This window comes from Alosa sapidissima, chromosome 11 (genome assembly GCF_018492685.1).
Source record: "Alosa sapidissima isolate fAloSap1 chromosome 11, fAloSap1.pri, whole genome shotgun sequence".
NCBI lineage: Eukaryota > Metazoa > Chordata > Actinopteri > Clupeiformes > Clupeidae > Alosa > Alosa sapidissima.
The window spans coordinates 31,739,818-31,849,817 of record NC_055967.1 but is presented as its reverse complement, the minus strand read 5'-3'; the positions used below and the strand labels follow the sequence as shown (position 1 = coordinate 31,849,817).

The window sequence follows — 110,000 nt, the reverse complement described above, 5'->3', positions numbered from 1 at the left end:
GGGAAAATAAGTCCCGACAGGGCGAACCGGACCCCGACGCGCCAGCGGAGGGGTCTTGTTTCGCCCTGAAGGGACTTATTTTCCCATAATGACCGGCGTTCTATACATTATCCCGCTTATTATATGGCTACCTGCCAAAACGAAAAAAATAAACTCCACGATATGTCTCTTTACACTTATTTGTTACCGTTTCGTCGTGGCTTTTTCTGAAAAACAAATAGTTCGCAACACACACTGAACTTGAATCAAACATTATTTAGAACACAGCTGATCAACCGTCTGCTTTCACTTTTGAATGAAGTTCCAATGCAAGAAGTGACCGGAATACTTGCGGAGTGATATGATCAGCAGCACAAAACCCGTTGCCATTGACAGCGGTAATTATATGTTTGCAGCGGTAATTACATGAATTTATTTTACCGTAGAACGTTGGGAAATCCCATTCAAGTTAATAGAGCGTTCTACTAGCATTGTGAAGAGCCGTATAATAAGTTATCTTAATGCAGAGGAAGTAGATTGGGAACCAAATAGAATGTTCAAGCATTGTTTTTGTTTTTATTGTTGAAAGGGTCCATAGTCAATTAGCCAGGCTAGGTTTGACACAAGAAGGGTTGAACTCTGGTCAAATAACCCTGATCTGACCCTGGTCAGTGTTCTAAAAGAGGTGTATGTATCTCTACCTGAGGTGGTATGACGCTCTTCCTCTCCTCCCTCGCCAGGCAGCTCTGTCTGTCTCTTAGGTCCCCTTCATCATCAGGACTCTCTTTATGGGACACTGGGGGGGGGTTTCCAGACCTCACAATGTCATAAGCATCTGAGCAAACAGGACTAAACTTGAACATTCCTCATATCTGTTAAATGCTCCTTTATAATGTTAGTAAGACATTGCACACACACACACACACACACACACACACACACACACACACACACACACACACACACCTTCTGAACAAACACTGTTCAATATACGCACTATATGATACAAACACTGTACATTGTGGTGCTGTTGACGTGTATTAATATACCATTTCCTGTCAATGATTAGACTAAGCTAAAATTAGTAAAGGATCTAATTACCGGTACTAAATTAAAAAGTTAATCATTCTGTCTGTATCGCATAACCACCTTCAGGGCATACTGTATGACTCAGAGTTTAATGATGAGTAAAACAGAAACGTGACAACTTTAACAAGAGTCAGGGTGTGAGTGAAATCTGTTTACATCTGCCACACTATTATCCTGAGAGGATCTACTGTGGTCTCCCAGACTATTTAGATGTCAGATGCGCTTTGTCCAAAGCACACTCGACGCCCAGGCGCGTAGCCCAGAGAGAGGGTGCAACTGGAAACCTCTACCCGCTCACCAAAAACATCAGTGCCTGAGCAGGCCCGAGACAACGGAGGGGGAGGCTGTTGATGTAAGTGTGACTGAGACCGGCGAGGTCAGACTTTTCCCAAGAGTCCTCATTCTCCACAGGCCCACACGGTGCACCGAGAGCCCGAGGAGAGACTGCAGCGGGTGGATTTATGAGGTCACAGGGGTCACTCATAGTCATTTCTCTGCATCGCAATGCAAACAGACCACCGCCCAGAACACATTCCTTTCATACTATAGCACCAGTGATTTAGACGCTATAAGCAATAAAACTAGAAAAGGAAACCTTGCATATTTATCAACATTACTCAAAGCCACGAAAGGTATGTGTCACTACAGACAGGGCAGGCAGGATTGGGGACAGTGGGACAGGACGGGAGACAGTGACATATTATATACATATTATACACCCTGGATGTTAATTAAGCCTGGCTCACACTTTCTTAGGTTGTCAATTGATCTAAAGGCAGAGTTTTTACTAGCTTTTGCTGATGAAAAAAACTCCCTGCTGGATGGGACAAAAGTGCTTTTTATTGTGTTTTAAGTGGGGAGGTCTTTGTAGACCATTTTAGACCAACTAATCCTTACAATCAAAAGACTTGGCATTTAGATTACAATTTTGTGACTAAATTTAATAAATCATGTTCAGAATCAGTGTCAGTTTGTGCTGCTCACCGCTGATGTCTTCATACGGGTTCTCTTCACAAGAGCTCTTAGAACCAGAGCGATGGCACATTTGCATGGAGACAGTTCCATTTGTCTGAACTGTGATTGGCTGAAAGGTAGGACGATGGGCAGCATCGCCTAAACAGTACCAGTCCCTGCAACACACAAGACACACATCCTGTTGTCCTGACAAAAACATTCACACAAGCATTTCCCAACATACTTGACAAAGCTAAATTATAGACACTCACAGACACACACACAGATCTGAACTAACTCATTTGTACAAAAGTATTACCTTAAATACTTCCAATGAAGGAAAATGTATCCATACACAAAAAAATACAAAATCTATATTATCTATATTATGCTCAGGTACAATTTAGAAAATAAGGAAATACAATTATTGCTAAGACACCAATTTGTGACTCACATCCCACTCAGTTTTATGCACAGAGACCAAGGGCTCCTCACCTGCTGAGAACGGTTCTGCAGAAGCCACTGCCTGTTCGGATGTGCTGACGGGTGTGCCTGGGGAGGTGGGGGGTTGGGGAAGGCGACAGCATGCGTGGGTGACTCTGAGGGGGGCAGCCATTGCCAGGCGAGGTGGGCCTCTCGTGAGGGTGGTTGAGCTCATACTCAAAGGTGCGCTTGGGCTTGGGTAAAGGGTTGACGGGCATCCCTTTGGGGGGGTTCTGCTGGGCGGCACCCGGGCTTTTTAGAGGTGTGGGGCTTTGCACCCTCATGTGGCCCGGCCTGAACTCTGGCACAGGGCTAGTACACCTGCTCAACTGTTTCCGCTCAAGTCCCCCCAAAGGCCTGCTGGACATGGAGGGGTTGGGGATAGATCCCCCAGGTCCGAAACAGCTGCTCGGGTACTGGGGGGCCTGCTCGGGGCAGTCTTTCAGCGCCTGCTCTATCTCCTGCACACGGCTGAGCACGGAAGAGCGCCCCCTGTGGGTGGACAGGGACCGCAGCAGCATCGCCTGGGCCTCTCGCCGACTGGGCCTCTTCTCCAGGCGTCCCATCGCTCCTCCTCGGCGGACCTCGGAGCCTCCGCCTCCGCCTCCGCCCTCCTCGTCCTCCGTGCCCGGGTATGAGCACTCGGAGAAGGCGCGACTCAGCTTGCGCAGGTCCTGGAAGTCGAAGGCCTTGTCGCTGCAGGGGGAGGACAGCAGACTGGGGCAGCCTTCACTACCCCCGGTCTGCTCCCCCAGGGATCGCCGCTCCACATAGAGACTCATCCGGGGGAGTTCAACCCGGCAGTACTCCCTCCGGGGCAGACGGCGCGGAACCGGCTGGGCTGAGGCCTCCGGACCGGGTTGGTTGGGAGAGGACGGCTGGGTGGGAGTGGAGCTTCTGCTGATGGACAGTTTCTGCGGGGGGTTGGAGTTTGGCGACGTGTCGGCGGCCTTGTGCGTTGACCCTTGCGAGGGCGCGTTGCTTTGAGGGTGCCCGCTTGAAACCCCCTCCAGTCGATTCTCCTTCTGGCCTCTGCCTCGACCGGGAGTGGCCGGCTTGAAGACGGAGAGTTGGGGGTCCAACCGGCCAATCCCGCGGCTCCTCAGCAGCTTGAGGGAGGGGCATTCTGCGGAGAGGGAGGAGCTATTCCTGTTGTGGGGTCTGAGGAGGGCGTGGTCTGCAGGGCGAGTGGGGCGCGGCCGTGGGATGGACTCCTCACTGTCGCTGAAGGGGTGCGGAGAGCGCCTCATGACAGGCAGAGTGGGCGGAGGGGACACTGACTGGCACCTGAAACACACAAGACACACTCCTGCAAAACAGACCAATCTCTGTCCAGTAGAAAAGAACCGACACCACCGCCCTGAACCACATCACAAACACACACATCACATATGGGATGTGCACAGAACAGAATGCACCCCACTTCATGTCAAACGTGGTGGATGCACCAACCAAACAACATTGACTGTTGTTGGGGGTACAGATGCATTGTGGAGAAGTATCACTGTAATACATACACAACAGAGAATCAGGAGAACTTTAGAACTCATATAACCATCAGGAACGCTGCAACAGTCCAGAAACCTCAATAAAAGTAGTCAAAACAAAAGAAAACAGAACATAATTGCACATTAGTTTCAAATGAATAAAACCCAACAAACTGACAAATTCTTTTAGTCTGACACCATCTCTTTGACTCTGCCTGTGGACCACATGCCCCTCCTAGAGATACTGTCTTCGGGACACAAAGTAGGTTAGCAGAGTCTTTGTTCCGCACTCCAGTCTGACGGTTGTGCAATATTACGCTTGGCAGAGGGACTGGATTAGAGTGGGCGCTCGTTTCGTTTTCTGCTCAAAAAAGGCCAGAGGAACTCATCCAGAGCTCATTTCAGCGAGATCGCTGAGCGGGCCGGCCGCTGTGGAAATCCAGATGGGCCATTTCCACAGTTTACTGGAAATTTAATCTAAACCACATGGACATCCACCGTGCATGCTGGATGGATACATCACATACATCTTCCAGTTGTTTCATTTCAATTTTTTTAAGAGGGCAGGTTTTTCCTCTTGAGTATCACCATAACCTTGTCCACTGACACACGTCAAATCATCGTCTGACAAAGAGCTTGATCTCAAAATCTGGTTTTCAACAGTAAGCTCATATCTTTTGGTAGCCGTTTTTTTCTGTTTTTCTTTCTCCACCTGAGCACCTCTTCTGTCCCAAACCCGGATCAGCATCACTCACCTCTCTGGAATGTCCCCTGGTCCTCTGCCTCTTCGCTGAGACGCCGTTTTATAGTTCTTATTTGCGGTCATGGTGATCTTCCCTCAGACATTCCAGATACCTACAAAACAAAAGAAAACGACTTGGTTTCTCTTTCTCTGGAAGGTTCTAACTTGTTGAAATCAGGATTTAGCAACTCAGCCTGTCTGTCCCTGAGGAGTGGAGCATAGTTGGAAAGGACTACCAGCACCTGAAGGCATAGCTTCTCGATTCTCTGCTCTGACGAGTGTGCTATTTGTCAGCCTTGTCGGAGAACCAAGCCTTTGGCCTGCCATTGGAAACAAACTCTGTCTGTCTGAAGCACAGCTGAGCTGTCTGGGCTGTTCTCTTCTGGGACTCTCTGGCTCACTGATCCATAGATCTCCCAGTGAGAGCGAGCGAAAGCCAGGCGCTAGGCGTGCTACGCTAAAGTTGTCTCACCGCAAGCCCCAGCCAGAAGGAGGATCACTGTGCTTTACAGCCGGACATCTCCCAGAACCCATCAGATGAGGACAGCATCCTCAGTGAACTCGAAGTCAGAGTGAAATATGTCTCTGGCACCTGTGAGGCCTCTAGGGGCCTCGCATATGATGATCACCAGGGAAGTCCTGTGAACACTCTGAAACCATTTAGTGACTTTGAGTGGACTGGCACATTATCAGACAAATCAGTACCATATTCAGAAGAAAATGAAGCCGAGCAGGGCTGGGCAGCACAAAGAGCTGGAATATTTTTCAGGAGGATTAAAAAAACATCTTGCATAATGTTAAGCAGCCAACACTGTGAATAAGCCAAATGCCTTTTTCCAGTCAAAGACACAAACATTCTCATGACTAACACACATTAATCCCAATTTAAAAGGTCACTCTGCCTGTGCAATAAGAGATGCCAAAAATGTCAAACCAGTTGACCTGAGTATTGTTCCCCTTTCTGCTCTGTGTGAGGTATAAAATTGAGGATGAGAGAAGGCCTTTAGGGGCTGCTATCTGAAGGAGAGCGGTGGTCCTTGCTTTCTCTCCAGAAACAGACACTTGAGAAGGGAGAACACATTCTTTCTGTCACTCACTTCCTGCTTGGGAGGAATGGGAGATCTATGATCTCCATTTCAAATCCATCGCGAGGCAAACTCCCCCAGTGAAGCCTTTCTGGGTCATCCAATCAGATGTGAAAGTTCCCTGGGCAGCTGGACAATGCTGAAGTCATGCAGGGAGGAGAGAGCCGGTCAGAGTCTTGCCAGAGCACTCTGTGGCTTTACTCCAATACTGTTTCAGGGGGTAACATATGGATTAAGAGGTCCAGTGTTCTTTAACATATGAATGCATATTTGCCATAAATGCATACTTTATAGTTCTATGGGAAGGGTCAAATGGTTAAAGTAGAATTCAACCGCCACCTTGGAATCATTTTCCCCCAGTTTGCAGAAAACTGTCAGAGGAATGTTTCTCTCAGCCACTGTGACACTGCATAGTGCCATGTGACGGAGCTGACAGGTAGGGTCCTGCACCGTGAAAACAATGTAGGAACACCTGAATGGGTCACAGCATTTTAACACAACAGCTATGACAAAAGAGGGCATTTTAGGCAGACTGGTTGTGGCTATTCTTCTATACTACTAACTGGTGTAAGAAATCAACTTTCCAGAGTAACATACTAGCCCCCTTCTAATGACCACTTTTGGTTTCACAGTAAATACTAAAGGGAGAATAAAATATTGTATCCAACATGTGTTGTACTCTTTGCTGACATACTTTTCATTTGAAATGAAAAGCACAAATACAGCTACAGAGACATAAACCAAGGACTGACTGAATGAATGAATGAATGAATGAACGAATTACTGAATTTGTGTCTGAACTTAATCATGATTGAAGATGTCAGTCCCACATACCCCAAAAGGACTTTTATATTGTGCCTACTTTTTATTACATAAATGATGGAACTGGAATTGATGTAGTGTCAAAAGAATGTCAGTATCCTAAATCAACTACTGTGAAAATTGGCTTAGATTGAGAGAAATAGCCTACAGTCCGTTCTTTTGTGAAAAAGACAGAGGTCCCATTCAATCAGTCAAGACCAGATCCTCTTGTTAGTTTTTTCCAATTCGTTTTCAAAAGTTGCATTGTTTTCAAAAATCCAATCAAAAGAGGATTGGGTTGGCTTTTTTACACAATACGTGCATATACTGTACTTCTGCACTTAATGATTCAAGTCAAGTGTTAAGGTCAAGTTTTACATATCTACATTACATGACTATGAAAGAAATGTCATGTATGAACAATGTAAACAATTCGTTTCATGGGAACAGACAACAGCGCGGTGTTTATCTACAGGGGACTGTATCCCTGAAACCTAACAGCAGAACCGCAAACTGATGCGCTTTCTTTATCTTTTAAAGTCCCGTTTTAACATATATTTTAACAAGAACTGAACGAAATGCAAATAGATGTAACCATAATGATTTGCCTTCAAAGCACATAAACCCACTTACCTTCTTTTCAGCGTTTAATCAGAGTTCATTTCACCCCATTCCTAACAGTGCATTCCTCCTCCGACGGTCTAGCGACGAGTAGGAGGACTTTTGCGTCATGACAAAGGAGGCAGGAAAACTAGTTAACGGGGAGAGGTTTTACAGAAGAAACATTGAAAACGTGTCTTGTCATCTCTTCGTGATATGAGCCATTACATTAATTGCATCTCTGCCCAATTTCTTTCTGGGCAAAGTCCATCATGCCCTCGGGTGCCGTTTGGTAGATTGTCATTGCGCGTCGTGACGCACCGGTGGACACTGGTAAAAGCCCCTGCTTGTTCCATTAGTTGTGGTTTGTTTACCAATAAAACTGGGTTCCGTTGTGGTTGGGCTCATACTAAACATTTAGTTTGTTAATTAAGATGAATCTGAAGTCACCTATCACTAAGACTGCTTTCACAGACAGATGCACCGAATAAAGGCAACATCACAAATTAGTTAATAGGCCTATCAATTACAATCAGGCCTGCACTGATCATTTTCTGGAACAAAGGAGGCAAAACACATCACCATAATCATTTTGTTGAGGTAGCCCACCATGAAGGCTAAAAAGACAGGAAATCATATATTTCAGATGATAGGCTAAGTCTATAATAACCTCTGCCCTAAACATCGGGAGAGGACGAAACGGTATCGTGGTCTTAAACACCAAAGTTCTGGGAAGTGGGAACACATTCTGGTATGAGACATGGCAAGTTCCACGTTCCCCAAAATCAAAGGTTGTCAAAGCTGTAGCCTAAACAGCTGTACACAACTAGCGAACACGGCGCATTCAGCGACACAGTGTGGCCATATTTGGAACAAAATATCAACCTCAGAAAAAGAAACTTTTCCAGCCAGCAGTTCCTCTATCTATTGCTGGGTGATCCTTCAATTAGGCTGTTTTTTCCATCTTGAAGTTTGATAAATAAAATGAAGAAGAATTTTGTTTAAACTATGTCAAGACAGTGTTTACATGCTTTGATGTAAAGATATAATGATGGCCACAGCTGAGCCTAAATAGAATTGAAATATTATATTTATTTGCCAACTGGCATAGTTCGAAGTTATATATAGTTATAGTTCTGTCCCCAAAGAGACAGAAATATAAGTTTTGGGGGGTTCAGATATTTTTTCTGATATTGTGAAAAAAGTCAACACCTATTTTCACTGTAGGAACATTTTAATGTAAAGCGATTTCAGACACCCCTATTGTGGACCGTACCATTGTGCTAGAAGCAATGGAGATAGAGAACGACTTCAACTTCTCAAGCAAGTGTGACCGTTGAATGACAAAACGCTAGGTAAATTCCTCCAGTAGGCTAAATTAGTTTGCTGCTGACGTGCATGGGTAAATGTAAGTTGCTAGCAGACGTGTAGCTTTTTGAAAATGTGTTATTTTACAACCTTCATTTATTAACGTGTTTTGTTCTTTCATAGCTCGTAGTCCAGTAGGCTAGCCTGGGTGTTCCCATGCTGCCTTGCGCGCTATTTGATTCACGCTGCTAAGGCAGCCTGGAGACCATGGAGCAAATTTTCGCCTGAGATAGGGAACCAATCACAGAACAGGGGGAAGAGCAAGACGATGATGAGCTATGCACAGACGCATTTGATAGACATCCGTGGCACCCAATAAACGGATCTGGGCATTTTTTTCAAATACGAGAAAATGAACGTTTGGTTCCCAGACCCCGTCTCATTGAGAAGTGGTGGCGCTAGCCAGGCTACCAGTAGGCTACGCTGTGTTTGGAAAATAGGCTCCCGCTAGATTTTCATGTAAAAATAGATTTTTTTGCATATTTTGCTAATATAGAGTCTAAGGAACAAGATTTTTTTGTCTTCAAATTTTCACGATCCATCTTTAGTGTTTTTATCTGTATGTTTTAAAATAAGCGATTATATCTAGGCCAAAAAGTGATTTTCACATTTTCTTCAAATTTTTTGACAATTAATTCCACTTTTTGCACACAAAACCCGTAGATAATGTAGAAAGGTTGTTGGTTCTAAAACAATATCCATAGTTTTCAAACTTTGAGTGTCTAAAAAGTGTAAAAACACCTCGTCCCTTGTTGCCTATGTCAAAAACGATTTGTTGCTCTTTGCTTTTCTTGATGCTTTCCTTGACCTGCCATGTCATTCTATTGTCTACCTTAAGAGAAATTTGTCTTGGAAATAATCTATAATAGTACACACAGTGCACCACTAGGTGTCATAGGCATGGGTAGTTAAGTAGCAGTAGGCAAAATTAACAAACAGACAAACCACGGATATAAGTTACAAACTAACAGACAGACAAACCACGGATGGCCCTCTCACAGCCTGAACGAATACAAAAAACAAATAACTCAAGGGGAAACATTGGTCAGACACTAAGGCCCTGTTTAGATGACAACAAAAACGATGCAACTGGTGATGTTTTTCTGTGTTGGACCCTGTCATTTAGACGCAAACGGAGGTTTTATCCCCCCCGCAAACTGAGTTTTTAAAAACCTCCGGGCTGATCGTTTTTTTGGAAAAAACTCTGTTTGTTTGTTTGCGTCTAAAGAGGTACAAACGGAGACTTATGTGAAGAGGCAGAGATTTTTAGTCAGTTCAGAAGAGAAAGAGGAAGTGATTCATTGCTGTTGTTGGTATTTTCGGGATTCTGATTGGCGTGGGATTGAGCTTCTCCTTACACTGCCACCGACAGGTTTGGCATGCATATGAAGGCATATACCTGGGTTAGTGTAAAGGAAAACTTTTCTGAAAACTGACAGGTGTGCACGATGTTATTTTTGAAAACGGAAAGGGTGAAATGTCCGTTTATGAAAATTGCCGGCCACGTTGTGCATTTGCTCTCTTTAATCTGGTACGCCCTCCAAATGAGCCTGGGACAGTTGGTCAAGGCTAAAGTTAACACCATCTTGGTCACTGTGATACTAAGCACTAGTCCAGGTGTGGACTATGGCTACCCTTAACGGGTCTCCAACTGCAGAGTTACTGAGGCCTGGCTCCCTCCCGATACCCCCATGAGGCTGTGGAGCAGCCAGTGCTGGTGGGCTGGATGAATCTTGACTGGTGGGAACAGGTTTAAGCTCGGAGCGATGCAGGGTCTTAAGGGGGCCCTCCTCCCCATACGGCCTGATCTTATAGTGTGTGCCAATTCCATCCAGACACTCCACAATTTCATACTTGGTGAATACCGATGTATCCTGGATTTTGTGGGGCCATGAAAATGGTTCTTGCAAAAGAGTTTACATGTACATTACATTTAGCAGACACTTCTTGACCAAAGTCACTTATGTATGTCATGACATTACACGTATGTCAGCTATATTACAAGGGATCACATTGTCCCCGGAGCAACTTGGGGTTAAGTGCCTTGCTGAAGGGCATAACAGTGGAAGCCGGAAATTGGACCGACAACTTTCAAGCTACTGCACGCTAGCCCAGCTCCTTAAGCACTACACTACCACCGCCCACTAGAAAAAGACTAGAGTGCCAGGTGGTAATATGGGTACGGTGTCAGGACCACCATGCCTACAATATGCCGCAGCCTCTTCTAAGTGTCTCCTATCACTAGCATAGACAGGTGGTCGACTGGTAACTGTGGCTTCTAACCGAACATCAGCTCGTATGGGGAGTGCTGTGTGAACTGGTACATGGTGGTATTATAGGCGAACAGGAGCTGAGGGAGCAACTGGGGCCGTTTACGCTTCTTTTCAGTGGGTGAGGTCCTGAGCAAGTCATGAAGTGTCCTGTTGAAATGTTCACATTGACCATTCCCCTCTGGATGATAAGTGGTGGTTCTACTCTTTGTTATGCTGTAGATGTCACACAGGTGCTTCATCAGCTCCCCATCAAAGCTGCGCCCTTGATCAGAGTGGATTCTCCTTGGCACGCCATACACATAGAACCATCTCTCAGTTAGAATCTTAGCTACGGTGGAAGCTCTCTGATCAGGGGTGGGAAAGGCTTTGAGAAAACATTTGTGACTACCAGAACATTCTCTTGTCTTGTGCTAGCCCCCAGATGGCCATGGTTGTTGTGTAGGCTAGTGAGCACTTCGACTCGCAACACCTTTGGCAGTAAAAGCTGCAGCACTGGATCCCTGCAAGGAGGAGCCTGGATCGCTCGGTACAAGGTCCCATCCACTTCCTGTATCTGGGACCACTGCTTTATCAGCTGCTGGACTTCCCTTAGTTCACTCCAGTTGTCTTAACGGGTAGGTGGCCATCCCTGTCGCCAAAACCACAGGTATCTGGAAATACAGGGATCAGTCCCTTGTAGGACTTTCAGGTCTCTTTTGGTTCGACCAGGGATAGTGTCCACCATACAAGATTCTGTCGTCCAAGACTCTTGGATAGGTGCACTCGAGGCTTACATGTTAGCTATGGCAAACGGCAGGGGGACATCCAGGCCGTGTGACACAGATCGCAAAGTGTTAGTGGGGCTTGTGGGAAGCCTAGAAAGGGCATCGGCATTGCGATTAGCTGTCCCAGGATGATATTTGATGTTGTAATCAAAGAGGGCAAGCTGAGAAACCCAGCACTGTTCCAGAGCGCCCAGTTTCGCTTACTACAGGTATTGGAGGGAATTGTTGACAGTGTACACGGTGAACTTCATTAGTTTCACTAATTCACGGATTGGGTTAAATGCAGAGACCAAATTTCCCTCACGGGATCAAAAGAGTATATATATACTTGTTGTTTGAGTTTCATGGCACTATAATTTGACATGTTCCTCTCACTTGGCCGCAAGCCCCGGCTAGCAAAGGCTATTTTTTCGACATAACCCATCCTTCTCCTGTCACAGAACTGTCCCCAATCCTGCATGGCTTGCATCCGTCTCTAAGATAAAGGGACGTAAGAGGGCATAACCGAGGACTGGTGCTTGAACAAGCCGTTCTTTTAAGGCTCTGAATCCAGAAAAAATTCTGAAGGCAAACCTGAACCTGACTACATTCAATGTTAACTATCCAAAATTCAGATGTCTCTTTTTTTTGTAATTGAAATGTATGCAAATTAGTGCATAATTAATGAGATATTGTTATATATATCTAAATTCAATTGTTCAATTGTTATATATATAAAATCAATAAACATACATTTTCAGAAAACTTGTAATGCAAAAAAATATTGTCTTTACATAAATAATCAACTAGTAAAGTTTCATAAGAATATCAAGGAGTTATTTTTTTTACCCTATTCACCCGTTCTATGTTGGATATGGAGGGCAGTTTTAGGCCGCAAATGCTAATTAGCAGGTTTAAAACTAAAAGATCAGCTAAGTAAATATGATATTCAGAATCAGCACCCTAAAATTAGGCAAAATACCCTCTTTACAAGTGTTTTCTCATATTTGATCCCCAAGTGATAGTAGTCCCAGTCCTAATTATGCATTATATAAATGATGATGTCATCTAAGTGTGAAAATGGATCGTGAACATTTGAAGACAAAAAAAATCTTGTTCCTTAGACTCTATACTAGCAAAATATGCAAAAAATCTATTTTTACAAGAAAATCCAGCGGGATTACACAAGACACCGCACTATCATGTCACGTCTTCATACTGTACATTGAATTACTGGCTACTTACCTGCTACTTACCCAGCTGAGGCTAGTAAAGTGGACCTTGGTTAGTTACCAAGGTTAGTTAGCAAGATAATTCTCTATTTAAATCAAGCTTTACATTGTTGTGAGGTAAAATCGATTGTCATTTCCACGGAGATTAACTCTATAGCCTAGGTGTCCATTCTCATTTTATCTTGAATAAATTATTGTGCCCTTTTGAAATTAGTTTTGCACAGATCCTGTGTTGTTTTTATATTATGCACAAGAGGGTGATGTAGCTAAGCCAACAGTGTTTGTTGGAATACATAGCTGTTTACTGTTTCAGTTTTCAGTAATGCACTTCAAGCATAATACATAGCCTACAATACATATACACCTTTTACACATACTCATACATAACATTTATGTCAGATACAGGTCTAGAAATACAGTGTAAATTTGTCTGGAAGTGTATAGTGTTTGTGCATGTGTGTATGTGACTCATTTGTAGGATACTGTAGTGTTGATGATACCCAGCTTGTTCAGGTTATCGGATTCTTGTAGGTTACCGCTCTGTAGTTCTTCTGGTTTCTGTTGTATATAAGTATAAGTATATATACTTTTTTGATCCCGTGAGGGAAATTTAGTCTCTGCATTTAACCCAATCGGTGAATTAGTGAAACACAAACAGCACACAGTGAACACACAGTGAGGTGAAGCACACACTAATCCCGGCGCAGTGAGCTGCCTGCTTCAACGGCGGCACTCGGGGAGCAGTGAGGGGTTAGGTGCCTTGCTCAAGGGCACTTCAGCCGCGGCCCACTGGTCGGGGCTCGAACCGGCAACCCTCTGGTTACAAGTCCAGAGTGCTAACCAGTGGGCCACGGCTGCCCTGAGAGGGTATTGAGAGGGTTTGGTCTAATAATAAACCAAATCAATATTTCATGAAATAGGCAATAGGCTTCTTGTAAAGGTATTACTTTTACTAGTAATTAGAATGGTATTTCAGTGCACTTAACTTCTAACTTTTGGGAGTTCAAAGGGAGATCAAAACAGAGATCTGGGAGATCAAAACAGTTCTCTTTTGGATATATAATAACAATGAGATATTCTGTAGCCTACTGATTATCAGTTTGTCGCATGTTTAGACCTTGTATGTGTGTTGCACAACACATGTTAAACTTGGCGATCACGTTGGGGATTGATATGGTAGTGGACCATGGTGGTCATAAGATGTGAAGGAGCAGTACCCCCCAATTATGGTGGGGTAATTCGCACTCTGCCAACTGGCATTACACAATGCCATTACCATCATAGCATCAAAATCAATCTTCAAAGTAAAAAAGATCTAAAGTTGAATCTAATATAACAGGGAGATAATTTAAACTCTTGAATGTGGAAAACATGGAACCCATCAACAATAAGTATAAAAACAATGTTTATATTCAACAAATTACATTTAGGCTATGTTCTTCTCACCATCAAAATGTGTTTTCCCTTTGTTCAATAAAACACACTTTTGCATTACATTATGTTTTTCATATAGCAGCTTAACATTGAAGATAACATTGAAGAAAAGGGGGTTTATTATGACTGCCGCTAGCGAAGCGGTCATATAGGGATTGTCAAAGTGTTTTTTTTTTTTCCGTCATCTACTTCCTGAATTTTTGATCAACGATACCCGGGACACTGAAACACCGGGGCACATGAAATTTGGTGGGTATGTAGCACCACTAGAAAAATTTAGTTTGGTCCCCGGGGGCCACTCCCCCACCGCGCTGGGCCCCCTGAAACCCAAAAAATGCAGTTTTTCCTAAATAACTACCTGAACCGTGGCACTGAGGATGAAGAATTTTTTATGGTATGTTGGTCTCAAGGGCCCACATCAACCTGGCTCATAATCACTCATTTGTGATTTGCACCCCCCGGTAAAAAATTTAAATGCAATATCATTCAGCTTCAATCGCCCCTATCTTCAGTTAAGATGTTCAGAACTGCACCAAATTTTATGTGTATGATTGACCTGGCATTCTCTGGGGGTATGCCAAGTTTCGTAGAATTTCATCCATGAGGGGGTCTTAAAAAATGTAGGTTATGTGTACATTTAGTGACTGTACACTCATTGGCCTGTATATGGTGGTGCACACATATACACATGCACACACACAGGCACGCACATCCTATCGTTATCGGCAATTAGAATGGCCGATACATAATTACAAATTTAGTAGGATGAAAGGAAAGCCAAATATTCATCATCATCATCATGGCTGCATTTCCAGTATTGGCGATACCTAGACGTTTGTCCACTAGATGGCGCATCGTTGCAGTGAGACGTAATTTTGTTGGAAGTTAAAAGTGGGTTGGAAAAACAGTGGACGCTTCCTACAAGGACTGTAGTTTACCGCAGAGAACGTCTAATAAGGATAGGACGATTTCCACATGAAATGTAATTCCCATTTCTTCTTGAAGCCGAAATAAATCTGAGAATGTTTATCGGACATGCTTGGTTTTTACTGCAGGTAGGCTACGTTAATCTTATACAAGTTATATCCTAGGACGTAGGTAAAATAATGTTAGGCTACCGTTAGCATTGGTTGAGTGATGGAGGCCAATTTGATTATTGATGTATTTGTAGAAATCCATAAATGCGGTTATAGGCTACCAAGCAAATTGATAACAGCACTAATTGTATCTTTCGACTTTCACCTCGTTTGCTTATGACCATAACCTAGGCTACTAACAGGAGCTAAGTGAGTTAGCCACAACACGTTCGCTACGTGATGGTTTTCTAATGGAAAAAATATATGGGCTTCCTGAAAGATAACCTATGATGCATCCTAAACACAAAGCTGGGACATTTCTGCTCAAAGTCTCAAAAAGCATCTGAGTCAACGTTCACTCCCAAACACCCATATAGGCTACTTCAACCCTTTATTTTCAAAGGTGATTCAAGTAAGGAAGAGCATGTCTCAAAGTAAAGTAACTCGGACTGAAACTACATAAATTCGTCAAAGTGAATCATTTGTGTCAACTCGCCGCAATGTAGATTTATTAACGCACCTGTGATGATCTACATCTCCATTTAAACCAAATGTTTTTAGAGCGCACGTTGAGAGATGTATCCAGGGCAGGGCTGTACCTACACATATTTGTTGCACGTGCTACAAAAATCATTCTTTGCGGTGGATGATTTAGTACAAACGTTACACCGGTCCAATACAGTTTTGCCTATGGCTATACCATGTGACTGAGACGTTTTTTGTTTGTTCGAAGTGAGTGTTTAGGGTGTGAGAGGGGAGTCGATGTGCTTTGATTCCAGCTTGGTAGTAGTAGTCTATGTGATTAAAAAACATGTGTGTGTGAAGTATCCAAACAATGCTAACGCTTTCATTATGGCTGCTTTAGCCACAGACCTTGAGCTACTGTACAGTGGGTTGGGTTCCATTTAGAAGTGTCGCTTTCCGTGATTCACACAGCTGCGTGAAATGTATTACTACTGATATGCAAAACTATAAATTTTTCGCCAAGAGGTGGCAGCTTAAGTCGCTTGATACTGTAAGCCATTGGTTCCCAAAGGAGATTTTATTTGGGTCGCCAGCATAGCCTAGTGACAATTTATGTTGTGTAATAGGCCTAGCATAGGGCCTACCTTATATAGCTTATAGTTTGTTAACAGTCAAGGTTTTGTCATAACTCCCTCTATGCATCTTTGCATTTAGAATAGCTCTGAAACCGGGGGCGAACACGTCGCAGGGGGGGGCGCCAGTGCGTGGATATCTCAATCGCAAAATTAAACAATATTTCTATCGGGCGCCTACCATGGACTAGGCTGGATGAACTCAGCCTGATCTGCCGGCGATTCCTTTTCGATTTCTTAAAAGATTGAGCTTGGTCTGGCGAAAGCCAGACTAACCATGGACCTCATAGTTGCAAAATGCAAGGGAACATGAATCAGCATATTATTTGCACAAACAATAACGGACAGTGTTTAATAATAAATAAATAAATACATTATGCTGCTACCTTCTGCTTTTCCCAAATACAATGTAGCCTACAGGTGTACCTTTCATCAGTCCAGTTGCAATGGATGGACTGTGATGAACTGCCCTACTTGTGATTGTTTAGATATTTTAAAAAGGCTACGTTGTTTGTTGCTGCTACCCGTTATCTCCAGTGGTGACTGTTTAACTTACACAGATGCGCACGCACACACAAGAATGAGCGCCGAGGAGGACGCGAATGAGCGTCGAGGAGGCCCGAACCCTGCAGATCATAGACAGAGAATGCATAGGCCTACTGTATGCTTTGGGTAAAGAACACTTTGCATGTCCAGTGTACACGGAGAATGACAGTGTCTTGGAGCGGCCGCACCCCCGCAACTCCACTTCCAATGTCACTGATTCCAGACATCCCAAGTCTCCCGGAAGTTCCGGGAGTCTCCCGCATTTTGATAGCGGCTCCCTGACGCCCGCAAATTAGATAAAATCTCCCGGAATCTAGAGTGAGCGATCAAGAGCGCGCATGCGAGACCGCGTGTGCATCTGAGTGTAGCGCGCACACGAGGGGAGAGAGAGAGAGAGAGGTGGTGCGTGTGTGTCTGAGCGCATCAAAGACAGAGAGCATCCTGATTGGCCTGTTTCGCTAAATCAACCAATCAGTTTTCAGTGGGCTTCAGTGGGCTTTCAGTGGGTTTTTCGGCGGGCTTTTATGTCTTTTCTCACGAACTTAATTAATCAGTTCAGTAGAAACAGGAGCGTCATGGTAGTAGGCCTGTCAAACTCGATTCCTTTTAAGGATCCGGGTTATTCTGAGTCACTCACTAAACTGATCCGGGTTGAACGAGTCACTTGAGTCACTTGAGTCAGTATTGCTAAATCGCAAAGAAATTCAGTCCTACGTTCAAGCAGTGCAGTGGGGTGCTTCATTTCGTTAAGTGCCTTCTCATGTTGGATGTGGATCCTCCATGATTTGAAACCAGGTTTTTGCAGTACTTGCATTTAGCCTAAGAGTTTTGGTCTCCTGGTCAAAGTGCATCCACACATTGTTCATCTTTTTGGTGCTCATGTTCAGAAACTTTGATCTTATTGACAGGGAGGGTAGCCTATATTATAATAATTAATTATTTGTTGTTGTTTTGTTAACAATAGAAAATTTGCCTAGGTCTAATGCTACTCTGCTACAATGTTTATTACCACTACTATATACTAATAGTAGGCTACTAGGAATCTATTCTAATAAGTATTATAGGCAGCTAATAGGCCTACTAGGCAACTAATATTATTAGCCTATTAATCATAGCTATACATATATATATATATATATATCATGTTAGGTAGCCTAATATAATATCATATATAATATAATATGATATAATATAATATAATATAAAATAGCCTAATATAATAGCATCAAAATCTCCACCCACTCACGGGAAAGAAAGCAGTTTGAGCCTGCTTATTTATTGTCTTAACCTAGCCTAAGCAATTGACTTTCAATGTAGACATAGAAACAGGAACGTAGAAATGCCCTGCAGTGACTAAATTATTATTATTGTTATTATTATTATTATTATTATTATTATTATTACTACTACTACTACTATTCTCATTAGGCCTATTATTATTATCACCTTGACACGAGTAGAAACTAGGCTACTTGCTCGTCTACAGATCCACTCATGACAATGTAGCCGGCTGATTCGACTGACTCGCACTCATAACAACATAATGTAACCGGTCCGCCCGCGGCTGATCCAAATGACCCAGGTAGGCTAGCCTACTCAAGCAACTCCATACAGAGCTTGCAATGTTTCGGACATTGCAACTGTCTTCGCGACCTAATTGCATTTTAAAGTAGGCTATGCGTGCAGAATATATGTTATTTCAGAAGTGAACGCATGGCTTTTGTTGTGGATTTTCTTTTAACCTTGACGAGGAGTTACTCGCTCCTCTAAAGATCCACTCATGACAACGTAGCCGGCTGATTCGGCTGACTCGCACTCATAACAACGTAACCGGCCCGCCCTGCTGATCCAACTGACCCGGCTAGCCTGAGCAGCTCCATTACAGAGCTTGCAATGTTTCGGACTGTCTTCGCGACCTAATTGCATTTTAAAGTAGGCTATGCCTACGTGTAGAACATTGTATGCTATTTCAGAAGTGAAAGAATGGCTTTTGTTGTGGATTTGCTTTTCACCTTGACGAGGAGTTACTCGCTCGTCTACAGATCCACTCATGACAACGTAGCCGGCTGATTCGGCTAACTAGCAATCATAACAACGTAACCGGCCCGCCCTGCTGATCCAACTGACCCGGCTAGCCTGAGCAGCTCCATACAGAGCTTGCAATGTTTCGGACTGTCTTCGCGACCTAATTGCATTTAAAAGTAGGCCTAGGCTATGCCTACGTGTAGAACATTGTATGTTATTTCAGAAGTGAAAGAATGGCTTTTGTTGTGGATTTTCTTTTAACCTTGACGAGGACTTACTCGCTCCTCTAAAGATCCACTCATGACAACGTAGCCGGCTGATTCGGCTGACTCGCACTCATAACAACGTAACCGGCCCGCCCTGCTGATCCAACTGACCCGGCTAGCCTGAGCAGCTCCATACAGAGCTTGCAATGTTTCGGACTGTCTTCGCGACCTAATTGCATTTTAAAGTAGGCTATGCCTACGTGTAGAACATTGTATGTTATTTCAGAAGTGAAAGAATGGCTTTTGTTGTGGATTTTCTTTTAACCTTGACGAGGAGTTACTCGCTCCTCTAAAGATCCACTCATGACAACGTAGCCGGCTGATTCGGCTGACTCGCACTTATAACAACGTAACCGGCCCGCCCTGCTGATCCAACTGACCCGGCTAGCCTGAGCAGCTCCATACAGAGCTTGCAATGTTTCGGACTGTCTTCGCGACCTAATTGCATTTTAAAGTAGGCTATGCCTACGTGTAGAACATTGTATGCTATTTCAGAAGTGAAAGAATGGCTTTTGTTGTGGATTTGCTTTTCACCTTGACGAGGAGTTACTCGCTCGTCTACTGATCCACTCATGACAACGTAGCCGGCTGATTCGGCTGACTCGCACTCATAACGTAACCGCCCGGCCCAGCGATCCGACTAACCCGGGTATACAAAGCAGCTCCATTAAGAGCGTGCAATGTTTCGGACTGTCTGCGCGACCTAATTGCATTTTAATATGCTACATCTATACACCAAATCTAAAGTATGCCTAGGCTACATGCAGAACATTGAATGTTATTTAAGAGGTGAAGAATGGCTTTTGTTGTGGAATTGCTTTTCACTTTGAGGAGGAGCTACTCGCTCGTCTACAGCCACTCATGACAACGTAGCCGTAGCCGACTCATACTCAATGTAGCCTAACCGGCCGGCTGATCCGACTAACCCGGCTCTGCGGGAAGTTAACCAGTTATCTCAGACTGCCTGCTCACTCAGTCGCTTGAGTTGATTTGTGGATTTGTGGAGTTGTGGTTATCCTACTTACGAAATTGTTACATTTTTGGCAGCTATGATGGCTAGTAGGCTAGCTAAATGTTGCAAGAGGTTTGTGTGTGGCGCTGTTTATCGTTTTAGATTGAATTGTAGTAGGACTCAACTGATCCGAGTTAATGATACTAGAGACTCGCGACTCATGGGTTAATTTAAAGATACGGGTGAAAGATCCGAGTGAATCACGACTCAAACAGGCGTACATGGTAGAGTCAGTGCCTCAAAAAAAGGAAAATGTAAGACCCATTTCAAAGTGTAGGCTACCCTTGTCTCATAAGAGTAAAACATAATGATGGACCTAGTCTTGCACGCTGCACTGTTTGTAAACAGTGACTTTAGCATTGCCCACAGCGGGTTAAATGATTGCAAAAGACATGTTGAGGTGAGTTTAACAAGTGTCAATTCATGTGCATATTCAGGCCTATAGCCTACTAGATGGCTAGTTGCCAAGGCTACATGAAAAGACCAAACTACCAAAATCTACATATTTTATTTTCACAATTTCTATCTATAGGCCTTCCTTATCTGTTGTACTGACATTATTGTATAGGCTAAAGTTTTTTTTTGGGGGGGGGGGGGGGGCTTCGTGATGCCTCCCTGAAATGACTTTTTGCAAGTTGGGATGTCTGTGATTCCGACAGATACGCCCGACACTTCTGCTTTTTATCTGGTGGTGGTGGAGTTGACCGGACATCTGAGGCTTCAGACTTTACCAATTTATCATCATCCATCCTGGCCTCTGAAAAAACTTTTAAGGCTCTGCCTGGGCCTGGCCATGTTTGAACCGCCTCACTCATTTGTTCGTTGTTTAACATGGATGTTTTAAGCGTGCGCTTCCTATTTGAAATGCAGCAGGCTATGCGTGTTGTTTAATTGCTTACTTTTCAAACGGTAGAGCCTGTTCATTTAAAAACATAGCCAGAGGACGTATAATGTAGGTTTACATATTAAGGCTTATTCTCAAATTCAGATTGCGTTAGGGGACGGGATTATTAGCCAATTTCAATCGGACAATTTGACCGGAGAGATTTAATTTTGTCGGACATTTCATTTTTTTTCCGGCCTATGTACAACGGAAACCCTGGCACGTACAGACACGGGAGAGGTATGACTCAACTCGTGAAAGTTAAGGTAAGAACATATATACTGACATTGGGTGGCGTGTTCCTTTAAGTTTCATTAAAGGTGCCCTGCCATACAAAACCGTTTTTACTTGTATTTTTTTAAACATAGCACAAACACATATGGACCTATGTCGTGAATGTGAAAATGAACAGCTAACTCCTCTGTCAGCTCTAGCCACTGAAAAGAAATAAGCGGAGAAATTAGGCCAATTGCAAAAGCTCTTCAGATTGACGTGGAATTGATGGGCTCATTACTATTCATGAGCTCGCCCAGTTGAGACCTTGGCCACAAAATTTGTTTAGCTCTATGTCAGTTTTCGTAGGCCTATGCAAGAATGGCTGAATGTCAACGGACTTGTGCGCTATGCACAAATAGAACTTCAACAATGCATTTTGCCCAAGAACCCAGACTTGAGGATCAAATGGCTTCAGTTTATTTTTTGGAACAATGCCACTGGCTTTGCAAAAAGGTTGCTGTTGAAGCCTGGAGCAGGCTACCATCGCAGTCTACGACCAGTGCCTGGAAGTAAAACGTAATTGTGAACTCAAGGAAGTGCTATGTTACACAGGTTTAATGAACTCGCTAGCCTAGCAGGTTTTATTTATGCACATTTGGACAATGCTAGCACTCGCTAGCCAAGTTAAGTTCATGCCATGAAGCTAAAATTAGTTGATAATGGCTGTCATGTTAAGGACGAAACCTACTAGCTCTTAGCCAATCAGAGTCAAGCAGCTTAGCTCCTTGAATATTAATGAGAACTGGCGCAAATCGAGTGGAGTCTTCATGCAGGGTTTCAATACCACACTAGAATGGCTTGAAACAAGGTAACCAAAGCATGTTATCCACAAAAAAAAAAAAAAAAAGTTACAGAGTCCATGGTAGAACTTCAGACATTACCACAAAGTGGTAAATGTCTGAAATACGTGTGGCAGGGCATCTTTAAACCAACATGGACGCTCGTGCCCAACACTAAACTCGTGCATGAGTTGTCATCTACCAATCGGCATGTAAAAACTGGTGCCAGAAATTGCAACCATGTAATGCCATGTTTTCAAAAATGTCGGCGGCCAAATGCCATGCTAAGTGGCTGAAGCTAACCCTTCAAATCCTGACCCCCTGATCATTACTCATTGCCAGAGTGTCTCGCAGAGACAATTCAGTTGTGCTTTTGTGAGAACTCTGGAATTTCCAGGGCATGTCCTACTTGTATTTCTGGTCTCAATCTACTCCATCTAGGTCCCCTCCTACTTCTGTAGAGAACGTAAGTGAGCAGTTGCAGGCTCAAGGTTCTGAAGTGCAAGATGGTCATCAGGCTATTCTGGATGACCTGGCAGAAGTTAGAGGCCAAATGCCATGCTAATTGGCTGAAGCCAGAGAATAAACGGGCTCTGCTGAAGCTAACCCTCCAAATCCGGACACCCTGATATCAACAGCAATGAATTGGCTTTACCCTCAGTCTTGTAACAAACAAGCAAAAATAATTTATTGAAATTACAGCACATCCAACACACACACACACACAATAATGCACCCCCCCCCCCAAAAAACAAAACAAAAAAAACAAAAAACACACATGCAGAAACTTTGAGGGGAAAATGTGTGTGTGTGTGTGTGGGAGGGAACCGTAAATATAGACAGATACAAAACCCTAGTTAAAAGCATGATTAAAAATACATAAAGGTATGCCTTCATTATGTCTTTCAGGCAGGGGGTGTAATTTAACAGCATCAGAATCAGTTGTGAGACATGTGGCCGGCCTCATGAACACGGCAGAAGTCCTGGCCCAGCACGGCTCTCTTCTTACAGGGGTGTCCCAACTTTGTGGTCCCACCACACAGAGGACGTCCTGAAATGGAGCTAGAGAAGGAGAGAATGCTAAATGTTATGGCAAGATCAAAGATTTAAATCATTATTATTATTTTTTTTTAAAAACACAAACACACACAGCACCGATTCGGTCCTATTTTCAAACCTGCCCAATTATATTTAGATAGATTTATAGCCATTTAAGTGCATAGATACAATGACAGCACAGCAAAATTCAATGTTTAAAGCAAGTGACACACAGTAGACATGAATTAATTATCTTATGAATTGGCATTTCACTGACACATTGAAGAGTCCCTTAAGATGATGGGAAATGAGCGATCTTTTACCCATTGCTGGCACTGGAGTGATTCATGCTGGAATTACAAGACTGGTCAACCGTGTACAGGACCCCTGCAAGATTCCGTTGGGCGATATTCTCAAAGACAACCTGTCAAATGAAACAGAAGCTGAGAACCGTTTATAATGGACACGAGTATGTATATCTGACTGGAGTACTCCCTTCAGCTTGTGAAGCCCCTCTGCCCAGTACATCCTCCATTTATAAATGAAAAGCCTGGGTTGCTGCACACAGAGAAAAGAAGGGAATGTATCCTCCCGTATATAACGCTACAGTGAACATCGACGAGGGATTCATATTAGGCTACTGTAAGCTGCAGTCTGCTTAGGCCTATGTAAAAAGAGCTACTGGACACAGACTAATGTCAGTTACATATCAATTTAGTTTCCTAGAAAGTAGGCAACAGTTTATCCTTCACCGGCTAATTAGCTCATCTAAGAAAACAGAAGAGTCCCACCGTATCCCCTGGCAACCACAGGAGTCGTAGCCTCTCTCCCCTGCCATCCATCCCTACTCACGCAAGACAGGGTAGCTTGTTTACGTTCACTTATACTGACGTTAACGTTACTGGCTCCGAGCGCTACAGTGGACTTGAACGGAACACACACCCAAACAGGTTGGATAACGATACAAACTTTTACACACTCCGGAAGAGAGTGTATTAGCCTAATGGGACGATTCTGCTGTAATGTTTAAAGTGTTTCGTTGTAAATGTTAAGTCTGTTTTAAGTTGTAGCCTAGTAGGATGTGTGAATGAAAGAGTGATTGGGCATTAGGCCACTGTTTTGGTGTTTTATTATTTAAAGGTGCCATGTGTAACGTCTGCCGGAAAATTATTTCATACTCCACATTTCATAAAAAATGGGGGCAGTTTACCTCCAGAAAGTAAGATGGTCTACCCTAGAGTAACAACCGGGAAACGTGTCTTGCAGTTTGGCTGGCGGTTATGTTGCCCGCATACTGCCTCCCATAGCCGAAACTGGTATTATGACATCTGTCGGGCTGTGGCTAGTAATTTAGCATGCTAATTCAGGTGGATATATCTGCAGCACTATACCTTGTCATTTTTTTAATGACATCATCGCCCTTATTTCTTCTCATTCTTTTGATGCGTGTAGCTCATTTTTTGGATATTTTTACCTCAATTCTTACACATGGCACCTTTAAGGGTATTCTATTGGCCTATTAGATTAAATATAGACATTTTAATATATTAAATACTCATTTATCTATATTTTAAATTGCCTGTTATTATTTATTATAGCTACTATTGTTATATAATATATACTTGTTAAGGTAAGTGCCTCACCTGGGCAGTAGACTGAACATATCACACACACACACACACACACACACTTTAGTAGCGGAGTAACTCCTCGCTCCCGCTACACTTATACTTAACTAGCTCCGCTGGTGGGAAAACGCATGGGACTGAGTTGTAGCGCTATCCTGTTGTGTGCAGAGGGAATTTGAAAGACAATGGATTATCCCGCCCCTCGGACTGAGCACTGCGAATGGGGAGTCCCCAGACCCTACATCTTGATGTGGGTCTGGCTCGTCAGGCTAGTGTTGGGGGACCCAAAAGCCAGATTAATAACTGGTTTGTACCCGACTGCACTTACTCCAGATAGACCAGGCTTGTTTTTAACCACAGGTGTTGAATGGTTTGTTGTGCACAGGCTTGGTCCGCCAAATCGAGACCGCCATTGTGGTTGTGGGGGAGAAACAGCCACCAGACTGGGGTCACCTAGGAATGAAGTAAACGAGTTAGAAGGTAGAAGTGGCAGCAGCAATAAGGGTTAATATTCATGAGTTGAGCATTACACACCTGCCATGAAGCTGATTTGACCATCAATTTCCAATCCTGTACCACTGTCCAGGTATTCCCTACACAAAAAATAAGAGTGTGTGTGGTGTAAGAGGCGCATGTAGTCTGAACAGTTATATCGGAATTCATGTCGTATTGCAAAACATCAGACCTGTATCGAATTTAGACCACATATGGAAATGGCCCAAATCAGAATTGAAAACTCTGATTTCATGTGACTTCAACTGTTCAGTGTTTTGACATCAAATGGAAAATAAATATATAAATAAATATTGGATTTTGGTAGTGTAAACCAAGCCAAAGCATCTGAGCACTTGCTCACTCACACACACACAGTTGTTGACTCACTTCTTGGGAGTGGACGATGGACGAGACTCGTACTCAGGAACATCCTCTTCAATCACTTTGCCTGGAGGACCACACAGAGCCACAGGAGGAGTGTCCCCCTTAATCCTGGACACTACCCACAGCACCTGTAGTACAAACCAGCGTCCTACCAGAGGAGAGCAGCTCATTATTGTAAGGCTTAACCCTTAAAGGTGTAGGTTTTTGAACATTCTAAGTTCCGCAACAATTGAAGGTTCTAAAATTCCATGTTGAATTCAATGAACCCAGGTATTCTTTAGAACGTTCATTTCCCAACATTCCCGTCACACCGGTGTGACAGTACTCCTTTAAGGCCATTATCTAATTCAGGGGTTTTCAACTGATTGTGAACCAGGGACCACCACTGAATAAAAATACTGATTCCCACATTGCAACTACATTACTGAATCCATGGTCAGGGACCTCACGGAACACAAGTGGGCCACTAGGGGGTATCACGATTTCGATTTTATATCGAAATTACATCTCAATCTCGAACTTCGAACTCAAAAGTATAATCGACGATGCATCCACACCCCCAAGGTCACGTCCAGCATGTAACTTAAGCCAAAAAGCACAAACGCACGCGCTGAACTGCGGCGTCAGCTCCTCTAATTTTAGGCTGCAGCCAGTTAAAATACACACATCAACCGACCGAAATCGAAGCCCCTCTTGCTACTTTGAAATCATCTGTGTGGAAGTATTTTGTCGTACATTCACATCAATTAACACTAACTTAGCAAGTGAAAAGATGATCTAGTTACAGTCCAAAATTATTTTAAGGCTTAAAATGCACATTGATTGGTACATATTCCATGAACACTAACCTTGGGTCTCTTCAGAGTGTGCCGAAACAATCAAATTATCATTCTGTGTTGTTTCATTTCACTATGTTCACGTCTCTGTTTAACCCAATGTTTGTTCTGTTTACATTACAACGTCGCGGTTGGAATGGTTTCAAAAATAAAAGCCCCCCGAAACAGAAAAGGCCAAAAAAAAGTAAATAGCATAAGGAATGCATTAACAGTAATATTGAAAAAGATCGAAAATCGAATCGTGACTTTAAAATCGAATCGAGGATTTGGAGAATCGTGACACCCCTAATCACACACCTGAATTTTGGCACAGTGCCGAATAACCTTAAGCCCTGCAGTTAACCACACCCACAGACACACACACACACCTAAGGAGAGAGTGAACAACAGGAATGTAAGTGTGAACAGGTCGAAGGCAGATTGCTGGTTGACTTCTGCAATAGCGTTGAGGGGCACTGTGACCATAAGAGAGAGACGAGAGAACGTGGGGCACTGAAGGAAGGACAGCAGCACAGCACTCAACAGGAAGTACCCAGCATGCATCACACAGGTCCAGACAGCACGAATATTCATACCTGTACAGTAGGTGACAAAACCAGTCATTACATTCAACATTTCACCACAAACAGAATTGTATATACAACATCCAAACTCAAAAATTGGAGGCTTTCTATAGCATCAGACATGGGCTAAAGAGAAAATACAAAGAGGGTTAATCTCACACCAAGATGCCATTGTTTTTTGGGGTTTGTAACATGTGCAATACCTGCCCATCCCAGGTATCTCTGGATAATGTGTAGTCGGTCCTCCAGTCGTCCCTGCATGTTGTCCAGATAAAGCAGCAGGTACCCCAGAGTGCTGTTCATGCGTTCCAGCTTCCCCATGAGCTCAGAGTAGAACCGTGCTGTGTCATTTTGCTGTTGCAAGAACCCAACCATGTTGCCCTCTGCAAATGCGAAGGATGATGGGTAAGCACACCAACTAAAGATGGTCATTAATATCAGAAGGTACAAAATTTCTAGATTACAAAGTACAGCAAGTGAGCAAAATAAATAGGTAGATAAACTAAATAATGGGGAAAACTATTTAAAACATTTGACTTGCTGCTGTAAAAAGCACTCACCTATTTTACTGTAGATGTCCTGGGCACGGCCTCTAACTTCTGCCAGGTCATCCAGAATAGCCTGATGACCATCTTGCACTTCAGAACCTTGAGCCTGCAACTGCTCACTTACGTTCTCTACAGAAGTAGGAGGGGACATAGATGGAGTAGATTGAGACCAGAAATACAAGTAGGACATACCCTGGAAATTCCAGAGTTCTCACAAAAGCACAACTGAATTGTCTCTGCGAGACACTCTGGCAATGAGTAATGATCAGGGGGTCAGGATTTGAAGGGTTAGCTTCAGCCACTTAGCATGGCATTTGGCCGCCGACATTTTTGAAAACATGGCGTTACATGGTTGCAACTTCCGGCACCAGTTTTTACATGCTGATTGGTAGATGACAGCTCATGCACGAGTTTAGTGTTGGGCACGAGCGTCCTCGCGCGTCCATGTTGGTTTGCATTTCTGGAAGACGACAAATAAAACAACTAACTACTTGGATTAAGCTACTGATACTTGACTTAATGCCTACATGGTTTAGGCTGTATTACCGGACTTTGTGGTAAATAAAAGAAAAATGTTAATGTTGTCATATTGGGCTATTATTTGCCGTATATGCGGGGTGCCAAGTAATTACCTTAAAGTAACTGACTATGACCATACACTTTGGCAGATGCATAGCAATGACCTATATCCAATTATTAGCCTACTCATTGCATTGTGTATGAAGACTATTTTAAAACGCACAGCCTGTAGTTCTGTAGAATGCAACGTCAGGATCATATAACCTATGTCTCCCCAAGTGATTTAAAACTAAACAAATGTCAATGACTTATTTCGTTTGCTTTCTTGCAACATTGACATGATTAGGCTATGCATTTGATTTAAATGTTCAGGCTGCCAGTCGAGGCAAAAGCCAAATGTCCAACAACAGTTGCAGACTCTATGCCTGCTCGAACCACAATACCCGAGGGATGTGCGCTTCTATCGGAAGTTTAACTTGCGTTGGCTTCATTTCGTCTGCCTGCAAATGTAGCCTAGGCTTAACAAGCTGCAAATTCACACTGGGTGCAGCAAAAATCCCAGCTATCCACAAGTTTTTCATCGCATGTCTACTTAATTAATAGTCATTTTCGTTGGATAGCCTATTGCGTAATACAACCTGTCCAAATATAGCATTTAGGGGTCATTATTTGTGTAGCCTAACGTGACTCAATATTGATTCGTATGTTTATTATCACAATATGAACATCACATTAAATAACCCAGGACTTCAGAGACAGGGCAAACTTCTACCCCCATTCCCAAAATGTTATCCCAAACAATTAAATACATTTGCGCTTATAACTTCTTTTCCTATGAGGGAATGTCCAATCTTAATCAACGACATACCGTTGTACCTTACGTTGTCCCTGTCTGTAACGTGGAATCTAATAGGCTAATTCTAGCTGGTGCCGGAAACGAACACCCATGAAACGCCATTTTTGTAAAGATGGCTGCGGTCAATTTCAAACTTTTTTGGCTGAAGTAGCTAGCCTAGCATGGGCCATTGACATGAATGGGGGCGGGACTTAGTCACTCTCTCCAGATATATATAATACCTCCATGGTAATGATGCACATTACTTTTACCCCTTGCATCGCGAGGAACCAATCACATCAGTGTATCTGATAGAAGCGGGCCATGAGGCGAGCTAAACAGATGACGACAGCGCTTCAACGAATCAGTCAGTAAACATTGGGTGTAGTGTTATCCAATTGCGTGCAGTGAGATTTTCAAACGCATGCTTGGTGCTGCCCCTTGAGTTGGGGCATTTTCATTATTCGTGGCCAGACCCTTAATCTCTCTAGATTACTAGGGTCTGGATTTTCCAGGCAAGGTAGGACAGATAATCTCTTTTGTTTTGTTTAATTACAATCCACAATATAAAAATAATACACCTAAAAGCTTCAAGGTGGTTTTCGGTCACTTTTGTTGTGGATTATGTCTTTGTTTTCTTAGTACTCTGCCTGTATGTCGAGTATGTATGTAGCATGTACAGTTGAAACCAGAAGTTTGCATACCCGGTACATACACATGCTAAAGTTGACTAAAAAGAGAATAATAAAAAAAAAATATATATTTTGGATTTACATACCCCTATGTTAAATTCCAATTTAAAGGCCAGTTATTTCATGGATCCAGGATACTATGCATCCTGATAAAAGTTCCCTTGACCTTTGGAATTAAAATAGCCCCACATCACATACCCTTCACCATACCAAGAGATTGGCATGGTTTTATTTCAGTTAGCGTAATAGCTGGTTTGATTTGCATTGAGAGATGATCTTATGGAAAGTACTCATGCCAATCATGAGATCTGGTGAAGGGTATGTGATTCTCATTTTTTGAATTAAGGCATTAAGATCAATTCCCAAAAGATGGTATTTTATTCCTCTTTTTAGTCAACTTGAGCATGTGTATGTACAGGGTATGTAAACTTATGAGCACAACTGTACATGTATGTAGCATGTATGTGTATATTGAGTATGTCTCTTACCCATTCTTTGAGAGATGCCCTGGATGAGCTGTGCTACCAACTCCTGCCCGGTGCTGATGAGGGCCTTCTCCTGTGCCAGTGTCTGCAGGTTGGCACTGATGGAGGCATCAAGCTGTTCCTGACCATCTCTGAGCACCCCCTGCTGGAGCTGTAGGACATTGTGCCCATCTAGCAACTTATCAAGAGACGCTGCGGTCAGGTCCCGCAGTTCTTTCTGGCCTTCCTACAGACACAAATGAAAATGTAACAGCTTTTACTGAAACCCAACCTTGAGGAGCATGTATCACACACAGTCACCTGCCTTGACTCGCACATATAAACTTAAGTGACAGCAAGGTCCATAAAGGCATAGATGGCAGAGTTTGGTGTGGATGAACTTGACTGGCCTGCGAAGAGTCCTGACCTCAACCCTATAGAACACCTTTGGGATGAATTAGAGCTGAGACTGAGAGCCAGGCCTTCTCGTCCAACATCAGTGTGTGATCTCACAAATCCGCTTCTGGAAGAATGGTCAAAAATTCCCATAAACACTCCTAAACCTTGTGAAAAGCCTTCCCAGAAGAGTTGAACCTGCTACAGCTGCAAAGGGTGGACCGACGTCATATTAAACCCTATGGATTAAGAATGGGATGTCACTTAAGTTCATATGCGAGTAGGTATGTAATGATGACCGGTGCAATATGATATGATATATTACCGTGCACTGTATAATTTAGCCACTCGGCGTCTTTTTGTTCGCGTCCACATGAAATCCATTCCACTCACGTTATCAGGAGAACGCCGTAGCCTAAAGTTGATTTTGAACACTTACTTTGGTCTCACTCATTGGATCCAAATAACAGAAATAGCAAACTCCAAGTTATGGTAGGGTAAGTTAAGCTATAAGCACAAAGCCAATTTAATATGAAAAAGTAAATGGGACACATTTTGAAACCATTTCAGCTTTTGTAGGCCTATCAGTGTTTCCTGAACATATTGAACACACTTTTAAAAACACCGTGATAACACCGAAAAACGTGATAATTTTGGTCACTATAAGGTTAAATTTTCATACCATTACATCCCTATATGAGAGTCAAGGCAGGTGAGCCAATACTTTTGTCAACATACTGTAGTGTATATATAGAACAAAAACAGTAAATGAGAAAACCATGAGGTTAATCAGATTCTGAGAAATGGCAACTTAAAATCGTAATGCAGACCTTCAGGTCCTCCATGGCATCAAGCTGGCTGGTTGCCGTGGCTATGAGGGCGTTGACCGTGAGCTCGGCCCGTCGTCTGAAGTGCTGCTGCCGAGTGGCATAACACACGGAGCGCGCTCTGTTGCTCACTATGTGGTAAGCATTCCAGGTGTCAGAATCCATGTTGGCAGTGCACTCTTTTAAGGACTGAAGAGAAGAAGCCCGGGTTGTGGAAAAGGAAAATGGCAAAAGTCACATGTAAAAAAAAAAAAACTACTGTTGCTTTAATGTTAGAATTTTACCAGGTTACAGCTTTAAAAAAAAAAAAAAAAAATGCATCAATACTGGATACTGTATTTAACTGTTGTCACACTGTTATCATTTGCTGGATTAAAGCACTTAAACATACAGACTTTAGAGTTAAATAAAAATGAGTGGACAAACTGGATGAGGAGGCCCAAATACCTCTACTTACCATTTCCTCTGTGCAGGGGTAAGTCCGCCGACCCTCCACCTCCGCTTGGCAGTTAAAAAGTGCCACACCCAGTTTGGCCAGACTCTCCTCTGACAAACCATCACAAGTAGACCTCAGCTGACCGATAACCTGGTTGATGACAAACCCTTCATTTGTTAGAAGACATTCTGTGACTTGATCTCTAAATATTTATGGCTAGCCTTTAAAAAAAGACATTGTATGATTAGTCAATTGATCGCAAAGACATGCATTACCTGTAAATGACAACTGTCTAGAGGGCTAAGTTGCATCATATTGCCCTCAGCAAGAAACTTCTCATCCACCACACGCATTTCAAAGGTGGGAGGGTCATTTGGCACAGCAGCTGGACCAACTGGTGGTGGGGCAGGGGTTGGTGTTGGCGTTTCCTTCAGCCAGTCAAAAAGGGCCCCCACTGTGCCACACTGGGTGCATATTACCAAGAGACTCCACAGTGCCAAACTAGACACCCAGAGATGCATCTAAAGTACAAAGCCAAATTACAAAGACACAGAAACAATGCCATTGTAAATTGCCAATTATAATTACTCAATATTGATTATGACCATCATTATCCCTGTAATCTACAAAACAACAAATAGTAATAAGGCCTGTTTGACCTCAAACACTGCTTTTAACTAGAACTGTATAGTTTATTGTATAAGTTATACTAGGATGATTAATTAAACAGCCCAATCTACTTTATTAATTAACTTATTTTAATTGAATTTGTTTTAACATGCAGCTGTTTAATTTGTCTTACCACTTCATCCCTTTTCATGTTATATTGCAGGCCATATGATCTGAAACAGCGTTACATTTCATCTGCAAACTGCAGTCACAACACTGCTTTCCAAAAAAGATTTTGTCCGGGCATGCCACTCTCAGCGCTACCCACGGTGTAAGCAGCACTCCACTCAGTTTTGACACAAACATATCCATATATTACGCAAACAGCACATTCTCATCGGCCCAACGGCTGTTTAACGGCAAATTACAACAATGCGCTGCAAAGCGTGCAAGTTGGACAAATGAAAGCTGTACGATAATATTCAGTTAAGACTGCAGGTGAAATGAATGTGCTATAATTTCATGTGAGGAAATTGGTTCGTCCAGCAAACACAAAATAACAGAACTAACCTTAAACACTCCAGTCGATATAAGATGAGTTTGGTCGTGGATTCAGTTTTCAATGGGTCTTGTCCACAGATGTGTCATGTGAAATCTAATTTAACTTTCTTTTGAGCGGCGCTCTACTCGTCGCAGCTTTAAATGGCAAGCATACAGCCAATCAAACAAGCGTATCTAAAATCTCGTGAGATTTCAGTGAAATTTCACAGTAGCGGGATTTATGTTTTGCAGCTTGTTTACAACATGGTAAAGTTAAGTTATTGGCCAGCTATGTAACAAAATGGGATATATGGAACAGCTGTGAGATGGAGTCTAAAGCAGTTGTCAATGCCATACCGCCTTATGGATATATAATTGCTAACGAAAAGTGGAGAGGCTCTGTGCTGGTACAAGGCTTCAAAGGTAACGTAAAGTTAATGCTAAATTACTTCCGTCGTGTGTACGAATGAATGCGACTAGAATTTTGGAAATGACTACGGAACATCTAATTACCAAGTTTACACACACACACACACATATTCATGTAGCAACGACAATGATGACGTATTTTCTTCATCTCCTCTAGGAAACGTAAAGATAATTTTCGAGGAACATCTCGGCGTTGTTGATTTTCATCTTTCAGACAAGAGCTGTATCCTGTATGTATCAGAGAGCGATATAGTGGCTGGCAACGCCTACAAAAGGAAGATTGTTCGCTTCAGAAATGTAAGTTTGGGTCACACTTGCTCAGAATCATGAACAAACTACACTCCAAACTACAATTAAAACTACAATTTATGGTTATGGTCAGGGGTCGGATTTCGTTAAGGTGATCTTTCTTCAAATGTGTCATCTGTATTGGCCAGGTGCGTTTTAATATGCTTCATTGTCTTTCAGGCTAATAGCAGTCTTCAGGGGATTATTGTAGTAGAGAAGACACGCCTCAGTGAACAATACTTCAGCCCCTTACAAAAGTTTGTGGTGCTGGAGTTGGGACTGAACCTGCTGCCTGTCTTAAACCCAATGGAGGCCTCACAGCTTATCTATCAGTTGGTAATTATTTTGTCATTAATCATTTTTCACCTCGCAATAACAGTAACACTTTTTTTTACTAACAAAAGTGCAAACATGGTTGTAACCAGAGTACTTGGACCAATGTCTGTAATAAATTATGGTGTAGTAATGTGGATGCACAAATTACAAATAGTACACATTTACAAAAATCCCCTCTTTAATGTGAAAGCAGATTTCTACAAAGTAATGTTATAATGCAAAATAAGTGATAGCCCCCCCCCTCCAAAGTAACTGATCTAAATCAACAACATGTCTTGGGCAAACTTTAGTCAAGATTTAGATTCAAGAGCTTTGCCACTCATCCATAGAGCTTTGATTGGTGAAGAGCTCAGGCAAAAATTGCAATTGCTGTATGCATAGTTTCTCCCATCTCAGCTGCTGAAGCTTTTACTTCTTCAGAGTTATCATAGGTGCCTTGGTGGCATCCACCACCATTATTCTTGTTGAACGGTCACTCGGTTTGTGGTGACGGCCTGCTCTAGGCAGATGTGTACATTTGCCATATTCCTTGCATTCCTTAGTGATGGATTTCACTGAACTCTAAGGGATGTTCAGTGACTTGAACATTTTTTTGTATCCATCCCCTCAATTATGCTTGTCAATAACCTTTTCTTTGAATTGTTTGGAGTGTTCTTTTGTCTGTATGGTGGAATTATAGCCAGGAATATTGATTGACCAGTCACTGGACCTTGCAGACACAGGTGTCTTTATATTACTAGACTATACACATTCACTGCACTCAGGCGATCTCCATTCCAATTGTGAGATTATTAGCACAAATTGGCTGGGCCGCTGTTGATTTAGGTCAGTTACTAAGGTGGGTGAATATTTATGCAATCGCTTATTTTGCATTATATATTTTTAATGAATTAACATTACTTCGTAGAAATGTGCTTTCACTTTGACATTAAAGAGGGGATTTTTGTGAATTATTGTAAAAAAAGGCCAAATTAAATTGACAAAGATTTAAAGCAATAAAAGGGGAAATATCCAAGGGGGGTGAATACTGTACTATCTGTGTTTTACCAAGTGAATCAACAGAAAGGGAACTGTTGGTAGCAACATATTGCCTGTGTAGAGAGGTGTTTGTCGAATAGGAAGGTTTTGAATAGCTGTGCTGAGAAGTGCTTTGGCCTTTAGTAATAGAAATGTCACCCTCCCCAACAGGTCCATGGGGAAAGCAAGGAGAACCCTTTCCGCAGGAAGAGCATCTCCAGGCTGCTGGATCCTGTGGTGTTGGCTCTGGTCCAGCAGATCCCTGGAGTGGGAAAGGTGAAGGCCCTGGCCCTTCTGCAGCGATACTCCTCCATCCACCAACTCAGCCAAGCCTCAGCCAGTGACCTTGAACCCATAGTAGGGCAGGCCACAGCTCAACACATTTGGGGATTCTTCCACAAGCCACTGTAGTCAACTTGAGGTACAAGATACGCAGAGCAGCGCGTCTCTAAATATCTATAGATTCATTGTGGTTAGTTCACTTAAGATGTAAAGACCTTAAGCTAGTTCAAGCTAGGCTGTGCTTGAATTTGCATTCTTTAGTGTCATTGGGAGCTATTGCATATGTCTATGGATCAGACTATGAGCGTTTAATTATTTATTATTGAAGTCTATGTTGAGATGCAGTTTGTGAAATTAATGTTTCTAAGCTTTCAAAGACCTGAACATAATAAACCACTCCTTATGTACAGTGTATGTGCAAAAATGGTCTAGTATGAATCAATTAATCAATCACTACATTTATGTTTAATCTGTGAGGACAAAAGAAAACCATTATTTTGACAAGGCTTTGACAGCCATGACTTCTGCTTTGAACTATTTTCATGTGAAAATGAAAACAAACTCAATTGCCATGAGTGCCTAATCAGTGCATCTAGTCTTTTAGTAGTTATATACTAGTATGCAAGGTTTGATGAAGATCTCTCAAGCCAATTAGGGGACATCACACTGTTTTGCATTGTATGACCCTATGCAACCTGGACCTTTGACTACATGGCCTTGCATACCTTGTTAGTCCATCTAACCTTTACAGTGAATAATTGTGCAAAGTTTGACAAGGATCCTTCAACCCCCTTGGGAGATATTGTACATACTGTATACACTCATATACACACACATTGATGGATGACCAGAAAACGGTATGACTGATGACTATACTGGTTTATATGGGGTTATTTCAGTTTTAGAAATAAAACCAGAGAAAAAGACTTGTAATCTAAAGTAAAATCTAAGAAACTGAATCTCAGTTACAGTGGGAACAGAACAAGCAGACTATTTTTTAGCAGTCCCATTTTTTGATTTCCTGTCTAGTCGGCTAGTTAGGTAGGTAAACCCCCCCCCCCCCCCCCCCCCCCCCACACACACACACACTGTTTTCCTCATAAAAATATATAATAGAAAAGACTTTTAAGGCTAACCTATGTTAATACACCCTTTAATTTAAAGGTATTTATTTTGTTTAAAGCAAAAATTAGTTGGAGCTTGGGAAACTGGATTTCTGTGAGTGAGGTTGTTAGTGAAACTTCACTAATAGCCATAAGATGGAGCCGCAGATCAGAATATAAGTTGTTACATGGATCAGCTGGGTGGAATGACTTAAAACGGAACTAATGCTCGGTGGGGATCAGAATACTAAGTTACTAGGTTACATTCAGGTCACATACATCCTTATATGAAAATGGCACATACATGACCATTGACATTAAACTGAAGCCTAGTCAAAATGATAACATTGAGGAGTTCAGAGTAACACAATCCAACAAGGAAATATAGGCAGTGTAACTACATTGAAAGGACTTGCAACCTTTACTTTTCAAACGCTTTCAGGAATCTACTTCCTGCAGTAAATTCTAGACTGCTTTGTTCAGTCATCAGACTACCAGCCAGAACCAGACCCCACCAACACGTTTTCTTTTTGTTATCAATGACGGCCGTGTCTCACCTTTTGTTATCTAGCTAAGCCTTTGCCCAACCAACCCAGAGATACCCGGCTATTTATGTGCATTTTAAACACTTTTGGCCTCATAGATTTGGTTTAGCACTTTAAATGAAGACTGTCTCATTATTCCTCTCTCTCGCCCTCATTCACACATAGATCTTAGTTTTGCTCCCTTCTGCTTCCCTCCGTGGCTCTTGTGATGTATTGGTTTTCTGCTCGACTTCTCCCTTTAAGGGCCGCACACTGCTGGCAGTGTTTGGGCCTTCCTGCCGACTCACAAAGCAGGTCTCCTTTTTTATTGGCCTTCTAACGGGGGGATCAGTTGAATCCAGGCCCCCTTATTGTGCACTCTGTGCTGTTGGTGAGAGGGGGGGAGAGAGCGAGAGAAAAGCCGCAGCACAAATTCACGACTTGACTTCCTAAATTCCGCTCTGGGGATCCTTTAGAGGCGAAGAGAGGCATGAAGAAGCCCCTGTTCGGGGTGCATGCTCAGACGCAGGGGCCTCCGTGCTCTTTGCTTGCCCTTGTGTTGGAGCTGGAGTAGTCTCTACCACTAGGAGGTATCGCATCAATTTAACAAGACTGAGGCTAACTTTAGAGCTGTGTATGTATGGAAAAGAGGGAGTGGAACGAGAGTTTGTGAGAGAAGGCTTTAAACTTGTAATACATGGATGAATGAGATAAAAAGGTTTCAACTCCTAAAACCCATAGCTTGAGTGAGTAGCATGTTAAGATAGGGCCTTCAGTCAAACCATATTTATTTGAACAACCTTAGTCTATCTAAATCTAAAATGATTAACTGTGTTGTATGCAAAAGTAAAAAAGAAACATCACCATGAACAACAGCACAAGGAAATTGGCTTATAAGATCAATGTCATGATTCTGATGATGAAAGATAGGAAGAATAAGATGGCTTATGCAGGCAGCAGACTTGCAACCTCTCTGTCTTCGCAGTCTTGCCATTTATGAAATGTTAAAAAGATGAAAAGTAAATAATGCAGTCAATCAGAATGTTTGCTGGGGTGACAATTGGGACACTAACAATTGTCTAAAATGACTAATAAATGGTCAGCTGCCATAATTGCCACACCTTTTTGTGCTCAATAGATGTTGACTAGATGTTGTGTTTATAATAATAATAATAATAATAATATAATTGTAGATGAGACTAGATGTTGTGTTTATAATAATAATAATAATATAATAACATTATAATAATAATGTTGTTATTATTATTATTATTATTATTATTATTATTATTATTATTTACAGTCCACACTTAAATGTACGATGCCAAGTCACAGGGAAAAGGGTTTATGTGCGTGGTGCACGTCAACGAATGAAAAAACTTCGAGAGTGGCAGTGATGCTCCTACTTCAGATGCGCAATGCGCTGCTGGACAGGCTATCAAACCAAAGTCTCTCATTTAGCAGACGGCTTAAGAACAGGCGAAAGTCGAGACAAATTTCAACTAGCCAAAAAAGTGTTTTCGAACAACTATCAGTTTGCAAAGTTTAATGGCTATATGAGCGATTCCCTTGAGAGGTAGTTAGCATTCTACCCTGGACAGTGGGGGATCCTCTGCGCCTGCGCATTCTTTTTACAATGCATCAATGCACTGAAGAGAGTTCAAGAGAGGGATCTGAAGCTTTTCGTGTGCTCACAGAAATGGATGGAGGAAAGCGGAAAAGAAGTGTCTGTGCCAACCGAGAGCCGGAGGCGCAACAGAAAATGGTGAAAGATAAGAAAATCAAGGATATCCCCGAGCGAGTGACACTCAAGAAAGAAATAGGACTTCTCAGTGCTTGCACCATCATCATAGGTAAGATTGTGACAGGTCTGTCGCATTATGCAATACTACTAAATGGTATCCTAGCTAAAGTTACCATCTGAATAAAGTTGATTTTGCTACACGTTTAATTGTTTTGGATACAGCTGATTACTTTGGTACTGCATGGAGCAAGAAGAAACTCAGCAATACACATAAAAAAATCCAAACTACACCGAACTTCATAATAATTGTTTTCTCCGCGACTTACAGAAAACAAACAGATCAGGTCAATTTTGCAACCTGATGCACTGAAAATATGTTTATCTGTAGCCTGTAGCACTTACTGTAATTTCTATTATTGCATTGTGTTTTGTCATGAGACAAATTAGTAAATGTATTTTACCCAATTAAACTCGATTCAAGAGCACTGACATCTGACTTATGCTGGAAGAAAATGCATTTTAAAAGCAGTCTGAGCAAGCATGCATTAACAGCAAGTGCTCCAGCATCTGAAGCAGCCATGGTCTCCTTCTCAGTGGCACTTGCCATCATGTGTGACTGCAGAGGACTTCTGTTCTGAGACTCCCCCTTGCATATGTCCCGAGTCCAGTGCTTTAACACCTCCACTGGGACCAGACTTCACAGTACTGAAATGCACTTAGAATGCTGATGCTCAAAGAGGAAGAGGGAGACCACCAACTGTGTGGGGCACTCATCAGCCTAACCCAGACAAGGTCCCTCCATCTTCCTTCACCCCTCTTCCCCTCTCTCTCTCTCAGCATCTATCATCATGTCTGCAAAACTTGATCATGTAAGCAGCTACAAACTGTGAGCGACTCCCTGATCACAACGTCTGACTATCCCAGCGTGCCTGTGAGGATGAAGCAGAAGTATTGTAACAATGGGAGTGTTTAAATCTGCTGGCGCCTGGTGGCTGTGCGGGTTCTCAACAGGCAGGCGTAAATTATTTATCCTCCTGTTATGTAATGCTGCTTGCTGCCACTTGGCTGCCTTGTGCAGCACCAGCCTGGGCTTTAAGCGTGATGGGCTGTTCCACTCCCCTGTTCCCAACGCTCTGGAGTTTTCTGGAGTTGGTATCGTGGCAGACACAGACCACAGGAGCCCAGGTCAGAGGTCTGAGCTGACCAGGTGCTGCTGGATTTGATGCTAAGTGATGCCGATGTTGGTCAGTGTGCATTGCAATGCATGTTGACTCTTGATGGAGTCTCATTTTATCATGCCCATACTGTATATTTATTAATGATAAATTGCTTTAACATTTGAGCAGCTTTCTGTTTTGTTGATGTCTGTTTATTTCATAACGAGAGTACTGGTAGAGGAGTGACAGGGACACATAAACACATGCTGTGCAGTATACTGCAGTGTGTTTAACATTTCTTAGATTCATCATAGAATACATTTGTCATACTTTTTTTTACTGTTATTGTTTCTGTTTTCATTATGCTTAATGTCCTGGCAATTGTTTCTCTTCAGTCTTCAGGCAGGGAAATTAAGGTAACTGCAAGGTTATTGCAGGCCAGCTGTTCAAGTCACAGACACATTCAGCATGCCAGTACTATGTGTTCTATTTACTAAATCTGAAATCATTATCTGCTGACAAAAAATGACTGTATGATACTGTCTAAGCAGCGTCAACATTTCAGGCCAGCCTTTACTTGACCACTGTGGGAGGCCACTACCTCCTGTCTAGATGCGCTGCACACATGCAAAATAATTGGCCTGCGGCTATTAGTACAGCTGGGCAATGTTGAAACTTTAGTCGCAGCATCCAGATCAGTTCCACAGGCATTGATCTTGTCACAGTATCTACATTTGCAATCATTTTCAAGTAATAAGACAGTTGATCACGTGTTTTTATAATCAATTTAGGGCTCTTCCATCATGTCTACATGTTTTACTGTCCGTCAGATTTCTAATAAGCAAGTCACAAACAATAAATGACAAAATAGCTGTTTTTCTAGCTTATTGTGGCTTACTTGAACCATCTTATTAACTGATATAAATGGTTCTTGTCAGAGGCTTTTGTCCAAAGCAACGTACAACAATAACAATACACATTATCATCAAAAATGAACAGTAGTCAAAGTAGTCATATAGCCTACATAAAACAAATCCAATAATAGTAATAGACTAAATAAGTTTAACAGAATTATGACAATAGCAAATAAATAATTTCAATAATAACAACCATTAATTTAATGTTTTTTGAAAATCCCAACCTTTTTTAGCCTGGCGGGCCATCCTATATCATTGAAATGTATAGTCTGAAATCGACCCATTCACCTTGCTTAATCCAAGGGGCGGGCAGAGAATTGTCTTTCAAACTGCCTAGGCATGCAATAGGCCAGCGCTACGACCAATCAGAACAAAGAGCAGGAGGACGTATCCGGTCGGCAAAACGGCAAATAGACCTCTCCAGAATAAGTCCCGCCTCCTAACTTCCGTATCCATCCAACCTTCGGTCGTCAAATGTCTATGGGAAATAACATGGCGTTTTGAAAGATCGTACCTGTCAAACTCTGTAGGTGACAAAGTAGAAAAAGCTGCTGGGCAGATTGGCCTACACACTTCTGCCATCTAATTTCCACTGGATTTTTTGATTTTCGGTGCCGTTTAAGTAGTATAGTCTATAATATACTACTTAAACGGCACCGACAATCAAAAAATCCAGTGGAAACTAGATGGCAGAAGTGTGTAGGCCAATCTGCCCACCAGCTTTTTCTACTTCGCTACCTACAGATGTTTTACCGGTATGATATTTCGAAACGCCATGTCATTTCCCATAGACAATCGATGCCCGGAAGTTGGATGGATACGGAAGTTACGGAGGCGGGACTTATTCTGGAGAGGTCTATACATCCTTCTTCGAAAGGAATGACTTAAGTGCATTGTGTTACTCAACTTTCAAAGAAAAGTCCAACAACTCCAAAGTTGACGCAAACGCCAACGCCGATTCAAACAACCGCTCTTCGTTCGCCATAGCCACCTTCCTTGTTGTTCACCGTCGCAGGACTGTTGTCATCCTGTTAAGCCCGCCTTAAGACTCTCTAACAAAATAGAGCGCTGTGATTGGATGACGTCCACGGCGTCAGCCAATAGAAATCCCTATGGTTTGCTACTAGACGTACAGGCTGAGCAAAGTAATTTGCCGCCGCTAGGGTGCGTCTAGATTTCTAGGCTAAACCTTTTTGCTAGACTAGAACAAAGAAAGAGCATTAGGTAAATCATGCCACGAACGAGGAAGTTCAGACAAAAAGAGTTTTTGACTGTAGCCACTTAGTATGGATGGCACAGCAGACACTTATCAGGACCGAGGACCGCAGTAAACATGGTGTAAAACCTGGATCATAGAATTACGATAACATTAACAAGGTCCATTATTAAGTGTCCTGTAGGAGTGAAGGGTTTGAATTTAATTCTGTCTGCTATGAAGCCAGTGAAGAGCAACTTACAGGAGTTACATGTGTCTTCTTTTGCTGATTAACGTATATTTGAACTTTTCACCTCCTACAGGAAACATCATTGGCTCGGGAATTTTCATCTCGCCAAAGGGTGTTCTAGAACACTCGGGGTCAGTGGGTCTGGCGTTGCTGGTGTGGGTCTCAGGAGGGGGCATCGCGGCCCTTGGGTCTCTGTGCTATGCTGAGTTGGGGGTCACCATCCCCAAGTCTGGGGGGGACTACTCCTACGTCACAGAGATCTTTGGAGGTCTGATTGGGTAAGTGAGCTGAAATCTCATGCATTACGTCATGTGTCTAGATTTGAAGTATGGCGAGGGCACTGGCAGACGGAAAGTCCAACAGGAAGCCAAAAAGCACTGCTGATATCAGATATTTCACTACATCTCAACTCAACATGAGTCCAACTACCAAGACCTAATCACAAAGTTTTGTCTCCTTTTCAGTCACTAACTGAAATCAGTCTCCATCCATATTCCCTAACTCAAAGCGATATGTTCTATGTAAGCTAAATCAGGTAATCAGTCAATAAAATGCATTATAACTGTAACTAATCAGCTTATTACATGTGCCATTGATGAGCTCAATCAAGATACGATCAGGGAGAGACTGAGGACACGCAGTGCAGCGGGTATCCTTGAGCAGGTCTATGTGCATATTTTTTCATTTTTGTATTGTTCTGCCCTTCCTCTGCCCTCCCTCTGGTCCTGTTGTAGGTTTCTGCTGCTGTGGAGTGCTGTGCTCATCATGTACCCCACCACACTGGCAGTCATCGCCCTCACCTTCTCCAACTATGTGCTGCAGCCTGTCTTCCCTGAGTGTGTTCCCCCCTACGTTGCCACACGGATGCTCTCCACCACCTGTATACGTAAGTAGGTCCAGCCTTGTACAGCGACATACACGTTCCACTTCATCATTATGTAATATCTGAAGAGATTTTTAAAGTAACATGATGTAGGAATTCCCCCTTTTTGTTCATTTTGTAATGTACTAGATACCCATTTAGCACTAAATTGGTACCAAATTAGTCTTAAACCGACGAAAAGGCTCATCCTCCTACCCATGACAACAACGTACGTGTAATAGTGTCAGAAACTCTATTCTTCTCATTGTAAGTCAGTGTGGCATCAAAATGGGGTTGAAGCCATTATGTTAAGGTACAAGAGCTATGGTGTATTGCTTTAAATGGACATCAATTAAAATCTCTTGATGTTGGAGACATGTGAAAGGCCAGACCTGCCAGTGTGTCGGTGGTGTCTGAGGTGAACTGTTGTCGTGCTATCATCCCATAATATAATGTGACTGTAAGTGAAGAAGCAAACTCAAGCCAGCCATGCTGAAATATAGATGATGCACTGGGATTCCCTGTTGGATGTCACAGAGCATTACGTTTGTCTCACTCTTCTTTGCCAGTGTTCGCGTGTGTAGCAGTGATCAGGCAGTCAAGGGACTAGACAAAACGTATCTTTTCACAGGTTTAGTCCGTCAGATCAAAGAAACCCAAAAATGCAGCATGCAATGTCAAGCATACCACTTCTGATTGGTTACAGCAACACATAACGACACCACAGTTCCAAAGGTGGCTCCAAAACACCAATAAGGCTGCTTAATTATGATGAAAATCACACACAATAATACCAGGCTGCATTTTTAACTCTGTTACAATGAGATGTCCTTAATGTCTTCTTCCTACCACTCCAGTACATCAGTACTTCAAGAATTAGTATGTCCTACTGTACTAGTATGTTATTAGTATGTCCTTATTAGTATGTCCTACTGTACTAGTATGTTATTAGTATGTCCTTATTAGTATGTCCTACTGTACTAGTATGTTATTAGTATGTCCTTATTAGTATGTCCTATGTAGTTATTAATATGCCCTGATGATAAGTCAGTATCATAAACTGACCACTCTCTGAAGTCAGCCTGAAGTCATCTGGAAACGGTTCCTCCGTTATTGCCATACTGGGCTCTGGAGTGTGAGTGTTGGGAGTGCCCCATAGCATTACGTCATGCGTCTGCATGTGAAGTATGGCAAGGGCACTGGCAGACAGAAAGCCCACCAGGAGGCCAAAAAGCACTTCACTATATGGTGGCCCTTTGAAAAGAGATGTCTGGGCCTAGCGTGTGATTGCCGCATTAGAGCTCATTATTCACACTTGTTCTCGGAGCTGTTGGCCACAACAAAACAACCAGAGGACAGGAGTCGGGGGAGAGTGGGAAGCGGCCTGCCTCTTCAGGGACATGCTCATCTGTTTTGTCTTTGTTCTGCTGTGGTCGGAAGCCGTTTGTCAGCGCAGGCCGAAGGAGGCTGCCTCTACAGTATTTCAATGCACCACGGAGAGGGGGGGAGGTGAGACAGTGGGAGGAAGCAAGGGGGAGGGTGAACTTGTGACAGTGACAGATGCCTTGATGCAAACCAAAGACCCCAATTCTATAACCGGCCATTACTACATTCTTAGTTAGCTCGCTCATAAGATTCAAGGCGCACCAGTGGTGTTCCCCAACAACAACTTCTCACGTTTTTGAGTCGCTGTGCCAATGTGACTTGGCACACTGGATAAACAACGGTGGAACTCAGAGATTTTAGCGACACAAGCCATGTATTTCCTCTATCAGGTTTTAGTTTAGAAACAAAATTGATCTTTTCACATGATCACTATATGCCTTAAACTTTAGCATATGCTAGTTTGGCCCACCCACTTCCACTGAGTTAGGCTAACAGTGGGATGTGTTGGACTGGGTAATTGCACACACAGAGAAGAAAAGGGTATGTACTAATTGATCTAACTCTAGGATAGAAGGCAAAATAGCTAATTTCCCAAAAGGGCAGCATATGATTCTATAAGACTTGACATATACTAGCATCCATGGATTTTAGCCTCCTTGCTAGCATGCCAGCCGCTAAGGGGAAAAATGAGAAGGATTGAGCCCAGGCAAGTGCAGGGTTTAGCCACACAGTCGAAACTTCATACATAGCCTAAATGCACCACAGTTTTTGACTCATTGTTTAAAGGTAGTGTCAGAATTTATGGCTACTTCCTTAAAATCCAACATGCCTGCCATTTTAATTATGCATGATTGTCACATCATGTATTTCATAATGCTGAAAGATGGCTATAGGCACATCATAATATATAATATGCTATATCATAATATAGCAGCATAGCATTATAAATGTAGAAAAAATTGCATATTTTGATGGCCATATTTGAAGTCAAGCTAGCGGCCACTAGAGGGCTGCAAAAACTGAACCATTCTGGTAAAAATCTGGCCTTAGCCGCTGCACTAAAACTGTTGTTTAACAGTTATGACCAAGAAAAGTGTCAACAAGCTGTTTGAAGGCTTTTTGAATACATTGGATGTATTTTTTTACGGCCCTTATCTATTGGTCTTAAACAGTCTTATGTGTTCAATATTGATGTTTGTATTGGTAGACATGACCTGTGTGTGTGTGTGTGTGTGTGTGTGTGTTTGTCAGTGTTCCTCACTTGGGTCAACTGCTTCAGTGTGCGTATGGCCACCCGTATTCAGGACATCTTCACAGTGGGCAAGCTGATGGCTCTGGGCCTCATCATTGTGGTAGGGCTGGTGCAGATCTGTAAAGGTCAGTTTGATCACCTGCCATACTCTTCTGTTCCAAGGTATTGAATTGAAGAGGCCTAGGTTGATAAATGCACTTGCTTTACTTGCTTCCCTTTTAATATATTGACCCACTCACCTTTGCCATGTTTGTTTATTGGAAAAAGCCTAAATAAATGATTAAATGAATAAATGCACTTGGCTCCTTTAAATCCGCAGTTCGCAGTGTTGTTCATGATTGCTGTGTTTTCTCTTTTGGTTTTTACTCAGGCAACTATGAGGGCTTAACTCCACATGTGGCCTTTGAATTTTTCAAGAGTCCGACAGTGGGGGAGATCGCCCTGGCTTTCCTCCAGGCCTCCTTTGCCTTCAGTGGGTGGAACTTCCTTAACTATGTGACCGAGGAAGTGGTGGAACCACGCAGGTGAGAACAGGGTTTGAATCAGTACACAGGTCAGCTGAAAGCTCAGACTGGTTTAGTGATTCAGCATTTGCCTCAGCAATAGGCCACTTGCCTGTGTGGGTCATAAATGAAGCAAATATCTCATGCTTGAGGTGGCTGGATGATCTCTGATTTCAGTTCAGCTCATTTATTCATTGTCCTTTCCCCTGAAATAAACATAATGCATGTAATGTAATGTTTGGTATGTCATTACCATAATGTTGGCATTAAAAAACAAAATACTCTGCTTTAGATTATGGCAAATAATAATTTTGCATGGGCTTAATATTTAATGACTGCTTTTGTACCACTTTTATACACAACAAACATCTAGAGCCACATACTTTGTAAGAGGCTCTTTGTGAGTGGCTGCTGTGGAAGTATTATATAATTGACATATATAAGTTGCTTTGGCTTTGGAAGTGTCTGCTAAAAAATGAATAAATTAAGTCTGTCAGCACACTTGAAAGCTGTTGTCAGTAGTCACAGCAGAGCCCTACATGCAGTGCGAGTTCGGCTCTCTCTCTGTCCGGCGACCTCCATATGATGCTTATCGATTGATTACCTCATCAGGAACCTTCCCCGTGCCATTTACATCTCCATTCCACTGGTGACCTTTGTTTACACGCTCACCAACATCGCCTACTTCTCCTCCATGTCCCCCGAGGAGCTGCTGGCATCCAATGCTGTGGCTGTCGTGAGTACAGAGCATCTCGCCCCTCTGCTAGTGTGGGTTTAATGAAGGGGCCCGGTCAACATCTCACACCATCCTACATCACCATGAAAAAAATAGCTGTTATAAGCTGTGAATGACAACAGAGCTTTGAGTTGCCATTTTGCACTTGATTTTTATTTTGTTTTTACTCTCTGTAGTTTTAATTAATGGTAAGACATGGAGCATGAATAATGACACCTTGAAGCTGTTTTACTTGTGTACAATTTTATATTCTGAAATTAAGTTGTCCTAGTCCTAACTGATTTCACTGTAAACGTCACCAATTACAATACAAGTGTAGTTTTGTGACATGGGCCAGGATGACGTAGGTGTGCTTTCTCTGGCAGACTTTCGGGGAGAAGCTCCTGGGCATGTTCTCCACGATCATGCCCATCTCCGTGGCTCTGTCCACATTTGGGGGCATCAACGGCTACCTCTTCACCTCCTCCAGGTGTGTGACTGGAACGATTGGCATGGGCATGTGGCGCACACATATCCTATGTTTCTGAGTCATATCTGGTTCTAACTCCACTGCATGTATAGTTATTGTGAATAATGTTCCTCTATTTTCTACTTTTCCTCTAAATTTGATTACAGAAGAAAAAATGTCTGCTTATTGACAATGTTTTTCATTTGCTGTTTTGCATGTGAAAAATGTTTTCAATGGAGGCATACCTGTTTTGTTGTCTGACATGTTTGTGATCTGCACACAGGCTGTGTTTCTCAGGTGCAAGAGAGGGACACCTGCCCAGTCTACTGGCCATGATCCATTTCAGGAGCTGTACACCCATCCCAGCCCTCCTAGTCTCTGTGAGTCACTCAGACTTCATATGGCACTTACACGTACCATGAAATGGCCGCACTCTGCTAAAAACTCCCATACATTTATTATGTGCTGCAATGTTTCGACCCAGCTGGGTCGAAACGTTCCACAGGCAAAAGCATTTGCCTGAGGAAGACCCAGCCGGGTCGAAACGTTGCAGCACATAATAAATGTATGGGAGTTTTTAGCAGAGTGCGGGCATTTCATCCTTTTTCAGTTCTAGTTCCATTTGCCCTGCACCTCACCGGTGTGGATGTGCACACTACTACAACTACTCAGCACACGGACCATACCATTCTGGTGAAAGGAAAAAAGGAACGATTCCCTGGGTCAAAAATGTTTGTTGCATTAAAAATACAAGGTGCTCATCAAAATGGGTCTCTAAGTTGTCAAAGAAGAAACACAAGAATTGAGGCACTCCTGTATAAAAATAAAAAGCCTTTACTGATCATCCTTAGAAAGTTAATTTTAACATTCTCTCCTTCACTTTCACATGCTGTTATTTTCACGTTCTGTTTGTGTTCTTGTTTTACAGTGCACAGCCTCAATTGTCATCTTGTGCATCGGGGAGACTCATAACCTGATCAACTATGTGTCTTTTATTAACTACCTCTCTTATGGGGTCACCATTGCTGGTCTTCTGTACTACAGATGGAAAAAGCCAAACCTCTTTAGGCCCATCAAGGTATCTAATGCCACCCTGTATCTACCAGGGAAGAGATTAAGTAACCAGTTAATTAATGTGGTAATGAAATATCTTGCAGTAATGCGCATCCATGCCATGATGTGTTATACTTAAGCAATAAGCCCCGAGAGGCCGTAGGTTACACTGATTCTACAACAGCTAAGGGGCGTTGTTAGGGACGACGCACTAGCGGAGTTGTAAAGTGTAACCGACAGACTTGAGTGGCTTATTGCTTTTCTAAAACTATTGCTATAAATACCTGGCAAAGTTTCATAAAGTAAAGGCACAGTAACTGGAAATGTAACGATTTATTCATAGATAATATTCATAGATAATCATTCATCTATCTGAATGGTTGTCAAGCAACGTCGAGACACAGTTACTTTAACTTTTGTATCAAGTTATGGTAGCGCAGTAATATAGAACGAAATGCGGTCAAGGTGTATGTTTATGCTGTATTTTACAACGGCATCGAACCTAATTCAGCCAATCACAATCAAGGACCGGGACTATCAGTTTTAGAATATGTGTTTGACATTCAGCATCCTACAAATTTTATTTTCAGGGGCACAGTTCAATGTTTTATTACCGACTTTTGACCCATGGGAGCCATTTCACCTGTGTGTTGTTCCCCAAAGGTAAACCTGATTGTTCCAATCACGTACCTGCTGTTCTGGGCCCTCCTGCTGGGGTTCAGCCTTCACTCGGAGCCCATAGTGTGTGGTGTGGGCCTGGTCATCATGCTCACTGGAGTGCCTGTCTACTTCCTGGGGGTCCACTGGAAAGAAAAGCCCAAGTGTATCTATGATTTCATTGGTGAGTCAATATCATTGGTTTAAGTTGATATCTTTCATGCTTATGAAGTAGTATAAACACTTGTAGTGGTATAAACACAATTTAAATTCCTCCTACATTTGTTGTACTACTTTTTAATGTAATTGTAATTGAGGCATTTGCAATGGTAGTGTATTGTTTGCTGTTAATGTTTATTATTATTATTATTGTGATTATGTACTATGTATTATTGTTATGATCATTGCATTTTCGTAGATCAAAGTGTATGCTAAGTAACCACAACCCTAACCATGCATTCTAACAGAGTGGACCACCTACCTGGGACAGAAATTGTTTTTTGTGGTCTTCCCACAATTTGACCCTATTGTTATTGCAACAACTCCCACTGACTGGACAGACAAATCCTCTGCTACAAGCAATGCCTCTGGGACTTTTTGAGGTGTTTCATTTTGGACACTTTCTTTATGTTTTTTTTTTTATATGGATCTGTTTCAAACGTAAAACCATAGACACTTGTACCCCAGTTTATATAATAAATATCTTCTGAATTGCACAAGCACACGTTAAGTTTGGACCTAGGGGCAAACATAGCACCTCACTATTTTTGTACCCTGATATGAGATTCTAGCCAAGCAATCACATTGATGATGTGTAGCTATCTGTTCCCAAGAAAAAAAGGATAAATACATGCACACTTAATTTTATGCCACCAATGTGCAAGACTTTAGCCCTTCACATCCTCATCCAGGAAGACCTAATAGAAACATTTTGGAAGCGTAACATGACATGCATTCATCTTTTTTATCGCTTCACCCTGGCCAACAATACATAGTTTTGGTTTTGAATGTTAACACCTTTTTCAGTGTTTTCTAGATGTGTCCCCTGCTTTTCAGCCTCCCCACCTTTATTGATATTGACAAATAATGACTTACTGTGCCTTATTAAGTGTAACCTGCCCAGTGTTCACTGTGAACATAAAAAATACAGGCATAATATGAAGTCTACTCATTCACTTCCTTACCATGTAAAACATGGGGCAGCTGTTCTCTACGATACCTGCCAAGGAATGGCATAAACACTGCTTAACCCACTCAAACTACTTAACACTTGGAAATGTTATGAATGCCACCTTCATTGTTGCACTTTTAATGCTTTTATCTAACATATAGTAACTATTTATGTGTAATTTGTGTCAAATTGTTTTACCATTTTCCTGTTGTACAAACACATCTTATATGTCCAGAATCAGGTGATACATTTAAGCACAATTACTTTTTTTATTTCTAATAATGTAATCTAAATTGGCTCATGTAGAAGAATCATTAGATTAGTGTATATTATGTATTTATCACATTTTTTCTTTCTTTCTTTTTTTTTTTTTTACCAAATTTGACCATTCATTTCTGCTGTGCCAGGAGTTATTGAATCTCTCTGCTGCAGGTTACACATGGAGCACTGTCGCAATTACTAATGTTGCAAACCACATGTTCTTATTGTTACGAAACAATACTTTATTTTACAAAAGTTTGTTTCTTTTGTATATATCTATATCTATACAGCACCTCCACATTTATTGGCAGCATGGAAAAGACAAGTAGAAAGTGGTATCAAAAGATCATCTGTTGGTCTTCTGTCTTAGTCTCAAAATACAACTTGGAGGGGAAGCAAATTTATTCTGAGAAGAAAAAAATCCTCAAGAAACCCAGTCATGGGTTCTTTTCCAGGCAAGTTTCTAACCATTTTATTGCTTTAACTGTAAATAATTTTCAGGCAAGTGTTTTACATACTCATTTCCTGACTAGCAAGGTCAATACTTCCCCTTACTTGAATTCTTGTTGTATGTTGAAGAAGGATGTTTGACCTTGGTGAAACCTTACCTTAATGAAACAAAATCATGGATTACTGCTTGGCGGTTAAAATGCATTCTGATTGCCTTAAAAAAGTTAAAATGTAAATGGGAGAAAATCAGTTACATTTTATTTATATGATTGTCTAGGGATGCCAATAATTGTGGCACATGTTATTTTGTTCAAATTCGCTTTCCTTCAAGGTTAATTTTGTCCTCGTTGTTTTCAATAGGCCTACTAATCTTTATGGGGTACCAATAAATGTGGAGGCCACTGTAGGCTATATTGTGCAATTCAATCGTTATTAAAAAGAAACAGTATCTGTGTCCTAATGCAAGGAGACATATTGACAAATGATTATTCAGACACATTCTGCCAGTGTGAAACCGTGGTAGGCCTCTATACAATAAAAACAATTCTCAGACACTTGTTAGTGAATGCCTCAAAAAGTGCTGTGGCATTGATTGAGTGTGTGTATTTCTCCTATGCAGATTTTCAAGAATCAGTGTATGTGGTTAAATAAACTTTGCATTATAAATTATTGTATTGCAAACACTCTCAAAGGACGTGTTTAACTGGTTTAGGCAACTCTAACAAGTTTATATTTTTTCACTGAGGACAGGAATAACAATTAGAGCACAATAAACACAGCAGTTTCAAATTTTGTGGTAATGGCTGTGTATTATTTGTATTGATTTTTAAAGTAAATTTTAAAAGCACGTAACAGATTTGCCAATCTATCATTTGTTCTCCCGGAAAGGGAAAAGGCACCGCTGGGATTCGAACCCAGGATCTCCTGTTTACTAGACAGGCGCTTTAACCAACTAAGCCACGGCGCCGCTGACGTTCGAGATTAGAAAAATGTAACTTTCACACGGCATTTTCTAACCTTATGATGTATTTTCAATATCATTTTACAAAATATAATCGATTGTGGTGCTACCAAAAAATTCACCATGATCCTGTATTTTGTTCAGACCTCTTTCGAACGCATTTGATACAACAGGCTCGGTTATTGCTACGAACCCAATCTTATCCGCGGCTGAGGAACCCCTAATCAGTTCATCGTGCACTAAAATATAAATTTCTGCATGTATTCATTTATAAGTTACAAAGACACAAATGACAAATTCTTTAAAATACGTTAAGAAACTTACACAGGCTCAGTATGCAACACTTCAATCGTATCTCGCTGTCAAATGCATTACTGACCTCTATTGGTTGACGTTGGAATTGGTCAGAGGCCAGCTTCTCATTTGAAAACATTTGCATAGTTGAAAACATCACAAAAACCCAAAATACAGGGATATGTTCTGTAAAAAGTATAGTTGTTTTATTTACAAAGGCTGTACAAATAACATATTGGTAGACATGATACAGACATCTCAGAATGACTATCAGAGTTTGCTTATACGCAAATCAATGTTGTGTTGGAAAAATGCTAACGGATTATCCAGGTCGAAACCAACATTGAACTCCGGCATCTTCTGAGTGGCCAGTACAGCCACAAGGATGGCCAGCATTGCTGTGAGTCCCCAAATGTGTTGCTGCTTCCCTGAGCTGGGGTCTGAGTAGAAGAAGCTGTGGAGAGGTTCCGGGATCCTGGGAACAGGGTAAACCGAGTGCGCTGCCTTCTGTCTGAAGAAGTCCAGAGGCACAGTGAACACCTCACTCACTTCCGCTGGGTTTGCCTGGGCCACAAATGACTCCTCAATGAAGCCCACCACTGGTGTTACCAACAGGCCGCGCTATTTCAATAAGGGAAAATATGTAAGACATATGTAAACATTGACAGTGTTTGAGAACTACTTGAGTAGTATATAGCTTTCTTTTTGTTGGAAAAAATATGTAATTTGTAAGGACGTCCAAAGATGATATTTCTCATCTGTACATTGTAAGTGACTTCTTTTTATTAACACAGAAAGACAAAGTGCCTAATGAAATACAGCGAAAGCCTTCCCAAAAGCATCATAATTGTGAATCTTTTTTTCCATAAAAAAAACCAAACATAATACAACATAAGCTATATACTAAGCCTAGAAACTTCTAATCATACGATACATGCCACATATTTGGTTTGTGTGTGGTTTCTTTAAGAAAATTGCAATTGATAACGCATCAGTGAACATATTATTGTTCTTTCTTTTGTATGATATCATACATTGGTGCATTATAGTCAAGCACTTTACATTGCTACTCCACACAAAAGTCGCTGTATAAATTATTCATTGACTCATTGATTAAAACACAACAAGACAAGTGGAAATTATGTACCTTGTTAATGATGGGGAAGAGTTTACAGACCACCTCCACCTGTTCAGGAGGAAGGCCTATTTCCTCTTTAGCTTCCCTCAAGGCTGTGTCCACCTCATCTTGATCCTCAGGGTCAGACTTTCCACCCGGAAAACACACTTCTCCAGCATTGCTTTTGAGCTGCAAAAACATGTATAAAAATGTTAGTTATTTGTATTCTATGTGGAAATGTAGCCTACTTCGCAAGGGCCAACACTTATGGGGTTTAAATGACGTTTTGTCAAGTCCAAAACATTTAGATTGTGGTTCAGGTCTGGTCTCTGTTTAATTTAGAAAAGTATATTACAGAACAACAGTGACATTAAAGAATAGGCCTACTGACATGAGGTGAACGTAAAGTCATCAATACGTGTAGCTCCCCTCCTCTTACGAACACTGGAATAAGTACTGAGGCTTTTTGCATGACTGGTACATAGGAAAACACGTCCCCAACGTCGTACTTCTTCAGAGCGATCTTGACTGTTTCTTTAATGTCCATCCTAAGAGAGACAAAGTACGTGTTTTGAAAATACCGCAAAACACTCGTCATATTTGGTTGAGCATAACAAGACTAACCAGGCATAGCAATGTTTTGCTGACGACTCGAGATACTAGCATTAGCACAACAGATGAAATAGCAGACGTGTAACAAACAGTGGGAGACATACCTTCATTATTTATTACAGTTGCACCCAGGTGTCACGTCTCGTTTGGCATTACATGTATATTTTCCTTGATCTAGCAAATCACAAAATGACCGATGTCAAAGGACAGATGGGTAGTTGACTGCTGGCACCTATCTGTCGGACGCGCCTCGGGAAAACCCGGAAGTTTAAATGGCTTTAACAATCTGTTCTAATTTTGGAGGAAAAAAGTGGCCTTAATATTACAATATGAATGGGCGGAACTCATGGGAATCGTTCTGAAAATATTTATTTATATAGTAACAATGACAGCACTTTATCTGTATGTCCTAACGTCATTATACGTGCACAAAAATCTCATGTTTCCCATCTTTGCGGCATTGAACTGAAAGTATTTGGCATTTTGCACCTGATCCGTTCCGGGAAAAAAGGAAGGTATTTTTTCGCTCCAAAGGTTATTGGACCAGAGAACTTTGGATCATATGCAAATGTAGTTTCCATAGGTACCATTACGCAGTTACAGGAAGGGGAAGTGACAACTTAGTTCTGCGTGCAACCCAAACAAACCGAACTTGTATCTAAAAGAAAGATCAGCTGAACTTAACTTATTTTTAGATATGGGAGGATCAGCAAGTCAGTTGCCGAAGGAACAGCTCGCAGAATACCAGGTGAGCCCAACTACACTTCAAATGAGAAAACGCACTCAGTTTTTTTATGGACAACTTGGTTATCTGGCGTTACGCTTGTTCCTAAAAGTTCAGCCAGCCTTCAGTGAAGTTAGAAGCTAAACTGCTGAGCCGAAGCAGCATAGCCTAGCCAGCTAAGTTAACTTTCCACAACTAAATTGTGAGGTGGTCAAAGGGGTATTTGTCCAGTAGCTGAAAAAGAAAAAAACAGATGTGTACCAACATTTGTTTTTACAATGTCTGTGGAAAACGGGAGGATGGCTAAAGTTGTTTCCTAGCTAGCTTTGTGCGTTACCTCGCCATTAGCCTGCATAAAGCATTATTATACGGTCTATACGGATAATGTTAGTTTTCAGTCAAAGTTTAATGTCAGGATAGATAGACGATTGTAAAGGTAAAGGTAACTCCAGCACCTGTCATGTGTTTGTTTTTAACTGTCAGTGTCAGTGCAACAAGTTGTTATTGAAATTACTTGACGTGGACTGATAACAGGAACTTGACCTGGGAAATGCGTAGCTCAAAGGCTTTTTCATGGCTCGATTGATGCAAATGTCTGTTTTTTTTATTTTTCACAGGAGCTTACTTTTCTATCAAAACAAGAAATTTTACTGTAAGTACAAGTTCAATCGTATTTTGCCCCATTATTTGGAAGATAAACCACACATATGTAGTAGTCCGACATAATATTTCCAGCTAGAAAATAGAGAAAGAACTTTCTGATGACCAAGGCACTCCTTAATTAAGATGTCTTTATTACAAAAATGACATGCCCTACATGTTAAAACCTGTTAAAAATGCCCACGCGTAGCGGCATGCAGACCTCCTTCAGGGCATAGTATTTCCAGCCTTACAAATCAGCTATGTGCATAGTAATAGGCACAGCAAGCCTGTGGTAAAATGAGTCCAGTAGTAGTAAAATAGAGCTGACTTCCTGGTAAGATAGTACTTTGCCCGACTTAAGCAACATGAGGTTAAGGAAAAGTTAAGTGTTAGAATACTTATCATATCATATAAACATAATAGTCCACCTAAAATAAATCATAAATAAACAATGCTGCTTACTCAAGTCACAATGTTAAACGAATTGATATTCATTGTATGTTCCTATAGTGCTCACAAAAGATTCAACGAACTCACAAAAGATGAGCGAAATCCCCCCACCAGGGTGCCCATGGATAAAATACTGGCATTGCCAGAACTCAAGGTGACATTTATGGCAGGATATTAAGACCTCTTCCTTATAAGCTAAATTTATTATCTCCATAACTGTTGACTATCTATCTACATGGGTTATTTGTTCTGCAGTCAAATCCTTTCCGGAAAAGGATTTGTCATGTCTTCTCCACATCTGAGGTAAAAGATGGAAGTCTCACCTTTGAGGACTTCCTGGATCTCTTGAGTGCTTTCAGTGACTCGGCAACCTTGGAAATCAAATCCCACTACGCCTTCCGTATTTTTGGTGAGTACATATCTCATTGGGCTTAGAGCAAGGAACATTTCTGTGTCTAAGTTATCAGAAACCTTTGAAGTCATAATGTATATAATGATCAATTTTCAAATATTGAACGGCCTGGCCCGTGTCTAAAATCAAGCACAGTGCCTTAGAACTTTAATCCCTGCATCTATCTCACTTTGCAAGTTACTTACACCTGAATAGTGTATAAATAAAATCTCATTAAACATTTTCTGGGTACAGATTTTGATGATGATGGGACACTAGATGGAGGGGACTTGGAAAAACTGGTGAACTGTCTGACGGGTGACACCGATGATACACGGCTCACCCAAGAGGAGATGAGACAGCTAATAACCAATGTAATTATCTGCAGTCTGCATCATTTAATGTTTTTTTTGTGCACTGTCCCTGTTTAAGTACATAAAGTACAAAATTACAGTAGTCTCTGGCCCCTCTACAGTCTCAAAGCTGTAAAACAGAGTTTGAGAGTTTTCTCTGTGTAACCTGTACTCTTTTGACTGGGTTTCATTGTGCTTTTGTAGATTCTGGAAGAGTCGGACATTGATAAAGATGGCACGGTGAATCTCTCTGAATTCCAGCATGTCATCTCAAGGTCTCCGGACTTTGTCAGGTAGGATGGCACAGGTTATAGATTACCTGTATTTATTGTCAACTTTTATATATTCTGAAATGTATTATTGTTTCTTTTTTTTACAGTTCTTTCAAGATTGTGTTGTAAATTATAAGGATTTGGAATGGGTCCACAATTTTCACAGAGAACACCAGCATTTTATCCTTTCAAACAGTTATAAACATGATGTTGCCTTTGAACAAATTTTCTGTTTGATGTTTTCTATCACGGGTCTGTACAGGGGCATTTTTAAATTTGTATGTGTAATCTTTGTTAAATCTTTGTGCAATAAAACATTCTACACTGTAAATAAAATGTACTAAGAATATTTACAACCATGTTCATTGATTTCATGTAGTGATTGTCAATCCACCTGTTTACATATAGCTGCTTAGTCATCTGCATGTGATCCTGCAGGGTTTGCTTGAGTTGCAGACACAAATGTGTTCCATGGCCCGCATTTCACATCTTCCACATGCAGTCCATGTCTTGGGAAAAAGTCCACAAGGGAAGGTTGATCTGAGCTGCATAGATTCTCATGCCCCAACTGTCCATAGTCACCTAAATATGAAAGAATATGAAATCATGTTAATGACATACTGTAATTTCGAATATAGTAAATACATATTTATTGTACAGATAGAAAGCATCTGCACATTTAATATGTAAGACTGTAATCTTACAATGTAGACACACCAGAGAATGGTGTAAATCATATCTGTAACATGCACCACATGTACTCCCAACAACAGTAATTACAGCTTCTCAACTTACCCCATCCCCAGGTATACAGATCCCCTTGACCTACAAAAAAACAGAAGACTTAATACAAGTGCTCTTAACATAACTATATGTAAGATATTTACTGTGACCTTACAACTGACTGCAGCTGTGTGGCGGGACCCACAGCTAACACTGCTGACTTCTGAAACATGTGGAATGTCCAGCAGGGCAGGAAAGGCTTGGATGGAGATGAACACGTCCTCCACCGTCTCCTCCTGTTCACTTTCGGACTGCACAGTTTCTGATGGAAACAACAGTCTTCTCCATTAAATATATTAATAATTATTAATAATATTCACACACACAGATTCTTCAGGTGTTTCAAAGATTATGTAAAACAAAAATAGATGCTGGTACATGTTACATAACTTGGTCATTGCCAATTCTTATATTTATTTATTTTCTATGGGCCTATATAAAAAGAAGCAAGAAAGTTGTGGTATTTGGCAGTAGCTGTAGTACAGCATGATTGAAGGAAGTTGTTAGAACAAACGACATCATGCTGCATTACATCAGTGTTTATTTCCTTACGGTGATTGGCACAGAGGGCGTCTTATCAGTTTAGGACTAACCTTTGTTTTGTTCAGCCTCTTCCCTGCAGCGGCGGGACGGGAGACCTAGCTGGCCACTCTCGTTCCAGCCCCACATGTACAAATCTCCGCCCTCTGGCACCAGTGCACACAGAACACATAGATCCGTTTGGTCAGAAAATATACTCCACTTCAGATCTCATTTAAAGGCGCACTCCTTGAGTATGATCCATTGGACTTTTTGCCCAACTTAACTAAATTCCCCACACGATCTGATCATACAGTGTGTGTATTCACAGTAAAATGCAGTTTTCAAATCACAATTCAGTTTTCGAGCACAGTCCTGACTTTTGGAAACAAACAAAATGACTAGGACAGAGCCACACTCTTCAGAAAGAAGAAGTATAATTGAATTCGATATTTGATTTCAAATATATATATATATATATATATATATATAAAAAACATTTTACTTTTTTTCTGCACATTTTACGTACGGTTGCTGACAACAGATGCATACTATATCCATGCGGGTTCTCTCACCGCTGATGCATGCAGAGTGCCATCCTCCTGCTGCCACCACACACACAGGGAGACCCCACAGCGCCTCCACCACCCGCGGCTCTTCCTCTGCAACCAGAGTGCCGTGGCCCAGCTGACCATGGCTGCATGAAGCATATGATTATGGTTATGGTACTTAGCAGACGCTTTTGTCCAAAGCAACATACAAATAACAACAATACAAAGTTAAATTTAACAATAAACGACTAAAAAAGTAAGTAGGACTACATTAAGGAGAATACCAATAATAAAACAATGTCAATTAAATCAATAGCCTAATGAAAATAAATAAATCCTATAATATACAAATCATAACGCATAAGAAACGCTTAATAAACTAAGTGCATGTTGAACAGATATGCCTTCAGACCCCTCTTGAAATGTATGTAGGTTTGTGAATGCTGCCAGTGAGTTTCGTTAGAGCGGTCCCTACCATTTTGTGTGCGAGGACTGTTCCTTGATTTACATGCTACTGAGCCTCGCTCAGTATGGTATCTTCAAGTCATAGAGCAGGGTTATGGTTATTGTATTTAGCAGAAGCTTTTGTCCAAAGCAACTTATAAATACATCAGAAATACTAAAGGTCCTATTCTGTAACTTCTGTAAGCTAATCTTCACGGTCCTTGTGTTGTGAACAAACATACTGATTAATCAGGTTACCATGTTATTTGTCCACTATTAGTCTAATTCCTCATTTATCATTACGTCACAGCCTATTCCGATACAGTAAAGTTAAGTTTCACTTTCTCATGTAGGTTTCAATTTCTTGAGAAATGAAAGCTTCACAGAAAGATAGCCTACACAGAGATTGTCAGTTAGACTAACTCGGCAAACAGCTGAAGGTATGTGTTTTGTTTTTCCATTGAATGAACAAATAATTGACTAGAAAGTATTGTGAGGTAGTTTAAAGGGGCATCTGAACAAAATTCAGACAGTTGAATTTAACATGAAACAGATAGAAGACCTTCCAATCATAATAATAATTGGGTAATTATCCTGTCAGTTTGCGGGAGACTTCCAAGAGAATATAAGGACAATGTTTCTGATTATGGCATGTTAAGAGCTGCTATTTTGTGGTTATGCAATGCAGTAATTTAAAACTGTTTAGTTACAGTACATAAAATAATATGATTTCAAAAGTTAAAAATTATCAAGGTGAATTATATGTCTTCTTCTGAGATTCAACACAAATTACATATTTTTTCCAGCTAGAGGGGGTCATGCCGACAATTAAACTCCTGGAAGACATTGAGGACCTGAGTCGTTCAAGATTTGGTCAGCCAAGTCCCAGACATGGGTTAGAGCTGTTGTTCTGGTTTGCTACAGAATATATTTTGTTTGACAACAACCACCAGATTGTCATGATATACAATCCAAAGGATGGGTACTTTGGCTTCCATCACTTCAAAAACAGAATTGATAATCAAGATGGTCGACTTCTACCCGTTCAGATCAGCCCATACTATGAAGTGGGTAACTTAGGGTCAACAGGAGCAAACCAACTACCTTACTATGTAACAAAGAAGTTCACACACGGCATAGATGGAAGTAACACTGATCGCCTTATTATTGGCTTGAATTCAAATGGGAAAATTCGTAAAGTCTATGTGACACAACATAAAGATCTGAGAAACTTTAGTCAGGACAACACTTATCAGCTCAGCGAGAGCCTTCTATATGAAATTCACAATATTTCCCGCTGTGAGGCTTTCTTGAAAAAGGTCCGTGAAACAGGAAATGTGAAGGCAAAGGCAAAGTCAAGACAGAGACAAGGAGAATATGTCTCTATTCCTATGGATGACAATTTTCCAACACAAGAGGAAAAGACATGTTGTCCATGCACAATTCTTTAAATATGCATAAAATAGAAATCCTCTAGATTGCTTCATGATTACAAATAGTTTTTTTAGTCTGTTGTGAAAGTCTGGTCTTGATCCCTCTGTATTCATCATGCTTACTTCTTTAACAGCCTGAGGTTACTGATCTTGCAACTGATTTTGCGGTTTACTTTAATGTCTATATATGCTTGGCTATATGTGTCATCATTGTTGTTGTTTTTATTTTTTGTTTTTATTTTATTTCTGTTACTTTATTCCTGGGGCCTATTGCACAAAACTAGGATAAGGGATTAAGCCGGGATATCTTGGTTATCCTGGCTCAAATTATCCGTGATCCAGTTGCACAAAAGCGGGATAGGGGGCAGCAGGATATGTTATGGTATAAGTTACCATGGCGATTTATTCTGTGAAGCTAGCCTGCTCCAGACCAGGCTAAATTCCAGGATCTATTTAATCTCATCCCTTATCTCAGTCAGCAGTCACCACAAACGGAAACCAATAGTTATTCCACTGCCCACTACACATTGTTATCACATATACCTAGACCATACATGGACCTAGACTTTTTACCTGACCGGCCCGCGTAAGGTCCGTGAAAGAACAATAGTCAAGAGCCTAGCATAGAGATAATGCACGCAAATCAATATCGTTGCTTTTATTTTGAAAGCGATTGCTATTTGTACGCCCATACATTTGTGCGTGGATGCATACGATGTAAACACCCTCACTGATGTGCTGGTGAATAGAATTTATGCTTCTGCGTCGACACAATGCAGTTGCCTTTAAGTCAGCGTAAACCTTTCAAAGTTTTGTGTGTCTTATGTCTGCGCCGCTTATGTCTGTTGGCGATACGAAGTGTTAATTTCAAAACGTTACTGGCAGATAGATAGTTTACATTCGGATAACCTCGTCATTGTAACCAAAATATGTCTGAGTTTATTTGCAAAGCTTATGTTAGCGAACTACTGTAGTATGATGCTACTACCCACAGGTTGCTTGAAGCAGCCGGCTCAACACACAGGGCGCATCACAGTTTTGTGCATAAAGTTAAAGCAAAAACATAGCCTACATTTTTAAAATAGTTTTCTTTGTGCATGTTGATTAACTAATGACAGCCTACTATTGTCTGCTCCACGTTTTAATAGTCTAATTCTGCATAGAGTTAATTTAATGATGGTAATGATTTAATGATTAAATATTAAATATTGCTGAGTGTTGCTGAAATGGTGGCTGGATGAAATGTACTGACTCCTTCACATTTTCATGGCCTAGCCTAATTATATAGATATTGTAGTACTTTTTTATATCAGTCTTTGAAAACTGAAAAAAATAAATAAAAATGTCAATGTCAAAAAATCATTTTCGAGAATGAGGATTAAATAGGACATAGATTAAATAGCCTATTGCTGTTTTTCCTTTGTCTCCCTCACATTTTCATCTGTTCTTATGAGTAGTAAACAAAACCATATGATTTACTTAATGTTATACAAGAACAGAATAGAATTGGACAGAATTGAGTTCAGACTTGAGTTCGGTATTTTGGGTCCGGCCCTCCTCAACAGTCCCAGTTTGTCATGTGGCCCCTTGGGGAAATTAGTTGCCCACCCCTGACCTAGACCCACTGTCATTATTTAAACATTTGTAATCATTAAATAACTTTTACATACTCGCCATTCCCGACCTGTCATGCGACAATGTGACATCACAGGAGTGCCTAACCATTTTGCGCGTGGTGGTCGCGGCACTAGTTGCAATATTCTCCTAAACAGAGGTGTTGCTGTTTGTTGCTGGTGTGAAAAGGCTACCGCTACCTACTTCACACAGTAGAAGAAGCAATGAAGCCGCTCTAGTTGCCATGGTGAATCAGTGAATCTGTGATCGGTGGCGCGGTCTATTTGAGGGAGCCGTGAGCGCGCACTTATCCAGGATAGGTTTCACCTGGCTTGATGAATCCATGTCTGCTCCTCCTGGCTTGCTCGTTGTGCAACCAATTAAGCCTGTACGCTCTTGTTTTGGATTCATTGAGCGCAGCTCAGTAACTTATCCCGGATGTCTTAATTCTGCTTTTGTGCAATAGGCCCCTGCTTACCCCCTTGTTTAGAGACATCTTGTTGCCATTATTTCTATGGATTTTAAAGTATATATGTTTTACAAATATAATTTGGATCACTGAGAAATATGTTTATTATTTTCTGGGTTAATGCCCCAGAAACCCAGGTTAATGGGGTGACTGGGGACTCCTCTCTCCTTTTACCCCAATAGGTTAGATAGCTGACACTTGAAAAATTCCATTTTTCACATAGATCTCTTTTTCTCGAGGTCACCGAGTACTGCCGGTACGAAAAAAAAAGAAAAAAGAAAGAAAAGCTAGGTGTTGAGTTACTGCAGCCATCAGCTAGAGTAGCCAGGCAGCTACAGTGCTACACTCTGGGGCCATGTTCATGCTGGCCGGAATTCTCCTATAATCACCCTAGCACATAATGTACAACAGAGATGAGTAAGAGACTTTATATACATGCATGCAGTCTCACCTTCCACTACCCCAGGTGTATATGGTGCCACCAGCGCACAGGAGGAGGGCATGGGCTGTGCCCAGAGCCAGCCTCTCAGCACGGAGCTGAGGAGACAACGGACGGAAAAGAGGGGGTTCCGAGGCAATGTACCCCTCTGGAGCAAGTGGGAGTGGGGCAGGATGACCTGCAGATTGAGCAAACTTGTGATGGACAATCTGGTTGTGTGTACTTGTAATGTTACAGAAAGTGCTCTTGGGTAAAGGACTACTACTACTACTTATAATAATAATAATAATAATAATAATAAATAATTACAATAGTAATAAATAATTACAATAATAATAAATAATTACAATAATAATAATAATAATAATAATAATAATAATACATTTAAAAGCGCTTTTCAAGTCAGCCAAAGAAACTGTACAATTAAAAGGTTATGGATGTTATACATTACAAACAGACAGAAATTGCTAACACAGAGGACACTGTACAAATAAAAGTTCAAGACGCTATACACTACAAACTGAGGCACAGACAGATGATAATGCACACCAGAGAACAAGAATACAGGGCACAGTGGAAAGAAGACATTGTGAGAAATAAAATAAAAAGAAGACAAAATAAAGAAACAGGATAAAAAACAGTTTTGAGGCTGTGGAATGGGATAAGGAGGCGGAGGGGAAAGCTGTTCTGAACAGATGTGTTCTAAGCATGGTTTTTAAGGTGGGACATGTACAACTGCACAGTGCTAATGGCAGGGCACTCCAGAGTTTAGGGCCTGCCACGCTGAATGAAGGTCCTGTCACCCATAGAGCAAAGCCTAGGGGGGGGTGGATAGGAGATGGGCATCTGTGGAGCGTAGAATACAAGGCGGTGTGTATGGGGTTAGGAAATTTGATGGGTAGGGAGGGGCCAGATTGTGGAGAGATTTGTGTACAAGGAGAATAATTTTGGATTGGATGCGGTATTGAACTGGGAGCCAGTGTAATTGGTGGAGGATGGAGGTGATGTGATCCCATGGCCTATGGCTGAGCACCCTAGCAGCAGAGTTTTGAATATATTGTGGGCTGTTTAATCTTTTGGATGAGATGCCAGTGCGTAGGACATTGCAGTAATCTAACCTGGAGGCGATGAAAGCATGAGTGACTGTCTCAGCGGGAGATGGGGTTAGAGAGGGATGAGCTTCAGGTGAAAGAAAACGGTTTTGGTGATGTTTTTGATGCGAGTCAAAGGAGAGGGTAGAGTCAACCATGATACCAAGGTTTCTTAGCTCAGCAGAGGTGGTGGTGAAGTAAGTTAGCTGTGAATGTGCCAGTTTTAACTACAAAGACTAAGTCTGCTGGAGAGTATTGCGGGAGAATGTTGCCAAAGAGACATTTCAAACATGTTTTCATTTTGAAGGTGAGTGTATTGATTGGCTTCCACTTTACTTATTCTGATAGAACTAGGTTGCATCACCTGTCTTTCTGTCTGATGAATCCTGTTCTGACTTCAAAACAAGCTCCATGTCTGCTCCATCACAAGTCCAACACTCGACTCTGTCTGTGAAGCGAAGAGTCAGGTATCTCTCAGTGATCCAGGCATCCACACACCCACCGCTCCCGCTGATGCTTTTTCGGCTGTCTGATGAACCATCAGTGAATCCTGTCAGATGCACCTGTCCTTCACCTGAGAAAGAACAAGACTGAGGTCAACCCTGTTAGGTAATGTTTCCCCAAGACAATACACGAAAATGTGGCACTAGAAAATAATAAACTCATTAAAGGTTTTTCCAATGTGTCATAATCTGCGTGTAACTCGCCATATGGCCACTGTTTACTCTTTATCAGAGGAGTCAGTTGTCGCATTGCAACTGTCAACTCAATAAGCCAAACTTACCTTTCCCAGAAAAGGAAGCCGTGCGACTCCAGCACGCAATAACCTGCATGTTCCAAGCCTCAGGTTCCTTCTCATGTTTGGTCTCTGATACAAGTCTGACTGGACTGTCATTTGAGTTTTTTATAACGGCAGGAACAGCTATTTTAACTTGCTTCTCGCCAGGTGTCCCACAACCCGCTTTACCGAATGGCACAATTTGCCCAAAGCCGTTAAAACCAAAGCCAAACCAACTCATTTGATCGTGGTAGCTGCTACATGCTAGCGCAGGCAGCCAGGGTTAACGTTAACCTGCTATCATTGTCGGGTAGGTATCGTTAGGTGCAAGCCTCTTACGATTAATGTTAATGTCCAGCCAAAGAAAACACTTTCAAAGACGTGTCTTCATCATCCTCAACGACTCTACGCAGTACAACACAGCATGCTTAACTACTTGTGGGGGGCGCCATTGCAAGTTTGAGTTATGAGCATGCGCAGAAACTGAAATCGGAGTTGTCAAACTGCTGTTGTAGTACTTTAGCGTGCAGTGATGGGATTTTACTTTTGATTGAAATTAGTGGTTTCCAGCACTCAAATAATACATATTTTTTTTATTGCGCGGTAGTCCATGTAAAAATATTATTTTATACATAGAGAAAGCATTGGTGTACGGTACACACATTTAGTGTTCATATAAAAAGGCACAGCATACCATAATTCAACAGTGCAGATGATATATATAAAAAAAGAAATCCCTCTTGTTGTATAATGCAAATCATACCCAATATTGAACATGAAAACATCACGATTTCTTCTGTTTAAGACATTAACCAGGCTTTTGGAATGCAAGTGTTAAATACTATGCAGTATGCAGTCATTACATAAAACAAATAAGATGGAAACGTTTTGTGTGTGTGTGGAATGTGGCAGCACATTATTCTGCACTACATTGGGTGTGCTTGGATTGGAGCAACTGTAGTGTTCATGATGCTTATAATTTCTTAGAATTCACTTCAAACTGGATTGATAACACTGCAGCTTTCCATGCTAGTTTTCTTGAGCACTGGCTGCCTACTTCAGTGGGATGTGACGAACCACAGAGCCAAAACATAACTCAACTGCCTCTCTTACTAAAACATCACATGACCAGACAGAATGACAACTTTTCTTGAAGTCTTATGTCTTAGTGGACTCTTGAAGGCCCCATGTGCTGTATTGGAGATCTCATGAGAGCTATGGTCACGCCTCGGACCTGTGCTCTCCTGCCTTGGACCTGGGCTCTCCTGCTTGGGCTCCCGCCTGGATCAGCCCGTAGCCCAGGGCCAGGTCAAGACATTGCTGAGCGATACGAGACTCGGGGGTGGGTGCCGGGTTGTCCCCTTTGGCCATGACAGAGAGGATCTCCAGAGCCTCGCTCTCAATAAACTTCTCCGCCAGGTCGCGCTGCGCCTCCATTAGATTCATTGTGATGACTGCGCCGCGGTGACGGAGGTCCTGACTGTCGCTTAGCAACAGTGCCTGCATGATTTCGAGCCAATGGCTTGTCTAAAAGAGCGAAGGACACAGGAGAAACTTTGAGATAAAACTTTCTGATTTGAATCAATCATATTTTGGGTACATACTTGTCCATAATTGACTTGTTGGAATTCTTCATACACTGCCTCTTTTGCAGTAGTGGAAAGCACTGAAACAACAGCATTGTACAAAAGGCTGCCTCTCCCATACTGAGGCATATATATTTGCTATTAATACAAAACATACCCAATACTATGTGCTCAACCCTATATCACTGTAGGCTGCCAAAATCTCACCGTGTCAGGGATACGGCCACATAGGTCAGGCTGCTGTGCGGTCAACATGGCGAGTGTGCCAGCTGCTGCCTTGCGGAGCCTCTCGTCATCCTCGCCAGAGTACAGCACTAGCAGCTTCAGTCGGTCACTCCCCGTGTCCAGGAACAATTTCTGCACCTGAGGTCAGACACAGGGATAACGGAGCTTTTTACCCATCTTTCTTCCAGGAAAAAAAAAACAACATTTTACATACACTGCTACCTACCGTAAATATCCACATATTTTGTGTGATTGTATCAGAGGAAGTATATTGTTTTCACATGGGAAGTATAACCCATGCTTCTTTTTTAAAAGTATTTTTGGGGTAATTTTTGCCTTCATTCGGAGAGGCCAGTGAAGAGTGACAGGAAGTGAGTGGGAGAGAGAGATGAAGTAGGATCAGGAAATGATCATGGGTCAGGTTTGAACCTGGAACCCCATGGGCTGGGCATGTGGTATGGACGGACACGCTGCCACTTGCACCACCTGAACCCCCCCCCCCCACTCCCGCCCCCCCCAATATGCATCTGTATCAAAGACATCCAGGTGATTCAGGTGACTCACCTCCGTGCTAAGGACCAGGTTGCACATGCACTCCGTGGCTGCGGCACGCACCATGTCGTGCTCCTCAAACATAAAGCCCTCCACCTTTGGCACAGCCTTCTCCTTAATGATCTTCTGCCTGCTCAAGACAGCAGCAGCTCATTAGCTGTTCAATTAAATGGTCTAGTAGTCAATTAAATGATCTAGTATGTAAACATATTGATTGGTTCAGAGAACTTGTAGTGTACAGTACGTTTTTCCCCTGAGCTGACTGACCTGAGTTTCTCGCTGATGCCAGCCAAGTTGGTGAGGGCCATCAGTGCTTCAAAGTTTTGCAACGAAGTGCACTCCAGCTGTAGCAGGCTGACGAGAGGACGGACCACTTCATAGATCTAAAACAAAGTTGTATTACCAACATCAACACATTACATTTATATAGCACTTTTCTAGGCACACGTTACAGTAAAGGGAGGAGGACATCACCTTAACCACCACCAATGTGTAGCATCGGAATGAGAATATACTAACATATACAACTGGCCACTTCAACCCACTGTGTTGTTATTTTAAAGCAGTGGTCCCCAAACTTTTTCTTCCGAGGGCCAGCTCACTATGCCTGGCTCTAAGAGAGGGCCAGAGACTCGGAGTATATCAGTAAACATAAATAGCTTAGTGCTGTGAACAACAACAGTCTACCTTCTATTACATTTAATCATAGGCTACTGCAATTTAATACCATTGTTAGCTGTGTTTATATTGCCATCATGCCATGTAAAATGTAGCTCAAATGAAATAATACTAATAAAAAGACTAGAGCATTCCCAAAAGTATTAGCAGGGAGTCCCAAAAGTATATTTTATTTAAAATGTGTGAACTCTGAACTTTGTGTCTTAGCATACACAGCTCAAGTTGTGAACAAGCAATATCCTACAAATAATTTAAAGTTCTCAAACTATGAGACTTTTATGAAATGCTGGCAAAAACATCTGGAATGACCACCATTCTAACTTTCACTCACCTGATGAGAACTTTGTGAATTGTGAATTTGGATGAACATTTGAACGAGTGAATAAGTCCCAGAAATATGACTTGAATAGAAGTTAGTTAGTTATTAACAGTTAATTGATAAACTTTTAGAATACTTTGAGCACTGATGCAGTCAGCATAGGCCTCTTACATTGTTTGCAGGTATAGGCCTACATTTCTACATTTCTGCTCCTTGTTGGTGCCCCCCCCCAATTCCAATCCTCCCCCACCTTTCTTATGCAGCCCTTGCCACTTAATCTACTAAACCCCTCTTCTACTGCACTTTTTACTCCCCCCACTTTGCACAAATAGGCTGACACCAGACATAATTTCACTGCATTTCTTACTTCCAGTAACTATATGCATGTGACAATAAACTTCCTTGTATCCTTGTATCCTTGTACATTTCATTCCGTTTTCGATGGTAAACACGAAACAGCGCCAAAACAACCACCAGTGGACAAAAAGAGTATTACACGTGTACTGTTAAGACTCGCCATAGAGAATGAATGGGGGAAATTACGGAGGTTATAGTTTGACATGTCATACTCCCGTGCGGGCCAGATGCTATATACCACAGACATGTTTTGGGGGGCCACCAAAAATGAGGTGGCGGGCCGTAGTTTGGGGACCACTGTTTTAAAGCTAAACCCAAGAACCAGACCACTCACTCTCTCTCCAGGGAAGGCGATCTCTGGGTTGTGCGTGATGGTGATTTTGGCCAGTGCCTGTGCTGCTTTGGTCTTGCCCTTGTCTGTACTTTCTGTGACAAGTGGGAGCAGAGCCTGAAACCATAGAGCAAGGACTTCCATTAATACCAATATGTAGCCCAGTTGGGTGTATGTAATTGTAATGTGGTTGAAGTTGAGAATCGATAATGCTTGAAAATGCTCCGACCTTTCCTCCCCCCTGTGCTACCACTGTTCCCCTGTCCTCTTGTCGTTCCACCAACGCCAGGAACACCCTAGAATGTTACAAACCAGAAGGAACACTAAGCACATCACTAACAGTTATGATAATGCTACTAGTCACACTCTGGATGAAAATCAAACCATGCTTCTGGAGAGATCAAGTTAGAACCAAAAGGATGCTAAATAATGTGAACATGCTCATACATTTACAGGATGTTGTATCTACTGTATTTGTGGACAGAGATGATTGAAGTCATACCTGGCGATGCATTCCCTGCAGGACTCTGTGAGGGCTGGGCTCTCCTGCTTGACCATACACGTCAATGCTGACACCACCCCAGCCTCCAGCAGCTTCACCAGCCTCTTCTCCACATAAGATTGAGTGTCCTGTCACACACACACACACACACACACACACACACACACACACACACACACACACACACACACACACAATTACCTTATGGCACAAGAATGACTGAAAACATAGTTCATACTAAATGCCATACTAAACCTATAACACTATACAACCCCTAGCAGAAAACCAGGGGGAACAGCCAGGTTTTTTTTCTCTTGGTTGTAGGTGAACCCCTCTTTAACAACAAATGTGTGAAATGTGGTAAGGGGAGGGCCCATGGTCCACTTTTGCTCAAGGTGACTGTTTCTAAGACAGTGACTTCTGAGCTGATTAGTTGCAAAAGTTCTGCCCTGCAAAAGTAAACACATCACAACTGCCAGTACCTTCGGATGCTCTTCAGGCACATGCTGTTTGGCATACTTGGCCAGCTCCACCATCTGAGGGTCAGGCTTGTCCGCGTCGTAGCTGTTGGTGCAGTTCACCAGCGTGGAGCCAATAGCGAACAGTACAGTCTTATCCTCAGACTGCGGAGATGGAAAGAGGACAGGGCACTTATTTACTGCTGACCGGAAGGCATTCAGGAACCATGGAGAACCATTTTGTTTAGATTCTAGAATTCAAAGGCTGGTGGTCAGAATACCTTAGCCAGGTGGAACATGGCTTGTAGGGCGTTCTTGTCCTGCACCAGGTCCTCCTTCACATCTGCGTCAAAGGTCAAGTACGCAAGGCCCTCGATGGCCCATCGCCGTGAGGTGGCCGGTAGCGACTCGTTACATAACCACCTGTGAGAAGAGGTGCAGGAAAACATTGCTCTTCTTATCAAAAGGCTAGACATGCTCTGATGGGAATGAAACAAAAACAAGCTCAACTAAATCCGCTAAAAACTAAAAAACTATAAATAATGACTTACTTTCTGCACTGTTTGGCCAATTTTAATGTGGAGCCTTCGGCAAATTGCTTCATGCTGAAATCGGTGCCTCCTGCTGATCCCAGTTTACACAATCCCTTTGAGACACACACACACACACACACACACACACACACAGACTTTTAGGACTCAACGACAGAATGGAACTCTTAAATCCTATCCAGGTGTACATACTAAATAGCTCTTTGGTCTGAGACTCACAACCAGTGCCCTGACACGTATCCTGTCGTTCTCGCTGTTCTTGTAGAGGTCCTTCAGGAGTGTCACGCCGTTCGCTGTGATGAACGAGGCCCTCTTAGCCTTGCCAGCTGCATGGATGAGGGTCTCCACTGCCACCTGCTGGTGGACGAGGTCCTTTGAGGCACAAAGAGCGATGACCGCGTCCATCATGCCAGATAGCTCCAGCGTGCGGTTGCCAACATCACTGGGGCCCTGCAGTAGCACAGACACTGCCTGGATAGCCCGTAGCTTTGACTCCAGACTTGTGCGCTCAAAATGATTCCTGACAATATAGAAAAGGCAAAATCACTTAGTTTTCATTATCATAAAGGTTAAAACAGTAAACCATATATACTGTATTGTAAAGTCACTATAGTACTGTACCTTAGAGTATGTTTTTGTATACTGTATTTTATTGTCTATAACAGTGTATCAGTTTGTTACAGTTAATCTGAAAACTAAGTGGTTGCAATAAGTGATCATTTCTCCACACTGGCAAAAAATAAAAAGTTTGCACAATGTCAATTGTCAATCAAATGGTACGTCAATAAACAGCAACCAATATGACATATTGTCTCATCCCTTCCATGCTACCAATCTACTTCTTCTACATTTACATTCACATGTATTTATTTAGCAGACACTGTTATCCAAAGCGACTTGCATGCTAGCCCAGGTCCTTATCCACTACACTACCACGGCCCGTGGTTCTACATACACTTAAAAGACAGTGGCCCTCATTTATCAACCGAGCGTAGAAACCAGCGCAGATTTGAGTGCAGGAGGCTCATGTGATTCATGAAACGTCCCCATCACTCCAATTACAGCAAGAGTGAATGTGTGTTGGTAAATGTGGTGGCTGAAAGAAAACGTAATTTAAATATCAATTTAATTTACGCCTTGCCCATAGGATTTATGACATAAAGGTGCATAATACGTCGAAAAAAGAGAAACATTTCTGACCAGGAGATAGCTGCATTGACATTGCAAATCGCGGAACCTTGTTAATTTTAACAGCTAGAAAAGTGTCATCAAGAAAGCCGGGAAACTAGGCTAGCGATTTAAGTGTACCAGACTTTATTTTCACAGAGAAAAGTATTTATGACTGTTGGAAAGCTAAAATAATTCTCTCCACATATGGCTATCCTAAACCATCAGATGTGTCAACATAACAGGCTACATTACTGAACGTAGGCTACACATGTGCAGGAAAAGTCTTAGGTCCAAGATATTCCATGTATTCAACTCTAAAACTTTCCAATCCTCTGCCGATTTACTACTGCACCATGCTATGCTGCCACAAAAACTTGTGTACACAAGTTGAGACTTGATGTGAGATCCGTGCGTAGCCACTGCTCACGTTCAAATTGATAAAGGCCATGCTTTGCGTGGAAATGAGCGTATGCTTGTCCTACGCCTGTTTTATGTCGTACGTTTGTTTCGTAAATGAGGGCCAATGGCTCCACCTTTCAAAATGTTACATTGCCTTTAACTCACTTCACGTATTCTTCACAGATGCGGCCGAAGTTCTCCCTCTCAGCGTCACTCTTCAGGTCCTCATGAAGTTTGCTGAGTAGCACTGAACTGCTCATGTGGGAGTTGTCTGTCACCGGGGGACCGTTGTTGATCTCTGGCACTGTTCCTGCTACTTCCAGAATGTTCTTAAGTCCTGAACGTGGAAGAAGGATGTCCAGATTGAGCTTGTTGAACAACATGGTTTTAATAAGCAAAAGCCACAGTATGTCAGTCTGGCCCTTACCCTGGTCTGTCACCCACAGTGTGAGTGAGTTGTCTGGGTTCTTCTGGGATTTGCGGGGAACTTGCTTGACCAGCAGGTTGATGGCACTGTCTCGGCCGGGTCCGGACACGCTAGCTGCGGGCAGCATGTCCAGGAGGTGCCGCATCATGGAACGCAGCTCCCGAGACGGTTCTGTGACACAAACACACACACAGTTAGACATACAAATATGCACAGTGACACGGGCAACATAATGTCCATGGCCACCAACACATTTTTACAGATTCCTGCAGGAAGTACAGCAAACAAAAGCTTTATGTTCTACTTTTAAAGAAAATACACTGCCCAGGTCACTCAGTGCATAATAAGACATTAGTTTACAAAAGTGCTTCAACAATGCTCTTCTGTGTGTTTTTGTATAAAGCCCACCCTGCATCAGATGAATGACTCTTCACCTGGCTCAGTTCCCTAGCTAAGACTTGCATTTGGAAGTGCCAAATAAAGTGTTAGCCTGAACAGTCTCCAGTAAAACCCTTCCTTACAGGACACCAGCACAATATTCGGTCAGCAAAGTCCTTCCATACCAGGCAGGATGGCCTCGTCTTTCCCTCTGATGTCCTTCTTCATGCCCTCGGTGAGCGCCTCAAACATAACCTGGAGCAGGTGGCACGCTGCCAGGGACACGGCCTGCTCCCCAGAGCCCATGACCGCACATAGCTTTTCCATGCCAAGTTCATTCACAATAGCCATGGTCTGTCAACAAGGACACAATTGTTTTCACAACTCTTTTCTGTATTATGTTAAGACATGCTTGTGTGTTTGCAAACCTTGCTTGTTTGCTATGATTAAATATTGATCACCTCTGTTATTTAGTTTATCAGTGGGGAAAGAAATCCACTCACCCTTGACTGGTGTCCGGTACACAAGCCGACCAGCGTTCTGAGGGCAGACAACAGAATTTCCTCCTGCTTGGACTCAAGGAGCCTCTGGAGGAGTTTCACGCCATCATTGCGAAAAATCTGCTCGGCTCCTGCATCCTCACGGGAGAGGACCACCAGGTTCTGAGCTGCCTGCATGTGGAGGAAAGAAAGACAGGATGAAATGAGATGGGTGCGCAATAGTAACGCATGGCTACACACAGTGTGTGTGTGTGTGTGTGTGTGATGTCCTTTACCTTCTGTTTGTCTGACTGTGATGTCGAGCTGTCAATCAGGAGTTTGAACATCTGCTGGACACGAGCATCTGTGGAGGAGAGCTGTGACGCCTGAAGGAGTGACCAGAAGAGTAGATAGAAAGTCTTCAGCTACATACAACTCAATACAATGAATAGGCAATGGAAATGCAGTCACATCATGGCTATGTTCTTGCAGAGTAACACTGTGTAACATCCGTTTTACAGAGCAAGAACTGAACTGGTCATTCAAAGATTAATTCTGATTTTTTTTTTAAGCCAATTACCTTTTGTTGGATCTGAGCGCCAAGTTGACGCAGGAGGTCCTGGAATGCTTTGTTTTTTGGCTCCAGCTGTGCGCATTTCTGCGCGTCCAGGAATGCCTGATCCAGTCGGCTAAGGTTCTGCAGTGCCTGCGCACGACGATACCTTGCTTTGACATCACCTGGATCGGTATCAAGAGCTGGACAAAGACCATGTATACTCTTCAATGTTTGGCCTATTCATTACTCTATTCACTTTACTTACATTCGAGCAGATATTTGGAAACAGAGGGAACGCCAAGGTTGTAGAGATGCATACCTTTTGACGCATCCGTCTCAGCCTTGGAATAGTCTTCCAGCTTCAGGTAACAGGCGGAGCGGTTGCGATAGAGGATGGCATTATCGGACTTGCTCTCGGTAAGTTTCAGTGCCTTGGTATAAGAGCACAGTGCTCCTTGAAAATCGCCCGTTTTAAAGAGGTTGTTTCCTTCTTCCCTCAAAGCCGTCGCGTCCTGGGTCATCTAGGGTATACCCCACTAGATTAACAATCTTGGTTTCTGAGGTCTTCTAACTTGTGACACTGTAACTGTTACCCTACTCCCGTAGCCCATAGGCGATAGAAAACATGAGGAAGGAAACTGGCATTCTTTACAATAACAGATTCACACTATAACAGCAAAAACATTACTGCACAATGTCAAACGTTGATGAATGAACGGATAAGGTTTCAATGAATAGGCATTGACTTGAATGGTATGCTATTAAAATAACTTACCTTTTCGTTTCAGCTTATTCACAAGATCAAAGGGAATGTAAACTATTAGGCTATGTAATGTGTAGCTGTATGGAAGATCGTGGAAATATTAGCAATCCATGCTAAACTACTCCGTTATTGTTATTTCACTAGACTGTTCTAGATTGTCACTTGCGCCTGTGTATTTCCGGGTGTGGTGCACGCTGATGACGATTTGAAGCAGCCCCGCCTCTCTCTTTCGCCTCATAACCATACATGGCTTTGCTGTAGCTGCCCAATGATAAACTGCAGACGCCCTGCAGACAGTTGAATTATTTGCTTAAGTTCCGTTAGAGATACAGGCCTGTGAAACATTTATCTGATTACTTCATATTACGATCACCTCATTTTCTCCAGTAGCCTAGGCTAGATTAGGCCTACCAGACAGACAACAACTGAAATAGCATGAAAACATAAAATAAAAATCCAACATGCAAACAAGACAAGTCATTTTTCATACTGATTTCCTTTATGCAAATACATGTTGAATTGCTCAAACCATGTGAATGCCAGGTGAATTGCTCAAACCATGTGAATACCAGGGGAATTATTTTCTGCAGATAACTCAAAACAATAAGGAGTGAATGAAATGACAAGAATGCATTATGTCTATTCTAAAAGTAGACCAGTTAACATTTAATATAGATTGTTTTTTTTTTTTAAGTTAGTTAGTTGCTGATGCTAATGGTGGCACTGAATCATGATGGCTACTTTTTAGGCTATTCCCTCAAGGCTCAGACATCCTGCAATGTGATACTGTTTATTTAGTTTCCATAGAGACGAAAAGAGCCCAGAGGGTTGCACAGAGCCATTGAATCCCTGTTATCCCCAGCATTCTGAGTGGCTGGCCTTATGCAGATGGGGAGGAATGACTGTAACTTACAAAGGGACAGCCATACACAACCTATCCCTCTTACAGTCTCAAAGGGAGAGTAGGCATGTGTCCTTTTGTAGCCATGTTAACTACCCCTGGCCTGTGCGATAAGTCAGGGCAATTGGACAAAATCTGAGATCTGGTGTCTGACAGGTCCATTTGTGTGTAAGTATAGCTTCTAGGGCTTCTGTTCTGAAATCATAGAGAAAACATGCCATTATGTGAGTTTTGTTGCTCACAGCTTATGTCAACAATGTGTGTGCAGAGTTAATATTGCTTGAGATGGCTGTTCTTATCTGAAAAAAGCATCTTTGACATAAATAAATCAAACAGTGCCTAAATTGTGTAGAGGGGTGGCATATGCTTTTGTACTGACAGCTTGTGATGAATTATTGAGATGTTCAAATCCAATTTCAGAGGGAATTTGCTGAGATATAATGAGGTTGCCTTTTTGTATCAACCTTGTCTCTGTTATCTCTTCAGTATTTCCCAGCATGTCCCACTCCAGAGTCTCAGAGGAGCTGATATGAACATTGTAAATTATATCACCGGTGCTTCCTTGCTCTTAAACCTACATGACTTACAAAGTCTAGACTCAGTTAACTCCTCTCCATGAGATAACAACCTTGATCTTTTTTAACATAACATATTTTTAAAATGAGTCTTTTACAGGGAAATGAGTTCTTATAGCCAGTTGACTTTGACTACATTGAACTTATCCTTATTTAATAGGTTTACAAATGTTGCCTATTCTAATGATAGACCTACATCTTAAATATAGTGCAGTATTACTTATATTGTTGTTTGCCATTGTTTTGAGTAATGTCCTTCATAGCCCCCCCGACTCACTTCAGCTTAATTCCAGTGGCCTTATATTTCCCCTAAATTAATATTAAGTAGAAGCCCATAAACGAAGAGTTTCGTTTCATATTCGTTACATGATATACAATTCATAACTACATTTAATTACATTAGGCTACACTTGAGAGAGATAAGATATACTGGAGGGCATTCAGATTAATTTTCAAAACCAAGGGCAAAGTCACTCGAACATTTTTCACATAATCCTAGGACCGCAGCAATGTGGCATTTAGCATGGCCAATCGTATGTTGATGCGCCTGTGTGGCAACAGCATTTCCCATAATGCATTTGAGCAACTGTCTGTCGCTAACTGGGCTTCGATCAAGGCTGGGTGAAGAACTGACGGTCACCCTCGGGGAATATATAAATTTCTCTTCGTGAAAGGTAAATGCATTTACAAAATATTATTAGTGTTTATGAATGGTAATGTGCATATGAACCTCATATCTAGTATTATTGTCATTGGCTCAAGCATAGTTCCTTTCTAGGAGCAAGTGGTCGGTCAGTGAAGAAAGGATTTGTCCAGATTAGGTTTGTATTGTTATGTTAGCTAACATTGGCTAATTGAGTAGGAATTTGCTAACCTGTCATCTATCTAAATTGTGACTGTATTACAAACACTGCAGCAATAGGTATTTGTTAGTGTCAGTCCAATGGATGCAGAAATGCATTTTTGCCTTTGCCAACCCCTCGATAGCTGGCTAGCTAGCTAGCAAGGTGTCTTTATACCATAGCATGCTGCATGCATCTAACTGGCGTTAGCTAGCTACCGGTAACTGTTAGCTATGCCTTTCGAGGTTTGTGGACCAGCAGTGGCCAATACAACGATTTAGATATGAAGGTATGCAGTAGATAAGGTCAGTGGCACCTCATCATACAATATATGACTGTATCTCCAAACTAGGCTATTTAGTTTGCGAAACATGTTACGATTCTCAGCTACCGATAGCTAGAGACATATCAATGCAGGCTGGCATGTTGCAATGGATAGGCATCTAAGATACCTGGCTAAATTAACACAGTTAAAACCAGACGGGAAAATCAGCAGTCTCAGTCAGCTAGCTAGAGGTAGCTAGCATTAGATAGCCAGTGTCAGTGTCTTTATTTACTTGTCCAGTTTGTCAAATGGTTGTTGGTGATAATGTCAATGACTACTGCCACCTGGTTTGTCACCTAATCTAACATTTAATTTTATGCCTGGGCATATAAATAGCATTTCAGAATGTAATTTATGATGTCAGATGATTCGGAAAGTTACTGTGTTGCAAGATGCTATAAACCATGGACTGTTCAAATCCTTGAGGCCAGGCAGACGTCTCTTTTCACATGACTAAAACATACGAAACAGAGAGACTGATGAGTTTGTTTCCTCAAGCCACGCGGACCCTGAATACATATAAAACTCTAAATATACTACATGGACTTGCCACACTGCACTCAGCCTATACACACTGCACTTATACACACTGCACTTTTACATACTGCACTTTTTACCCCCCTTCTCTCTCAATGTATTTATAACATTCTTCTAAATCTTTCTTCATACTTGTAGTCAGTCAAATCAGTTTTATTTTTATAGCGCATTTAGCATGCACGGAGTGCAACCCAAAGCGCTCCACAAACTTAGTGATACCTCTGCACAGGAAAGTTGAGCAGCTAAATGCCATTTCACTACATGTTTTACAAAGTATCTCTATCTATGTGACAAATAAAAATCCTTGTGTGCATAACGTTTTTTTTGACATAAAAGTACATTTAGTCAAGTTAACCACCAATTTATTTATGTGAATAATTTCAAACATACCAGTAAAATGTGTGACACTAAAAGGATTTGCTTGACCTTGTACTGTAGATTATTTAATTTGTATCAAAACCAGATTGAGTCTCTGAAGTACTCTCTGTGAACTACTGTACATTACTGTCTGCTTAAGTGAGTGTCAGGTGTTGCTAATTCACTTAAGCACAGTTTACTCTTGTTTACAGGTTGTGAAAGACCAGTGACACACATCCCACATTTCAGGATCATCAAGGATTTAATGGATGCAACATTATGAAACCATTAGGAGGACCTTATGGAATCTATATGACCGCATCTTGGCTTAAACCCTTTCGGCCCGGTCAGGACCAGAAACTAGTTACCTCTTCACCAGCTTAGCCCAAATCCCCCAGGCCAATGCTAAGTCCCTGACACGGTGAGGAGATTGGATTAAGATAATATTAGAATTCGCTCAGAGAAGGAGCGGAGGAACGCACCTGCATGCCCCAGGGCCCAGATTCAGGCCACTGTGTGCTCATCTTCTGTGACGCCTTTACAGCCACATACACACGCTTTTTGCCACAGCCTGCCATTTGTGCAGTATAAGCTCACTTTCCAGCTTACATCAAGCCCTGGGGTGGTGAGTGGCCATTTGAATGCGACATCTCTGCGGCTTCAAGAGTGCAATAGGACCCCCTGCCTTGACCAAGCTTCTGCTTCTGATTACCTGCCCCCTATTTAGTGTGTTGGTGTGTCGTGACTGAAGCCTGAAGAGTGAAGTGGTGTTGATGGCCACATGGCGGGAACATCTCGTGAACATAAATGAGTAAATTAGCTGACAAGTAAATGGAAAAGGTCACAGCAGGCGAAGTTGTTGCTTCCATGCCCAGTGCGGTCCATCCACTCTGAGAGATGCCATTGCTGCTGTGGACGGTCTGGAGAGGGGAGGCTGTGCCTGCCTGAAGCTTCTGTGGAAAGGACTGCATTGGCCTTGACAAATTAGCACACACAGACTCCGTATGCCTCACTAGCATACACACTATGCCACTTGAACAGTAAGCTCCCTGTCTGGGGTCCCGCTGTTTGTAAGCTGTTGTGTGTGTGTGTGTGTGTGTGTGAATGTGAGTGTGTGTGTGTGTGTGTGTGAGAGTGTGTGTGTGTGTTTTTTTTTCTCTCTCTCTCTTGTTTGCCTGCCCTGGAAGTTTTGGATGGTTGAGCACAAGGGGCACTCTGAAGGAGTCCGGTGGTGGTGGCTGAGATTTGGCTGCGGTTGACAGAGCGGCGTGCCAGCCAGCCCTTCCGCACCGCATCCCCACGCACACCTCCCACACCCCTGCATCTGACGCAGGGAGGTTTTCAGGGAGAGCAAGGGGTTAGTCATGAGGGTCCACTGACACACACACACACACACACACACCTACACACACGTGTGCACACACACATACACACACAGACCGCTTTATTTCCTCGGACCGTCTGCGTTTTCAAGACTCCCTGTCCAACCCTCCCCCTCCCAGTGTGAGACGGAGGGAGCTGCAGGCAGAGGCCATAGAACCCCGCCATAACCTCCTCTCCGCTGACACTAACCTCAGAAGCCCAGCATGAAGCTGAAGAAGCAGGTGACCGTATGTGGGGGTGCCATCTTCTGTGTGGCGGTCTTCTCCCTCTACCTGATGCTGGACAAGGTCCAGCACGACCCTGCCAGAAGGCAGAACACTGGGGGCAACTTCCCCAGGGTATGTATGCAAGGAATTTTGAGTGATTCTTGTTTTTTTTTTTTTAACGATCTGTGCCATGCCACTGAAATTAATTTCTACATAATAGTTCTACATAAACAGTCTGCAACATTTAATTTAGACTCCTGACAGTCACTTGATGGCTTTAAGCTATTAGGCTGAGCAGATTATTCCAAGATCAAAGAAGTCTTTTTATCACTCTGCTGTAATTCTCTGAAGCTTAATTAAGTCCATTTATAAGGTGCTAATTGGCTTAAATTGTTCAGATTAATTCATTCACCACATGACTCCCCCAGTGCTTCTCCTGACCGAGCGGCATGTAAGGAAAGATGGTGTTTGACAGCCTCAGTAATTACCTGTTTTAAGACCTGCCATCTTAATTACTTGATGAAGACAAACGAGCAATTAATTAATTTGTTAGGTTTTGTTTTTGTTAACACGCTGTCAGTGTGTTTGATGTTTCTGTCCTAGTGTGATCTTTGCTGGCAAGAAAATGACAGGAGCGGTCATCATGCCTGTGGTTGATTTGTTTTTGTTTTGTTGTGGTGTGGTATAGAGCCAGATCTCGGTGCTGCAGAACCGCATTGAGCAGCTGGAGCAGCTGCTGGAAGAGAATCATCAGATCATCAGCCACATCAAGGACTCTGTGCTGGAGCTCACCGACACAGGCGCCATCTCGCCCAGCGGCCACCTGCCTTTCCGCAGCACCAACGGCTCCTGGGTCATGCCCTTTGACGGGAGGCCCACCTTCCTCTCGCTGCGTCCGCGCGACTGCCAGTTTGCTCAGACCCGCCGCGGCCCCACCGAGCTGCAGGTGAGTCCGGGCCAGTTGCTTCACCTGGCATCTGATTTGGCACTGGGCATTTATTCATGAGACTGCGTGTTTTCTGTGTGTATTCATACTACTTGTTTTCTTATGTTAAGCATATGTTGTATATTGCATATCTGTTTATGTTGATAATGAAAAATGTCACTACAGTCGTACTTTACAAACGTACTGTGAAAGCACGTTCTCAGTAATATTTATTTATATTGGCATGAAAATAAGTCATCCATCTCAAACCCTGAAACAAAACCCTGCTCTTTGACCTGGGGAATGTTTGTATGGCATTAACTATTTAAAGGCACATCTAAAATATGATTTTTTTTTTTTTTTTTACTGTGTGTTAACAGACGCTCGATGTTTACTCTCTGCTGAATTTCGACAATGTGGACGGTGGCGTGTGGAAGCAGGGCTTTGACATCACCTACGACCCTGGCGAGTGGGATGAAGAGCCCCTGCAGGTGTTTGTGGTGCCACATTCACACAACGACCCAGGTGGGCCCTCCCCCGCAGGCCAGCTGCAGCATTTTCAGACACTGCGCCTGAATTCAGGCGTGGGCCAGGCAATGTTAAATGTGAAAATAGATGATTATATGGAATAGCTTTGAAGGGTTCACTTCCTCGCTCTAAACCCTGCATCTCTCTTTGCCGTTGTTGTCCTGTTTTCTGATCTGATCTGAAGCTCTCCACTTCAATGGTCTTCTGAGATTCATTAGGTGAACACGTTTTCCATAGTGCCATGCAAAGAAAGTCCACCATAGACGGGAAGTCCACCACAGACGGGAAGTCCATGGGCAGGGCTGTAGGTCCTTGAGCAGAGATGGGAAGTAATACTTCGTTACTGTACTCAAGTAGATTTTTCAGATATTTTTACTTTACTTTACTATTTATTTTTGAGGCGGCCTTTTACTTTTACTCCTTACATTTTAACACGAATATTGGTACTTTCTACTTCTTACATTTTACAAAACAGGCTCGTTACTTTAGTTTCAAATAAATTCAGTAGAGTTACCGTTATTATTTTTCGCGTCATCAATAGCGGATGGGAATATAGGCTACGTTGCACTTGACGCACCACTACAAGATGACTCGACATATTTGGACGGCATTCGCGGCAAATCATTGTAGTTTGATGGCAGTAAAGTTAGCATGTAGTGTGCAAATGTATAGTCCATCTTACTGTATACACACCCATGAAGCCAACAAAGAAAATGCAAAAATAGAGACTTTTGTGTAATTATTCCATTTTGTGTAATCATTCTATTTTAGAACCTGACATACAATCCAAATAATCTACAAGAAACCTCAGAAATGCATACTTTTATTGTCAGTATGCATTTTGGGTAGCCAAAAGTCCTATGGGGAGTTTCCATATGGCATTACAAAACGCATGAGCATACCTTGGCAAATAATGGTCTAAAGTGCTCATTTTTTATTCTATATTGATCTACTTTTGCACACAGCTTCGCAAGACCTGGTGCTAAGACTCAGGTGTGTTTCTAAAATCATATCAAGTGACCTAGAGGGCTGAAATGTGGTCAGTTCAGAGATGCTTGTTATCCAGCAAAAGGAGAAAACAATATTCTAGGCTCTGTAACTCCGTGCCAGTGCTTCCTAAGAAACTACAGGATCTTATCTTTCTAAAGATGTCCAGCATTTGATGGTAGGTCAAAAGAACACACTGCCCTCTGAAGTAGCCTAGGCAGTGCACTGTTGGGGGGGGAAAGCCTAGAAATGGCCCAACAGGTTATGGGAAGATTTAAAAAGAGAGACTGGCACTGGCAGAGTCTTACACTCAAGTAACATTTGTGTGGTCCAGGTAGGCTACCGTTGCATAAAAAATGGTTATCATTCACAAGACTACTTTTACTTTTATACTTTAAGTAAATTTCCAAGCCTGTAGTTTGTTACTTTTACTTGAGTAAAGAAGTTAAATCAGTACTTTTACCAGAGTATTTTTTAACACAAATATTTGTACTTCTACTTGAGTACGGGAAGTGAGTACTTTGCCATCTCTGTCCTTGAGGAAGGAGAGGGTTTATGTTTTGTGGGTTTATGTGGCAGAAGAAAATAAATGGTGGAAGTGAACTGAAAGAAATATGTGCTGAAATAAAGGATCGCATGGAGTAGCTGATGTCTTCGGGGATACACCAGTTGCGAAACTCCGATGTTTTCCTGATAACCGATGCCGATATTTGTTAGTTTACTTCATTTTTGTTGTTAATCATACCCTTTAATCAACCATTTTCAAGTCTTCCAGGCCTTCGTAGCACCAACATAACACAGCATTTACTGTAGCAATATGGGCCTGTACTGATGTTGGGCTAATATATCGGTGCATGGCTAGATGCCTACATTGAATGAACTCTGCATCATTGAACCATTGATTCAGATGAACCATTGGCTCCACATGCATTCGTGATTGTGCGTTAATTGACCATGCCATCATAAGTGGGCTCATTATGTAATGAGGAATTGTTGGCATGACTGTGGTTGCGTGAGTGAGATTCAGTATGGCTTTCTTGCTGCTGCTGCTGCAGCAGTGCGGCTGACTGTGGTGAGGGTACAGCGTGTTCAGCTCGCTTCTGATCCTTCACTTAGACACGCGAGCGGCCTACCCTCTCTTTAGTTTGTCTCTCTCTCTCCCTCTCTTTCTCTCTCTAAATATCGCTCAGCTCTCGCTGCAGGCACACACACACACACACACCCTGCGGGCTGTGGGTCTGAAGGGACTGGACCGTCTGGGCTGGCAACAGCCTAGCCGTGTGTGTGTGTGTGTGAGAGATCAAACTAGCATCGGGCAGACCAAATAATCACCACCACACTCCTGATGACCATGTTACATATTATTTGCATAACTCATATGGTAAAGATGATTATTATGGGGAATATGACTGAAAAGAGCCATTTCACTTTACCGGACGAGTTCATCCTAATATTATTCAAACACAACTGCTGGAAATAATGAGTGATGACTTGGCCCTTTCATCTCTCGCTCACCTTTCTTGTTTGCGCTGACTTCATGTTTTGCGCAGGGTAAGGAGACGTTCACGTCTGAATAATTGAAGGAGCGTTATTTTTAACAGGGCTTTCTGAGGTGCAGGCAGCTTCTTGTTTGTTGTTCTGAATGGGAGCCTGTCACAGCTCTAAACTTTTGTGCAGTTTTTTTTTTTTCTTCTATCCATCCATCCCTTGCTCCCTCCCTCCCTCCCTCCTCCCTTTCCTCTAGGCCCAGTAGCAGGATGGTGCAACACAGTGGGGAAGGGGGGAGGGTGTTGCTGGGAAAATTAATTTTGAGGCTAAGGCTGCTCGTTAACTCCCGCTGTTTCTCCATCTGCGATCAAGGCTGGATCAAGACGTTTGACAAATACTACAGCGACCAGACGCAGCACATCTTCAACAACATGCTGGTGAAGCTGGCAGAAGACCCACGCAGGAAGTTCATCTGGTCTGAGATCTCCTTTTTCGCCAAGTGGTGGGAGAGCGTCGACATTCACAAGCAGGCAGCCATGCGCAAGTAAGGATCTGGCCAAGAGTGGCACCACTGTGTGTCTGTATGTGCTGCCTCCAGTTCGTAGGCTACTACTAAGGTTTTAGATGGCCATAATGCTAGTACTGCAGAGCAGTGAAAGCCGTCCATTGTCCTCTGTGGACGTACAATTGGCCCTATAGGCCCATTCTACACCACGTCCTATTTATTCAAGAAAAAAGTCCTTTTCAGACATTTTGAATGAAGTAATTATCCAACCACTCCAGTTCCTAAGCTATCAGACAAAAGAATGTAGATCAGGATATTGTTAATGCCAGTTAACATTTAGCAGTGATTTCTCTTGCCTATGAACGTTTTAAAGACACAAACCTGTTGCTCTTGCCTGCAGGTTGATTCAGGACGGACAGTTAGAAATGGTCTCGGGCGGCTGGGTGATGCCTGACGAAGCCAACACCCACTACTTTGCCATGATCGACCAGCTCATCGAGGGGCATCAGTGGCTGGAGAGGAACTTGGGTAGGTATTGCCCTGTCGCGCCATCCACACTGCTCGCCTCAACACTACTAGGCCCATAAATATAGAAACTTTACGTATAATGCAGTTTTTAGGGTTTTGTATATTACATTTACATTCAGGTTTACATTTACATTTATTCATTTAAAACCTAAGCAGTATATAGGTAAGTAGGTTTTATATGTCTATGACTAACCCTATGGTCAGATGAGCGAGACAGGAGAAAGACAAATGGCTATTCCTAGCTTGTGCCTACCAGGTCACTAACCTAAACTAGAAAGCTGGGCGTGATTGCTCAGATTTATCAACACACTGACCGACCATGTTCTAGTGCTCACTACTATTTTCATAAAATAGACCTCTAGCCTATTTTCATCCCACCTGGTTAATTGCTTGCCTCTTGTCACGATAAGTCCCTAACTCTTTCTGTATATGAATGGCAGCTAGTTGCTTCTTCTTTAAGCTGTCAGTTGAATTGGTCAGTGCTGGTCTATATTTTTAGGGGCTTTTTATGCTTTTAATTGGACAGGACAGTAGAGAGAGTGACAGGAAGTAAGCGTGAGAGTGGGACCAGGAAATGACCCAGGTCGGTCTCGAACCCAGGTCACCGTGGGCACGTGGAACTGAGTATGGTATGGGCTCTAGCCAGTTGCGCCACAGCGCCTCCCAGTGCTGGCTTTTTAAACGGTTTCCTTTCCTTTTTCTCTCCTGTGGGTCTCAGGCATCACGCCGCGCTCTGGCTGGGCCGTGGATCCGTTTGGCCACAGCGCCACCATGCCGTACGTGCTGAAGCGGGCCAACCTGACCAGCATGCTCATCCAGAGGGTCCACTACTCCATCAAGAAGCACTTCGCCGGCAGCCGCAGTCTGGAGTTCATGTGGAGACAGGCCTGGGGTGAGACATGGGTCAGGGAGAGGAGGGGGGTAGGGGTGTTTTGGTTCTAGAAATACAACTTTTTGATATCTCATTCATGGCAGACCTTTAGTTCATGTTGAACATAGGAGGAGAAAGTTGTGGTACACCTTGGTGTTGTATTTTGATAATTTGTTAGGCATTGAGAAGTTATTTTGTGGGTTGTTTATGCATTTCTTTTATACACTGCAGGCTTTTCACTGAGTTTTGGGGAATGGGACAATATGCCTGAACCAGTGTATCATTGCTACTGCTGTTAATGTTACTGAACAAAATCCTTGTTCAAATTCTCTGTTGCTATGGTGACAGACCCGGGCTCCGGCACGGACATCTTCTGCCACATGATGCCGTTCTACAGCTACGACGTTCCGCACACCTGCGGACCCGACCCCAAGATCTGCTGCCAGTTCGACTTCAAGCGCTTGCCAGGCAGCCGGGTCAACTGCCCTTGGAAGGTTCCGCCCAAACCAATCGTGGACACTAACGTGGCTGAGAGGTGGGTGTATTTAGTACGTCAGGATAGAATAGAGTAGAATAGAATAGAAAGCCAATCATTATTGTGATTTGTATAGCTCTGCATACAATGAAAGGAATAGATGGATGCTCCAGTTTGTTGCATTAAGAAACAAGCTTAAACAAACAGCATCTAAACTTGTCAGTACAATTTAATTTGAATATCTCCACTATACAGCATGTTTCCCCTCATGCCTGTTTTCAAAACAAAAGAACAAAAACAAAACAAAACAATGGAACCCAGAACACTGAACAGAATTCAAGAAAGCACACATACAGATAAATACATGTCTACACTTACAGCAAGTCTCTCCATTCCACACACATTCCGCAGTGAGATGTGCTGTGTGTTTCAGTTCTCATAACTCTATCACAAATACTACACAAGGTAGAATCTGTCGACCATGTTTTATCTGACTGACTGAACTTGCACAAGACAAGATTCCTTTTGCCATCACAAAACTGGGGCTAAACCTGAAGGCAGCTCATCAGCAGGAACGGTAGAGAGCAGGTTCCTAAAACTGTTTTTATTTCTTCTTCTTGTACGATCTATGCTTCCCTATCAGTCTGAAAATCTCCCTTTTAAACAGCTCCACACGGCTGCCCTCTCACAGTAGGTTTCCACACAGCGAAACCGTTTAATCACATACATGTTTTCATTACAACTCTGGCAGCCTACACCATCCCTCACGCACCAAACACAAACACGCTGAACTGATTGGTTCTGGTGTGGTTCTTATTTGAATAAAGTTACACTTTCGCCAACTCTGTTTCGCGTGCCTCGGCAAATTCGCTCTCATTTCGCCCAATCAGGGCTAACTTCGCCACCATTGAACCTCATTGAGAGGGAAGCTAAATTTGCTTCAAAGGAAACCCACCGTCAGGCCCCAGTAGACAAAGCTGGACAACAAGAAACTATAAATAGACAATGTCAGTGCTAAAGATCAGGAAAAACAATTTGCAGAAAATGTCAAAAGTGAGAAAGATAAGTCAGGTCATTATTAAAAAAAAAAAGCTGATAGATGCTATATTGAGAAGACCTTGTGACTTCAGATGCCCTTATGAGATGCCACACAGACAGCCAAAATACTTTTGCTCTGGAAATGGGTGTGTAATGTATACTGATGCTTGTTTTATTCCTCCAGGGCTAACCTTCTCCTGGACCAGTACCGCAAGAAGTCCAAGCTGTTCCGCAGTAAGGTTCTGCTGGTCCCACTCGGTGATGACTTCCGCTACGATAAGGCTTTGGAGTGGGACCAACAGTACCACAACTACCAGCGTCTGTTTGACTACATGAACTCCCACCCAGAAATGCATGTGCAGGTATGGTTCTGGATTTAAACAGGCATTCAAATGACCTTGTGGTTAGGCTTGTCTTGTTACTGTGGAGCTCCTTATAAAAAGCTACCAAGGTCTTAAATCAGTAGACCGGACATCTTGTGGTCTTGTTGTTTATGACTGAATGCTGGTTCTTGCCTTGTAAAAGCGCTCATTACATCCTAAATGCCATTGTCCTGGGTGCGATATAGCACAGTGAAAACATTAGCATTTCCAATTTGCCAAAGACGTTCTTTAATTATGGAAGGAAATTAAATCTGCTCGATGAATTATTGGTGAAACACTGTGTCTGATCTTTAAAAGGCTGGGGGGGGGTGTGTTTATCACCCGTCTGAAATGGCACTGGGAGACCGGCTTGGGGAAAGTGGAGGTGTTTGTCTCTGCAGTTGGACAGACACCGATTTTAGGGCCTCTCCACGGCTGTACAACAAACACCCCATTAAGCCAAGCTGTGAGCGCAGGAAAAGCTCAGAATTAACGAGTAATTCATATAAAGATCATAAAGTTTTATGGGGCGAGAGACTGCGCGGCGGAGATCTCTGGACGGCCCCTAGTCGCACGGAATCACCCTCTTAAGTAGCCTTTTTCTGTTCTGCAAGTTTTCCGCTCCAAAGTTTTCCGCTCCATCTGCTTTTGTTAGCGAATTCCTCGCTCAAGGTTTCCCTCTTTCCCTCTCTGTCCGTCCGTCCGTCTCGCTTGGCAGGCCCAGTTCGGGACCCTGTCGGACTACTTCAGCGCCGTGTACAAGGCCAACGACGTGGCCCCCGGCACACGGCCGCCTGACTTCCCCGTGCTGAGCGGCGACTTTTTCGCCTACGCCGACCGCGAGGACCACTACTGGAGCGGCTACTACACCTCCCGGCCCTTCTACAAAAACCTGGACCGCATACTAGAGTCCCACCTCAGGTGAGTGGACTCCTACCACCCCACCACACCCCACCCCACCACACCACACCACACCTTAGCTGGGCCTCTCTGAGCAACTGCTGCTAACCACTACAGGCTGGTTTAGGCTGGCTGGGTCCTGGCTAAGATGGCCTTATTAAAGAGGCAGAGAGGGGGCATTATTCTCTCTCTCTCCTCTCTGGCAGCGGTGGAACCATTTTATGGTGCAGGCCTTTGTTCGGTGGAACAGCCTCCCTAATGGCAGCAATTACAGTCGTCTCTTCCAAAATAGCCTCAATAATGCATGGAGATGGGGAGAGAGAGAGGGAGAGAGAGAGAGAGAGAACGGTGTGCTCATGGGATGCGAGAGAGAGAGAGCACGGAATGGTGTGCTTATGGGATGGTAGAGAGAAAAGGGACCAATAGACTCGTTACTTTTCTCCTCTTTAAGGTTCAGCACACTATGCAGCTTTACGAAAAGCCCAGTAGACCTGAGTGTGCACATTGGATGTGCTGGAACGCTCTTGGCAGCTCGGTGTTGGTTATATTAGTTCACTGATCTGTGTGGACGTGTGGCTCTGGTGGTGGTGGTGTGAGGGGAGCGGTCTGGGCTCTGATGCCTGCTCTGTGTGGTGGTTCCTTAGGGGGGCAGAGATCCTCTACAGCCTGGCGCTGTCCCACGCCCGCCACTCGGCCATGGAGAGCCGCTACCCGGTGTCGGATTACGCGCTGCTGACGGACGCGCGGCGCAACGTCGCCCTCTTCCAGCACCACGACGCCATCACGGGCACCGCCAAGGAGGCCGTCGTCATCGATTACGGCAACAGGTAGCCACAGGCAGGGGGCACGTGTGCGTGAGGATGTTTGTGCACACACTTGTGACTATGGTAGAGAGTGTGTGTGTGTGTTTGTGAGTGCTGTGCATTTTGGAAGTGTGTGTTTGTGTTGGAAGGGTTGGTGATTTTGTCCTTGAGCTTTCCTTTTGTATTCTGGCTGTGAGTTTTGTCATATTTAAATGTGTTTTTTTTTTTTTTTTTTTTAGGTGCGTGTGTGTGTGTGTGTGTGTGTGTGTGTGTGTGTGTGTGTGTGTGTGTGTTACTGTAGCAGCAGTTGGAGACTGGTAGGATGGCTGTGTGTGTGTGTGTTTGTGTGTTAACTCTAGCAGCAGATGTGTGTCTCTATGTGTCATCACAGCAGCAGTGTGTGTGTGTTGTGTGTGAACTTATTGTCCTGTGTGCTCTCTAGACTGTTGCGTGCTCTGGTGGGCCTGAAGAGAGTGATCATTAATGCGGCCCACTTCCTGGTCATGAAGAACAGAGACGTGTACCGCTTCTACCAGTCGGAGCCCTTCCTGGAAACGGTGAGCACGGACGCTCTGCTCTCTGACGCACATCAGTTCATTACACACATCTATTCCTATACGTTTGAATGTGTGTGTGTGTGTGTGTGAGATGTTCTCCCTTCACTATAAAGCACTTTGGATGCCTTGAAAAGCGCTATATATTGTGTTGGTGTTTCTATTGTTGAACTGTGTGTGTGTGTGTGTGTGTGTGTGTGTGTTTGGAGAGCAGGATGACCGACGAGCCACCCAGGACTCCCTCCCTCAACGCACTCTGATTGAGCTGGACCCCAACGCCCCCAGGTGAGAGCCCCTCACTAACACTGCTGTCCCTCATCCCAGGCCTCTCTGGCTCCCTGTGTTTCCTCTGCTCCCTCTCTCCCTCTCTCCCTCTCTGTGTTTCCTCTGCTCCCTCTCTCCCTCTCTCCCTCTCTCCCTCCCTGTGTTTCCTCTGCTCCCTCTCTCCCTCTCTGTCTCTATTAAATTCCCTTTTATTTCCCTGGGGGACTGCTCCTCCATCTTCATTATCACACGCGTACACATTGTATGCTGTGAGGGAGAGTTTGGATGGTGGTCTGTGTATTGTTTGTGTATGTGTGTGTGTGTGTGTGTGTGTGCAAAGTATGCGTACGGTACATCTGCAGCCCCTTAGGCATCTGATGACGTGTAACCCTGTGTAGCTGCACAGACTGTGTGTGTGTGTGTGCATTTGAAAAGTTATGCATCAGTATTGCCTCAGTCATCTGGTTCCGTTGCACTTGACGGAGCAGGACAATCTGTGTGTTTATTTGTGTTCCTCCCTGGGGTGTGAGTGTATGAAATAAATCTGTTTCAGTGGTACTGTATGTATCTGGTAGCATTCAGCACAGTGATGCAGGCCTGGTTGTGTGTGTGTGTGTGTGTGTGTGTGTGTGTGTGTGTGTGTGTGTGTGTGTGTGTGTGTGTGTGTGTGTGTAAAGTATATCTGCATCTGTGCCCCCTATGGTATCTGCAGGTGTTTGTGTGTGTGTGTGTGTGTGTGTGTGTGTGTAAAGTATATCTGCATCTGTGCCCCCTATGGTATCTGCAGGTGTTTGTGTGTGTGTGTGTGTGTGTGTGTGTATAAAGTATATCTGCATCTGTGCCCCCTATGGTATCTGCAGGTGTTGTGTGTGTGTGTGTGTGTGTGTGTGTGTGTGTGTGTGTAAAGTATATCTGCATCTGTGCCCCCTATGGTATCTGCAGGTGTTTGTGTGTGTGTGTGTGTGTGTGTGTGTGTGTAAAGTATATCTGCATCTGTGCCCCCTATGGTATCTGCAGGTGTTGTGTGTGTGTGTGTGTGTGTGTGTGTGTGTGTGTGTGTGTGTGTGTGTGTGTGTGTGTGTGTGGAAAGGAGGAAACCAGGCTCCGATGCTGATGCTTCAAAAGTGTAAAACAGTGTACAAGGCCTTAGGACAAGTCTGCGTAGGTTCCTGAGGTGTTAATCATAGTGTGTATGTGTGCGTGTGTGAGTGAGGTATAGGATATAGTTACACATTGTGGTGCAAGTGGTGCTTTTGGTTTGTGTAGGTTTATGTGTGTGTCTAAAGTCTAGAATTTCTGCATCTATGTTCCCTCAGGTATCTGGTGGTGTTTAACCCAGTGGAGCAAGACCGGTTGTGTGTGGTGACTGCGCTGGTGAGTTCTCCAAACGTGCGTGTGCTGACTGAGGATGGCCAGACCTTACCAGTGCAGCTCAGCGCCCAGTGGAGCTCCTCCTTGCAGGTCAACGCTGAGGTCTACCAGGTCAGCTCATGTGTGTGTGTGTGTGTGTGTGTGTGTGTGTGTGTGTGTGTGTGTGTGTGTGTGTCTGTCCATGAATATGAATGTACGTGTGTGTGTGTGTGTGTGTGTGTGTTTTGGTGTTTTCTCATGCAATTGTTGGTGAGTGAATATATTTGTGTGTGTGTGTGTGTGTGTGTTTTACCCGCATCTCCTCTCCCCTTCAGGTGTCCTTCATGGCGCGGCTGCCTGCTCTGGGCCTGGCCGTGTACCACCTGTTTGAGACCACGGACTCTCCGATGACCATGCGCTCCGAGACGGTGATGCGTCTGGCCCCAGGATCCGGGGCCGTCAGAGGCCTGGACCCGCTGCCTCTCCGCATGCAGGCGGCAGACGCCCAGCCCTTCTTCATCCACAGCCAGGCCTTCACGCTCGGCTTCTCCGGCACCACCGGCCTGCTGGAGGTGCGTCAATCATTAATGTGTAGAGTTTTATGCTTAAAACATTCCAAAAAAGAGGCCGTGTGTAGAATGTCAATCATTAATGTGTAGAGTTTTATGCTTAAAACATTCCAAAAAAGAGGCCGTGTGTAGAATGTCAATCATTAATGTGTAGAGTTTTATGCTTAAAACATTCCAAAAAAGAGGCAGTGTGTAGAATGTTAAGTTTAAACCATTTAAAACCCCCAGAAACATTTAAAAAAAACGTGATGAAATGTTTTTTCCATCATGTGAAGTAACTATTTTGACAGAATGTCCAAACTACCTGTGCTCTGTGTTGCCCATGTATATCATCCCATCATCCCATTTAGCATGATTGGCAGCCACAGGGGGGCGGTCCTCTCGCAGCGCTTTGCCCCCTAGTGCCGTAAGTCAGTGGAGGAGTACCATCAGCGTGTTACCAGACGAGTCGAGTGATTATGACGGCTGTTAACCAGCAGCAGATCTTACAGCATGCACATGAATTCAATCAAACAGATTTGGATGATTTATTCCTCTCCCTTCCTCTCTCCTTTCATCTAATCTCATCTCTGTCTCTCTCCTCTCATTTCTCCCCTCTTTCCCCTACTTAATGCCTTCCTCTACACATCCCTCGTTCGTTCCCTTGACAACATCCTCAGAGTTTCTAACATGCCTCATTATATGGTTTGACATATTTCCCTGCACTGAGCACACCAGATCCATCAGATTCGTCTGAAACCCTCGATAGCATGATTCAGCTAATGAAGGGCATCATCATAACCCCAGCGCTTTACTGTGCCTGCCTGGAGACCATTCTGGAATTAGGAAAAGCTCCAGAGTTCTGCTATTTTTACATGTCAGATGAACCAACCCTCACTCTCTCTCTCATTTTCTTTCTTTCTTTCTTTCTTTCTCTCTCTCTCTCTCTCTCTCTCTCTCTCTCTCTCTCTCTCTCTCTCTCTCTCTCTCTCTCTCTATCCATCCATCAGACGATCCGGCGTAAGGAGGAGTCTCAGGAGATGCGAATGCAGTTCCAGTTTGTCACCTACGGCACGAGGCCATCCAAGGACAAAAGCGGCGCGTACCTGTTCCTGCCCGACGGCAGAGCCAAGGTAGCTCCTACTCCCTCAGCATCATCAGCAGGAGCAGCTCAGAACAGCGCTGCCGGGTGCTTTGTTGCTATTACACTGCAGTGTCCTCCATCCTCCACTCTCCATAGTCCATCTCCAGCCAGCTCATTTTGTACAGCAAGATTTAAGATTACGTTATTTTCCAGATCTTATTCAGAGAACATGTGCCTATTCACTTAGAAGTGTGTAGCTGTGCATCCAATGCTGCATGCTACATTGATGTATGGACATCTGTTTTTGTATGCAGGTCATAAATTGCCGATTTGATTGTTTTTTTTTTTCAATTCAGAAACACATTTCACCTGCTCAGAAATACAATCACAAACATTAAGTAGTACATCCAGTACATGTCAGTTAAATCTCTCTCTCTCTCTCTCTCTCTCTCTCTCTCTCTCTCTCTCTCTCTCTCTCTCTCTCTCTCTCTCTCTCTCTCTCTCTCTCTCTCTCTCTCTCCTGTGAAAGCCGTATGCCCAGAGGGATGCCCCGGTGGTGCGCGTGGTGGAGGGTCCGCTCTTCTCCGAGGTGGTCACCCACTACCAGCACTTCCAGCAGACGGTCTGCATCCACAATGTGCCCGGGGTGGACGGCCTCTCCCTAGACATCAGCGTGCTGGTAGACATCCGTGACCAGGCCAACAAGGAGCTGGCCATGCGTGTGACCACGGACATCCAGAGCGAGGACACCTTCTACACTGATCTCAACGGCTTCCAGGTTAGTGTGGCCACGGGGTTAGAGGTTGGGGGGGGGGGTGGGGGGTGGTATCATTTGCACTGTACAACACATTTTTTTTTTTTAAATGTGTTGTATATGGTCCTGGTACATTTTTTTTTAAATATTTTTTACCCTGTTGCCTTGTAGAAGCTGGGCTGAGGGCTGAGGCTCATGAAACATGGATGCTTATTTTGGACAGTATTACCACTTGTTGCTAGGTTACGTAAAACTCTTAGGCTTTTCATGTATTAAGTATATATTTTATTAATTACAAAAAATGAATCCAATCCAAAGCAGTAACACAGAGAAGGAATAAGATAAAGCTAGTAATAATGCTAGGTAATAATGATTATATATATTCTATTATGGAAAATGCTATCAGAGAGAGTACAGTATCTTTGCATTCTTATTATGAGTCATTCTTCTGGTGCTACTGTGGTGAAGTCAGACATTCTTCCTTACTTAGCCACAAACAATTTCCGTGGAATGCTGCCAGGGTATAAGACTGGATGTTCCTTCTGGTGCTCTTCAGTTTAGGGATCCAATTAATGTTTTAAAGAAAATCTGAGGCACTCACAAGGGTTATATGTTTAAAAAGTTTATACGTTTAAAAATGTAATCTCACTTGGCTATTAAAATATGCCTATTCGTTTCGGTATAATCAACCATTTTGACTTGTCCTGATGAAAGCTGTTATGCCAAAATGAGTAGGCATGTCTTAAAATGAATAGCCATGTGAGATTAAAGGCCTTTTCAACATATAACCTTTGTGAGTGCCTCATATTTTCTTTGAAACATTCTTTCTTATTTCTCGTCTTCATGACCTTGGTATCTCTGTCCCCGCTGCTGTGCTGTGATGTGATGTGTGATCGTGGTGTACAGTAGACCCAAGGCCCTGGTTAAGTGCTCTGGTGTAGTAGTAGACCCAAGGCCCTGGTTAAGTGCTCTGGTGTAGTAGTAGACCCAAGGCCCTGGTTAAGTGCTTCAAGAGTTCTGGGCTCTTCCTCGTCCACAGATCCAGCCACGGCGCTACTTCCACAAGCTCCCCCTGCAGGCCAACTTCTACCCCCATGCCCACCATGGCCTACATACAGGACAGCCAGCACCGCCTGACCCTCCACACGGCCCAGGCCCTGGGTGTCACCAGTCTGGACAGTGGTCAGTACCCTGCCGACACCAGCATCTGTTCAGCTGACGCTCATCAGCACCCAGCTGGGAGTGGAATTAAACTGCCTGCCCCTGTCACACCTCGACCTCCACATCACTTCCTCCACGTGACCTCTTCTCTTCCTCCTCCTCCTCCTCCTCCTCCTCCTCCTCCTCCTCCTCTCTCTCCTCCTCTCTCTTCTTCCTCCCTCTCCTCCTCCCTCTCCTCCTCCCTCTCCTCCTCCCTCTCTCTCCTCCCTCTTCTCTTCTTCCTCTCTCTCCTCCTCCCTCTTCTCCTCCCTCTTCTCCTCCCTCTCCTCCTCCCTCTTCTCCTCTCTCTCCTCCCTCTTCTCTTCTTCCTCTCTCTTCTCCTCCCTCTTCTCCTCCCTCTCCTCTCCCTCTTCTCCTCTCTCTCCTCCCTCTTCTCTTCTTCCTTCCTCTCCTCCTCCCTCTCCTCCTCCCTCTTCTCCTCCCTCTCTCTCCTCCCTCTTCTCTTCTTCCTCTCTCTCCTCCTCCCTCTCCTCCTCTCTCTCCTCCCTCTCCTCCTCTCTCTCCTCCTCCCTCTCCTCCTCCCTCTCCTCCTCCCTCTCCTCCTCTCTCTCCTCCTCTCTCTCCTCTTCCTCCTCCTCCCTCTCCTCCTCCCTCTCCTCCTCCCTCTCCTCCTCCCTCTCCTCCTCCCTCTCCTCCTCCCTCTCCTCCTCCCTCTTCTCCTCTCTCTTCTCCTCTCTCTCCTCCTCCCTCTCCTCCTCTCTCTTCTCTTCCTCCTCTCCTCCCTCTTCTCCCTCTTCTATCCTATCCCCTTCTCATCATTATTCCCTCTTTACTTTCTCCTCCTTTATGTTCCCCCCTCTCCCTTCCTCACCCTTCTTTGTCCTTTCCCTCTCTCCCCCCCCCCCCCCCTCTCTCCGTCTGCAGGTCAGCTGGAGGTGATCCTGGACCGCCGCCTGATGCAGGATGATAACCGGGGGCTGGGCCAGGGCCTGAAGGACAACAAGAGGACCCTCAACCGCTTCCGCCTGCTGTTGGAGAGGCGTCCGGGCAGCAGCCGGGTAAGGCCGAGCATCAACGCCACCACTGGCCTCCTTCGCTGCTCACGCACTCTCATCTCTCTCCTCTTTTTATCGATGTCATTTTTATCCTCCATCTCTCCTCCCTCTCTCCTGTGAGGGCCCTGCTGATTGGGAGAGTGAGGACAGGACTCCGGCTACTCAGGGTCACTAAAGGGTTTTTTAGTAGAGCAGAGCTTTGTCCTCCTGTTCTGAAGGAGTGCAGTTTCTCTTCTTTGTGGAGGCCATTCAGGCCCTCCCATGCATACTGTACTGTACATGCCCTTTGTCATTACACATCTTTTTCCCACTCTCATATTGACTCTGTTGTCTCTCTTCTCCACATCTCTCTCTCTCTCTCTTTCATTCTTTCTTTCTTTGTCTCTCCTCTCCACATCTTTCTTTCTTTCTTTCTTTCTTTCTTTCTTTCTTTCTTTCTTTCTTTGTCTCTCCTCTCTCCACATCTACATCTCTCTCTCTCTCTCCACATCTCTCTCTCTCTCCACATCTCTCCCTCTCTCTCTCTCTCTCTCTCTCCACATCTCTCTCTCTCTCCACATCTCTCTCTCTCTCCCCCTCTCTCCACATCTCTCCTTCTCTCTCTCTCTCTCTCTCTCTGCTGCACTTGTTCAGCTTGTATCCAGTGCTGGCCTGTTTGCCAGAGTCTCATCCTATTTCTCTGACATGTTCGGTGATGAGGCTAAAGAGGTAACGTTGCCATGGCAACTGCAAAGCATAGCAAGCCGTTCTCCCCATGTGGTTTAGTTTGCCATCTGTAGTATCAACACCCCCACCCCCCCACCCCCCCAGGTCCCTCCCAGTGCCGCCCACAGGCAGGGCGACCCTCAGTCAGGGCAAGCTTGCCTCTCCCTGGTCATACGGAGAGTCTGAGAGTGCCCCCCCCCCCCCCCCCCCTTTCAGTGTGGATATAACACCCCGGCTAAGCTGTGATCTGGTAGAGGAATAGTGGAATAGTGCAGTCTCACGCAGTGATAGTTGTGTTTGAAACTTGATGCTGTGTATGATGGGTGGATTTTGTGCGTGTGTGTGTGTGTGTTGCTTTTCACTTGTATCAATGGTAGGAGTACGAATTGTTTTTTGCACTGATGGTTTATGATGGCAGACTTCCTAATGTTTTTTTTCACTTAGTTAGGGAAAGTTAGGCTTTTTTTTCGCCAATCTGCAAAAAAAAATCTTTTTATACCATGTACCACAATTACAAAACAAAACTTTCTTAATCAGTTTAAAATTTAACAAACCTCATAACAAACCTTTACATGTTGCTCACTGTCCACCCTCAACGTTGGACACTCTTTTCTTTATCTATCTATCTATCTATCTATCTATCTATCTCTCTCTCACACACACACATTTATGCACATTGACTCTCTCACAAACACATTCACAACCACCCACCCACCCACACCCACACAAACACATATGCAGCCAATCTCTGGTCGTAGAAATGAGGTTTGTTAAATTTTAAACTGATTAAGAAAGTTTTGTTTTGTAATCGTTCAATAAAACCACTTTACGTTATGGATTTTTTATGGACTTGGAGTCATTTTTACTCAAAACGAATGACTGGGATAGATTCAGCACTCCTAAAACCCCCTAGTTTGACATCTCAAAAGCTAATATTGGTCAACAAAATGTTTTCATTATTTTCGCCCAGTCCCTCTGGGCACCCCAAACTTGATGGGCTCTCCAGGTGTTTCCCCGAGGATTTGGCCGTGGATAAATTGGGAGGTGTTACTAGACACCTATAGGAGCACATGGTAAAAAAAGCTATTGGTAAGAATCTTTTTTGCAGATTGGCGAAAAAAAAAAGCCTAACTTTCCCTAACTAACTGGAAACCTGCTGAAACTGGTGTGTGTGTGTGTGTGTGTGCATGCATGCATGCATCTATGCAGCAGGTCATGGACAGCGAGCCCCTGAGCTTCCCGTCCATCATCAGTCACATGACGTCAGCATTCCTGAACCACGAGGTGCTGGCTCTGCCGGTGGTGCCCAAGCACGGCGTGCCCCCCCTGCGCACCTTCGCCCCCCTCGCCACCCCGATGCCCTGTGACTTCCACCTGCTCAACCTACGCACCATCCAGAGCCAGGTGACACCCCCATCCCCCCACCCCCCAGACACACCATCCAGAGCCACGTGACATCCCCCCACCCCCTAGACTCACTTTTATGCATTTATTCATACAATGTACACACACACACACACACCACACACACACACACACACACACTCTCTCAAAGCAAACTGATGTTAGATCAATTCATTGGAGTCATTACACATCATAACACATAATCAACCTCTTGGCTGCTTTGTGTGCATAATGTGTGCCTGAAGTGAGTATATGTACATGTTTGTGTGTTGTCAAGACCACATGGGGTATTATAATTTAATTTGGTGTGTGTGTGTGTAGTGATACAGCATATGGTGTGCGTGTGTGTAACACCCCTGTGTGCGTTGTGTGTGTGTGGGGCGTGTGTGTGTGTGTGTGGGGCGTGTGTGTGTGTGTGTGTGTGTGGGGGGTGTGTGTGTGTGTGTGTGTGTGTGTGTGTGTGTGTGTGTGTGGGGGGGGGGGGGTGTGTGTGTGGGGCGTGTGTGTGTGTGTAGTGTACTTAGATGTTCAATTGGTGTTCATGTGTGCATAACAGCAGGACCCTCAGAGCCCATCCCCCCTCACCGCTCTGCTGCTGCACCGCAAAGCTCTGGACTGCAGGCTGGAGGCCCAGAACCCCGGCTTCAACTGCAGCACCACACATGGACAGGTCCGTCTCCCGTTAGCCTGAGCTTATAGCTATGACATTTACATGTATTCATTTAGCAGACAGACGCTTTCATCCATAGCAACTTACATATGTCAGTTATATTACAAGGGCCGTTCTCCTCAGAGCAACTTTAAGGGGTTAAGTGCCTTGCTCAAGGGCACAACGGTGGAAGCCGAGAATTTAACACAACTTTTCAGGCTACATGGCTTTAGATGTAAGATGAGAAAAGTTACCAGTGTACCATTTAAATCGAAAGTTCACTGATCTTAAGCAGCAACATGGACTCGCAACAACAGACTCGGGAATAGAATCAGGGTCGACCGATTGTCAGGGGTTCTGCTGCTCCACTACCACGCATACATTTCTGATATGATTTACATACGACATGTCTTATGTTTTAATTGAATGTGTGACTAAAGACTAAGAAGAAGTTTTTTTGGCGGCCATCCTGCAACGCACTTTGGGCAGTTATCGGGCAGCTATTTTCCCATTCAAATGAATGTGGAGGCATACAAAAGGTGCTACATACTAACCCCATGCATTTCTATGGAGGATTCGTTGAGTACTGTCTCCTCATTAGAAAGTCTGCTAACAATCAGTAGTAGATGTCTACTGACCACATACTTTCCAGTGATCTATGTGATGACTGAAGGTTATTGAGCGATTGTATGATGTCTGACGTAAGTCCTTTGTTTCATGTTTCCTCTCTCTCTCTCTCGCTCTCGCTCCCTCTCTCTCTCCATCCAGCTGACCATGTCCAGTCTGTTCCGGGGTCTGGACCTGCAGCTGCTGCAGCCCACATCTCTGTCCCTGCTCTACCCGGGGACGCCTCTGGCCAACGACTCCGCCATCACCCTGGAGCCCATGGAGATCTCCACCTACAAGCTCAAGCTACGCTAGCCCACCACACAGCCATGCACGTTTGGGGCGCCTGGACAGGGGACCAGGGAGGGGGGGGGGGGGGTCTTGCTCTGGAGCCTCTACACCCACACAGGGCCATCTCTTAGTGGGCTTCTGCTCTCTTGTCTGAGCCCACCCAGACCACCTGGACTAGAGCAGCCTGGCCACCTCAACCCAGAGACCCAAACAGGACTGGGCAGTGGTGGTGGGCATTCTTAAATATCAGGGGCTGCCTGGACACTGTGGAGAAAAATAAAAAAACAAAAAACCATCTGAAACATGGGAAGGGATGCAGGGGGATTTTGGAAGGACCTGATGAAGCTCAAGATGGCTGTGATTTTCTCATTCAGGTTCCGTCTACGCCTGGTCAAGCCGTCTCACCAGGGGCCTGACCAGACGCTACATGTAAATATTGTAACATACAGACGTGTGCGGTTGCGGGAAGGGTGGTAGTGGTGAGGATTAAACCTCCAGTGCAATTTCTTACGCTCTCTCTAGCTCCCTTTTTTTCTACTCTCGGCCATGTAAGCTGTGTTGGAGACTCCGAACCTACATGAGCTCGTGATGTCCCTCTTTTCTACGCCACCGGACTGCTCTGCGAATGTTGCGACAGGAGGGAGGAAGTGGACTCTCTATCAGGGATCTCGACCCCATTGCCCCCCCCTCGCTGTGGAGTGGGGTTCCATGGGAGTCTGTTCCCATCAGGACTACGACCACAAGACTCTAAGCCTCCCCTCCATGTCCTGTGGCCCCCTATGGACAGATGACCTTAGCGTAGTACTAGTAGTTGAAACTGCACCGTTCTCTCTACCCCTGCGGACTTTGTTAGCGAGAGGTCTTCTTCATCGAGGACTCTGATGTTTTAGTGCGAGTGGCGCTGCCCTTTGTCTGGAGCGGTCCTGTCACTTCATATGACTGGGTGCCCTGAGGACACAACACTCGCTGATCCATATTGGTTTCTTTTTTTCTTTGTTTGCTAGGAATGGTGTTGTGTACTATGCTAGTATGCAGTAGAAGGTGACGCCTACTGTTTTAACATATGAACACTATCGGTACGTTTAATTGTGTTGTCGTCACAGTCATCGTCATTGGTACCCTTGTGAAGGCCCGAAGTGTGTGTGTGTGTGTGTGTGGGAGGACTATGTGCTGAGCTCCACTGACGTGCTGGCTTCCTGCTGTTCAATGAGCTACTCAGTGGAGTGTCCTCCCCCTGACTCACTCATCCTCCCACCCCTAAGCACGCTTTTATCCACTTGAAGGGGATGATTTAAGTTTGGTTTGCCACTTCAGTTTCATCATATTTTACTAGTTTCAGACATAATGATAGGGCAGGCTATATGAACTGTAGCTATCATGGAAACACTTTGGAACAGATTGGCAGCAATATTTAATTTTGGTATTATTATTATTATTGTTGTTGTTATTATCATAGTGGAATCAGCACATTCGACAGCTAATGATGCTGGAGTTTTAATCCAACCCACTCCACCAAAGTTCAGTGATGTTTTCTTCCCAGCAACAGACGATCATCTCATTCCAGACTTCCATCAGTCATGAGATATGACTGCCCCCCAGGGTCAACACTGCCATTCAAACACTTTTAGTGATCATTACTACATGACCCTCTCCCCCCTGCTAAGGCCTACTCTGTCCAGAACACTCAATTACTCATCACTACATCACTAAACTACAACACCGTCTCCACTTGTGGTCTCTCTCAAATCATGTAGGAAGGAAGCCTACACTATCAGGTGTAGACATTTGCATTTTGATACTACTAGTCTCACATGCAGTCTTAACTCTTAACAACACTACTAACAACTCCCCAACACGTTCCATTACTCCCAACACGTTCCATTACTCCCCAACACGTTCCATTACTTCATCTAAGGTGTCCTTCACCTCAGACTTGTTCCATTGCACTTACACTCCAAGCATAATGTAGCCACTGCCACTGCACTTCTCCTAACCCTCCCGTTACACACTCCGCGCCAGGACTTACTTTTTCCTTTTCTCTCTAACCCTTCTCCTTCCCTTTGGCTGTCTCTCCGTAGCTGTCTTCTCTGTGTGCAGTTTGCTGTTGAGACTTGATTTTGTTTTGCAGGAAAAGAGATGAATAGCTTATTTATTTTTATCCCCGGCTCTGGTTTTCTGAGTGTGTTGTAAGTGATGCATCCAGGAGAATATGCCAAGCAGCTGAAGAACATTGAATAAAGAGAAGACATGTACATGTGTTGTGTGGAAAGTGGTCTATTTATTTATTTATTTATTTATTTATTTATTTATATATATCCCAAACTGAAACGTGGCAGGGCACACAAAGCGACCGCCATGGAGTCTCGGGCGCAGCAGTTCCTAGTCACTACCCGATGGTTTCGCGGTGGGCCTGGGCCTGCAGAGGACTTTTCTTTCGACAAGTATCATCTCTAGCTCCCGCCAGTCACCGGCAGGGAGCAGCAGAGAGGCACGGAATGCCGGCAGCGTCTATCTCTTTGTCCGAACCCAAAGGCAAACGCCCATTATTTTACCCGATCGAGCCTTCTGACAGATAACATTTGGGGCAATTTGTGCGTTCATGTTTGTCCCTTTTATGTGTTTTAAAGAGAACAATGTGATTTATCTCCATGTGTTTTACATAAAGTTACAATGGTTTATGCTTTTCAGAATTTTAGGGGAAATACTATTGTGCACATAACAGGCTTCTGACATTATGGTGATATATTGTCCTACTAACGTATGTGATGGATTGTTGGATCGATCTGTTGAAACCTGTCAACAGCTTCGAGTTTTATTCAGTGGCAGGGTTGTGGAGTTTGTGTGTGAGTGACCTCACTGCCTTGGTTGCTAAGGCTCGCCGGCTCAAGCTTTTCACTGGCTCCCAGGACATAGGCCTACACTCTCCTTCGATTTTCCTCTGATCATACGGAATTATAGGCCTTGCTAAAATAGTGCAATTGTGAACCGCAGTTTTGTCTGGCCTGAAGTGAGCCGTGTGGATAAAGAGGATTGGGTTTTCATTTGAAAGAGCAAATACAAGTGCTTTCAAAAGATGCTGGATGTTGGGCACCTTTATCATAGGGCTGACGTAAATAGTAAGTAGCCTAGCCTGGGTCTATCATCTTTAACGGTTTACCTAAACCAAGGCGTGTGTGAAAAAAAATCATTGTGATGGATCATCTACTGAAAGAACCAAGCTGGCGCAACTGCCTAGCCTACCTTGTCAAATAAGGCAATGCAAGTTTTAGGAGTCCTACTGTAGGTTATAACCTACAGTAGGACTTTTTTAGGAGTCCTACTGTAGGTTATAACCTACAGTAGGACTCATAAAACTTGCATTGCCTTATTTGACAAGGTAGGCGTGCAAATTTTATGTGTAGGATTAACCTGACATTCTCTGGGGGTATGCCAAGTTTCGTAGAATTTCATTCATAGGGGGGGTCTAAAGAAATTAAGTTATGTGTACATTTAGTGACTGTACACTGATTGGCCTGTAGATGGTGGTGCACACATATACACACGCACACACACAGGCACGCACATACCATCAGTATCGGCAATTACAACAGCAATTACAACCATACATAATTACAAATTCAGTAGGATTAAAGGAAAACCAAATATTCATCATAATAATTTGGCTGCATTTCCAGTATTGGCTTCACGTAGTCGTTTGTCCACCAGATGGCGCATCGTTGCAGTGAGACGTAATTTTGTTGGAGGTTAATCTAAAGTGGGTTGGAAAGACACTATGCTTCCTACAAGTACAAAACTAGTTTACCGCAGAGAACGTCTAAAGGCTTCTACATACCTGACGCACCCTACCGGTAGCGCGACAATGTGACGTCAAAATGACGTAGATCTCTCTGGCGCTCTCTAATAAGGGTAGGATCTCTCTAATCTCTCTCTAATAAGGGTAGGATGATTTCTGCATGACATGTAATTCCCATTTCTTCTTGAAGCCGAAATAAATCTGAGAATGTTTATCGGACATGCTTGGTTTTTACTGCAGGTAGGCTATGTTAATCTTAAATTATATCAATAGCTGGGCTGACCTGCCCCGGCCACCAGGGGGCCTCGTCATCACCATATCGTTTTTTTTTTTTTAAATAAATGATCACCGCATCCAAACAATATATTCTAATCCATAATAAGGATTGAAAAAAAATATTTTGCCTCATGATTGCTCATAAACTCATCATAAAATCAAATGACTGCAGTGCAGCAGCAACTAGCAAGTCTGAACCGAGGTCTTGGTGAGGTGTGGAGTTGAGCGATTGACAGCAGCCATGAAACGTTTCCAGAGTGGAAGTGATAAACGAAAAAGAAAAAGGGAGGAGGAAGAATTTAGAAAGAAATTGCCTAAATGAACCAACTTCTTCCAGTCGAAGAATTTTTCCACGGAAGAAAGTAATTTGGACAGTGATGTAACAACATCTGCAACATCTACTGAGCGAGGTGGTGTAGCTAATGCTAGCTGCAGCAGCTATGGCACCAATGCACCACCTTGCACTACATACTCTTCTACTGATGATTATGATGTTGATCTAAGTGAAACAGTCGTGAGGGACAAGATCACTGTCACTGCCTAAGTCCGCACTGGTGCTGTTGGTGCTGCTACGGACACCATTTCGGTAGCAGAAGCTTTGGGTGCAACGAAACCAGTAACGTGAGTAGCCCTAACACGATACAGCACTACAGTTATCAGTGACGACGCTGCGTTATGGCAAGACACCGTAAGACAGGGGTCCCCAACCTTTTATGTACCATGGACCGGTTTGATTCCTAGTTTTTTTCCACGGACCGGCGGGGGGGGACGGGGTTTCCATGTTCCATGTGTTGTGCATGCATTACTTGAAAAGAACTAGCTCCAGTTATGTATGAACAGTGAAGGTAACGATCTCTTAAACATGTGAAAAACGTGAACTTGAAGAAGTGAAAATTGAACAACTTGAAGCTACATCTATAAGTGTGAACATGCTTAACAAAATATGGGAACAAAACATGGGAACTAAACGTGCATTACGAATATAATCAGTGGGAGCCCTGTGCTTGTTTCCCTGCAACAAGAAGGTTCCATCTGGGGGTGATTGAAGACAGTGACACGGTATGAACAGTCTAGCAACGCATTTTTATGAAGGCCCTTTTGGACATGTCAGTCATTTGCACCACTGGGTAAAACTGCATTTTGTTTTAGACTACTGGTATTTAATTTGTGCATAGACAATAAAGCTGAATATCATATGAACTAGATGACTAAACTTATGCATATGTAGAAGAAGAAACATTCACAAAAATCCATGACATGACCTCTCTTCTTGATAGTTGTTGAAAACTGCATGGAACTGACAGGGATTGTTTTGTTTAATAATAAATAAATAAATACATTATGCTGCTACCTTCTGCTTTTCCCAAATACAATGTAGCCTACAGGTGTACCTTTCATCAGTCCAGTTGCAATGGATGGACTGTGATGAACTGCCCTACTTGTGATTGTTTAGATATTTAAAGGTTTTATAACAATGCTACAAATTATTTGGCAAGTGCTACAAATCTATTCACCTTTGCAGCGCCAGTAGGCTACTTTGTGTGCGGCCCGCAAACACACATTCCAAACAAGCATACACAAGTTTCAAGAGTGGGGGATGGAGTAGAAGATTGAGACAAATTCATTAATATGATTTATTTTCGCGGAATGGATGTACAGGACTGAGCGGCGGTCATATTTTGTACCGCTATGCGGTACATCTAGTTATTTTACTGATTGCATGTCAGGCAGATCCTAGTCGCTTCTCTGGCATTTCTAAAAATAATATTTAACATGGCCCATAGATGATGAGTACTAGGCTAACCTGCTCCTGCTTGTGATGCAAGGCATCCATTCCCTTCAAAACATAATGACGAGCGCACGCGGCTCATTCCTCCCAACAGAGCTAATTACAGAAGGCTGTTTACGCGCGCATTTCCACCGCACGGACCTATCAGTCCGAACGCATCTGTGGCCAGACCGAGCAATAGGAGGGGCTGGGCTGCGGTTCGTTCTTTCGCGCCTCCGTGACTGAACGGATGAGCAACGAGAGGATCTCCGGAGAGAATGGCTCTGGATTCGCATCACGCTGACTGATGAAGGTCATGCCGGCAGCTGGAGTCTTATTTTAAAGTTTTTTTGGCCAGAATCAGCATATTCGAACCCCATGTAATACCATTACAGATGCCTATGTATCACTTAGTTTCTCTCTTAAGGCAATAAGCAAGATTGTCAAAATGATGCGAAATACTCCATCAATGTTTCTTAACAATTAATTTAATATACATTGTATCAACATCAGTTAAATAGAGAAAAAGCTAGAAAATACTGGACTTGAAATTTAAAATAGGCTGCTTTGTGCTAACATGTAGTCTCAATGCAGATGTAATTCTTCACTCCTGTGTGCTCGGTGATACAATCGTAAGAGATATGCTCTGACCTTTAGAAATAAGCAAGCACGCACACAAGCACACACACCCACCCACACACACAAAATCTCTTTCTTGTGACAATTAAACTCGAATAAAACCGAGACATGTTTTTAGCTGAAAACCTGAAAATCAATACAGCATCTTTGGGGATAAAAACAGTAGGCCTAAATGTTCTCAGTTTGTGCACTGTGGGATCCTAAAGAAAAAGCAAGAGTAAAAAGACCAAGAGAAAAAAAAAAAAAACCACATTTGGTTCTTTAAAAAATGCAGTTGATGTGTACAGAGGGATCTTTAAAGCACTTGTAAATACCTCACACTTCACACAACAAAGCTCGACAGGGGAGGCAGAGGGGAGTTTTCTACTGCATTGTTTTGGATAATTGGTAAGTGTGTGTGTGTGTGTGTGTGTGTGTGTGTGCGCACTCTATCTAACGATCCTTTAAGGCTGCTTCTCACTGCTATTTATGAATCACACACCGTTTATCATCCTCCATACACGCACACACAGCATAATCACTTAATTATACCTTTCTCTGCATAAACATATTAGAGTTGCGATACATCACGAAAGGTGAAATAGCGATTACTGTAAGGTTCTTCTACTCGAGAGAGACACCAAGACTTCAATGGCATTGCAAGAGTGCTATAATAACCTTGTTGGGAAGAGCCGAATCAATGATTGTGAATGTAGTGGGTGGGGTCACTTTGGAGGCTGTATTTTAGGTGCTGCCAAAACAGGAAGAGGAGCTGAGCATCTCCCGGGCAACCCAGCTGTGCATATAACCTCAGCGCTGACAACGCTAGCAACAACACTCTGCAATGCTTGCTGCCTTCTGAACTAGTGCAAACAGTTACAGCCCTTAGGTTCATCTCCTATCACTTTGAAAAACACACATACAAACTCGCATACCACTGCACCCGCACACACAAAGAAGTGTGACATACAGCCTCCTTAAAGCACAGAGCGTAGAGGATAAAAAAAATACATCGGTGGTAGTGACTGGTGGTGTGTGTGTGTGTGTGTGTGTGTGTGTGTGTGTGTGTGTGTGTGTGAGTAAGGAAATTCAGGGCACAGAAAAGCTTGTCACAGGTCACACATCTAGCGTAGAGTCTGCTACCCTCTGTGTCTTTCCTTCTCTCTTCTCTCTATCTCTCCCTCATCGCCAACACTCACACCTGCTACTGAGCTTTGCGCCCCTCCCAGGACATCCATCTGAGCGCGGCCGCTAGCGCTACCTGTCGTGTTGCTGACAGAGGCCCAGCTCTGCCAGGTCAGACCCCCCCCCCATCTCCCCCTCTATCTCCCCCTCCAACACCCACCCTGCTGTTCACTTGTTCATCCAAAACAAGTGCCAGAGGGAAGAGAGAGAGAGAGAGAGAGAGAGAGAGGGGAAAAGAGGGAAGAAGAGTGTCATAAAAAGAGAGAGAGGGGTAAGGTGCATCTGGATTTGGAGAGCAAGAGCAGGATGGCAGGAGCTAGAAGCAGATGGGGAGAGAGTCAGAGGTTTGCTCCCTGCGGGTGAAGAGGAGGAGGAGGAGGAGGAGGAGGAGGAGGTGCAGCAGCATAGGCAGCAGCGTTGCTACAGAGAGCTCTGAGTCCTGATGAAGGCCGTCCGCTCGCTCTGGCAGTCAAACTCCTCGTTCTCCGACTCTGAGTCGCCGTCGACTCGGCAGCAGGTTCCGTCGGCCAGCTCCTCGTCCCCCCACACCGTGGGGATCCCCCTGTAGAACACCCTGGGCCCCCCATCGCGCACCCCCAGTCCCAAACCAAGCCCCAGTCCGGCCGAAGCCAGCGAGGGCAGTTTAGTCCTCCGGCCACTGGAGGCGCCGGTGTCAGAGCGCCACTGCAGCAGCAGGAAGACGCCGCCCACGCCGGCCAGGGCCAAGGCACAGATGAGCAGGCCCACCAGAGCGGGCAGGTGGCTGGACGACGGCTCCCGGGGTATCGGCTGGAACGGTCCCTTCCCTCTTCCTCCCTTCTCCACCCCGCCACTGGCCCCTTCCCCTGCAGACGCGGCGGGCCCGCCGGGGGACTTGCGCTGGACTGGGCTCTGGTTAAGGCAGGCGCCCAGGAGCATGTGGCTGTGTGTGGGGCAGGAGAGGCAGTCGGAGGGGCCGGGCCCGGAGCAGGTCAGGCAGGACGAGTGGCAGGGCAGGCAGGCCTGGACCGACGACTGCTCCACCCAGGTCTCCAGAGACAGATTGAGCTGCTGCAGCCCTGCGATGAAGCCGGCCGGGCACACCTTCACACAGCCCTGCAGGAAGAGCGAGAAGCCCGCGCTGCACTCTGGGGGAGGAAACATGCGCACACACACACACAACACACACATACAAAACATGCATAGAAATGAGTTCATAACACGGTTAAGTTCCATAGGAAATGTAGAGCAGCCCTGCACTGTGTAGATCATAACAGACACACACAGAGAACCACACACTCACAGACTTACACTCTTACATACACACATATATATATTAACTCATGATATGTTTTATTGCCATCTGAAATGAAGTAGAACAGCTCTGTACTGGACTGTGTCAGTATCACTCACTCACACACACACACACACACACACACTTGAGTGGGGCGATCATTAAGCAGACACTCTCCTGCACTCGTGCACGCATACTGCATGCCAATGAACACACGGAGCAAAAATGTGCTCAGACATCAACAAACAAACAAACAAACAAACACAAAAAATAGCCTCCACACCCAGAGATAAACAGCTGAGCTGAAGTTGGAGCAGGCCAGCAGTCTTAACAGTGTGTGCTGTGTGGCTTTGGCTCTCTATGCCTATTGTCACGCCGTGCCGGCATTGCTGCCCTGTCTCGGCTGGTCTGGTAAAGCTGATCCATATTCATGCTCATCTCCAGCACTGTAGAGGAGGGAGGCGGCACGAGAGGGTGAGAAGAGCTGCGGCCTGGAGCCAGGAAGTGATGACACCAGGGACTATGAGGAAGTGGAGTGGAGAGGAAGAGGAACCTACTGACCCATCATGTGAGTGATGACTGCTGTACGCTCTGAACGCACATGGACATAAATACTTTTGCAGTTCTGACCCAAGTAAGCAGGGGCATTGTGAAACGAATCTGTGTGTGTTTGAGACTTTGTGCTCTAATGAGTATACTGGAACAAGACCCCGCGTGCGTGTGGTGTGTGTGTGTGTGTGCGTGTGTGCGCGCGTGCGTGTACGTGCGTCTCACCGATGCAGATCTGCTGCAGGTCGAAGGTCTTGCAGCTGTTGTTGGTCGGACGGCTGAGCTCTGAGACGGCCGGGTCAGCAGCACTAGAACCAGTACCGTACAGAACCAGAGTGACCTGAGACAGCATACCTGAGAGAGGGACAGAGAGCGGCTTAACACACCTTTAAAAACATATTGGGTATTTGAATACTACAAAATAAACCCGACTCGACAAGTGTTACAGCCTCAAACAAAACCATACAAACCACAATTCAACACACACCTTTATTTTAAAAACAACTTGCCCATCCTCCCCACACTCACACAGCGGCCCACCGCCACCCCATACTGTAGAAAAGCCTGTCTCAATGTCATCAAGCAACTTATAAAACGCATGTTCAGTTTTGATTCTACCCCTTCGCAATCCCCCTAAAAACCTCCACAGGATTAAATGAAGAGAGAAAGAGAGAGGGAGAAAGTGAGGGAGAGAGAGAAGGAAAGAGAGAGAGAGGGAGAGAGAAAGACAGAGGGAGAGAGAGAAGGAAAGAGAGAGAGAGGGAGAAAGAAAGACAGAGGGAGAGAGAGTGAGAGGGAAACCGAGAGGGAGAGATACAGAGGGAGAGAGAGTGAGAGGGAAACAGAGA

The 110,000-nt window shown here is 43.5% G+C and overlaps 10 protein-coding genes and 1 long non-coding RNA gene across 20 annotated transcripts in view; 5 read left to right on the top strand and 6 right to left on the bottom strand.

Annotated features, from left to right (window-relative positions):
• LOC121723600 (DENN domain-containing protein 2B-like) overlaps window positions 1-7,511 on the bottom strand; it is a 27,340-nt gene extending 19,829 nt beyond the window's left edge. For 2 of the 4 annotated variants that reach the window (XM_042109425.1, XM_042109429.1), the window contains exons 1-5: window positions 7,254-7,511; window positions 4,748-4,847; window positions 2,518-3,792; window positions 2,053-2,198; window positions 681-814 (exon numbers count right to left, since the gene is read on the bottom strand). In XM_042109425.1, coding sequence (XP_041965359.1) covers window positions 681-814; window positions 2,053-2,198; window positions 2,518-3,792; window positions 4,748-4,818 — 1,626 coding nt within the window. In that variant the 5' untranslated portion in view covers window positions 4,819-4,847; window positions 7,254-7,511. Of the gene's footprint in view, window positions 1-680; window positions 815-2,052; window positions 2,199-2,517; window positions 3,793-4,747; window positions 4,848-5,831; window positions 5,970-7,253 lie in introns of those variants that run through there. The other 2 variants (XM_042109428.1, XM_042109427.1) reach the window with 2 other exon arrangements.
• Window positions 7,512-22,967: 15,456 nt separating this feature from the next.
• Window positions 22,968-33,229, bottom strand: bmb (brambleberry). The gene is made up of 13 exons (XM_042110665.1): window positions 33,071-33,229; window positions 32,167-32,412; window positions 31,913-32,041; window positions 31,459-31,644; window positions 30,257-30,479; window positions 27,735-27,851; window positions 27,378-27,557; window positions 26,980-27,186; window positions 25,779-25,923; window positions 25,431-25,489; window positions 25,225-25,349; window positions 23,592-23,692; window positions 22,968-23,292 (listed from the first exon to the last, which is right to left on the bottom strand). The coding sequence occupies exons 2-13, from the start codon at window positions 32,410-32,412 to the stop codon at window positions 23,169-23,171; spliced, it is 1,842 nt and encodes a 613-aa protein (XP_041966599.1). The 5' UTR covers window positions 33,071-33,229; the 3' UTR covers window positions 22,968-23,168.
• A 5-nt stretch (window positions 33,230-33,234) lies between these two features.
• faap24 (FA core complex associated protein 24) lies at window positions 33,235-35,804 on the top strand. Its single transcript, XM_042110672.1, has 4 exons — window positions 33,235-33,463; window positions 33,627-33,766; window positions 33,938-34,093; window positions 35,282-35,804. The coding sequence occupies exons 1-4, from the start codon at window positions 33,367-33,369 to the stop codon at window positions 35,519-35,521; spliced, it is 633 nt and encodes a 210-aa protein (XP_041966606.1). The 5' UTR covers window positions 33,235-33,366; the 3' UTR covers window positions 35,522-35,804.
• A 2,914-nt stretch (window positions 35,805-38,718) lies between these two features.
• On the top strand, window positions 38,719-51,818 carry slc7a10b (solute carrier family 7 member 10b). Its single transcript, XM_042110668.1, has 11 exons — window positions 38,719-38,872; window positions 42,356-42,560; window positions 43,017-43,168; window positions 45,782-45,907; window positions 46,153-46,306; window positions 46,898-47,021; window positions 47,387-47,490; window positions 47,753-47,849; window positions 48,398-48,547; window positions 49,186-49,363; window positions 49,647-51,818. The coding sequence occupies exons 1-11, from the start codon at window positions 38,719-38,721 to the stop codon at window positions 49,778-49,780; spliced, it is 1,578 nt and encodes a 525-aa protein (XP_041966602.1). The 3' UTR covers window positions 49,781-51,818.
• Window positions 51,819-52,500: 682 nt separating this feature from the next.
• nudt7 (nudix (nucleoside diphosphate linked moiety X)-type motif 7) lies at window positions 52,501-54,352 on the bottom strand. 2 transcript variants are annotated; one of them, XM_042110670.1, is made up of 4 exons: window positions 54,150-54,352; window positions 53,825-53,981; window positions 53,464-53,622; window positions 52,501-52,937 (listed from the first exon to the last, which is right to left on the bottom strand). In XM_042110670.1, exons 2-4 carry the CDS (start codon window positions 53,978-53,980, stop codon window positions 52,587-52,589), a joined length of 666 nt encoding a protein of 221 aa, XP_041966604.1. In that variant the 5' UTR covers window position 53,981; window positions 54,150-54,352; the 3' UTR covers window positions 52,501-52,586. The 2 variants fall into 2 exon arrangements, with proteins under 2 accessions (XP_041966604.1, XP_041966605.1); XM_042110671.1 differs by lacking the exon at window positions 53,825-53,981.
• A 216-nt stretch (window positions 54,353-54,568) lies between these two features.
• On the top strand, window positions 54,569-57,226 carry LOC121724252 (calcium and integrin-binding protein 1-like). Its single transcript, XM_042110673.1, has 7 exons — window positions 54,569-54,793; window positions 55,387-55,421; window positions 55,922-56,015; window positions 56,117-56,270; window positions 56,508-56,626; window positions 56,810-56,898; window positions 56,985-57,226. The coding sequence occupies exons 1-7, from the start codon at window positions 54,743-54,745 to the stop codon at window positions 57,004-57,006; spliced, it is 564 nt and encodes a 187-aa protein (XP_041966607.1). The 5' UTR covers window positions 54,569-54,742; the 3' UTR covers window positions 57,007-57,226.
• Window positions 56,507-65,481, bottom strand: LOC121724249 (RCC1 domain-containing protein 1-like). Its single transcript, XM_042110669.1, has 8 exons — window positions 65,005-65,481; window positions 64,585-64,794; window positions 63,142-63,307; window positions 58,755-58,876; window positions 58,254-58,346; window positions 57,776-57,922; window positions 57,673-57,702; window positions 56,507-57,459 (listed from the first exon to the last, which is right to left on the bottom strand). Exons 1-8 carry the CDS (start codon window positions 65,237-65,239, stop codon window positions 57,290-57,292), a joined length of 1,173 nt encoding a protein of 390 aa, XP_041966603.1. The 5' UTR covers window positions 65,240-65,481; the 3' UTR covers window positions 56,507-57,289.
• LOC121724253 lies at window positions 59,541-60,812 on the top strand. Its single transcript, XR_006035169.1, has 2 exons — window positions 59,541-59,614; window positions 59,981-60,812. It is a non-coding gene; the product is annotated as an uncharacterized LOC121724253 (long non-coding RNA).
• A 95-nt stretch (window positions 65,482-65,576) lies between the features above and the next one.
• On the bottom strand, window positions 65,577-74,926 carry unc45a (unc-45 myosin chaperone A). The gene is made up of 19 exons (XM_042110658.1): window positions 74,742-74,926; window positions 74,286-74,487; window positions 73,991-74,166; window positions 73,707-73,796; window positions 73,435-73,602; window positions 73,117-73,285; window positions 72,554-72,724; window positions 72,292-72,463; window positions 70,777-71,077; window positions 70,558-70,652; window positions 70,288-70,429; window positions 70,031-70,171; window positions 69,549-69,676; window positions 69,276-69,342; window positions 69,050-69,163; window positions 67,629-67,744; window positions 67,374-67,491; window positions 66,792-66,947; window positions 65,577-66,525 (listed from the first exon to the last, which is right to left on the bottom strand). Exons 2-19 carry the CDS (start codon window positions 74,485-74,487, stop codon window positions 66,220-66,222), a joined length of 2,832 nt encoding a protein of 943 aa, XP_041966592.1. The 5' UTR covers window positions 74,742-74,926; the 3' UTR covers window positions 65,577-66,219.
• Window positions 74,927-76,730: 1,804 nt separating this feature from the next.
• Window positions 76,731-101,942, top strand: man2a2 (mannosidase, alpha, class 2A, member 2). Its single transcript, XM_042110656.1, is given in 23 exon segments — window positions 76,731-76,879; window positions 78,479-79,987; window positions 80,544-80,801; window positions 81,161-81,305; window positions 84,156-84,327; window positions 84,689-84,816; window positions 85,535-85,708; window positions 86,036-86,222; window positions 87,385-87,562; window positions 88,281-88,483; window positions 89,107-89,289; window positions 89,708-89,822; window positions 90,034-90,104; window positions 91,400-91,565; window positions 91,769-92,005; window positions 92,992-93,114; window positions 93,595-93,843; window positions 94,859-94,909; window positions 94,911-95,001; window positions 95,905-96,038; window positions 97,950-98,144; window positions 98,701-98,814; window positions 99,562-101,942. Coding segments are annotated over 22 exon segments (3,462 nt in total). The 5' UTR covers window positions 76,731-76,879; window positions 78,479-79,852; the 3' UTR covers window positions 99,715-101,942.
• Window positions 101,943-107,495: 5,553 nt separating this feature from the next.
• The window catches only part of furinb (furin (paired basic amino acid cleaving enzyme) b), a 93,791-nt gene continuing 91,286 nt past the window's right edge, over window positions 107,496-110,000 (bottom strand). For all 6 annotated transcript variants that reach the window (XM_042110663.1, XM_042110660.1, XM_042110659.1 and 3 more), the window contains 2 exons: window positions 109,378-109,506; window positions 107,496-108,457 (listed from right to left, as the gene is read on the bottom strand). In XM_042110663.1, the coding sequence (XP_041966597.1) occupies window positions 107,751-108,457; window positions 109,378-109,506 (836 nt within the window). In that variant the 3' untranslated portion in view covers window positions 107,496-107,750. The remainder of the gene's footprint in view (window positions 108,458-109,377; window positions 109,507-110,000) is intronic.

Coding starts and splice junctions, on each gene's coding strand:
- bmb (XM_042110665.1), bottom strand. CDS start 32,412: ATGCATCTCTGGGTGTCTAGTTTGGCACTGTGGAGTCTCTTGGTAATA. Junction 30,480..31,458: donor ATGCCATGGAGGACCTGAAG/GTCTGCATTACG, acceptor TTGTGTCTGTAG/GAAGGCCAGAAAGAACTGCG. Junction 25,490..25,778: donor CCATCGTCCACTCCCAAGAA/GTGAGTCAACAA, acceptor TTTTTTGTGTAG/GGAATACCTGGACAGTGGTA.
- faap24 (XM_042110672.1), top strand. CDS start 33,367: ATGGAGTCTAAAGCAGTTGTCAATGCCATACCGCCTTATGGATATATA. Junction 33,464..33,626: donor GCTGGTACAAGGCTTCAAAG/GTAACGTAAAGT, acceptor CATCTCCTCTAG/GAAACGTAAAGATAATTTTC. Junction 34,094..35,281: donor CACAGCTTATCTATCAGTTG/GTAATTATTTTG, acceptor CCTCCCCAACAG/GTCCATGGGGAAAGCAAGGA.
- slc7a10b (XM_042110668.1), top strand. CDS start 38,719: ATGGATGGAGGAAAGCGGAAAAGAAGTGTCTGTGCCAACCGAGAGCCG. Junction 38,873..42,355: donor TGCTTGCACCATCATCATAG/GTAAGATTGTGA, acceptor CACCTCCTACAG/GAAACATCATTGGCTCGGGA. Junction 42,561..43,016: donor ATCTTTGGAGGTCTGATTGG/GTAAGTGAGCTG, acceptor GTCCTGTTGTAG/GTTTCTGCTGCTGTGGAGTG.
- nudt7 (XM_042110670.1), bottom strand. CDS start 53,980: ATGGACATTAAAGAAACAGTCAAGATCGCTCTGAAGAAGTACGACGTT. Junction 53,623..53,824: donor TGACTTTACGTTCACCTCAT/GTCAGTAGGCCT, acceptor ATGTTTTTGCAG/CTCAAAAGCAATGCTGGAGA. Junction 52,938..53,463: donor TCTTCCCCATCATTAACAAG/GTACATAATTTC, acceptor TTATTGAAATAG/CGCGGCCTGTTGGTAACACC.
- LOC121724252 (XM_042110673.1), top strand. CDS start 54,743: ATGGGAGGATCAGCAAGTCAGTTGCCGAAGGAACAGCTCGCAGAATAC. Junction 55,422..55,921: donor TCAAAACAAGAAATTTTACT/GTAAGTACAAGT, acceptor ATGTTCCTATAG/TGCTCACAAAAGATTCAACG. Junction 56,627..56,809: donor TGAGACAGCTAATAACCAAT/GTAATTATCTGC, acceptor GTGCTTTTGTAG/ATTCTGGAAGAGTCGGACAT.
- LOC121724249 (XM_042110669.1), bottom strand. CDS start 65,239: ATGAGTTGGTTTGGCTTTGGTTTTAACGGCTTTGGGCAAATTGTGCCA. Junction 64,795..65,004: donor GGCTTCCTTTTCTGGGAAAG/GTAAGTTTGGCT, acceptor GTTCTTTCTCAG/GTGAAGGACAGGTGCATCTG. Junction 58,877..63,141: donor TACACCTGGGGTAGTGGAAG/GTGAGACTGCAT, acceptor TGCTTCATGCAG/CCATGGTCAGCTGGGCCACG.
- unc45a (XM_042110658.1), bottom strand. CDS start 74,487: ATGACCCAGGACGCGACGGCTTTGAGGGAAGAAGGAAACAACCTCTTT. Junction 69,164..69,275: donor TAGCACAGGGGGGAGGAAAG/GTCGGAGCATTT, acceptor CTATGGTTTCAG/GCTCTGCTCCCACTTGTCAC. Junction 66,526..66,791: donor GTGGCCGTATCCCTGACACG/GTGAGATTTTGG, acceptor TCGCTCTTTTAG/ACAAGCCATTGGCTCGAAAT.